The 144,179-nt window shown below is 32.6% G+C and overlaps 9 protein-coding genes and 1 long non-coding RNA gene across 11 annotated transcripts; 5 read left to right on the top strand and 5 right to left on the bottom strand.

Moving 5' to 3' along the window:
- The first annotated feature begins 2,404 nt into the window (after window positions 1-2,404).
- LOC107946325 (tricalbin-3) lies at window positions 2,405-9,171 on the top strand. The gene is made up of 9 exons (XM_016880593.2): window positions 2,405-3,560; window positions 3,858-4,099; window positions 4,668-4,686; window positions 5,407-5,615; window positions 6,938-7,047; window positions 7,167-7,265; window positions 7,891-8,341; window positions 8,423-8,557; window positions 8,672-9,171. The coding sequence occupies exons 1-8, from the start codon at window positions 2,752-2,754 to the stop codon at window positions 8,509-8,511; spliced, it is 2,028 nt and encodes a 675-aa protein (XP_016736082.2). The 5' UTR covers window positions 2,405-2,751; the 3' UTR covers window positions 8,512-8,557; window positions 8,672-9,171.
- Window positions 9,172-9,276: 105 nt separating this feature from the next.
- Window positions 9,277-10,366, bottom strand: LOC107946326 (uncharacterized). The gene is made up of 2 exons (XM_016880594.2): window positions 9,787-10,366; window positions 9,277-9,669 (listed from the first exon to the last, which is right to left on the bottom strand). The coding sequence occupies exons 1-2, from the start codon at window positions 9,863-9,865 to the stop codon at window positions 9,404-9,406; spliced, it is 345 nt and encodes a 114-aa protein (XP_016736083.1). The 5' UTR covers window positions 9,866-10,366; the 3' UTR covers window positions 9,277-9,403.
- A 12,754-nt stretch (window positions 10,367-23,120) lies between these two features.
- LOC107946327 (peroxidase 27) lies at window positions 23,121-25,131 on the bottom strand. The gene is made up of 4 exons (XM_016880596.2): window positions 24,795-25,131; window positions 24,515-24,700; window positions 24,143-24,308; window positions 23,121-23,784 (listed from the first exon to the last, which is right to left on the bottom strand). The coding sequence occupies exons 1-4, from the start codon at window positions 25,059-25,061 to the stop codon at window positions 23,381-23,383; spliced, it is 1,023 nt and encodes a 340-aa protein (XP_016736085.2). The 5' UTR covers window positions 25,062-25,131; the 3' UTR covers window positions 23,121-23,380.
- Window positions 25,132-37,377: 12,246 nt separating this feature from the next.
- LOC107943696 (uncharacterized) lies at window positions 37,378-38,431 on the top strand. Its single transcript, XM_016877481.2, has one exon. It carries the CDS (start codon window positions 37,618-37,620, stop codon window positions 38,374-38,376), a length of 759 nt encoding a protein of 252 aa, XP_016732970.1. The 5' UTR covers window positions 37,378-37,617; the 3' UTR covers window positions 38,377-38,431.
- Window positions 38,432-42,024: 3,593 nt separating this feature from the next.
- On the bottom strand, window positions 42,025-42,849 carry LOC107946328 (MYB-like transcription factor ETC1). Its single transcript, XM_016880597.2, has 3 exons — window positions 42,594-42,849; window positions 42,408-42,492; window positions 42,025-42,341 (listed from the first exon to the last, which is right to left on the bottom strand). Exons 1-3 carry the CDS (start codon window positions 42,628-42,630, stop codon window positions 42,236-42,238), a joined length of 228 nt encoding a protein of 75 aa, XP_016736086.1. The 5' UTR covers window positions 42,631-42,849; the 3' UTR covers window positions 42,025-42,235.
- A 10,229-nt stretch (window positions 42,850-53,078) lies between these two features.
- LOC107947591 (uncharacterized) lies at window positions 53,079-54,053 on the top strand. Its single transcript, XM_016882192.2, has one exon. The coding sequence runs from the start codon at window positions 53,265-53,267 to the stop codon at window positions 53,841-53,843; it is 579 nt and encodes a 192-aa protein (XP_016737681.1). The 5' UTR covers window positions 53,079-53,264; the 3' UTR covers window positions 53,844-54,053.
- A 24,651-nt stretch (window positions 54,054-78,704) lies between these two features.
- On the bottom strand, window positions 78,705-83,553 carry LOC107947592 (vascular-related unknown protein 1). The gene is made up of 4 exons (XM_016882193.2): window positions 83,195-83,553; window positions 79,418-79,553; window positions 79,239-79,307; window positions 78,705-79,136 (listed from the first exon to the last, which is right to left on the bottom strand). The coding sequence occupies exons 1-4, from the start codon at window positions 83,386-83,388 to the stop codon at window positions 78,996-78,998; spliced, it is 540 nt and encodes a 179-aa protein (XP_016737682.1). The 5' UTR covers window positions 83,389-83,553; the 3' UTR covers window positions 78,705-78,995.
- A 19,543-nt stretch (window positions 83,554-103,096) lies between these two features.
- LOC107946329 (uncharacterized) lies at window positions 103,097-105,656 on the top strand. The gene is made up of 6 exons (XR_001696900.2): window positions 103,097-103,337; window positions 103,409-103,448; window positions 104,114-104,266; window positions 104,646-104,738; window positions 105,175-105,237; window positions 105,461-105,656. It is a non-coding gene; the product is annotated as an uncharacterized lncRNA (long non-coding RNA).
- Window positions 105,657-127,999: 22,343 nt separating this feature from the next.
- On the top strand, window positions 128,000-133,253 carry LOC107946330 (homeobox-leucine zipper protein HDG2). Of its 2 annotated transcripts, none has more exons than XM_041106955.1 (13): window positions 128,000-128,250; window positions 128,339-128,880; window positions 129,451-129,677; window positions 129,769-129,886; window positions 130,066-130,254; window positions 130,335-130,757; window positions 130,858-130,959; window positions 131,042-131,242; window positions 131,336-131,510; window positions 131,619-131,890; window positions 132,126-132,221; window positions 132,307-132,713; window positions 132,823-133,253. In XM_041106955.1, exons 2-12 carry the CDS (start codon window positions 128,776-128,778, stop codon window positions 132,679-132,681), a joined length of 2,283 nt encoding a protein of 760 aa, XP_040962889.1. In that variant the 5' UTR covers window positions 128,000-128,250; window positions 128,339-128,775; the 3' UTR covers window positions 132,682-132,713; window positions 132,823-133,253. The 2 variants fall into 2 exon arrangements, with proteins under 2 accessions (XP_040962889.1, XP_040962890.1); XM_041106956.1 differs by having other exon boundaries at window positions 128,019-128,250; window positions 129,435-129,677.
- Window positions 133,254-140,159: 6,906 nt separating this feature from the next.
- LOC107946331 (sigma intracellular receptor 2) lies at window positions 140,160-141,310 on the bottom strand. The gene is made up of 2 exons (XM_016880598.2): window positions 140,707-141,310; window positions 140,160-140,606 (listed from the first exon to the last, which is right to left on the bottom strand). The coding sequence occupies exons 1-2, from the start codon at window positions 141,022-141,024 to the stop codon at window positions 140,424-140,426; spliced, it is 501 nt and encodes a 166-aa protein (XP_016736087.1). The 5' UTR covers window positions 141,025-141,310; the 3' UTR covers window positions 140,160-140,423.
- Between the last annotated feature and the right edge of the window lie 2,869 nt (window positions 141,311-144,179).

Genomic DNA, 144,179 nt, shown 5'->3' on the forward strand with positions numbered 1-144,179 from the left:
TTAATAGCCTATATTTTTATAACTTTTAAATGATTAAATCAATTTTTTTTCTCATTCTTAGAGGGGGCAAAGTGTAATTTTATCATATACTAATTTAAAAATTTTAAAATTATAAAAAGACTAAAGATGAAAATTTCTATTTTAGAGGGAATTGAGGCCTCTGCCAACCCCCCTTGGCTCTGCCCATGACTTCATCACCACCACACTACCAACCAATAGCCACCCTCACAATAATCCATATTTCACATATTTAATTACTACAATATCTTAACACATAAATCTCATTCCAATCATGAGTCAACAATAACAACACATAAAAAAAAAAAGAAAAAAAGAAACCTTTCTTGACTTGGAAAAGAAAAGAGAAACTTACAAAAAAGAAATCTCATGGTTCAATTCCATACAATCTCATCCTAACCACGAGATTCATGAAACTTAAACCATATCATCCCCATTTTCTTTGTTTGATAAAGGTATAAGATTGTCTCTTGTGTTTGAGATTGATTGAAATTGTGTAGGCGTCGAGTTTGGTGATAATTAAGGTGATGAAGATGATATTGATTGAAATAGAATGTTATCGATTTTAATATAAAAATGAGCAACCGAGTGGTGAGATTGATTTTCCAAAGAGATGGTGAAGGGACGAAAATTGATGATTCTAGAGTCCCCCGACGTTGATAATGTTTTTCTTTTCTATTTTCGATTTGAATTTTCATTGTTTTCTGGGTTAAAAATGATTTTGGTATAATCGTGTTTTGGTCCCTTAAATTATCTGAATATAAGAATGATGTGGCAGATTCATCCTTATGCCATTTAGTTACCGCATTGATAAACGGAATGAAACCTCTAATATTAAATTGAACATTTTAAAAATAAAAATACCAGATTAGAATGAACCTTACAGTATAGGGGCCAATCATACTATTATGCCTTTTAGACATTATGACATTGGCACGTCTAATGGCAAGTGCTACCGCCGGCCTCCGACCTTGACCCACTTTTCTTTTTCCATTACAAACAAATTAACACAAGTAAAACGTGATCCGAACCGGAAGTGCGGGTGAATGTGATTCCTCATGAAATAAAAAGTCAAACTCATCGATTATATTGGAAATTGATAAATTTGTCAATAATTTTATAAAATTAAAATTTTTGAATAATCTAAAAATCGAATCTTAATTAGTCAAATATCAGTTCAATTGATTAAAAAAACTATTTCAATTAATATATATTTTAAGTAAAAATATATTTTCAATTACATTAAATATTATTTTACATCAAATTAATATTTAAACATTACTGTTTTCTTGGGTTCAATAATTAAACATTACTGTTATAAATATAAAAAAATTCTTAATTATATAAATTAAGTCTATTGTTGCCAATGTAAGAGAGTGTAAGGCTATGGGTAATTTTAAGTATTGTGTAAAAAATAGATATGATCAGAATCTATAATGAGATTGTTAAAAAAAATTAAGGGTAAACTAAACCTACTGACCCCACTTGAAGGCCAGCCCAAAAAGTGAAAGAGTTTGGGTAAAAATATAGGCCCTAAAAAATGAGTATAGGCAAAAAAAAGGCTTGTTTAGAAAATATGCTGGGCCTTGGGTAAGACTTTTTTGACACAAGCCCGACTTGGCCCGACTGGAATATGCAAAGAAAAAACTGTTGTTATTTTTGCTATTTTCTTGTTGTTCTTTTTTTTTTTCACTATTTTGCTACAATTTCACTATTATGTTGATACTATTTTATTGTTATTATATAATTCTTATTTTATCGTTAATTTTGTTACTATTTTAGAGGTATTTACTTGTTAAGTTGCACCTATCTTAGTGTTATTTAAGTGTAGTTTTTTTAAAAATTTATTTTCAATTTGTTAGGAAATAATTTTTTTGATGTATTATGTTTTTTTTAAAATTAGTTCAATTTTTTTAAAAAATTTAATATGGTCGAGCCCGAATTTTAGCATTTTTATTCGGGTCGAATTTGAATAAAATTTTAGGCTCATTTTTCGGGCCAAGCCTAACAAATGAGCCAAAATATTAGTTAGACCCGGCCCGACCCATGAGCACATCTAGGGTAAACCATGCTAAGTTTCTAGTTTAATCACTCAACTTCAAAAAGTTACAAAATAATCAATAAATTATTCAAAATTTTTTATTTAATTCATTGAACAATTCAAAACATTTTATTTAAATCAATACAGTGTTAAGTTTTTTATTATTTAAAAATTAACTTGTAAACTCTAGGTCGATAATTTGACGATTGATATGATATATCAATATTAATAAATATATTGTAATTTTTTAAAATTAAGTGAATAAAATAATTTGATGCTTTAAATTAAAAATTGGAAAATTGATATATATTTAGTCTCCGACCTTTGGCCAAGTAAAGAAAGGAAAAATATTGAGACACAAACAAAACGTGTAGGCATGGTATTGCCACAAAAATAAATTTCTGCCCAACTTCCGCTACTTTTCATATTCACTCTTTGCTGTCCATCACACAACTTCAAAATCCCAACCATTTCCCTTTTCAAATATAATAGATATAATTGAAGGTCGGTTAATCCCCCCAATCGAAAAGCATTAAAACTCCATATCTTGTTCATTCCCCTGCTTTCATTTCAATTCGCTTCTCCCACTTCCTTCATGTTTTTTATCACCATTAACAACTATGTTTTCTGTTGTTATCCCCACTTTTCTACTGGGGCTTTGTTGAATACGTTCCTCCCATTACCTTTAATAAATGATCTTTCTAAAACCTTCTTCTTATTCTTCCAGTTTCAGCTTCCCTCTTCTTCTGCCTCTTTGCCCTTGTAAAACCAACCTCTGTTTCGCAACTAGGAATAAGAATAACAAGACCCCGCTCATCAATCGCTTAATCCCACACCGGAAATATTGTCTTCTTGCTTGTGCAATTCCCAGTCCAAATCGCAACAGGCTTAATGTAAGGGTAGCTAGAAATCTTGTAGCCAATGGCTTTGCAAGTGAGTTTGTGGATGGGGAAAGGGAAAGGGAAAATGAAAATCAAGAATCTTCAATCCAAATGGGTTCAAATTTCGGTAGTTTCGAACAAGACCCCATTGTTGGCAAATTACGGACTCAGCTAGGTGTTATCCACCCAATCCCGTCCCCTCCAATTAACCGTAACATTGTTGGGTTATTTGTTTTTTTCTTTTTTGTTGGGGTTGCTTTTGATAAAATCTGGACTTCAAGGAGGAGGAGGGGCAAATTGGGGGCTTTAGATGGTGACCTTGTTAGAATCGGAGGAGGGGTTTGGCCCCAAGTCCCGACTAGTTTTTCGTTGTTCTTGGAAAAGGATTTGCAAAGGAAAGAATCAGTTGAATGGGTTAATATGGTGTTGGGGAAGTTGTGGAAAGTTTATAGAGGTGGGATTGAGAATTGGATCATTGGGTTACTGCAACCTGTTATTGATAATCTTAACAAACCTGATTATGTCCAGAGAGTGGAAATTAAGCAGTTTTCTTTAGGGGATGAGCCTTTGTCTGTTAGGAATGTTGAGCGTAGAACTTCGCGGCGAGTCAATGATTTGCAGTGAGTTTTTTGCCACTTAAAAACTACGAGCACTTTGTATTTTGTTGTTGGCATATTAGTGCACTTGTACTGTCTATTATTGCTGATTCCTATGTTTATTCATATACAAAGTTCTAATTATCAAGTTTGAAGTGTTCTTGATACATAAAGTAGCTTTCATATTGCTTGGAGCTTCAATAAAACTATGATGCTAAATTTGTTGCTTAATGTGCTATTTTTTTATTATTTGAGGATATTTAGAGGTTCTACTTATAAAGTTGAGAGTGCATTTGACTAACTTTCATTTACTTTATGTAGGTATCAAATAGGGCTTCGTTATACTGGTGGTGCTCGCATGTTGTTGATGTTAACATTAAAATTTGGCATTATCCCAATTGTTGTGCCAGTTGGTATTCGAGATTTTGACATTGATGGAGAACTTTGGGTTAAATTGCGATTGATACCGACAGAACCTTTTGTTGGAGCTGTGTCGTGGGCTTTCGTCTCACTTCCGAAGATCAAGTTTGAGTTATCTCCATTTCGCTTGTTTAACTTAATGGGTATGTAAATACAAGCTAACATCTTTCGGTACTATATTAGTCCTTTAATTCCTTCTAAGCACATTCATTGAAAGTATGATGTCTCTTTCTGTCTCCACTGATCATGCAGTTTAAAAATGAAAAAGTTGTATAAAGTTTCCCTCTCCCTTGCACTGTTGTTAAGATAATTCTTGTATTTAAGTAATTAGTTATCTGAGCATTGCTTAAATTACTTGGTTTTCTCCAATAACTTGAGTTTGCTCATTACCTATGAAACTGTGAATTTAGTAGTTGGTTTAAAGGGTTAGAAGAAATTCTTACTGGATGGCAACAGAAGAAAACAATGCATACTACTCTCCTGTAGCGAAATTTAGTTAATGGGAGTTTGATTATATAACTATGAAATCAAGAGAAACATTCCTTTTATTTTATTTTCCTCATTGAAGTTGTCTTTCTTTGGAGATGATTGCGTTCGATTCCCTCATCTTCAAATAGAAAAAATTAATAGGAATTGTCCTTCAATTGACATCAAAGATACTGATGGATATTTCTTTTTCTCTTCTTTTCTGCATGTGCCGGACTATACCAGCAATTCCAGTTCTTTCAATGTAAGTGCAAACTTTTTTACAGTTTCTGTAATTTATGCAAGCTTACTGATCTATGATTCTTTTTATTTATTTATTTAAAATTTTCCATACTAGTCCAAAAGACTACAGACTTTCTTACCTTACTAATGGTATTATTTTAGATTAACATAGATGTCGGGAACATATTCTATAAGAACCTTTAACATAGATGTCGGGAACATATTCTATAAGAACCTTTCTGGTTTGAACTATTGTCATAATCCCCCTCCCTTCACAGCATTGAAGACATTATTTTACAAAACATCTTACTAGTTCGCTACAATTTCCCAAGTTTTTGTTGTAGGTTTCAAGAATACCTCTGAACTATATATAGTCAAATGGAAGAATTTATCTGAAACTAAAACCTACTAATTTGATTTTAGTTAAAATTAATATTTAAAGTAAGCTTGATCCGGTTGTACAGCTCACTCTGTATCAATTTAAGTACATATTTAGGACTAATCGTTAGTAGATAAGTTGTATTTGGTAGTGTTTGCCATCTCCTCTTTGTTTTTCCCCTCCCACTTTTGACACAAGCATTCAACTTAGCCCATGTATCCTCATACCAAACACCCATATTAGCTGAAAGCTTTATCATAGTTCACCTTTTACTTTTTACCCAAAGATGGCTTTGACAGCATTCTGTGTATCTCATTCTTCTAATATTTTATTCATTTGGTGTTTGACTACATTTATATTCAGGTTTTTGAGAAAACTGCTCACTGTGGATTTGCCTCGATTATTTGTCCGCCCAAAGAAGATTGTTCTGGATTTCCAAAATGGGAAAGCAGTTGGCCCTGTTGCAAATGATTTGAAATCAGGAGAAATTCAAGAAGAGAAGAACAAGGATTTTGTTGGAGAACTATCCGTGACTCTTGTGGATGCCAGGAAACTGTTTTATGTTTTTTATGGTAAGAACCATTTTTCATTTAAGTGCTGAGAAGATTTATTTTTCCGATTTTGAAGGGGAAATGATTACTTTTTATACTTTTTACTTTTGACTTCCTATGATGTATCTTAAATGTTTTATTTTCATGCTTAGTAGGCCTGGGTCAACATTTGGTTTAAGCTGCTGTAAGCAGTGGAAAAATGTCCGCTCTGTCACTGACTGCTTATTATGTGTTGAGAGCTTTTCTTTAATTGCTGAATTAGACACTTCTAATACAACACGTCTGCAACCCTCTCTGTTTTGAAAATTGTTCAAAAGTGACTAGGCTGTTTAAGGTTATGAATTTTCCATTTAACCCTTGACTTAATGGAAAGTACAGATATCTGTGCATATAAATCTTATGTTGCTCGAGCTCAGGCATGGTTGTTGTCTACGATAAGGATCTTAGTATCCTACTCTTCAAAATATTGGTAATTTGAGATGCTGAGATATGAGCCTGAAATAGGTTATGGGTACTAACTCACAGTTGACTAAAAATTAGGGATGTAGGCTGAGGGTTCTATACTTTCCAGTGTCCTTGAAGAGCTAAGTTTGTAATAGTCGTGCAACACTTTACAGGTTGCTCAAAATGTGGATGGAAGCTTGTATAAATATGTGTGTGTGTATGGCCATACCATTTTTAGTTTGCTTCTGCTTAGCCATGACTTGTGCTATAGAAATAATAAAGAAAAGCAAAGGGGTAAAAGACATTGTGACCATCTGTTTTTTGTGTATATGTGTGTGTATCCATTGCCATGCTGATCTTAGCTAGCCTGACCCTGTATTTTGTAGCAAGAATGGGAAGTTGGAGGATAGCACCGAAGACTGCCTTAATGAACTTCAGCATGTCATTATTGTACTTAAGCTGGTCACTGCCTTCTAAGACTGTCAATGTGCCCCACTGAAATCTTTTAGGACTTGTTTATTTACCTCTTTCTCTCTTCTCTTGCTTTGCAACATCTTTCTCTTGAGACACAAGGTCCCTCTTTTTGAATCTTTCTTTTTACCTACCTTTGGAACACAACCAGGATAATGTCCCAAACTTTCTCTCAAGGTTCAGTTCATAATCCACCCTTGTGTTGCTTAGTGACATTGGTAAGACAGAGTAAACTGATAAGTATGAACTACAGAGAGGTAAATTACTTGTCATTGTTGCCTAACATGCAATTTGAGATAGGGCATAACTCATGAGGATGAAATACATAGGTTTTCTGATACTTATATGACTATCTTAGTAGAATCCTTTATGTGCATGTATATCTTCACTTTCATTCACTGTGTTCATTACCGCTCTTCTTTTGTCAGGCAAAACTGATCCATATGTTACTCTAAGCCTGGGGGATCAAGTTATACGCAGTAAAAGGAACAGTCAAACCACTATTATTGGGCCTCCTGGTGAGCCAATTTGGAATCAGGTATAGCCTCTTTTTTATTGGGAATACTATCATCTATAATAAAACTTCCAAACTGGATGAACAAAATATTTTAAGCCGTAAGATTTCTTTAATTGATAATTGTTTTGGCATTTTGGCAGGATTTTCATTTACTTGTGGCAAACCATAGAAAAGAAAAACTATGCATCCAAGTGAAAGACTCCCTTGGGTTCTTGGATTTGACAATTGGTACAGGAGAGGTGAGGTTTTTATTCGTAAAAGAAACTTATATAATTGTACAATATATGCTGAAAATCATCTTTTCATATGGGAATTGTTACCTAGCTCTGAGATTTGATGCTTACATACAATAGTTGCCTTTATAATTTTTAAAGATTAGATAGTACTCACACATGTGTGTGTTCCTTTAGAAAAGGGCAAAGATTAGTCGAGACGAGAGACTTGCCGGCAGCTATGTGCAGTAATGCAACGCTAGCTAGTTGTTCAAGGCACTTATTGACCCATAGGCAAGATGATCTGTCTTTTACATGCTAGTTGCCACCTATTTGTTCAGATGAGCAGCAGTATTTTTTCTGTTTGAGACTGCTGTATTGCATAACATACAGACTATTCTAGGTAGAACTTTAGATTGTATGAATATGGTGATGAAGACCGGTGCCTTGCCTAGGAAGGTTGATGGTCAATAGGGTATATATCCATGTCTTGCTGCTTCTGCTACCTGTTTGATTGAGTTCAAATATGGATGAATCCATGATAAAATTTTGCTTTATTGGAAGACTAATCGATGATAGATTGCAATGATTTTCAGTCAATGGTTTTCCCTTTTCTATGAATATGTTCATCTGATGCATCAATACTTTTCAGGTTGATCTTGGGACTCTCAAGGACACTGTTCCATCGGATCAGATTGTTGTCTTGCAAGGAGCTTGGGGAGTGTTTGGAAAGAGATCTGCTGGAGAAATATTACTTCGGTTAACGTATAAAGCTTATGTTGAGGATGAAGAAGATGACAGAACTGTGGCTGGATCTGTTGATACGGATGCTTCAGATGATGAATTATCTGATTCTGATGAACCAAATGTGACAAATGTGCAGGGTGTAAAGCAATTTACAGATGAAACAGAGAAGGAGTCCTTTATGGATGTTCTAGCAGCTTTGATTGTTAGTGAGGAATTTCAAGGCATAGTATCATCCGAACCTGGGAGCAAATCTTTTGATGATATATCAAGAACAGGATCTCTGAAAACAAGATTTAGTGGTGTTAATGGGGAATCTTTGCCATCAGATTCTGATAAGGGTTCTGAATCATCTGGAGGTGTGACACTTAAATCTCTGTATCTAAGATTAAGTTTCAATCGTTTATATTTGAATGCACTCAATAATTTATCTTCTGCAGGATCAATCTTATTATGGTTTGCTGTGATTACAAGTATATCAGTGTTAATTGCACTCGGTATCGGTGGCTCGAGTTTCTTCAACCCTTGATATCACGTGATGGGCTAGCTAAGAGTTAGTCCTTCTGCTTGATCAAGTAATTATTCTCTTTCGAATATGATTACAGTTGCCCGCAGTTGCATTTTCATATATTTTTACATCTCATTTGAGTTGCCACTGGCTGCTAATTCATTTAACTGTATATTGGCAGGTTTAAAGCCAGCCATCATTTTGCAAATCCGATAATGGCTTGGAAGGAGACCTGGAGTTCACATTCCGGTACTATACACTTACCAGCATGCATAATCGTGTTTGTTAGCAGAGTGTTCGATTGGCGGCAGGCAAAATTTTGGGTTTTAAGATATAGAAAGTACAAGCCATAACAGATAAGCTATGTATACATGTCATGATTTGGGTCATGGGATTAGAGAAGAGAGTGAAAAATTATGACCCTATTCTTTTCGTAACCAAGGAAGGATAGAGGGCAGTGAAACCTTGATCTGAGTGGAACTACTTGGGCTTAAGTTTTTTTTTTGCCTCTAAAATGCAGAACCAGGCAGTGTCATGAAGGTTGATATTGTACCTGGCTCTTTTCAAGCATGCATCCGTATGTATTGTGCGTTAGTTTCTGACGATTTTTTTCAGTTGCATTTACATGGCTGTAATTAAATTTCTTTTGATGAAAATCATAACCAAATTATTTGTTGTGGAGTTTCGAGGGATGGCAGAGTTCGCAACATCAAAGCATTTGTTAACTACTACAATTGAACTTCCACTCTTTTTATATGTTAAAAGAAATAGAAAACACATGGCTCATTTCATTCTTAAACTATAATTTCCGCCAGTTTTAATAAGAAAAAGGTACAAGGAAGATAGGTATTGGCATATGGCATTCCTGTGGTTGTATGAACAAAATATCATATACAAAATTTGTATATAATTTCTAACTATTATCTATACCGGATTTAACCCAACAAAATGAAGATGATGAGGCAGTATTTCCTTGGTTATGCCAAGAGATAGCCGTCCAAGAAGATGGCCATTGTTTGCTGCTAGACACCACCGTGGTTGTTGCGGCACCTATTTGTTTGATTTCGGGTGAATTCAATAAGTCCCACATCACCTGTACGTCTTCATATCCACACATCTTTACATCATCTTGAAGCTTTAACAAACCATTTCCACTACAGGTTTCACCATCTTGCCCACCTACTCATTTTTATTTCATCAGTTTATTCAAGAACCAAGAATCAATTTCCAAGTAAAAACGAAAAAAACAAAAAAGGGATTGAGATTGATGATCATGGAGTATGGAACTAAACTGACCTTTGACAGTGGGTTTATGGGGTTTAAGCCTGTCGGAGACGGACACCCAGACCCTCCTCATCTTCCGCCATAAGTGCATGGTATTTTGAGCTCCAAATGAACTTTGGGTCAAGCTCCACTGGATTGATTTCAAGTCTGAAATGCTGAAAATTTTGAATAAGTAGGCAAAATAGCGGCCGCCCAGCACCGAAATCCATTAACACGTTTCTTGATGGCCGAGCCAAACGTCTCATATTGCTTCAATCCACCAGTCTGATTTTCGTTTGTGCCGCTTCCCCTCAGTTACTCTGTTTTTGTCTGTTTCTTTATTTCACATTAAAAGAAGATTACACAATGTTTTTTTCTTTTTCTTTTTGGATATAAAATTTTGTTTTCGTAGTGACGACATGATTCATGAAACTGCTGACATTCATGCATTCATATTTTCTTTTTTCACGATGACGCCAACTGCTTTGTTTATCTGCCTACCGTTTCATATTGTAAGATTAAAGGGCCAAAGCATTTATTTGTGTATTTATTAGAATTAAAGTTCTTCCTAAACTTAAAATTTATTCAACAATTTTAAAAATTTCTTCTCTTTTTCTTCATGTCTTTCCTTCTCTTTTGCTAACTGACGGTATCAATCTTTGGTTGGTTACCATTCTCCCTCCTTCCTACCAACTTCTCTTTCTTTCTTCTTATTGACTCTATAAGCTTTCTTTCCTTCCGGTCTATAAATCTACTGTGTCTGTTGTGTTTGAAACTCTACCAGCCACAGACAATTTAGAAAATGGATGGTTATTCATTCTTAATTTGTTTTTATTTTAAGAATATTTTAGACTAATAAATGATAAACTAAAATCGCCTATCCAATTAATTACAAACACTTTTCGACAAATGTTTGTTGTTGCAGCAGGTCATGTGAACCAAAAACCTATTAATAGATAAGAACACATTCCAACTAATCACTAAAAAAATATAAATTTGTATCAAATTTGAACTAATAACTAATCCCAACATTGAAGTATTGAACAAGCTCATATAAGCAAAAAATCTCAAATATCCTTCATCATGGGACATATAATTGTCACTATAAAGAAGAATAAAAATTTCAACAGTAGTGATTAATATTGACATAATAGAGATAAGTGAGTCAATAAAGTAGCCAAACTCGAAAGAAAATCATTATTGATGGTCTAAGACCATACATATTGATAGATAGAACTTCCATTTATTTGCTAAATAGACAAATCGACCGAAAAAATCATAACTATACTTAACAATAAAATATTGAGAAAAGCCCACATAAGACAAATTTTTTGTTGCCATCGGAAAAAGTAGGAGTCTCATTCTTATTTGAGTGGTCTCTTATTCTGACTTCCCCAGAGCCTTCGATAGCACAGCCGAGATGACAAGGGGTTCTCTGTCATTGCGGGGTCGAGTGACAGAAGTTTTGAGAATTCAAGAGAAGGTCAGGGCGAGACAAGCCATTTAACATTACGATAGGTGTCAAGTGGAAGTGCAATGATGTATATAGCTGAGACATCCTAACAGACCAGTAGACTTGAACCTTGTTCCTACATGACCTGATCAATTCGGTCAGGCACGCGCCATCTATTTTCATTGTTCAACTCTTTGACAACACGAAAAATCAAGTTATATATATTTTATTTGTTTTCTATTGTTTGATAAGTCTTTACTTGAAGTTTTTATTTGTTCTTGTAGCATTTTTTTAATCTTGTTTATGCATGTACCCTTGTTTTTGCAAGTTTTAAGGATGGTTTTGTTGTCGTCCTCTCCAGTTTGATGAATGCTAAATTCTTTTAGTGATTTTAGCTTGCCACTTTGGACCATTCAAAGTTGATTTCCTTATCGTATTAGGTGATTGCAATTACTTCAGATATGGCATGCTTAAGTTGTGACAACCAATTGTCAATATGTCATAATGTTCTATTGATGTTGAAGATGAAGTTTTTGTTGTGTTGGTGGAGCTTATTTTTCTCACCCTATTACAGATGTTTTTTTTTTCTCGATTCGTATGATCCCATTCATAGAATGAATTAATGAATTTCACTTCTTTTAAAAAATTATTCAATAATTTATTTTTTGTAATCAGGGCATCCACCTAAGCAACAGTGACTAATCTCTTGCCATGAATACTCTTCGAAAAGGTAACCAACTAGCTATGAAGTCTTTTACATTTATAAAGTCTTTAATCTTATACCTTTCAATACTTTTTTCAAAGAGTAAATAAATATAAATATTAACAAAATGTCAAAAGATAATTCTATATGAGACTATTTGATTGCTAAAATAAATCTTCCTCATTTCTTTTTATTTCAAAAAACAATGAAAAAGTTGAAACCGATACTTTTTTGCTATCAAATACTAATCCATATTCACTATTCTTTGATAGAGAAAGGAGACATTGCAAATAAGTGAATAAATTGCATTAGAAGAAGGCAAAAAGGAAGACTAAAACAGATTCGGTAACACTAAACTCAACGATAGACTGGTTGTTAAGGTGAAGAAAGGTAAATGTGGCTAACAATAAGGTTCAAGAAAGAAAAAACAAGTTGAGAATTTTAGTAAGAGGTTTAAGAGTCAGAATGTCAAAATGACAAAACCTTTCACTAGTTGTGAGAAGCTTCTTTTTATAGTATTTCAAAAATAGGAGTTCCAAAGCTAGCGATTAATGAGAACAATAACTAATATTATTCAGTTACAAAGGCATTAATGATTCTTTTTATTATGAAAGAATTTTGTAGGTGATAGTGAATAGTGAATAAGAATACACTATGTTTCTAAAAGAAGGGAGAAACACTATGTTACAAGAAAAGATTAAGAGGAAAACCTCTTAACTACTTCCATATTTAATTCATTAAGCCAAACTATTTGGAAAAACTCAAGAGTGAAAATAATCTAAAAACTCTATTATATTTTGATATTATTTCCACTTCTTTTAGTTCAGTGAAGTAATATCATGGGAAACATATTTTGTGAAACATCTCTTGAAGTGCAAGATGAGGGTTGTTTCTAAATAAGAGTTCTTCCGACTTATTCCAACGTGAGTTATTCCCAATTTTATTAAAAAATTGGGGTTAAAGTATAAATTTACCATCATACTATAGGTGAATATTAAAATTTGCCACTATATTTTTATTGATATTTGCCATTATATTTTTATACTATGAATAAATTTTCCATTCAACTCTTATGTGATTGAATTTTACTCCTAAACTTTGAATTTAATTTATTAAAAATTTCCACCAACTTTGATTTTTCTAATTAAAATTTATTTAAATTTGATGATTTTAAAAACATAAATTTATAAGAAAATTATTTCAAATATTTTATTTTAATTTTAACAATAATATAACTTATAATTATTAAAAATTTGTAAACTAAATTAGAATTTCTATTTAATAAAATAAAACCTTGAAAAATAAAAATACATATATTGTAGAAGAAAAAAGTTTATTTTTATAAAACGACCATTTTATTTAATTTAAATATTATATTAAATAAATTATTATTAAATATTAAAATAAAATATTCGAAATATTTTTATTAAATTTTGTCTATGAATTATTTTAAATTAAAATTGTGATAAGTGCGTAATTTCTCTATTTATTTGTGATAGTTCTCTCGTTCAATTATTATTTATGTTTCTAATTATATTATTTTTACTTATATTTTATTATTATTGATTTAGGGAATAATTGGAGAAAAATGAGTTCAAATTTTATTTTTCACAAGTTTTTGCGATTTAAACTTTCAACAAGTGCAATTTCAGTATTTTAGCTATAACTTGATCTACAGGTGTCCTTTTTGGGCTCATAATATACTGATTTGAAGAGAACTAAAAGATATAGTTAAAGTTATTCATGGATGAAACCCAAAAACGTCAAGAACATTTCCAAAAATGGAGTAGCAGTTTGACGCGAAAATTACTAAAATATCTTGCAAAATTCTGCTTTATTTAATTAAAGGCACTTTTGTATTTTCTTCATTATATTATTTTTTTTCCTATAAATCAACATAATTAGGTTAAGACTGAGGAGACTTAGACCTAGCTATTCTTAGTTTTATTTTGTTTTCTTTATTTTATGTGTTTCTAAACCTTCTTTTCTAGACTAAGGTTTTATTGAAGTTTGATTAAATAAATTCACGAGACTTATTTGCATTTTAATTTTTCTTTGTTATTTAGTATTCATGCATCTTTTGTTTTAATTACAATTGCTTAGTTTTATTAAATATTTGACCAACATTTGATAGCTTAGAATGGTTGCCTTGTTAATTAGAATAATTAAATCTGCAATTGTTCAATTTATTCTCATATTAGTGACAAACTGCATAACTCGTTTATGTCGTAGTTTACGATTATGTGGTGTGGATGTGTGATCTAACTTAAATAAACTTTGTTGAGGTGAGTTTGTTAGTTAGAATTAGGTCTCTTTAGTTCTTAATATTGATGATAAGTTAAATCTTGGGCATTGAGTTACAAAATTATTTACCGGTTAGGGAAGTAATTTCAAATGAGTTGCCTCTTGGTTACCGAATAGGTAAGGAGAGATTGGTTACCCAATGTTGAGTCAACAACTAAAACTAATTTATTAAAGGCTGTTAGAGTTGTGTGACCCAAATTCTAAGAGATTGCTTGCAAGTCAAGTTAAACAAAATATATATTCTTTCTAGAAGATTTAGTATTTATGAGTATAATATATTTAGTATATATTAACATAATATATTTGACTTTGATTAAAATTAGATTTTTTCAACCTATAAATAAATGTAGTCGAAACTCCTCTTGTAAACATTTGAATTCGACATAGTGAATTTTCTTCTCCTCTGCCCGTGGTTTTTTCCCGAAAGGGTTTTCACATAAAAATCTGTGTGTTCTTTATTTTTATTTCTTTTTCTTTGTGATATATTGTCATTACCGACGTTTTATTTTTAACAAATTGGTATCCGAGCTTCTGGGTTGTTCATTTCGATCACGGTAATGGCGTCTTTGAAGTATGAAATTTCGTTGGTGGATCACAACACCAGATTTGCATTGTGGCATATTAAGATGCAAGCAGTTCTTGTGCAGATGGATCTGGAGGATGCCCTGCTAGGGATAGATAAGATGCCTTTGACATTAACGGATAAAGAGAAGAAGTGTAAGGACCGAAAGGCATTAACACAATTACATCTATATTTGCCTAACGAAATTTTACAAGATGTGATGAAGGAGAAGACCGCAGCTGAATTATAGAAGAGGCTGGAACAAATATGCATGTTGAAAACTCTAACTAGTAAGTTGCATATGAAGCAGCGTCTTTATGCTCATCGTTTGGAGGAAGGTGCGTCTGTGCACGAACACTTAACAGTGTTTAAAGAAATTCTCTTAAACTTAGAGGCCATGGAGGTTCGGTATGATAAAGAAGATCTAGAGTTGATTATACTTTGTTCATTGCCCCCGTCTTATTCAACCTTTAGAGACAGATTTTATATAGCCGTGAGTCTCTCACAATTGATGAGGTTTATGATTATTTGACCTCGTATGATAAGATAAAGCATCTTACAGTTAAACTCGACTCTAAAGGAGAGGGTCTTATTATTCCTGAGAGACAAAATCAGAATGTTGATGATAATAGTGGAAGGACACAAGAACGAAATCCTTGCGGTAAATCTAAGGGTAGATCAAAGTTTTCAAATATAGTAAAACTTGTAACTTTTGCAAGAAGAAAGGGCACATTAAATCTGAGTGCTATAAGCTACAGAACAAGATCAAAAGGGAGACTATGAATCAAAAGGGAAAACAACCAGAAAATTCCGGTGAAACTGATGTTGTAGAAGACTACAGTGATGGTGAACTTCTAGTCGCTTTTGTTAATAATTCTAAAGTGAGGGAGGAGTGGATCCTTAATTCGGGCTGCACCTTCCACATGAGTCCCAATCAGGATTGGTTTACAACTTACGAAATAATGTCTGAAGGTGTTGTTTTGATGGGAAATAATGCTTCGTGTAAAATTACAGGTGTTGGAATGATTAAAGTTAAGATGTTTGACGGAGTTGTCAAAATACTTAGTGACGTGCGGCATGTTCTAGAATTGAAGAGAAATTTAATTTCGTTGAGTACTTTTGATTCAAAAGGGTACAAATACACAACTGAAAATGGGGTTTTGAAGATTTCCAACGGTTCCCTCGTTGTGATGAAAGGGCAGAGAAAAACTATCAAGCTATATGTTTTGCAGGGTTCTACTGTTACTGGTGATGCATCTATCGCTTCCTCTTCCTTGTCAAATGATGATATTACTAAACTTTCGCATATGCACCTAAGGCATATGAGTGAGAATGGCATGGCAGAATTGAGCAAAAGAGGACTTCTTGACGGGTAAGAATTTTTAAACTAAATTTTTGTGAACACTACGTTTTTGGGAAGCAAAAGAGAGTTTGATTCACTAGAAGAATCCATAACACGAAGAGAACGTTAGAGTATATTCATTCTGATCTGTGGGGGCTATCCATAGTGCCTTCGAGAGGTGGACCTAGTTATATGTTAACTTTTATTGATAATTTTTCCAGAAAAGTTTGGACGTTCTTCTTGAAGCAGAAAAGTGATGTGTTTTCCGCATTTAAGTCTTGGAAAACTATGATTGAAAAACAGACAGGAAAACAAATAAAATATATCCGTGCAAATAATGGCTTAGAGTTCTGTTCTGATGAGTTTAATAAATTGTGCAAGTCAGAAGGAATCATGAGACACTTGACAGTTCACCATACTCCATAGCAAAACAGTGTTGCAAATGAATGAATAGAACGATCATGGAGAATGTTCGATGTATGTTGTAAAATGCAAACTTACTAAAGTCGTTTTGGGCTGAAGCAACCTTTACTGAATGTTTTTTGATCAATCGATCTCCATCCGTTGCCATTAAGAAAAAGACTCCACAAGAGGTATGGCTTGGTAATCCTACTGACTATTCTGATTTAAAGATCTTTGGGTGTCCTATGTATGCTCATGTTGATAATGGAAAACTGGAACCAGATCTATTAAATTTGTTTTTCTTGGTTATAAAGCTAGTGTAAAAGGGTATAAGTTATGGTGTCCTGAAAATAGAAAAGTTGTGATTAGCAGAGATGTTGTTTTTGATGAAACTGCTATACTACCTAACTTATCTCTTAAAGACTCTTCCAATAAAGAAAATTAAAAGCAGGTGGAGCATCAGATTAATCCAGAACCTACAACAGAGTCGACTCTTCAAGCTAGTACAAAAAATCAGAATAGAGTTATTTCTTTACCACAATACTTTATCACCAAAAACAGAACTAGAAGAGAAATTAAACCTCCAAAGAAGTATGCCGAGGCTAATCTAGTTGCTTATGCTTTAAATGTGGCTGAAGATATAGATGCAAACCAAGAGCCATCTAATTATTCTGAGGTGGTTAGCTGTGAAGACTCAGAAAAGTGGATGTTTGCTATGCAAGAAGAGATGAAATCACTCCACAAAAACAGAACATGGGATCTTGTGAAACTTTCTAAAGGTAAAAAGGTTGTTCGTTGTAAATGGGTGTTTAAAAAGAAAGAAGGGACTCTAAAAGTTGAAGAACTCAGATATAAAGTAAGGCTTGTTGGAAATGGTTACAGTCAAATTCTAAGAGTGGACTTCACAGATATGTTCTTCCTAGTTGTGAAGTATAGTTCGATTCGAGCTTTGCTTGGTATTATGACTATGCATGATTTGGAGCTTGAGCAGTTAGATGTAAAAATTGCATTTTTGCATGAAGAACTTGAATAAGATATTTACATGCAACAACCAGAGGGTTTTACAGTCTCAGAAAAGAGGACTATGTTTGCTTGCTGAAAAAGTTCATTTACGGTTTGAAATAGTCACCAAGACAGTGGTACAAGAGGTTTGATTCCTTTATGACTTCTCATGATTTCAAAAGAAGTAGTTTTGATAGTTGTGTTTACTTTAAGAAAAACAGTGATGGTTCTTTTGTGTATCTACTCATTTATGTTGATTACATGTTGATAGCAGCAAAAGATAAAGAAGAGATAAGAAAGGTCAAAGCCTAATTAAGTGAAGAATTTGAGATGAAAGATTTGGGACCTGTAAGGAAGATACTTGGTATGGAGATTCTCAAAGATAGAAAAGTAAGTAAATTGTACCTAAGTCAGAAGGGGTACATTGATATAGTTCTTTGTAGGTTTAATATGCAGAGTGCTAAGCCTGTTAATACTCCTTTAACAGCCCATTTCAGACTTTCATTGACTTTGTCTCCACAATCAGATGATGAGATTGAGTACATGTTACATGTTCCATACTCTAGGGCAGTGGGATCTCTCATGTATGCTATGGTTTGTTCACGTCCAGATTTATTATATGCAGTCAGTGCAGTTAGCAGATGCATGGCGAATCCCGATAAAAAATATTGGAAAGCAGTTCAGTGGATTTTAAGATACTTACGAAGTACTACTGATGTTTGTTTACAGTTTGGAAGAACTAGAGATGGAGTTATTGGGTATGTTGATGCTAGTTTTCCTGAAGACCTTGATAGAAGAATATCTTTCACAGGTTATGTCTTTACAATAGGAGGTTGTGCAATTAGTTGGAAAGCCACTTTGCAAACTATAGTCGCTTTGTCTACCACTAAAATTGAGTACATGTCGATTACTGAGGCTTGTAAAGAAGCTATTTGGTTGAAAGAACTATTTAGTGAACTCAATGAAGACCTTCAAATTAGTACAGTATTTTGTGACAGTTAGAGTGCCATTTTCCTTACAAAAGATCAAATGTTTCGTGAGAGAACAAAACACATTGATGTTCGGTATCATTTTGTTCGTAATATTATTGCTCGTGGTGATATTGTTGTGAGCAAAATTAGTACTCATGAAAATCCTGCAGATATGATGACTAAGTCACTTACTATAACCAAGTTTGAGCATTGCTTAGGCTTGATTGGTGTTCATTATTGAAGTTAAACCCTTAAGGGATTTTATGGAAGAGGTGAAAAACTTGTTCGTTGATTGTAATAGGCCCAATTTGCCCGGGCTCAAAAGTATAAATAAAAAAACCAATAGAAAACAAAAAAAAAACCAAAGTCCAAATGTCCATTACATTGACCCAATTTAAAAACCCAAAATTACATACCCAAAACCCACTAAAGAGAGGCCCAATTACAACAAAAAACTAAACCAAATTACAATGGCCCAGATCACCTAAGCCCCAAAGACCACAACCCGAAACCCTAGCAGCAATGGTGAGCCTCCAGTACCGCAGTCGAACCCAAGGCTCCCCCGCGCGTGCTACGCCCCTGCATGCGTGCATCTCCTCGGTACGCCTGTGCCTCTGCCTTCGCCCCTCTCGTACGACCGTACCTGCAGCAAACAACAAATCGACAGCAAAAATGGAACAAACAAACAACAAAAAGAAAGGCAGAGAAAAAAACAAAAAAAGAATTGGTATTCGTTTGATTTTTTTTCTTTTCTTTTGGTTTTCGGGTTATAAAAAACCCAAAGATGTACTCAATGGGGGGACTCTCTCACACTCATACTGTATCAAACAAAAAAAACCCTTATACAGAAGAGAGGCATATTGTAAAGAAAAATGAAATCAATAAAAAAAAGGTTTCTTTTTCCTCTTTTCGATTCTGTTTCCGATTACTTTCTTTTTCTGTTTTCTTATTAATCATATACAAGTATATACATAAAATAAAAAGGGTAAAGGATAACTCGCCGTAGTGAACGCCGTCGGAATACCTCTTCCTTTCGTCGTAACCGGAATGGAAGAAGGTTTGAATGACGGAGGAGAGAAGGAGGGTTGCGGCGCGATATCGAATGGCAAATGGGACTTTGACCTAGGGTTTAAAGTAACCCTTATATAGCCTTGGCAACGACATTGTTTTAAGCCAGTTTTCAATGGCTCAAGAACAACACCGTATTGGCCACCACCCGGTAACCCGCGCGTGACCCGACCCATCCCGTGGGGGATCCGCGCGTTTCTGTTAAATGGGTTATTTGCAACCCTGGTTCTCTTATTTTTTCTAATTGTTTTAATTCGGTCCTTTTCATTTTTTTTAATTTCGTTACATAACTTTACATTACTTTCAATTTAATCCACCTATCAGTTGAGGAAACATAAGCCCGAAACGGCATCGTTTTCAATGACTTGACTTGATTGCCTGGATTTGTGGGCTTAATTCCCGCATTAGTCCTTTTAATTTCAAACATATTTCAAATCGGTCCTTCTATTATTTTTATTCTTAAAATTAGTTATTTCATTTTCCTTATTATCATTTTAATGTTTCTTTTTTAATTTTATTATTATTGCTATTGTCATTTTTATCACTATTTATTATTGTTATTATTATTATATTTGATTATATCCCTAATTGTGTTGTCTTTCCCTTAAATTTGGTTTTGATTTTCGATTTGTTCCCCTTTACATTTTAATTACTAAACTATTTTTATTATTATGGTTATTATTTTTAATGTTACTATAACTATTAATATTATTATTTATATTAGTTTATACGTTTGTTTGCCTATGTACAGATATTATTATTTTGTTATTTATATTATTACTTTAAGTTTTAAATTACCATCATGTATTAGTAATTAGTTTCATTACGTTTTTATGTAGTATTATTTTATGTTATAAATAAAATTATATTACCACCTTGGATTTACTATACACTTGTTTTAAAATTTATTGTGTATTATTATTTAATCCAATTATGTATTACTTATTTTAAATTAACACATGTATATTATTGCATATATTTTAAATGTTCTTCTTGCATAATATTTATTGCAAAATTCATCTAAATACTACCATTCTATCTAGTGTTTATTTTAAACTCTATTTTGAGTCTATTTCATATTTAAATATACATATATATTATTTTAAAACTTTTGTACGTATAATTTATTCAATTATGATTTCTTCTCTTGTTATTGCTTTTAGTGTATCAAAAATTTATTAATAACTCGTTTAATTTTTGAATGTTGTATGATCGAGATTATTGTTGCTATTCTTGTTTGAATTTATCCATTGCTTGTTTACATTATTTAATGATTTATCGTTCACTAGCATGTATCGTAATTTAAGAATTATTTTTTTGAATAATTTACTACCATTCAATCGGATTACATTTTATTTAAATATCAAAATCGTTTTATTCAAAAGCTTTCAAATAACGCAATACTCGAAATTTAGAATCCTCGAAAGAATGGAGCCCTAACGTATTGGGTTCCAATTTTCTTCGTTGAATCTAAATAATCGAAAATTTTATTCAATCAAAACACATAAACCAAAACTCATTTTCGGGAATTCGATACGTCGTGTCCTAATGTATTGGATGTGACATGTCGTTTTCTCGATGTGAAGATTTTAAAAAAAAATAACAAGGGCTATATTCAATGCTAGGAATTTTGAGAAATTGTGTCCTAACGTATTGGGTTTCAATTTTTCATCTGACTTAAAGCAATTGAATATCCCTTTTTAACTTCACCGCAAGAGTTTTGAAAATCAAAAGACAAGCTTATTCTCGGGGACTAAAAACGTCGCGCCCTAATGTACTGGGTGTGACATTTTATTCCTCTGAGACAAGGAGGTCTTTAGCATTCGCCTCAATTTATCCAAACATCTTTTATAAAATTAACATTAACGAAAAGGGAAGGATCATATTTTAAAATTTTTTTCAAAACCTCGACACTAAGACATTAAACAATCAATTCGGTACCAATTTTGGGCGTTACGAGGGTGCTATCTTCCTTGTGCGTAACCGACTCCTGAACCTATTTTCTCAAATTTCGCAGACCAAAATCATTTTCAAGGTGATCCGATCACACCTCAATAAAAGATCGGTGGCGACTCCAATTCCCATTTTATTTTCAAAGTCGATCCCCGTTTTTTTCAAACTTAAAAAAATGGTTTCGACTTTGATAATTCGTGTCAAGGTGGAGATTGTTAGAGTTGTGTGACATAAATTCTAAGAGATTGCTTGTAAGTCAAGTTAAATAAAATATATATTCTTTCTAGAAAATTTAGTATTTATGAGTATAATATATTTTTTAGCATTTATTAACATAATATATTTGACTTTGATTAGAATTAGGTTTTTTCAACCTATAAATAGATGTAGTTGAAACTCCTCTTGTAATCATTCGAATTTGACATAGTGAATTTTCTTCTCCTCTGCCCGTAGTTTTTTCTAGAAAGGGTTTCCAAATGAAAATCTGTGTCCTTTATTTTTATTTCTTTTTTCTTTGCGATATATTGTCATTACCGACATTCTATTTTTAACAAAGACATTGAAGTTATCCTTGCATTGATAATCAAATTCATAAATCAAACAGAGATTTACCTTTCGTTAGAACTTTTTCTCATCAATTTTTCTAAAAAATTTAATTATTGCTTTTTTCAATCTAATTTTTTAATTTAAATTTGGTTCTAGTTTAATTTCAGCTTTTGATTTCATAGAACCCTCATTCCAATTTACTTTTATTGTTTTTACTTGAAGAAATAAAGTTATTATCGATTTTTGTGAATACGACTCTACTTGTTGCTTCTACTAATTATTATTTTTCAAGTAAATTTTATTTTTGTAGGTATCAAGTTAATTTATCTCTAGTTCATAAGAACAATGATAAATATCAAAGTGAAGTAAAATGATAATTTTCAATTTCTACTTAAAAATTGTTTTGGAGAGAGTAACATCCACCAATTTTGATAAGTTAGCTTTGAGTTTCGGTTTATTTATTTTTAATTTCATTACTCTTGATTTGGATCCAACTTGGGTCAATTTACAACAATTTTGTTGGGTTAAATCTTTATTTGAAGTTTTAACTTGAACTCGATAATATTTTATATTAGGGTTTGAATTTTTTTTTGTTTAAGTTAGGTCCTAAATTGTTTTCACATTGGGACCTAGACTTGAGAATTTTTTTTCATATTGGGCCTAAATTATTTTTTTTTCCAAGTTAGGCCTTGAACTTGGCAATTGTCCCCACATTGGGGCTTGAATTTGATAATTATTCCCACATTAAGGTTTGAACTTTAGGTTTTCAAGGACTAACTTGGATAAAAAAAAGTTGAAGTCTCAATTTGGGAACATTTCCCAAGTTCAAGGCCTAACTTGGACAAAAAAAATTCAGGCCTCAATATGAGAACAATTGCCAAATTTAGGGTCTAACTTGGATAAAAAGAAAGTTCAAATTCTAATGTAAGAAAAGTTGTCAAGTTTAAATCCGAAAATATGATTTAATCCATTAATTTTCATGTATAACAAAATAGTAAAAAAAAGTATTTATATATATTTATAATTAAATTTAAATAAAATAATAAAAAATTGATAAAATATTGGTCACAAGCAGACCGTTATGAGTTGCATTTATTGAATATTTGAGTTGGAATGGTGTGAAATAAAAGACAAAAGCATTAATCTCCACTTCTGGGTAATGTATAGCACCAAACGGTCATACACAAATTATACAAAGCAATACAAATTTTGTTGGAAATTTATTCCAATGATCTCTTTTTCTTTTTATCCCCAAACAATTCACATTTTAAACTAAGTCCAAACAATCAAATTCAAAAGCCACCAAGCAAAAGCTCTCCAATTAGTTCACCATGGCACAATGTTTCCTAATCTCACCTTGATTCCCTGTGAGTACTTCAACTTTACCCATCTTCTCCATCGACACTGCAAAATCTTTAGCAAAAGTCGATCCATGGCGAGAAGCTTGCAAGACGTAAGCTTTGGTCTCCGCATTGTTGAGAAGTGCGGCATCAGATCCAAAGAGCCCTCTTCTTTTAGAGACGAGTGTGTAGTAAGCTTCGTCAAAGGTCTTGAAGCTTCCAGGGTCCATCTCCACCAGTGATGTGATGTCTCCTGGTTTGCATTTTTGCTTCAACTGAGTGACATAGGTCGGATCCATCGATGGGTCGGCGTCGCCTTTGCCACTGAAATTGTAGAGACGGAGGCCAAAGGCAACGCAATGAGATGTTCCAATGGTGTGTCCTCCTTTATAATTTGAAAACAGCTTTAAATTAACCATCAAGTTGTCAATTTTAATGCAAGTAGTAGAACATATGTTCATGGGTTTACAGCTCCGATTATGCTTCCTCCAAAGTTAACCCAAGATTTAAACAAAAAAATAAAAACGATTTGACAAATAAATACTTGTTTTTATAAAAATTGTACCAATATAATTTTCTTTTGATATAATATTTACTTGTACTCATAATTTTTTTAAAACCTTAAATCAGAGAAAAAAAACATAGTTAAGTGCATTTAACCCTACATTCTCTTTATTGTTGCAATAACAACAATTCTAACTAAGTTAGGTGACTTTTTAAACTTAAAATAAAATCAAAATCACCTGATAGAACTGCCAAATCTTTCATGTTTAGACCTTTAGAAGCAAAATTTTGTTTGAGTTGTGTTACATTGAAAAAGGGAGAAGGCAAGTTTGCGAGTGCCTCGCTCAATTTTGAAACCCTTCCATCTCTTCGGCCCAAAGGAACTTTCCAAGAAGGTCCATTTATCTGAAAATTTTAATTCAGAACACCCGAATATAAATATAAATATTAAAATATGAGTATGTGTCACTTTAGACATTAATACATTTAAAAATTTTTCCTAAAATTTTCCTAGTATTTAGAAAGTTATATCTCAATACTTAAAGTTCAAATTTATATAAAATATGAATACGGTACACAAATTTTAAAAGAAAAAAGAAAGAAAGAGTTACCATGGAAACTGAATCTCGAGCAGCTAAGGCAAGGATATCAGCACAAGAAACCACACCAGGACAGGCTTGTTCGACTGCGGATTTGACAGCATCAATTACATGGTAACCTCGTAAACTTAGGTTGGGGATGGCGTCTTTCTCAGCTTGGTTTTTAGTGGAATTTAGAAGAACCGATCCATCACATCCCTGCCCAGTCAACAACAGTTGTTACATGCTACATTACTTGATTTTGACGCCCATTCCACTAAAAATGGGTCCACATAAGGTTGAATAAACTTACTCTAACGAAGCAGTCATGGAAATGGAGCCTGAGCAAAGGAGCAGCAAGAGTTGGTGCTCTAGAAATGAACCCATACGTTGTTTTCCTTATAATAGACTCTGCATTTGGACAAGTCTCGCTGTAAAACCCCAGCTTCAAACCTTGTGCATTGCTATGGTTTAAAACCATAACAACAATAATGAGCTGAAAATGAAGACACAACAAAACCCTTTGCCCTATTTCCATTTTGCCTTGCACCTGATTCTTCAGCAACTGCTTATAAAACATATATATATAAATTTACGTGAAGGAAAGACAAGAGAAGAGATTGGTTGAGCTTTGATAAACTAAATCACTGAGCATATTTTTTAGCAGTTAGCTTAGGGAATCGTATATTAATTATTGATAAATGATGTTAATGTTTTAACTTGAATTTTTAACAAAATTAATTGGGTTTCGAATGTATTTGAATTGATTGACCCTTCTCAACCAACACAGATACATATATGACAATGAATATGGATAGGGATATGTATATTTATATATATACCCAATGGAAATGACAAGATTTACTGGCCAAAAATATGACCAACATCATGATGGTGAACTGGTAACTAATCAACCAAAAAACATTAATTAATATAAGATTCTTCTTATATCAATCAGCGTTAGTACGACCCCTATAGTTTACCATTCATGCTTCTGTCTACTATATGTTGTTTTTTTTCCATTAAATAACGGGCAATCGCAACACTTACCACTGTCAATACGGTTGGATTCGATAGCTTGAATTAATATTTATTTATATATTTAATTATAAAATAGTGTAATTCAAGACAGCTGGAATTACAGAATTCCTTATCCCAAAATTTGAGAATTGGAAACTTAGAGATGGGTTTATTAGAAAAGAAAAAGTGAGAGGAGAAAGAATTGATGTAAATCCTTGGTGAAGCCAAGCTCCAATCATGCATTTCACAATAGATGCATAGATTCCTTCCCAACAACCACACCATGAAAACATTGGTTGGGTCATAGTTTAAGATAAAGTCTACAAAACAGCTGTTAAGAAGCGTGGCTGTGTGATTATCGGAAGAATTTTGTGAGGCTCCTTTTGTACTATTATTTGATGGTTAGAGCAACTTCCATTCATTTCTCTGCCGACAGCCATCGCCAAATGTCACCCCCTTGACTCTTTCAATATGGAGTCTGCCGCCTAAACCTCGTCGGAAATGCTTCCAGTAATACTAAAACAAACATGCGGATTTTTCTTGCATATACGGCCGCTACGTCTCTTGACTTTGCGCGTGGACACAGTAGCAGCCGGTTAGGATAACAGCTGAATTCAAGCTAGTAAATGAGAATATATTGGTAAATGTATGATGCACAATTTGTATTAGGTGTTAGATTGCATTTTATCTTTTCTACTTGAAAAATGGATAGATTAATTCCTATATGTTAGATTAAAAAGTAAATTGATTCTTTTGTTAAAAATTTTTATCAATTTTTATTGTTAAAAACTGATATATGTACATCGGTATAAGGTACACATGACACGACATGTGTCACTGTCTAGTTTTTAACATTACAAATGAATGAAATTTTTAATAGAAAAGATCAATTTATTCTTTAATTTAACGCACAAAGACTACTTTATTAATTTTATAGTAGAGAAAAAAAATATAATTTAATTCCTAATATAAAGTGGAGTGATGGGTGTCGAGTCCACCAATATAAACCTACGCCTAGTTTGCAATTTGAGCAGTATAGGGAGTAGGGTCGATCCCTCAGAGACGGGGTTTACTTCAAATTGTTGCTCTCTTAACCAGATTTATGTCGGGGCAGTTGTCGTGCCCAAGATATTAGGGGGGAGAATAAAATCGAAAACCTAGAACCTGAAATAAATAAATAAAACACGTAAAAAGTAAAAGTTGAAAATGAAATAATAAAATGCAGTTAAATAAGTTTGAAGAAAAATTAATTAGAATAAGCTCAGCCTTAGGCACAGATTTTTCCTCGTCTTTGAACCGATCCTCGAAATTAGATGAACTCCTCCTATCCAATAAGCTAGTTATAGCTACCAAGGACGCCTCGGACACCAACTCTTCCTTGTGTAAATTAGTTATGGAACGTCCAATAACTAACCCTTATCGGTCGAACAACCACGAAACGTTCGTGATTTAGAACTCCAGCAGCTTTGCGTTTTAGAAGAGCCTAGCTCGAACCAATGTCCTCAACCGCGTGGGACATTTAAATCCGGTTACTACTTCCCTTGACGGAACCAAACAACTATCTCCACTTGGCATGCCAATGTGTTCACAGAAAACCGATTAGAAACGTTCCTTTCGGAATTCCAACTGTACGTCTAACCACACTAAATCAAATGACGTCTTTTTGACTTAATGTTGATCTAACTTTGTGAGTTGACAAAATCATACTCTTAATCCGGAGAAATAATAAGTACTGGAATTTAGGAGTTAAATCGCTCGGGTTCGTAACTCACGGGTTTTGATGAGGCTAATTCCGGCCTAAAGCTGAAAATGAGTTTAGTTGGCTAAGGTTTGAGGCATGTTGGTATTGGAATAATTAAATAAGGTAAAATGGATGAAAGGAATGAGAAGCGTGATTTAATTTGGGGGGGCTGAAATTTTGGTGGTGAAATAAAGTAATAAAGTGAATTGGCTACTGGAGATGGAAAGAAAGTTTGAAAAGGAAATTGAAAATGGTTTAAGTGGTAACAAGCTGGAAAATTAGGAATTGAAAGTAAAGGAAACTAAAGACAACAAATAAATTTGTGAGAAAAGAGAGAGAATGTATTGAAAGATGAATGCTTGATATTTCAATTGATGATTAAAATGAACAAATGTAGCCTCTATTTATACTAGTGGCCTTGCTAAATTAAGAGCCAACTAGTATAGAAAATCAAGGAAAATATTCCATAATATAAAAAATATCCCAAAATAATCTCCCACTAAGTCAACAATTTCAGCTAATTATTCTTGGAAAAATTCTTCTTTGGCTCTCCTTCTTTGCTTCTTTCTTCAATCTAGCCCAATTGTTTCATTTTTCTTCTATTTAGCCCCAAATTGCATTCTTGCACAAAATTCAATAAATATGGCAAAATTAGTGGTGCATTCTCATAAATTAACCAAATAAATTACATAAAATATGTAACTTTAGCATTTAATCAAATCCCCCTACTTAGCTTATGCTAGTCCTCGAGCATTTTGTATGTATCTGCAAAAGGAAAAATTTTCTCCAAAATAGGACTTGACCCCCATGATTTTCACAATTCAACAATTTAATCCTAGCACATTAACATCTCAAATAACCTAGCCTAAGAAGTAAGTAAATATATTTCAGAATTTATTAGAGTTTGATAGACTTACTTTCATTTTATTATTTTATTTGTTTATTTTTGTACTTAGGACATTTTTGAATTTTTTGACGCGAAATATGATGACAACCCAAGCACCATGTTCCGGTTACTTAATTCGGACGTCTCAAAGCGGGTTATTTTGCCCTACTCATGATAACTTGTTAGCAGAGTGAGTGCAAATAAATTGAGCAGCCACACGAACCTTTTTACACGAGATGTAATGACAACCCAAGCACCACGTTCCGATTACTCAGCTCAATGTACAGCCCCAATTTTTCACTCTTAACATTCGTATTAGAGGAGTATTTCTGTTTTTTTTTTGGCATTCAAAAATTTGACATATGATAAAAAGTAGACAGTCAAGCAAACTTATAATTCCCAAAAAATTCTTACCCACTAAGTCTAGGTTATTGAAAAGTTTCATGTGTAAAGAATTAAATAGCTAAATAGGTCAAACCATAAGTGTACTATCCCAATTTAAAAGAAAAATTTTACCTTTTACCAAAAAATGCAAAAATAGCGATGACAGATAAGCAAATTAGAACCAATTTATGTTTCCCTCCCCCTACTTATTTTACATTGTCCCAATGTAATTCAAAGAATAAAAGTAAAGATAAGTAGGAGAAAGAGAGAAAAAAGAAACTCCCCATATATTTCAATGTCGTGGAGGTTGGTCTCGTAGGTAGAGAGGGCCTTGGCTGAAATAAAAAGAATTTTGCGGGTTGACATGTAGAATTTAATTTTGTCTTGGAATATTTTTCTACAAAAATAAAATAAAATAGTAAAATTAAATAATAATAATAGGAAAATTAAAAAAAAATTTCTTTTCAAATTTATTAGCTAAGCTATAAACTCAAGAAATAAATTATTAAAAACTAAGATTACGAGATTTGGTAAAATAGTCGTGATAAATGCGCCAAGTAAGTTCCCAAGAAAGAGAGGTGAGTCATAATGGACATACTTAAGTACCAAGTCTTTCCTTAGACAGAACTAATCCTCGACATGCATTTTCATTTTCCATTTTACCAAAAATTTTATTTGCATAAAGGAAAAGAAAATTTGGGTTGCCTCCCAATAGTGCTTTGTTTAACGTCGTTTAGCTCGACGACCTGTTTTATTCAAATTCTTTATCCTTTTGTAATATACTGCAAAACAGTTGTATGATCTTCAAGAAGTCTTTTATGAATCGTCTATAAGATCCGTACACCGTGAAGTCATTCATGAAGACTTCAATGATTTTCTTGACATAATCGGAGAATTTGCTCGACATGCATCTCTGGAAAGTGGTCGGAGTATTATAGAGTCCAGACGGCATTCGTCTATACGCAAATGTTCCGAAAGGGCACGTGAAAGTTGTTTTGTCTTGATCCTCAGGCGCCACCGGAATTTGGAAAAATCCTGAATATCCATCGAGACAACAATAATGAGTCTTACCAGCTAATCGCTCGAGCATTTGATCGATGAAGGGAAGTGGAAAATGGTCTTTCCGAGTAGCTGCGTTCAACTTCCTGTATCGATGCAAACCCTCTATCTATTCTGGACTCGGGTAGGAACTAGCTTTCCTGACAAATTTTTCACCACTGTCACACCAGTTTTCTTGGGCACGACATGAACCGGGCTAACCCAATCACTGTCGGAGATCGGGTATATCATTTCAGCATCCAACGGTTTCTAGATTTCTGATTCCATTTTGACTTTTGGATTAGAGATCTGCTTTTCCCGTTCGTTGTCTTGCCCATGACTTTCGTCTGGAACTGTTTCCAAAACTTTTCCGCTACGAAGAGTTATTGCACTTACATTCTGCCTAGAATTCGGCTCTATCTGGGAAGGTAATTTACCTTGAGACTCTAAACGATTAACTGCCATCGAGAGTTTACTAACTTGATTAGTTAACTCTTGTATTGATGTATCTGTCTTCTGTTGATATTTTACAGCATCGATGGCAAGTCTTTCCACAATAGCTTCTAGAGATGTGCTCGACTTGGGTGGCAGTTGCGGTGGTTGCAAAGGTCTCGGTTGGTATGACGGATTATATCGGTGATTAGCTCCGTAATTCAAGTTGGGATGATCCTTCCACCCGGGATTGTAGGTGTTGAAGAAAAGATCATAGCATCTTTGCGGAGGTCTCGAAAAACCTCCGACATCGTCAACATGTGCCGTTGAATTTTCGTTAAGGATTGGGCACAAATCCGTCAGATGTTCAGATGTAGTACAAATTCCACACAGTTAGGTCAGATTTTTCTTTTCTGTAAGCATAGTTTGAACAATATTAGTAAGCTTATCCAATTTATCTTCTAAGAATGAAATGTTTACCCCATTAACCCGTCTTGTGGGTTCTGAATTTGGCTGATACTGTTGAGAATTTACTGCCATGGTGGATATCAGTTCTCTTGCCCTTTGAGGAGTCATATTGACAAGCGCCTCTCCACTAGTAACGTCAATCATTTTCATTTCCATAGGGAGCAAACTCTCGTAGAAATACTGAAGAAGTGATTGCTCGGTCAAACCGTGTTGAGGACAACTTGCACACAGTTTTTTGTATCGCTCCTAATAGTCGTAGAGTGATTCACTCTCCAATTGTCGAATTCCCACTATGTCTCTCTTAAGTTCAGCTGCTCACGATGCTGGGAAAAATCAGTCAAGAAAAATACGAGATAAGTCATCCCACGTTGTAATAGAACCAGGGGTAAGTAAAATAACCATTCTTTTGCTGTATCAACTAAAGAAAAAGGAAAAGCCCAAAGTTTGATTTCATCTTCGGTTACTCCCTGTGGTTTCATGCTTGAGCAGACCATGTTGAATTCTCTCAAGTGGGTATGTGGATTTTCGTTCTTCAAGCCTCGAAAAGTGGGCAAAAGGTGAATAAGGCCTGACTTCAACTCGAACGGGGTTTCTCCGGCCGGATAGCTGATGCATAACGGTGTTTGCTCATTGGGAGCAGCAACTAGTTGACGAATGGTTCGGTTCGCCATCCTTTCTAGTTCAACGACTTCTGCTTCTTTTGTTTCAAAAAGTGGTTCGGTCTCAGGTTCAACCACTTCGACTTCTTTCCCACGTCGAATTGCCTCTGCACAAATTGTTTGGCTCAACCTTCCGACGTCGGATTCTAGGATCCCTTGTCCTAGCTCAACTTCTATTTTACTTGCACGTTTAAGAGCTTCTATCTCTTTTCGTCGTGCTCGTGCTGATTTCTCGATCTCTGGGTCGTATTCGAGATCTCCGGATGAAGATCTGGTCATGAAGATGGTTTAAACAATTGTAAGTGTTGCCAGTCCCTGGCAACGGCGCCAAAACTGATGGGTGTCAAGTCCACCAATATAAACCTACGCCTAGTTTGCAATTTGAGCAGTATAGGGAGTAGGGTCGATCCCTCAGAGACTGGGTTTACTTCAAATTGTTGCTCTCTTGACCAGATTTATGTTGGGGCAGTTGTCGTGCCCAAGATATTGGGGGGAGAATAAAATCGAAAACCTGGAACCTGAAATAAATAAATAAAACGCGTAAAAAGTAAAAGTTGAAAATGAAATAATAAAATGCAGTTAAATAAGTTTGAAGAAAAATTAATTAGAATAAGCTCAGCCTTAGGCACGGATTTTTCCTCGTCTTTGAACCGATCCTCGAAATTAGATGAACTCCTCCTATCCAATAAGCTAGTTATAGCTACCAAGGACGCCTCTGACACCAACTCTTCCTTGTGTAAATTAGTTATGGAACGTCCAATAACTAACCCTTACCGATCGAACAACCACGAAACGTTCGTGATTTAGAACTCCGGCAGCTTTGCGTTCTAGAAGAGCCTAGCTCGAACCAATGTCCTCAACCGCGTGGGACATTTAAATCCGGTTACTACTTCCCTTGACGGAACCAAATAGCTATCTCCACTTGGCATGCCAATGTGTTCACAGAAAACCGATTAGAAACGTTCCTTTCGGAATTCCAACTGTACGTTTAACTACACTAAATCAAATGACGTCTTTTTGACTTAATGTTGATCTGACTTTGTGAGTTGACAAAATCATACTCTTAATCCGGAGAAATAATAAGTACTGAAATTTAAGAGTTAAATCGCTCGGGTTCGTAACTCACGGGTTTTGATGAGGCTAATTCCGGCCTAAAGCTGAAAATGAGTTTAGTTGGCTAAGGTTTGAGGCATGTTGGTATTGGAATAATTAAATAAGGTAAAATGGATGAAAGGAATGGGAAGCGTGATTTAATTTGGGGGGCTGAAATTTTGGTGGTGAAATAAAGTAATAAAGTGAATTAGCTACTGGAGATGGAAAGAAAGTTTGAAAAGGAAATTGAAAATGGTTTAAGTGTTAACAAGCTGGAAAATTAGGAATTGAAAGTAAAGGAAACTAAAGACAACAAATAAATTTGTGAGAAAAGAGAAAGAATGTATTGAAAGATGAATGCTTGATATTTCAATTGATGATTAAAATGAACAAATGTAGCATCTATTTATACTAGTGGCCTTGCTAAATTAAGAGCCAACTAGTATAGAAAATTAAGGAAAATATTCCATAATATAAAAAATATCCCAAAATAATCTCCCACTAAGTCAACAATTTCAGCTAATTATTCTTGGAAAAATTCTACTTTGGCCCTCCTTCTTTGCTTCTTTCTTCAATCTAGCCCAATTGTTTCATTTTTCTTCTATTTAGCCCCAAATTGCATTCCTGCACAAAATTCAATAAATATGGCAAAATTAGTGGTGCATTCTCATAAATTAACCAAATAAATTACATAAAATATGTAACTTTAGCATTTAATCACAGAGATACTTTCACCAACATATCTAGACGAATCACTAACAAACCAAAATAAATACAGAACTAACGTAGATTTGAACTAAAATCTCAGACAGCGCAAAAAAGAGAGAGAAGAAAAATGACTTTATAACTTGTCCTCCCTCCCCCACTATAAAAAATGAGACAAAAAGACAAAGAAATGGATTATTGATAGAAAATGAAACGATTCCTCTTGTATTTATAGCTTAGGCTGGCTCCACAGATTCAACACTAATTCCGGACATACAAACTTCTTTTATTTTATTACTTCAAATTTGTTGAAGTTTTGCCCAAAGTGTTAGGCTTGTTGGTATAAGTATAGATACATATGTTGGTGATATATGGTTGTTAAAAAGGAATCAATCCTAAGATTTAATTAATTTCAATATTCTCACCTATATATATATATTTTTTCCCTTAGCCTCCTCTCTCTAAGCAATATATATTTTTAAAGAATTATATATGGTACGGTGTGTGGAGCTAAAAATTCTGCTAATAAGTTTATTACCATAACATGTATTTTTATAATAAAAAAGTGGGTTAAATATAAAATTGGTATTCAAATTTACCCATTTTTCTTAGAGTGATACTTAAAAGTTTTTTTTGTTCCAGATCCATATTCAAATTCTTTTTTTCGCCAATTATATTGGTATCTGAGCTTAACACTGTTACTTTTTGCTGATATGATAGTGCTGACCAATCGTGTGGTGCCACGTGGACCGCTATTACCTCTTTCTCTTTTTGTTTCCATTTTCATTTTCCCTATTTTCCTTTTCTTCTTATTCTTTTTCCTACCCAGATTTTGTTGACTCTAGAGAACCCAAATTTTGTTCGATGGAGAGTTGTAACCCGTAGGGAGGTTATTGCCACTGACAATGGTGGTTTCATGGTAGCAGAATTTTGTACAAGCAACTAGGGAGAGAGTTAAAGCGAACATGGCGCAGAAAATGAATCTGTAAAATGGTGAGGCTTGGCCGGAAATTAGAGACGACGTCACCGGGACATGCATCGTTGTGGCTATTGGAGATAGATTCCGCATCACCGATGAAAAAAGAAATAATGAACTGATTAAGTTTAATCGATTCATTGCGAGAAAATTTGTATCTCAAGTTTTTCCCAGAAAATTTATTACTTCGCTACTACCGTTTTTTTAGCTGCAAATTTTTGTATTAATTTGAAAGGGGGCTTAAAAAGGCTAGTCATTTGAGGCAAAGGGAAGGCCATGCCTTTCTTTATAATATTACTTTTTTGTGTTTTATCTTCATCTCTGCACCTTTATTTTTAGAGTTCGGATCAAAATGAGCATAAAACACATTAAGAAAGTCCAAATTTGTAGCAGATTAATTGGTTATTCCAAGTTGTTTTATGTTTTCTTTTCCCCCAAAATTTGTTGAACAAAAATGGTTGGTTGTACTCTGCTATTTTAGCTGAATAATTAGTGCTTCATTGCTTGGATTTCTTTCAACTGACAAATGGGGTGGGTTTGAAATACTAGAAAATCACAATGCACTTCAATTTTTTAACCCTAATTCCCAATCTCCCCTCTCGCTTCTTAGCAAGAATGGCCTCCAAATTACCCAACGAATCACCATGCGATATGTAGGGAACGGACAAAGGAAACATCGTGTTCAGGAAGAAATGAAGAAGGAACTAACCCAAACCTATAAAATAAAAAAAAATATCTTGATTAAAAACGCATCCATTCCAACTGATGCTCAGCCCCATGGGTTCCTCTATCGATAGTCCAAAAAAGGAAGAAGGGAAAAGCTCCCCAAATTAATGCCAGAAAGAGTCCTTGTACGATCTTATCCTCTTGACATCGATGAAAGTTTGAGAGCAGCTGCTCATATCGAAGAGTGGCGATTCATATCAACAGCGATGACGGCGATGGCGATGAGGCAAGAAAAAGAGAAAAATGGAGGAAAGAGAAGAAAGAAAGAAAAAGGGGGGAAGGGACGATAAAGAACGTGAAAGGAAAAATGGAAGGGTAAAAAGTAGAAAAATGGAAGAAAAGAAAAATAATTACATTATCATGATATCACTATTGCTACCTATCTTAAATTTAATGGTGTTAAAAAAATTATTAAATTAGTTAAGGGAAAAAAAGTTTCGTGTGTCAATTTAGGATTAAAAAAAATTTATGTATCATTCTGGTAGAGGTGGACAAATTCAAGTACTAATGATATATTTAACTCTAAAAAGTAAGATAATTATTTTTCTAGTTGCAAATAAGATAATATTTTTCTATTTATTAATTTGGTTTATTAAATTTAAAAAATAAAAACAATTTATTATAATGTAATAACTTTACGAACTTTCAAATATTTTTTTGTACTACTAATATTTTAACAGTTTGAACATCCATGTTTTTGCCCATTCTTGTTGAGGACTATGACATCTTCGTAGCACATGCCCCTTTGCCAACATCCCAAACACCAGCTAAACCCACATTTGTGTCATATGATAAAAAATCAGGTGGTTACAATTAATATGAATTTTCCAGTGAAGATTTGTGTTATGTATCGCATCATTTATTCTTCCCACTCATTACGACACTCAATAGGCTACTTCGAAACGGAATTGAAAAGCCAAACTCAGATTGTCCATTTCGTGCCCTCGATTCTCCAACAATGTTCTCACCTCTTTCTCTAGGGTAATGCACTCAAAGGAGTTGGCTAGACACGAGAGTATCAAACTCTCTATATTTGTTTGGGTTCTCCTCTGGCACTTTTGCTATGTTGTTTCCTTTACCCTTCTTTCCTCTTTTATTTTTTTTCCTGACCAACCATCCTCTTATACTATATTCAGTAGCCCAACCACAAAAATTGTAAATGAAGGAAGTTCCTTGCTCAAATGGCATAAAAACCATTATGGCCATTAAACTAATTATAATTACGACAAATGCAAACACACTTATCGAACAATAGTATAGTTATGTGAATAGGGAATATCGTATCTACGAGGACTAAAAGTACTAGTAATTACCGTTTTCCTATTATTTAACCGATAAATTGAAGTGATTATTTTTAATCTAAATTTACTAATTTAATTTAATTACGAACGCAACAGAGAATGAAATGGGAAAATAATCAAAGATAACAAATGAGATAGACAATACCCAAGACAGAATCCACCTAGACTTCACCTATTATTATGAATCTAAATTAAACGATTTTTTCACTTGTGTATTGATCCATAGAAATTCCTAAATCATGTTAATATCTCTTTCGAGAGTAAGAACAACTGACTCTAGGTTGATTAATTGAAATCTCTTTCTAATTAAAACCCCTATCGTCGCATTAACTCGATCTATGGATTCCCTTATTAGATTTGACTCTAATTCGGTAGATTTATGTCGTCCTATTTCTAAGATTGCATGCAACTCCACTCAATTATGCTAGATCTACTCTTAAATAGAGATTTTTTGCTCCACTGAAATAAGTACATTAAACATGAATTAATATCCTAAAAATATTAAAACACAAAATAAACATACATAAATGAGAACAATAATCAAGTATTTATCACGTAAAAACATAAATTAAATAATAAGATTTATCATAGGTTTCATCCTCCCTAGGTATCTAGGGAATTTAATTCATAATCTTGAATAGAAACATCTCAAAATTAGGATAACCACAAAACATAAAGAAATTCAATAAAACTTCAAAAGAGATTAAATGGAGATCTTCGATCTTGAGGGAGATCAGCTTCCGAGTTGATTCCGATAGCATTCTTCGAGTCTTTTCTTCAATCTTCTCTGGGTGCCCCCTTAGATCTTCTTCTAATTGGTATTTATAGACTTCAATCTCCTCATTTCTTTATTGATGAAAGCAAAATCTCCAAACTAGAAAAAAAAACATTTTTCTATATCTTTAATATTTTAAAGAAAATTTAAATAAATTTTTTATTTTATAAACTTTTTATTAATTTTTAATAATTTTAGTAATTTTCTATAACTTATTTATAGTTTTTTTAATTTTTTAATATTTCTAAGATTTTTATTATAATTTATAATATTTAATGATGTTTAAATATTTTTAAAAAAAATCAATTAAGCCCTTACTGTCAACATTTTTTTATGTCGACTACCACGTCAGCACTTAATGACCCATCAGAAGCATAAATGAAAAAAATGAATTTAAGTAGCTCTATAGTGTACAAGTCATGATTTAAAAGGTTGAAATTAAGTGCACTTTTTTACGAGGGGTTTAATTGAATTTTTTAATAATTTTTGGAGGACTTACTTGACGTTTTAGCCAAAATTTTATATCAAGTAAAAAGATAATATAGTTATCAAACACAATTTTTTAAAAAATAAACCTTAGAATTTTTAGTTTTCATAAAAATTTTTAAAGATTTCTCAAACAGGGTGTTAAATAAATTGGTGCTACTTTATGAGTAATAGTAATGGTGTATAAATGCTTCAAATGGCAAACAATGCAAGTGGAATGAATATATATTAACTGGCAAAGTTGCAAAAACGGTTAATGTAATTGCCAATGGGCGTGATTTCTCATTCATCAAACGTGACCTATCACTCATCTTCATAGCCTGAATCTAATTTGCATGATTTTTCATTTCAAGTTTCAATCACAAACAAAGGAAGAAAAATAAAAAAAAATATTTCATGCATTGAATAAAAGCTGAAATCTAGCCTCGCATAGTCGGATTTGGCACAATGAGAGTAACCATTGTTGCCTGGGGACGAGAATTCGCCATGGAAATCGGTTTCCAGGAATCTGTGTTAGCGATCAAAGGGAAGTTAGAACAGTTTCTGGGAATTCCAGTAGGATCGCAAACACTTTCTGTATCCGGTTGGGAGCTTGTTGACGGATTAGACATGGAGGATTACCCGATCATCACTCACGGTACCAAAATCGACCTTATCACGAAACCGCTTTCGCATCCCTTTAATAACCATTGCAGTAAAATGCAAATCATTGTAAAATTTTCGGCTAAACAGATTGCCATTGAAGTTGATAGAAGCGAAACAGTTAGCAGCTTAAAAGAAAAAATCCACATTGTGGATGGCACACCGATTAAAAGAATGTCACTGTTTTTCTCCGGAATAGAATTGGCAGATGATTTCCGAAACCTGAGTGAATATGGGATTTCTGAATACTCAGAAATCATTGTTTTCTTGAAAACTATGAGCCGTTTAAGGGAAGACCCTCCAACAAGGAAGCTAAATATAGTGGTCCAAATGTCTTCGAGCCTGCTAAATGCGGCTGCCATTACATTCGAAATGAAGGATTGTAGCACTGTTAATGATTTGAGGGAGTTATTGCTGAGCAGAAAAATTCTTCCCCAAGATGATTATTTGTTCATACATAAGCAAAGGATCATGCGTGAAAATTGTAGCTTAAAGTGGCATGGTGTTGAAAATGGGGATTGCCTCTATGTATTTAGAGGCACTGTTAGTCGTAGTGGATGTTGAGATGTACAAATTCAACGTATTATCAGTTATTTGAATATAGATAATTTAATTTGGACTTTTATTTTATGCAATTCTCCTGAAAATTTGATTATTTCTTCCATGTTTGCATTGAACGCTAATCTTGAAGGGCTCTCTATCTAACAAAACTAGCTGCTAATCAATAATATGTGAAGAGGAATGATTCGTGTAAAATTCCTTCTAATAATTAAATTTTGTATGATTAACATACACTCAACAACCCAAAATCTTTCATTGGTTTTTAGAATTTAATGTTAAATTGGGTGTTTATTTTGGGGTTTCTGGTTTCATTTGAAGCAGGGTTAGTGTTTACTTGTTTTCATGGGACTATCCTCTATTATTTCTGCTTTGGAAAGTTTCAATTTGTTTCTAGATTATTTCCCTTTATTTTCAAATGATTTAGCATAGCATTGTTGAGAGGTCCGCTAGTGGATATGGTTAAATAGTAGTGTCGAAAACCGTAAGCGATTTTATTTGTCATAGAAAATTTTGTGAAGGAGTGAATTATGAAAATTAAAGAGTTTGCGTGAAGTTTGAACTAATGAATAAGGTTTATTTATGTTCAATTTATTTAATAAACGAACCGTTAATAAACGTTTTATTTATTCACAATCTTAATGATGGAAAGCACTCCTACCCTACAACTTGTTTAGGTGGAAACAACATTTCACAATCTTTTTCATTACAAAGTCAAGACCACCTATGTCTCTTAGAATTGTTGTTCAACTATATGAACCACCCTTGAGTGACAACATAAATGCATGGGTCAAATTCCACTGTATTCAAACTTTTCAATTTTTGTGGTGGTTGAGGCCCTCTTAATTTATGACTGGTTTAGGTTCAGATAACACTTCATAAATTTTTTTAGGCAAAGTTAAAATTGTTTGTGACTCCTAACGTTGTTATTCAGCCATGTAAACTACCTTCCACTTGCAATAAAATACAGTACATATTAAGGACCCAAACCTTCAACCAAAAAAAAAGTGCTATTTTTGCTAAGAATTTTCAACTCTATCGAGAGTAGTTTGTCAAGTATCATCTACCAAAAGCTAATGGACCCTTAACATGTCTAGAATTGTCCCTCAAAGGGCTTTGTCTCTTACCTTTTCTAAGAGCCATGTAGATTCATTGAGTAGGAGTGTTTCACCAATAAAGGAAATTAAAGAGTTCGTGCACGGTGTAATTTAGTCCAATTCCCTATATAAAAGGCATTTATGGGTAAGTATAGCGTCATAGTGGCTACTAAGACCGTTATACAAAATTTGAAAAATAAGTAAGTCGTCATCTTTTTTCTTTTTTTTTTTTGGTGAATAATAACATGAGATAACTATATTAAACTAAAATGAAGAAAAGCACCTGAACATTGTCTTGTCCAAGAGTGTCAATTAACTCCCTAGGCACATCTTCGACTACTTGCATACCCTCCTTATTAACAAAGGAGATTTTGGCTATAAGATCAACAACTTGATTACTCTTCCTAGCCACGAGCCTTATCACCCAATGATCTCTGCTCTGTAACACCTACTGAATTCATCGAAGCAAAGCCAAATTCGAAGACACAGAGTAACTTTCTTGAATAACTTTGACAACCTCCAAACAATTTTTTTTTGTTTAAGAGTGATTGGTCACTTATAAAATTTGTTTTTTTTAAAGTAAAGTTTATTAAAACAAGAATCTTTTTAGGTTTATAAAAACAAAAGTGGGGCTTAGGAGTTTGACTACCCGTGAGGAAAGTATTAACACCTTTACTACTCCCAATTATAATGATTTAATGATATGTGATCTTTAATTTTAAAAGTAATAAAATGAGTTTGGCTTCAAGACGAAAATACATAGTAATTCTCAAATGGAATTAATAAAAAAATACATTTCAAATACAAAAAAAAAAGTTCAGGTGGAAGCCGAACAATAGCTCACAAAATTAATATGGCTCTAAAATATTGTGTTTTTCTTATATACAATTATGATGTGGGAAATAACAATCATATGATTTAAATCTATATTAAACTATCGCTTCATTTGACTTTAGATACAACATTGTCTTATACATTAAATCATTAATTTTAATTTTGTGATTATAGTTTTTTTCTAAAAATAATTAACGTAGGTGTTAACAACGTATATAATCGTGATCCCACATGGACAAATATAGGGAGAAGCTTTCTAGGGGAGCTGGATGAAATATTAATTTTTTATAGTTTATAAATTAAATTTTTATAATTTTAGCGAATTAAAGTGTAATTTTATTTTTATTAATTTAAATTTTAAAAAAAAAATTAAGAGCCTAAATAATAATTTTATATTTTAAGGGGATCGAAACTTTGCCAACTCCTAAATTTGCCTCAGAACAAAGACATGAAATCACACGAATAATAACCCAATTAACAAATTATAACATATTTAGATACATATATATTACTTATTACACATTGAATAGTTTCTTTTAAATTTTTTAATTTTTTTATAATATTTTACCTAATAATAAATAATAATGAGAGTTCTAACATTTGTTACTAACATGCAGCAACCATCGTAATAATAATTATGGTAACCAATTTTCAATTTTAGTCGGATGATTTCTTGAAAAATTATGAAATTTTTAGTTAAAAGAATGGAGTTATATTTTGTTTTTTTTTTAAATGGGAATCCTCATAGCTAACTTTTTTCGTCCACAACATCCCCGCCATGTACGAGCTTCACTTCGGCGTTCCTATGTCAGGTTCTATTCTTAACAGCATCAACACCCATCTCGACGCTCGCACTGTCTCCGTTCTCCTCCGCCACTGTGAACCGAAGGTCCTCTTCGTCGATACCCTCCCTCAGTCTCTTGCCCTGGAAGCCGTCTCCCTCTTTCCCCCCTAACGAATCCCCCTGATTCTCGTTAATCCAAGACGATTGCGATGATGCCGGGGGTTCCAATTCGTCATCATCCACCGTTGATTCTTGCTTCTGTTGCACGTATGAGAGCCTGGTGGAGAAGGGCAACCCTAATTTCAAATGAATTAGGCCTAAAACTGAGTGGAGTCTGATTGTTTAGAACTATACATCAGGCACCATATCATCCCCCAAAAGAGTGGTGCATAGTCACAGAGGAGTTTCAACGATGACCATTGATTCTTTAATAGATTGATAAGTTCCAAAACAACCAGTTCATTTATGGACACTCCCAATGTTTCACGCTAATGGGTGGAGTTTCACTTGGGGCATGGTTACCGTCAGCGACTCCAATGTTTGTGTTCGCAAATTCGAGGCCTCCATCATATATAGTTTAATTAAGAAACATGGTATCACTCACATGTATGGAGCGCCTATGGTGCTTACCATGTTATCGAGTTCCCCTGAAATTAAGCCACTCGAAAATCCTGTTAAATCCTTAGCGCCGGAGCTCCACCGCCGGCTGCTGTGCTGTCTAGGACCAAGTTACTCGGTTTCGTCGTGAGTCACGACTACGGGGAGGGCTTGTGGTCTCTTCAATATCAAAACATGATTTCAAGTTTAAGCACTAATTAAATTTAAAATAAAATTTAAATATTAAATAAATACAAACATCAAATTTAGGGAAAAGTATATATTAATCCATTGAAGAATTCTCGAAATAAGTCCAATGGTAACTGTGGTGATCCAGTGAACTAGCCAAAGCAATCAAGAAATTCATAATATTAACACCAAAAGTGAAAATTTCAAAAAGAAAAAGAGAAATAAACCTCGGAATTCTCATACTAAAGCAAATAGCAACCATGAGGCATTGTACAAAACCCAGGCATTTGCTTTTATATACATATACTGCAAACCAAAACTGAAACAATCACCCAATGCAAAACCCAAACACTTGGATGTAATCCTAACTTGGATTGGGCATTGGATTATTGTAAGAGAATCTTGAAGCCCAATACTTCTGAATCTCCTCAGCTGTTCTTCCAGGGATTCTCCCTGCTATCAAAGACCACCTGCAAAATGATTTCAACATTGGTTCTTTTTTCGTCAAAAAATCCAGAACACAAACCAAAACCCACCTTTCTCCAACCAAATTGAACATTCTAATAATAAGGGTTTCCTCATCTTCTGAGAAGTCAAGCTTGGAATCTCCAGTGGATTCCTCTGCAACAAAACAGCTAAAAGAAACCCATTAATTTCTGTACTCCAACACAAAGATGGGAAAGTTATTAAAAGTGGTTGAGAGTAGTAGGAAAATGGGTTACCTTTAGAATCAACAGAAGAACCATCCATGTCAGCCATAAAGAGTTTGAGACAGAGTAGTTGTTGTTTTAAGCGTGGAAATTGAATGAGTAGTAATAGGCGACATGGTTGGTTGAGAGGGGGAAGAATGGTAGTTGTTGACAAAGGGGGGCGTTGATAGGTGGTTGAATTTCTGTACTTATCCGTTGGGACGGTTGGTGTCTGCACACTGACAAAGTCTCTCAAGTGTTTATCTGGTATTTCTACTTATTTCACTTCAATTATTATTTACTTCCACACTCTTATCCTTTAGTACTCAAGTTTGGGATTTTATTTCATTAAATTATCTAAAAGAATATTTCAAATATAACTACTGTTTACTTTAACCAAATTATTATTTTAGTAAGGCAACATATTGTTTTAGTAGCCCAGTCATTTGCTTATGCATTACTTAAACCAGGGTATATCCAAGTACATTCACATTCATTTTTGAGCCACCACGAATTTGATAACTATAAAGTATCACATTCAAGTTTAAGAAGTTGCTATGTATCTTATTTATTTAGTTTAAAAACCAGCAAATAATATTTTAAATTCCTCTGTCTATCAAACCATAACCTTAAACCATTTTGATCAAAAATAGTTTATTCACCTAATTCAAACATATTCATTGGTTTTTGCAAAAACAAAAATGTTTGGTAGATGTAGATTCACCATTGAGTGACTTACATGAGCAGTAATTAAGAAAATGCCAAATAACTCGCACCACTGTTTCATGACACCCACCAATTATTGTATTATTTATTTAGTTTGGTACTTTTCAATTATAATTTTAATAACAATACAAATATAATTAATACACTTGTCTAATTAAACTATTACAATACACAAATAGATAAGTTAGAAATCGAAATATATTTGAACTTACGTTTGAATAATTTTACATATCAATATCTCAAAACTTATGTAAGTGTTAATATGTAGTTTGTTTCTTAAATTTGCCTAAAAGTACCTAGTTGGTATCTAAACTTTTTTTTGGACCTAGTTGATACCTAAATTTGTATTCTATCAACGAGGTTGGTACCTCCCCACTAACCGTTAGTTTATGCTAATGTGATATTGATAGTTAATCTGGTGGTGACATGTGGTAAGCTCTTAGTATGCCATGTGGTGGACATAAATTTTAAAAAAAATTAAAAATATATAAATTACTTTTAAAAAAAAGTATATTCTTCACATAAAGAATGAATTTTGTCTAGATTAACCATTTGTCCAAACTCATTCCATATGTATTTTTTAGTCAGTTTATATATTTTTTATAAATATCAAGTTGTTTATATTATTATTTTTTGGAAATAAAAAATAAATAAAATTTTAATAAATTTTAAAATATATAAATTAATAAAAAATATATAAAAAGTTTTTACATCAAGAATGAACCTAAACAAATGGTTATCTAGTTTCAAATGCATCTGGAGAACCATTTATCTAGATTCATTGTAGACATATTTTTTAGTTCTTTTAGATATTTATATATATTTTTTATAAATTTATGAAATTTTAGTTCTTTTATATATTTATATATTATTTTTATTAAATTAAATATTTTTAAAGATATTTTATTTTTTTAATTTATGTCCGTCACATGACATATTAAGATGTTATCATGTGGCACCATAGAATTGCTATGAACGCCACACGTTAGCACAAACTAATAATATTAATATAGAAATATCAAACTAGGTGCTCGAATACCAATTAAATTCAGAAAAATTCAATACTAGCTAAATACTTTCAGTAAACTATATTAAGTTTTTTTTTTTTAACTAAAAGTGATAAAACCAAATCCAAACAGACGCATTGCAAAAGCCATCGAACGCCCTTTTGTAGGAATGGAAGTATAAATATTTTTGGACCCATTTTCCCATTATGATTACCATCCTCTACAATTTTAAGAAACTAGTTTGTAAGTGATACATACCTAATCACTTCTATCAATTAGAATCAGTTAGAAAATAGTAATTAGTGAAAAATGAAAAAAAAAATCAATTCATCCATTAAAAGAAAAGTTCACTCTATTAAATTTTTAATAATTAAAAAAATTTTCAATTAAGTTTTTCCGTTAATGAAAATCATTAGTTGATTAATTTGGCTATTTAAAGGTGCAGACTTGGTAGCACCAAGAGATGACACATGGCAGGATGCCGTGTTAACAAATAAATATTTTTTAAAAAAATATTAAAAAAACCAAGTAATATTAATTACATTTAAAATGAACCTGGACAAATGGTTGTCCCGGTTCATTTGAATTTGGATGACTGTTTGTTCAGATTTATTCTAGATGAATTCAAAAATAAAATAAAGTTTAAAAAAATATAAAAGTGTTAATATTTATTTAAATTCTAAAAATATGAAAAAAATCAATAATTTTTATATTTGAATAATTTTATGGTACATATAAAAATTTCTAATAATTTTTATTAACAATAATTTTTATATACAAAATTCAAATGTAAAAATTATTAAATCAATTTTTCAATTTGAATTTTTTATATTCGAAATATAAAAAATTAAAATTGAAAAATTGAAATTCAAATATAGTTTTTTAAATTTGAATTTAAAAAAATTAAATTGAAAAATTGATTTAATAATTTTTATATTCAAATTTTATATATATAAAAATTATTATTAAAAAATATTGGAATTTTTTTATATATAATATAAAATCACTTGAATATATAAAAATTATTTTTATAAAATTATTGATTTTTTTCAATGTTTTAGAATTTTTAAATAATTATTGACATTTTTTTATAGGTTTTAAACTTTTTTTTAGTTTTGAACTCATCTAAAATGAATCTAGACAAATGGTTTTCCAAATTTAAATGAACCTAGAAAACACTATGTCCTTGTTCATTCTAGATGTATTTTTATATAATTTTAAAAAATTATTTAAAACTTTTAATAAAATTGAATTTTTTTTGCTTACGTGACATGCTAAGTCAGCATCTACCACGTGTCATCTCTTGGTGCTGCCACATCAATGCATTTAATGATTAAACTAGTCAACTAATGGTTTTTGTTAACAGAAGAGTGTAGTGGATTATTTTTCTGGTCATTAAGGACTTGATAGGGTGCATTTTTTAAAAGGCTCAATTGATTTTTTTCATTTTTTACTAAGGTTTTTTAACTCTTAAGCCTATTAATTAAATTAAATTAAATTAAATTAAAAACAATTTTTTTAAATATCAATTTTTTATTAAATCAAATGAAAATTAATTTTATTAAGTATAAATTGTTTTAGGTTAAATTATGGATTTGGTTCTTCTATTATGTATAAACTTAGGAGTTAATATTTATGTTTTAATTTGACAAATTTTGGTTTCTCTACATAGTATCATTAGTTAGCCAAAATAGTTGATATTCTTAATTATTTTAATTAAAATGTTGATGCCAAATATTTCTTAAAAATATCCATTCCAACTTATCATGCTTTTTGTGTGTGTGTGTGTTATAAGAGGTTTTTTAAAGAGAAATTCACATCATCACTTTAACCGAAATAGTTAAGGATGTTACCTATTTAGACTAATGTTATTGTAAAAGTAGATGATCAAATTATGTCAAATTAAAATATAAATACTAAATCCTAAATGTGAACATATCAGAAGGATCAAAACTAGAATTTAACCATTATTATATAATGACTAAAACAAGAAAAAAGAAGGAGTCTTGTTATTAATTAGTCCAAATAATTAACACAATTATTTTAGTAACTGACTTGGATCTTTTTAAAACACTTATTCTAATTTAGCATGCCAAAGTAAGTTTTTATTATAATAGTATTTTAAAAATTTATTTAAATAATTTAATTGAAATAATTAACAATAATATTATTTTTATGAAGCAAATTATGATAGAAATTAAAATATAGAGATTATCTCAAATTTTGGCACATGAGAGATAACCAAAAATGGGATTTGACCATTTTCTTATAATTAGAAGAAAAAATTACTAAAATTCATTTTCTATAAATAAAAAAATCACATATAATAAATTTTAAACCTTCAAATTTATAATTCTAGTTAAAGCTATTGACTCTCTATTGCTTTATATACTTGGTAGATATCTCCCAACACTTAATCACATAAGCTAGGGAAAGTGAGGAAGGGCTGACACCAAAGGTAAGACTAAAGTAGTCGAAGATTAAAACCTAAGCAAGTGTTAAAAGCCTTGGAAATTCGGTTTGTGCCCTACAAGCTTTAAATTTATAATGTTTTTGAGTTTAGATGTTTAGGTAATTTTATTGTGTATGACTTAAAATTATAGTTAGTAATAATATTACTAAATAGTGTGTAAAGCATGCTAAATGATGGGTCCAAAGATCAAAAGATAAAATGTTGGTGCCTATGGGATAAGGTAAGTATACATGTAGCACTAATATAATACAAATTGTTATGTTGAGTGAATTATGAGTTTGATTGTAAAGATATCGTGTAGATATGGTTGATTATGTTGGAATTGAAAATAAATTATTAGAGTTAAAGGATTAATAAACAACATAAGTTTTGTAACTTAAATAATTGAAAGAATAATAGTAGTTATTATCAAAACTCTAGTAATGCACTTGTATGCTAGATAGGAAATTATGGTATACATATGATATGCCATAGGATCATGTAGTAGTATTGCATCTCTGTATAGGTTAGCACTTTGTGCTTTGGAGAGTTTGGAGGGGGTTTTTATTGCACTCAGTGGCAGATCCTGGGGAATGTAATAAAGATTTTAGGAGTTTAACGAGAATTTAAAAAAAAATTGATGATCTAATTAAAATTTTTGTGAGATTAAAGAGAATTTTCAAAAAAATTTAAGAGAACTTAATTAGAATTTTCAAAAACAATTAAAAGGTATATTTAGAATTTTTAAAATTTTGAGGGATCTAATTAATTTTTTAAAAAAACTTCAAGGGAGAAATGAATTTTTTTTCAAAAATTTTGAGCCTAATTAAATTCTTTTAAAAACTTGAAGAAAGGAATCAAAGATTGTCAAAATTTTGGGATTACTAATTCCCCATCCATAAGCCTTTATAAAGATCCACCTCTGATTGCACTATATGTTCCTGACCATTACAGTAGAGTTCTATATTGGCACTTTGTGCTCTTTGACGAGTTTGGTAGACTTTACGACATATATCACCTATTAGGAGAGTTCAATTGTACTTAAACCCACCTATTCGATTAGTTATCCCTCTAGTATTATTTGGGCGGAAAAATGATTAGGACGTAAATAAAAGACACTAATTAAAGGTTGAATAAAAGCAATAAAGATTTAATGTATGATAGGCATGGCCTTATGTAGTTCAAAGGATCATAGCTAACAGAGTTGCAAGTCTCTGTGAGATAATTAAAGTTGAACTAAAGTCTTAAAAGAATTCATAATGTCAATAAAAACATCATAGTGAGTTTAAAAAAGTAATATATGAATAGTTGATAAATAGTGGGAAAAAAATGTATTAAAAAATTCAATTGATATTAACTTAGTAAAAGTCTCAAGGGATTTAGAGTTAGTGTTAAAGTTGAAAGTACACTAATATAGTGTATGATGTTTTTTTGTTACTAATTGTTAATACTTAATATATGTGATAGAGTTGTGTTACCCAAATTCTAAGAGATTGGTTACCCAACGTTAGGTCAACAACTAAAACTAATTTATTAAAGACTGTTAGAGTTGTGTGACCTAAATTCTAAGAGATTGTTTGCAAGTCAAGTTAAACAAAATATATCCTCTTTCTAGAAGATTTAGTATTTATGAGTATAATATATTTAACATTTATTAACACAATATATTTGACTTTCATTAGAATTAGGTTTTTTCAACCTATAAATAGATGTAGTCGAAACTCCTCTTGTAATCATTTGAATTCGACATGGTGAATTTTCTTCTTCTCTGCTCATGGTTTTTTCCCGAAAGAGTTTCCACGTAAAAATCTGTGTATTCTTTATTTTTATTTCTTTTTTCTTTGCGATAAATTATCATTACCAATGTCCTATTTTTAACAAATTGGTATCTGAGCTTTCTGGTTGTTCATCTCAATCATGGTAATAGCGTCTTTGAAGTATGAAATTTCGTTGTTGGATCGCAACATTAGATTTGCGTTGTGGCAGATTAAGATACAAGCAGTTCTTGCGCAGATGGATCTGGAGGATGCCCTGCTAGGGATAGATAAGATGCATTCGACATTAACGGATAAAGAGAAGAAGCGTAATGATCGAAAGGCTTTAACACAATTACATCTGCATTTGTCTAACGAAATTTTACAGGATGTGATGAAGGAGAAGACCGCCGCTGCATTATGGAAAAGGCTAAAACAAATATGTATATCGAAAACTCTAACCAGTAAGTTGCATATGAAGCAGCGTCTTTATACTCATCGTTTGGGGGAATGTGCGTCTGTGCACGAACACTTAACACTATTTAAAGAAATTCTCTCAAACTTGAAGGCCATGGAGGTTCAGTATGATAAGGAAGATCTAGGGTTGATTCTACTTTGTTCGTTGCCCCCGTCTTATTCAACCTTTAGAGACATGATTTTATATAGCTTCGAGTCTCTCACAATTGATGAGGTTTATGATTCTTTGACCTTATATGATAAGATGAAACACCTTGTGGTTAAACTCAACTCTAAGGGAGAGGGTCTAATTGTTCGTGGGAGACAAGATTGAAATGCTGAAAATGATCGTGGAAGGACACAGGAACGAAACCCTCGCTGTAAATCTAAGGGTAGATCGAAGTTTTCAAATAGGGGTCAAACTTGTAACTTCTACAAGAAGAAATGACACATTAAATCTGAGTGCTATAAGCTACCGAACAAGATCAAAAGGGAGGTTATGAATCAAAAGGGAAAACAACCAGAAAATTTCGGTGAAGCTAATGTTGTAGAAGACTATAGTGATGGTGAACTTCTAGTCGCTTCTGTCAACAATTCTAAAGTGAGCGAGGAGTGGATCCTTAATCCGGGCTGCACCATCCACATGAGTCTCAATCGAGATTTGTTTACAACTTACGGAACAGTGTCTGAAGGTGTTATTTTGATGGAAAATAATGCTTCGTGTAAAATTGCTAGTGTTGGAACGATTAAAGTTAAGATGTTTAACAGAGTTGTCAGAACACTTAGTGATGTGCGACATGTTCTAGAATTGAAGAGAAATTTAATTTCGTTGAGTACTCTTGATTCAAAAAGGGTACAGATACACAATTGAAATTAGGGTTTTGAATATTTTCAAAGGTTCCCTCATTGTGATGAAAGGGCAGAGAAAGACTGATAAGTTATATGTTTTGCAGGGTTCTACTGTTACTGGTGATGCAGCTGTCACTTCCTCTTCCTTGTCAGATGATGATATTACTAAACTCTGGCATATGCGCCTAGGGCATATGAGTGAGAATGGCATGGCAAAATTGAGCAAAAGAGGACTTCTTGATGGGTAAGGAATTTGCAAACTAAAGTTCTGTGAGCACTGTGTTTTTTAGAAGAAAAAGAGAGTTCGATTCACTAGAGGAATCCATAACACGAAGGGAACGTTGGAGTAGATTCATTTTGATCTATGGGGGCCATCTAGAGTGCCTTCGAGAGGTGGAGCTAATTATATGCTAACTTTTATTGACGATTTTTTTAGAAAAGTTTGGGCGTTCTTCCTGAAGCAGAAAAGCGATGTGTTTTCCGCATTTTTGTCTTGGAAAACTATGATTGAAAAATAGATGGGAAAATAAATAAAATACCTCTGCGCAGATAATGGCTTAGAGTTCTGTTTTGATGAGTTTAATAAATTGTGCAAGTTAGAAGGGATCGTGAGACATTCGAGCTTTGCTTGGTATTGTGGCCATGCATGATTTGGAGCTTGAGTAGTTAGATGTAAAAACTGTATTTTTGTATGAAGAACTTGAGGATGATAATTACATGCAACAACTAGAGGGTTTTACATTCTCAGAAAAAGAGGACTATGTTTGCTAGCTGAAAAAGTCTCTTTACGGTTTGAAACAGTCACCAAGATAGTGGTACAAAAGGTTTGATTTCTTTATGACTTCTCATGATTTCAAAAGAAGTAGTTTTGACAGTTGTGTTTACTTTAAGAAAAATATTGATGGTTCTTTTGTGTATCTACTCCTTTATGTTGATAACATGTTGATAGTAGCAAAAAATAAAGGAGAGATAAGAAAGGTCAAATCCCAACTAAGTGAAGAATTTGAGATGAAAGATTTGGGACCAACAAAGAAGATACTTGGTATGAAGATTCTCAGAGATAGAAAATTAATTAAATTTTACCTAAGTCAGAAGGGGTACATTGAGAAAGTTCTTTGCAGGTTCAATATGCAGAGTGCTAAGCTTGTTAGGACTCCTTTAGCAGCCCATTTCAAACTTTCATCGGCTTTGTCTCCATAATCAAATGATGAGATTGAGTACATGTCACATGTTCCATACTCTAGTGCAGTGGGATTTCTCATGTATTCTATGATTTGTTCACGTCCAAATTTATCATATGCAGCTAGTGCAGTTAGCAGATACATAGCGAATCCTGGTAAAGAACATTGGAAAGCAGTTTAGTAGATTTTAAGATACTTATGAAGTACTATTGATGTTTGTGCTTACAGTTTGGAAGAACTAAAGATGGAGTCATTGGGTATGTTGATGTTGATTTTGCTAGAGACCTTAATAAAAGAAGATCTCTCACAGGTTATGTCTTTACAATCGGAGGTTGTGCAATCAGTTGGAAAGCCACTTTGCAAACTACAGTCGCTTTGTCTACCACTGAAGCTGAATACATGGCGATTACTGAGGCTTGTAAATAAACTATTTGGTTGAAGGGACTCTTTAGTGAACTCAATGAAGACTTTCAAAATAGTACAATATTTTGTGACAATCAGAGTGCCATCTTTCTTGCAAAAGATCAAATGTTTCATGAGAGAACAAAACACATTGATGTTTGGTATCATTTTGTTTGTGATATTATTGTTCGTGGTGATATTGTTGTGAGCAAAATTATAACTCATAAAAATCATGCATATATGATGACTAAGTCACTTCCTATAACCAAGTTTGAGCATTGCTTAGACTTAGTTGGTGTTTATTGTTGAAGTTAAACCCTTAAGGGGTTTATTGAAGGGGTGAAAAACTTGTTCGTTGAGAATTCGTGTCAAGATGGAGACTGTTAGAGTTGTGTGACCAAATTCTAAGAGATTGCTTGCAAGTCAAGTTAAACAAAATATATCTTCTTTCTAGAAGATTTAGTATTTATGAGTATAATATATTTAGCATTTATTAGCATAATATATTTGACTTTGATTAGAATTAGGATTTTTCAACCTACAAATAGATGTAGTCGAAACTCCTCTTGTAATCATTTGAATTTGACATAGTAAATTTTATTCTCCTCTGCCCATGGTTTTTTTCCCAAAAGGATTTCTACGTAAAAATATGTGTGTTCTTTACTTTTATTTATCTTTTCTTTGCGATATATTATAATTACCGACATTCTATTTTTACAATATGATATATTAGAGCTTATAAAAACATAAAATCCTGCTCACATTTCAGAGAAACCAGTGTGTACTTCCTCTCTCTTCCTAGACCATGCTTAAAATTATCAATAGGAAGTTCCACCCTCATTGTAGGGAGGGATTATCAGGTGTAAACAATTGAGTTTTTACATCAAATGATAAAATGGGTTTATACTCTAGCCTGGGCCTAGACTTGGATAAGGGAATTTTTTTTTCTTTGTTTTATGAGCATACTTAAGTACCCAACCCAAACCCATAAAAAATTCTAAGCATACCTTTTATCCAATACTTTTTACAAAAAACTAAATTAGATGTTGACTCAGTCCAAAATATCAAACCTTCCTCAAATTTGTAAATAGAACCCAAATTATTAAAAAAAAAAGAGTTTAAAATATTATATATATTAATTTATTTTTTTTGTTTATTATAGTTTTTTATATAGTCATCTTAAATTTTTTAAGTTTACATTATAGTAATATTATATATTATTATAGATTTAATTTTTATGTGTTATAAATTTTATAATATATAAAAATAACATAATATAAAACATCAAACTTGAAAAATGAGTTGGGTCAGGCTCGGGTCTTGAATGTTAAGCTTGAGCTCGACCCATATTTAAACAAGTCTAATTTTTTTGTCTAAACTTATTTTTCGAGCTTAATATTTTTCTTCAAACTCTTCCTATATTATACACAAGTTTTATGATACCTACATGATGTTGGTAAAAAGTTATATAACAAATATATATTTATATATGATGTATTGGTATTTAAAAATTTAAGATGCAAAACCTAGATAGTTTTTTTTTTTATTGAAAATATAAAAAGAGAAGAAATACTTTAGTATTTATATAAAAAGATATTTTAATAATATCGTAAGAGGAATTAAAAATCCAAAAGTATCAAACTCTACACTATTAAAATCAAACTAGGATTCAAATTTTAATAAACCAGTACTACTAGAATTCGCAAGAAGAGCTCCAAACAAAATAAATTTCAAGACGAAGTCCAAAGAGCATTCAACTTTCAAAATCTAACAAAATTAAGCACATCCTTTTGTTTGTTTTCTTTAGTTGTTGCTATTAAATACTCAATTTTACCAAATTAATTGGAATTATCATCATAATTTGCAATCATCTCAATATGGGCACTTCTCGAGGTCTCAAAGTATGCTGTGCGGTGACTGCAATTTTCATAGTTATGATTGCTATAATTTTCACTATTTTGGCCTTTACTGTTTTCAAACCCAAGGACCCAGAAATCACAATTTACCCTCAAGGCCTCGAAAACATTGGTTTTGGTCTAGGAGGGATTTCGAATTTAAGCACAGCAAACGTTAACGTCTCGGTAGCGATGATCGTCGCCATTAACAACCGTAATTATGGGAGCTTCAAGTTCAAGAACGCAACGGCTTTTGTAAACTATCGTGGGGATGTGGTTGGCACGGTTCCGATCGAGCAAGCGCGGGTTCCCGCACATGGGAAGCTCAATATCAGCACTGTCGCGGCTTTCATGATGGATCGGTTGACTGCAAACGCTTCGTTTTGGGAGGATGTTTTGGCGGGTTCCGTCAACTTGTCGACGGATGCGACGATGCATGGGAAGGTGACCATGTTTAAGGTTTTCAAGTTTCAGGCATCGGTTCCTAGCAGATGTGATATCTCCCTTTTTATCCAATCTCAAAGCGTTGAGTCGATTTGTAAGACCAAAATTAAGCTCTAAAATGGTGGGAGTAAGTTGGGATTCAATATCATATCCGTGTTGCTTGATTGTTTTATATGATTTAATTTGATTCTACTGTTGTTTGTGTGACCATTGTCAAAGCGAAAAGGCTAGATTTTAGATCAAAATATCAGATTACAAATGGTTCGCCAAATTCCTCTCTTTTTTTTTTCAGTTATATACTATATTATTTTTGTTTGTATATATATAGCTTCCTCGCAACCAATTTATTAGTTGAACAATTTAAGAAAATATAAAACGGAGATTTGTTATTGATTTTTTTGCTATGATCAAATCATCTACAGAATTATCTTTGAGAAAGAAATTGTGAAAAATCTTTTAAAAATATAATTTTTGGGTTTGCGTTGAATTCTAGAAAAAATTTCGAGTTTGAATGAAAGTTTTAGCACTGTTGTGATGCTCAAAATTGATATTTCAAAGTCAGTGATGCTCAAAATGGGCATCTTTGTGAAAAATCTTTTAAAAATATAATTTTTTGGGTTTATGATGAAGTCCTAAAAAAATTTTGAGTTCGAATGTGTAATCCGTGTATGCAACAAACAAGTAAATATAATAAAATTGAAAAGATCGAACACGTAAATTTTTCGTGAAAAACTCCTCAAAAGTGGATAAAAAATTATGGGCAAAAGAAGATTTCACTATAATAAAGAAGAGAACAAAAGATGGTTAGAAGAATTGGGTTTGTGGTTGATTGATTGGTTGGATTTAAGTTTGAATACGCATAATTGTTAAAGTGTGTTCATGTATGTTTTACTGTAACTAAGCATGATTTGTATAATCTATATATGATATGCAATATGTTAGAATAGGAAAAATTGACATAAAAACACGAAATAATATGTATAGGTATCAATGTGTCATATGTAGGTTGGGCTTGTTTTGTTATCTTTGCAATTGAGTCTTGATTTTTATGTTATTGAAATCCCTAAATGCTATGAAATGACTTGAAATTTTGCATGATTAAGTCTTATTTGGATAATTCCATAATTTTATTCTCGATTCTACAAAAGGGTTTTACTATAATATTTTACTAAAATTATGATTTAGTCCTTAAATTTTCTTTAAAAATTAAATGAGTTTTACTTATCAGTTCTAGAATTTTCTTTCAATTATTGCCCTTATTAAATTATTTTATATTGTACATATGATTTAATTGTTGAATTGCGAATGTTACTTATGCCATATGTTAAATAAGAAATGAATATTAGGCTTGATGGTTTCAGTGTATCTAAGTCATTTTATTAGAGTTTACTAAGGGTGAAATGAATTAAAATATTAATACTGAGACTTGACTATGGGTATTAATTCTTATATATAGACTAAGATGTTAAATAAGTTAATAAAAAATTGAGTAAATGTGTAAGCTAATAAAGAATATTTAAGTTGAGCCTGAAATAAATATATACAATTAAGAAATAAAACTAAGCATGAAGTAGGATTCGGGCTTAATAATTAAGTGTTAACTTTCTTCCCTAGGGAACCTAGGTTCAAATCTAATTCCTCCCATTTCTTTTTCTTTTAATTTTTAGCAACCTAAGATAAAAACCACACTAAAATAAAACAAGAAATAGTTTTAGGCCTAATGTTTAGCATGCTTGAATCCTTCCATGAGGTCCTAGGTTCAAGTCCCTCTTTCTTTTCTAATTTTGAGATTTCAACAAAACATAAAATATAAATTGTTAGGGATAAAATTTAATAAGAAATGAGCAGTAGCCCAACAGTTAAGGCGTTCGTACCCTTCCAGACTCAAGTTTGAGCTCATTTCTTCCTTTTTTATTTCATAATTTCACCAAAAACGCCCCAAAACATATCAATATGATTAAGCGTTAAAAATAAATAAGAAATGGGCGATAGCCCAATGGTTACTTGAGTTTGAGCCTCTACCTCCTTTCCCCGTTTCATTTTAATTTCAAACTTCAACAAAGTCTTGTGAAAATTGCAGGTGACGCCCCTACAAACCCAAAAAATTTAACCAATTCTTTCTTAATTAAAATTCATATCTTGCCCTTCCTCAAAATTCTAATAGAATCAGAATTCCACCATCTTTTTATCTTCTTTTCTTAATTAGAATTTCAATTTGTCGCTTTTCAAATCTTAATAGAATTTGCCTCCAGCTTTCTATTTATTTTCTATTTATTCTCCTTCTTTTTTCTTTACACCATATTTTCATCCTGATTGTTGATAATTATTTTGTTTTCCCGAATCAAATCATCCTCTATTCAATTGTTCTTTCTATCAATTTTGTAATTATCGTTAATAGAATCCCTAACTTTGCCAAGAATCAGTAAGTATACCTAGTTTCCAATGTTTAGATCTTGAATTTTTGTAATATTTCTATCTGACGCTAATCTTATGTTTGATTAAATAATCTTTTTCATTTCTTGCCGAATCTTTCAATAATCTTGGCATCAATCGTTAAATTGTGTATAAATGTCATTTGAAGGACCTGACTTAGGTGAATCAAATCAGATTTGATCATAAGGAATGTCGATCAGACTTCTGGTGAAAGGTGTGTGTTTTTTTACAAGCAAATCGAGACAAATCATGCCTATGATTAGGGTCACACGATCTGCCACATGGGCGTGTGGACAACACGGCCCACCACACGACCATGTGCCCTAGAAACCCTAGTGTAGTTAGTGAACCACACGGTCTAGACCCTCACACACGACCTTCCACACGGCTTTATCTCCATTGTAGGTTATTTTTGGCATTTGCCACACGGCCACAGCTTGGCCACACAGTTGTGTAACCCTTCCACACGACTTATAGCCTTCCACACAGTCATATGACCCCTATTTTAAAATTTTTACAATTTTACCCAAAAATTTATGATATGTTCAGTTTAGCCTTTATATATGTTCTGAATTATTTTTTGAGTTTTTATTTGCTCAATTAAGTCCCTGATATTATGATATTCTGGAATTTGTGATTTAATGGTTGAAGTGTTATAACTATATCGTATGTGAAAGGTATATTACATGCTAGTGTCAGTGTGAAATAGAAAATTTGTTAGAATTAATTTTGACACTACTCTATTGAATTCCTGTTAATGCATGATCACTGCAAGTGTTGATTTATCCTATTACAAAGCATGTCATACTGCATTGCATGGGGTGATATGATATGTACGGAGGAAGAGTAGCAGTTTAATTTGCATAAAATGTGGTTTAATCACGAACCAAGTGTAACACCCCTAACCAGTATTCGATGTCGGAGCAGAGTTACGGAGCATTACCAGAATTACAGATCAAACAAACAGACAATTCATTTCATATCACATTGATATAAGAAATTAATCAAACTCAGTCATATCGTCCCTGATACAAGCCCTCGAGGCCTAAAATAAACATTAAAAATAAGTCGGGACTAAACTGGGTACTTAAAGAAATTTTCAGAAAATATTGAAAATTTTCAAAGATGCAGAGAACACACGCCTGTGTGGCTAAGCCGTATGTCTCACACGGTTTAGAGACACGCCTGTGTCTTAGGCCGTGTGGGCATTCAAAATAGGGACACACGTCCGTGTCTCAGCCTGTGTCTGTACCCATGTAACTCACTGACTTGTGCCACACGGCCAAGCCACAAGCCCGTGTGCTAGGCAGTGTGAAAAATGGTGGGTATACTGACTTGTGTCATGTAACACCCCTAACCCATATCCGTCACTAGAACAGGGTTACAGAGTATTCCTAGAGTTTGCAGATTTAAAAATAGTTTATACATATTGTAATGGCCCAATATTGCCCGGCCCAATATAGATAATAAAAAACCAAAAATAAATTAATTAAATGCCCAAAATGTCCATATTACAGCAGCCCAAAACCGTTTACAAGGCCCAAACCCTAGCCCAATATGACCCAAAACCGTTTAAAAAAAACCCTAGCAGCAATGATTCCCAGCGTCGCAGCAGTGGCACCTCTCTGCTTTCCCTCGCACGCGTGCCGAGCCTCCATACCACGCACGCCCCAGCTGGCCTCTGTATGTGCCATGTCCTTGACGCCGTACCTGCAAATGCAAACAAAACACAGCAGAGAACAAACCAATGGGGATTTTTCTATTTTTTATTTATTTTAGGCGATTTTTCTCGGTTCTTTGAGGATATAAGAATCGAAAACCCCTTGTATTAAAACTTACGATTCAGAATACAAAGAAATTTTGAAATACCGAAAGGTGATTTTCTGGGTTTCATTCCTTTTTCCTTTTACTAGTTATTTCTTTTTTCTTTTTTTCTTTTATTTATTTTTGTGTTCATTAATCGAAGAGAAGAAAGGAGACAATAAAAAGAAAGAAAAAACGTACCTGATGAGGAGATCCTGGCCTTTTCTCCATCGTCATCGGAGTTTGGGGTTGGGTTCGAAAGCCGTTCATATGCCGCTAGTACAAAGCGGCACAAAGCTCATCTGATGCTAGTTAGGTTTTGAGAAAATGAAATAGATTTTTTAGGGTTTTGGCCTTTAAGTACGGAGATGAAACGCGACCGTTTGGAGTCAATGCGATGGCTCTAAAACGGCGTCGTTTTGAAGACCCGATCCGAACGGTGACCCGACCCGGGAAGGATCCGCGCATTATGGATCGTTTGGTTTATTTATCCAATAGGTCCCTTCGTGTTTAAGGAGATTGCGGTTTGATTTCCTTTAATGATTTGTAATTTGTACCTCATATTTACTTCCGTATTCATTTAAATCCCAGTTTAAACGGTGTCGTTTCTGCGATTTGATTTGGATTATCTCAATGTTCGCGTATAATTGCTGATTCGGTCCTTCATTTTCAAAATAAATTTTAATTTAATATTAATTTAGTTTTCTTTCTTAAAATTCAATAATATTTTTAATTATAATAAATCCTACTTTCATATATCATAGTATTTAATATTATTTGTAATATTTATTTTAATAGTGTTTAAATTTATCATTATAGTTTAAAATGTAATAAATTATTATTTTCGTTTGTATTTTATATTTTTAAATTCATTATACACCAATATTTTGAGTTAATTGTATTTTCATTTAGTTTTGTTTACTTTTATTATTATTCTAATTTTATTTAAGTTTCGATTTAAAATTTGTTGATTATTATTTTCAATTTCAAAAATACTTTTTCATATTTAATTTTGATTTTAAAAGTTTTTTTAATAAATCAATTTTTATATTCATTGTTTTTAATATTATTTTAATATTTAACTTAATATTTTTTTCAAACTTAATTTTAGTACAAATTTTTATGAATAATATACAAATTCTTTCAAATTATTATTTTTTGATATGTTTTAAATTTATTGAATATTATTTCAAAATTTCTATTATATATTTTATTTTCAAATTTGATATTATTATTGGTTCATTTGTTCTTGAAATATTTTTATTTGTTACTCTATATCTTTGAATAGTGTATTTTAAAACATAACTTAAATCTTGTTTTCATAATATGATTCTTTTGTATATATATGTATAATTTGTATGAAAATATTTTTAGTATTTATATATGTATATAAAATATAGCATTAACTTCGACTTTTTTTTCCCTTTTATATAATTTTAAACATAAACATTTTATTACTTAAACTCTATTTATTTTATTGGTTTTATTGGTTTTATTGTTTGTTTATTTAAGGCCAATGTTGGTATTTGCATAACACTTACTTAATTGTTTTTAGCTTAAGTCTAGATTGTATTTTATCTTTTACATTATATGTATCGTTACTCAATCATGTTCCATTTGTAAGAGTTGAATTTTAATAAAGCATCATAATCGTTTTATTTCATAATCCTTTAAAAAAATGGCTTGGTGTTCATAGGTTCTCGAGAGAATTGTGCCCTAACTTACTGGGCTTCAATTCTTCTCGATGAATTAAGATAATCAAGTGTTCATTTTATTAAAACCATACAATTATTAAAATAAAATTCTTTAGATTTTAAAATGTTGGATCCTAACTTACTGGATACGACATTTTGTTATCTCGATTTTAAAATAAAGGCAATATTTAATGTTCAAGAATTTCGAGAAATTGAACCCTAACTTACTGGATTCTGATTTTTCGATTGACTTAAATCATCAAATATCCTTCTTAAAACATGTTAAAAAATTTAGAAAGGGATGAATCTAACTCTGAAGATTGAATTGTTGCACTCTAACTCACTGAGTGTGGTGGTCTATTTCTTTGAAATGGATCCGTCCATTTAACCAATTCAATTATTTAAGCTTTCATTTCATGGGATCTTATTTAAAAATCTTTTCAAAATTTCGACACGATGACATGAAACAATTAATTTGGTACCAATTTTGGGCGTTACGAGGGAGCTAACCCTTCCTCGTACGTAACCAACTCCCGAACCTATTTTCTCGAAATTCGTAAACCTAAAATCGTTTTCAAGGTGATCCGATCAAACCTCAACAAAAATCGGTGGCGACTCCCATTTCCATTTTAAAAAAGTCGATCCTCATTCGTTTTCAAAAATTGGTTTCGACACATATCATTTACTATTCATAACCGAAATCAAACATATTCAATCATAATGTCCCTTGAATGGGCCCTCGAGACCCAATTTATGCTTTTCATATCTTATTTCCATATAACATGTGCATTTTCATAACAAATCATCTTAAGCTCAGTTTAACCATGTTAAAACTTTGCCAGTGAATTTATTTGAAATATCGAGGGATACATATGTAGTACACTCAAAGTGTACAAAACTGTAATCCATCAACTCATATTCAGGGGTACCTATTAGGGCACATAATCAGGAAGCACTCGCTCGAGCCATATAACAGGATGCTCATGTGAGCCATGTAACAGGAAGCCTATCCAAGCGATAACAGGAAACTCATAAGAGTTTAAAACAGGAAGCTTATTGAGCTTAACAGGTAACTTCGAGTAGTTATTATCAAGGAGCTCCAGATAACCATATAACAGGAAGTTCAAGCAAGCCATATCAGGAAGCTCGCAAAGATCCTATATCAGGACTCTCATAAAGAGCTGTGGTATGTCCGCAATACATGCAGGATCAATACTGATCATATGACAAGATGCTCACAAAGAGGTGCGGTATGTCCGCAACATATGTAGCATCAATACCGATCAGGACGCTCGCAGGAAACATGTAACTGAAAGCTCGAGAGGTTATATAACAAGATGCTCGTAAGAGCTATGGTGTGTCGCAACATATGCAGGATCACAACCAATACGGGAAATCCTATATCCATCGAATTTCATTTATTCAAACAAGACTTAGCACTTGTCAGACATTATCGGATATGTGATTAATGTTTATACATGTCAATCATACATTTCACAATACATTTCACAATCATAACATCCCATTTAAACTTATAAACATACATTTTACTTACACGAACTTACCTCGTCACTTGCTCGTATACGGAGATCTACTAATCCGATATTTTTTCTTTTCCTTGATCTAACTCTTTATTTGATCTTTCCAGATCTATATAAATGGATTTAACATCAATTTAACACATTTCATATTCAATTCAATCCAACTTACATCTTAGGCAAACGTACCATTTTGCCTCTATACTTTTAATTACTTCCAATTTTGTCCATAGGCTCAAAAAATGAAATTCATGCAATTTAATCATTATTACATGTCTAGCCGAATTTTTTATATAATATTTAAAGCCCATGTAATTCATAAAATTCAGAAATTTTCCATGAATTTTACACCTTTACAATTTAGTCCCTAAATCATAATTTCATGAAAATTTCATTTACAAAAGTTATTTATCTATCAACAACCTTTCATTTTCTACCATAAATTTCAAAATTTCAACATACTCATCCATGAAAAACTTTTAATACTTTGATAACTTTACAAATTAATCCTCAAAATAGGTAGATTAAGTTACTACAATATTGAAAATATAAAAATTATTAAAAACAGGACATGATTACTTACCCAATTAAGTTTGCTTGAATTTCTCTCTCTTATCTAGGGTTTCCATAGAAAAATTTGGGAAGATGATATAAAATGATGATATTTTCTATTTAATTAAAATATCATCTTTTATTATTTCATCTTTCCAATTTAGTCCATTTCTTTATTTAATTTTTCATTTATGACTAAGCATGCTTATCTACTAACTACATTTAATGGTCTAATTGTCATATAATGACCTCAAGTTTGAATTCTATAGCTATTTAATCCTTCTATCTACTAGAATTCAACTTTTACATTTTATGCAATTTGGTCCTTTCTATAATTAAACATGAAATCGGTAAAATTTTCTTATCAAAATTTTCATACGTCTTTCCTATTATAATGTAGACCATGCAATATTATTAAAATAAATTTTCTTTCTAACTCGAATTTGTGGTCCCGAAACCACTGTTTTAGTTTCACTGAAAACGAGCTGTTACATGTCACACGGCCAAAACACAAATCCGTGTGTTAGGCCGTGTGAGGCCACTGACTTGATTTATTTAGAAGTTACAGGGGACACACGACCATGTCACCTGGCCATATGTCACACACGACCATGTCACCTGGTCATATGTCACACACGACTGAGACACACGCCCATGCCTCTGCCAGTGTAGACTTAAATAGGTCATGTTTCAAGCCATATTTCTCACCCAACTTTAGTACCAACTTAAATAAACAATTTGCATATGACCAAGACACAAATAAGCATTCAAAACCAACCAAAAATTAAGCTTAAAACATGTGATATCAACACATACAACCATGATGCCTATAGGCACCTCAATTGACCATTTATAAACATGCAAATTGTGCATCCGAAACATACCTAAATGGTCAATTACATATATGCATCATTTTTACCAAAACTAAACATACATGCCACTTATCAAGCTTATCAACATGATACCCTAAATTTCAATTCACCAACTAGACATTCACATGACAACCATACACCACATATGATAAGGTCATTTACATATTTACATAACAAAATATATACCCACAATACAAGCCAATTCAAATGGCTAAAAACATAACAAAACATACAGGCCACCATTAGCCAAAAAGACCTATACATGCCATTAAAACAAAAATATATATAACCAAAAGTACTAACATAGTCGATAGATAATGTGATGAGATCTCCGAAAACTTTCAATCCGAACGAGCTTCCGAAAAACTATAAAATACGAAAAATAACACAGAGTAAGCATTTAAGCTTAGTAAGTTCGTATAACTAAAAATATAACTTACCATTCAACCACAATATAGGCAAGTAAATTAAGGCATATCTCAATTCAATTTGGCCCCAAAAACCTAACACATATCCATAAACTAAGTTAGCCATGAATTTATTTGTCATATAAATACCATTTCCAAGTAATTCAAGTAAATACCTGTACTAGTTCGTATTAGAGGTGTTCATGGGCCAGGCGGCCTGGCCCGGCCCGACGGCCCGCCCGAAATATGGGAGGGTTTGAGTAAAAATATAAGCCCGAAATATGGGCTTAGGCAAAAAAATGAAGCTTGTTTAGAAAACGGGCCAGGCCTCAGGCACCACTTTTTTGGCCCGAGCCCGGCCCAGCCCGGCCTAAATATAATAAATATATATTTTTATTTTTAAAAATATTTAAAAATATTTTTTTATTTTTAAAATATATTTAAAATACTTTTTTTAATTTTCTAAATTTTTTTTTTGTGTTTATTTAAAAAATGGGTCGGCCCGGGCCCGGGCTTAGGAATTTTTCCCCGGGTCGGGCCTGGACAAAATCCCAGGCCCATATTTTGGGCCGGGCCAGGCCCAAGCCTAGGACTCGGGCCAAATTTTTTATGGGCCGGGCCAGGCCCGAACCCGGCCCATGAACACCTCTAGTTCGTATCGAACTCATATAACCTCCTAATTGAACTGTGCCTATTTAACCACTTAAAATAATATCGAATACGAAGGTATCTCGCACACTTTGTGCCAACACGTGATCGAAACCACTACAATCTCATCTCATCTTGATGCTCTCTCTCGAGCCATAAATGGGTTTGCTCACACAAGCTGTCAGTCAAGACGTAGCTACACGATGCTGCTTACATAAGCTGTAAAGTAATTGCAACACGTGTTAGAAACTCAGCCACCGGTAGGACGTACGAGACCAGCATCCAAAACACGGTAACCCCTAATGACATGTCATTTGTATCCTATTTATTTCTAAGGTTCAACCGGGATCTGTAAGTTATCGAACTTCGTTGAATATTTCTGTAGAGTCACAACATCAATAATATAACACACTAACATTTAAATCACATATAATTTAATGCTAATTAAATTCACGAACTTACCTCAAACTCGTACGGAGAAAATCGAGTGATTATTCCAACACTTTATCTTTTCCTCAATCTAATTCCGTACGTTGCTTTTCTTGATCTATATAATCAAATTTAACTAATTTAAACATCATTCTATTCAATTCAATCCAAAAATCATGTTTTGGAAAAATTACCATTTTGCCCCTATACTTTTGACTTCTTTACAATTTAGTCCATAGACTCGTAAAATGAAAGTCATACAATTTCATCCATACCTAAGCCTAGGAAAATTCTATACATGCTTATAGCAGCCCATACATTTCACAATTTCACACATTTACCACACAACTATCACATTTCTTAATTTAACCCCTAATTGACAATTTCATCAAAAATCACTTAACAAAAGCTATTTATCTCACAAAAAAGATTCATTTTCTTCCATTAAACTTCACAAAAAACTAAAATGTACTCATGGTAAAACCCTAGACATTCAACCATTTTTCAAATTAGTCCCTGGGCTAGCTAGGTTAAGCTACAACGATATCGAAAACATAAAAATATTAAAAACAGAACGAACTTTCACTTACATGCAAAATAATAGCTTGAACAAAATTTTATTCTTCTCCAATAGTGAAAATCGACTAGCACAAGTGAAATGGGAGAAGATGATAGCTTTTAGGTTTTTCTTTTATTTAATTTACCTTTAATTACCTAATTACCAAATTACCCTTACCTAATTTTAAAATTTTCATAATTACCAAGCCATGCACATCCACTAACTCAATTAATGGTCTAATTACCATATAAGGACCTCCACTTTAAAGTTCTATAGTTATTTAATACTTTTAGCTATTAGAACACAACTTTTGCACTTTACACGATTTAGACATTTTTAACAAATTGAACATACAAATTGTAAAATTTTTTAACGCAATTTTTATACGAAAATACTATCATGTTTTAGATCACAAAATAATATAAAAAAAATTTTATCCTCGTATTTGTGGTCCCAAAACCACTATTTCGATTCCATTGAAAACGGGTTGTTACACCAAGTATTAGTTTGTTTAATCTGCAAATATGTTGTGCACCCATAACAAGTGGCAGTAATTGCAAATATGTGGTTTGATCACAAACCAAGTGGCAGTTTGTTTAATCTACAAATATGTGGTTTGATCACGAACCAAGTGGCGGTTTGCTTAATTTGCAAATATGTTGTGCACCCACAACAAGTGGTAGTAACTACAAATCTACGGCAATTTATCGAAAACCCAAAGTTATAAGGTCAGATGAATTCTGGGGGAATCACAGTGTGGTTTGTAGCAGTGGGGTAAGATCTTTTCTGTGAAACCTGAACTGTATGACATTCATAAAGCATGTGCATATTGTTGAAATCAGGTTTGGAAAACGCTTAACCAAAAGTAACAAACAAGAACTTGGTTATGTTATCTAAATTAATAAATACTTAATCAAAATTGTACCTTTTCCATTCGTTTAGGATTAATGCTTCGACTGAGTAGCCTTTTCCGCTATCATCAAGCTTACATTTCACAGGTGTGGGCTCACTTCTAATCAGAAAATTTTCCACAAAATTACTAGTGGGGTAATTTCGTAATTTCTTTAAAATTTTATTCTTTAAAATTTTAGGCCAAGTTATAAATAATAAAAATATTTTTAAAAATCTTCTAAAATAATTTCTTCTGTAACACCCCAAACCTAGCCTAGACGTTATGGTTGATTCTGGCAATGTTACGAAGGAGAATTTTAAATTCAACATTATTGTATTGAAAACATCGAGTAATTTGTTACTAAAAGAATCCACTTTTTGCAAAAACATGTTATTATGTTCTTTAATTAAACCATCCTTTGTTTTCCCTTTTAAGTAAAACGATAATTTGCAGTGGAAGTTTAAGAGTTGTTATATTTTAAAAATTGAGTTTGTGTTCTAAAAAATGTTTGTTTACGTAAAACTGTTGTTTTCGTAAATTATTTTGTTGAGCGTCGCAATAAACTTCAATCAAATCCAAAACCAACAACAAAACCAAAAAAAAAATCCATAGAGTCCCATGTTTACAAAACTCTCAAAATAAACCAGAAATTTAAATAAACTTTTTTAAATAAATGAAATTTACGGACGTGTGGACACCTCTGAGCCTCCTTCGTACCGACCCGTCTAAGCCCGAGGATTACTTGAACAGAACAGATAAACGAAAAATGAGTTTTAAAAACTTAGTGTGTAACTCAACGGAAATATATATATACTCAGATTTTTCGCATAACCAAATAGATACGGACATAAGTCTTTAATAGAATCAAATTATCAACAAAATCATACAAATATACAAAGTCCTACCCCCATCCTCTACACACCAACTCTGACCATCCCAACACACCACGTAGGGTATACAAAACACTCACCCAACCCTATACACCACATAGTGCCTATACGACACTAATCAGAATAATCACAGTCATGCTTCCAGAATAATGGTGAAATATTGCCTAATAGATTACGTCCTCCACATATACATAACCCACCCCATGCACAAATACAAATAACAGAATAACAGATAATATGCAAGCTTATACATAATAGACAATATGCACACATAAGTGTGACAGAACAGATCATACATTCCATGTCTCATACATATCATATAAACACTATTTAAGCTATTTTCAGTCTAACAAAGTAACATGTCTTATGCTTAAGGGTTTGTTTTACCCATACCGACCCTACAGATGGCCCACGGTCAATTGGAACGATGCGTGCGACCCTAGGGAAAAATTCTAAAATTTGGGCCCACATGCTAGTGTGGCTTGCCCGTGTGGGCCCACACGCCCGAATTGGCCTAGGTCGTGTAACTCACACGGCCTCACACACACTCGTCACACAGCCTTGTGTTGCACACGGCCTACCACAGAGTCGGGCACACGCTTGTGTGGTGTCGATAGGCCAGATTTTTAGCTTTCGTAGATCGATATTTTCTCGTGTTGTCGTTACAAACCTAGTTCGATTTTGATGCTATAGCAATCTTGAGACCTCCAAAACCTAAAAATAGTATCCCAAACATCATTTTAGCAATTAATTTACGAATTCAAACAAGGATTTAATCACAATTAAAGCCTCTCAAAATCGAACTACGCGCAATACACTTACCGTCAACGAGCAAAAACCACTCAACACTCAATTTGTTGAAGGAGCACCAAACGTATCTTGATTTTCCACTATTTGAACATTAAGACGAACACCAATGGTAAGTTTATGTTACAAAAGTAACTAGAAATTCCCAAAACACACAAATAACGAATTGTCCAACAGCATACCTATTTTGAACGAATCCAAGAAGGCAAATGGACAGCACCACCACCACAACACGATCGATCAAAGTCAACGAAGACAAGTAAAAAGAGCCAAAAAGGAAAGAAAATCAAAGGCAAAAGAAAAACGTCAAAAAGAGAGGAAAGAGAGAGGAAAAAAATGTGGAAAAAGAGAACGTCAAAAAGGAGAGGAATTTTTGGGAAAAAAATTAAAAATTAATAAAAATTAAAATTAAAGTAACCAAAATCCCAACTCCCCACTAACCAACTCATCCAACAACCTCAGAGTTTCAGTTCTACCAAACCTCTATCACACAACCGAAGCAAAAATTATCATCCACACTTACAAAGGAATTCAAAAACGAGACCTTAGAATAAGCTAACACCTTACCACTTGAACCAACAGGTTCATTCTAATATGAGTTGACTGAAAATAAAATATAAGTCCAACCATCGAAGATAAGGCTAGGGTAAAAAAATAGCATATTTCCAAAAGTGGAACTTAAAACCAAGTCCTCAAACACACAGTCAGAACACTTAGCCACTGAAGTAGATACATATTTGTGATAGAATTCACAAAAATAAGTTAAATAATTTAGGGCGTTACATCTTCAGAGAATTTTCTCTCTACAACTTTATTTTGAATTCAAGTGTGTGTAAAATAATGACCTAAAGCTTTCTTTATATAGAGAAAGTTTAGAGAGTACAACTATAATTAAACTTAATAATTACGACAAAGGCAAGCACACCTATCGAACAATAGTATAACTATCGTGAGTAGGGAATATCGTATCCACGAGGACTAAAAGTATTAGTAATTATCGTTTTTCCATTATTTAGCCGTGGGATGATTGTTTTTAATCTAAATTTACAAATCTAATTTAACTAAGAATGCAATAGAAAATGAAATAGGAAACAATCGAAGATAACCAAAGAGAAGACAATACACAAGAAAGAATCCACCTAGACTTCACCTATTATTCTGAATCTGAATTAAACAATTTATTCACTTGTGTCTTGATCCGTAGAAATCCTTAAATTATGTTAATATCTCTTTCGAGAGTAAGAACAACTGACTCTAGGTTGATTAATTGAAATCTCTTTCTAATTAAAACCACTATTGTCGCATTAACTCGATCTATGGATTCTCCTATTAGATTTGACTCTAATTCGGTAGATTTATGTCGTCCTATTTCTAGGATTGCATGCAACTCCACCCAATTATGCTAGATCTACTCTTAAAAAAGGGACTTTTACTCTACTGAAATAAGCACATTAAACATGAATTAATATCCTGATAATATTAAAACACGAATTTAGCATACATAATTGAGAATAAGAATCAAGTATTTATCATGTAATTTAGAAATCAAATAATAATATTCATCATAGGTTTCATCTTCCTTAGGTATCTAGGGAATTTAGTTCATAATCTGAAATGAAAACATCTCAATGTCAGAAAAACCACAAGGCATAAAGAAATTCAATAAAACTTCAAAAGAAGTTAAAAGGAGATATTCAATCTTGAAGAAGATTCACTTCTGAGTTGGCTCCGGTGGTGTTCTTCAAGTGATTTCTTCAATCTTCTCTGAGGCTCGCTTAGATTTTCTTCTAATTGATATTTATAGACTTTAGAATGCTCAGAAAGCATAAAAATTAGGTTTTTCCGCGTGTTTGGGAAACAGGATGCGATACCAACACGAGATGGCACATGGGTTTTGGCCAGCCCGTGTGGATCACACAAGCGTATGGAAATGCCCAGGCCATGTGAATCCTGAAAACAGCTCTATTCGTCCAATTTTTGCTCGTTTTTCGCTCTTTTGCTCCCAAATGCTCTTATAAGTATAGAAACATGAATTTAAAAGATTATAAGCATCAAATTCACTAATTTACATCATTAATCATCCAAAATTGCATTAAGAATAGGATTAAAATATGTTACTTTTACAACTTATCACTTAATCACTTTAAAATTAAATTAATATAATATTTATCAATATAAATATTAAATTTAATTTAATATTAAGATAATTAATTTAATATTAAATTAATAAAATACTATTAAAATAAGTATTAAATTTAATATTAAAACTATTAAAATAATATTATTTTTGGAATGATTTATCTAAAATCAAATTATTTGGTAGAGAGTCCTAGAAGGAGTGTGATTTCTCCACTGCTCAACCACCGAAGGACCACTCGCCGGCCACTGGAATGTCGTCGTCACCAACATCGTCGTGTCTAGTTGTGCCATTGCAGGTGGGACACTCGCACGGCACCCTGAGCCGGTTCAATTATTGTCGATTCAGTCTGGGCCAATGACGGTCCAATCAGTTTGGTCCTTTCACCAGTTGGACCGTCGGCCCAATTTCACATACCAGGCTCGGTTCGACCAGTTTTCGAGTATTGTTCTCGATTTTAGATTCTTGGGTCCAATTTTTTTATCTCAAGTCTGATTTTCAAGTTCAATTGCCCATTTGGCCAATTGGTTGACTTGAAAATTAATTTCCAAATGTATCATATTAATTTTGATTAATTTGATTAATTTAATTTTATTTGATCAAAATTAATTTTCTCAAAAATCACTTAGATTTTCCAAATTAATTTTTCAAAAAAATTCTTTAATCAAATTTTTGTTTTTGTAAAATATAGTAAAATGTGTGTATTTATATACTATTTACTAAGTGTTTTACTAATTTGGTGTCACCCTCAACTTGGTCACCATATCAAGAAGGAAATTACAAAAATATCCTTTGTAATTAAAATAAGTTATACTATTTGAGGGTATTTTAGTCTTTTCATTTTAACAAAAACTAATTAAAATATTCATATGGTAGGATTTGAATACACATCAATTAAGTTAATAAAATCTTATATTTGCCACTCAACAAAAGTTTCATTTTAATATATTATATACATTATTATTTTAATATGCACAAGTTATATTATCTTTATTAGTTATATATTTATACCATTTATGAAGTGTTAATTGAGTTGAAGTCATAAATCAACTCGACAGTAACTTGCAATTGTTGACAAAAACATGATAAATAATTGGAGTAAGCAATTATATAATTTTATCTCACAGTTATTAATTGAGTTGGTATCACACGTGTCCTTCATGCTGATGTACAAAAACATGATAAACAAGTTATATATTTTGATTTCACGTTACAATATTTAATTTTTCTGCCACTATTATTTTTACCCTAATCGTAAATATATCCCTTTCTATTCTGGACTTGAGGGAAGGCTCCAATGCTTGGGTTTGATATCCGAGATTTTCAATAAGAGATTTCATAAATGTATAGGATACTTACAACACAAATCCCGGCTTCCAATTTTAATTAGTTAAACATTTATAATAAATGATTAATATAGAAACATATAAAGAAAGTGGGCATAATATAAAGTGAGTGAAAAATGATTGAATGTGTACCATATCATCCGCTTCCATTCTGCTTTCTGCTTATATAAAATACATTTATGAAGATACGGGATTCTGTTCTAAGATTTTATTCTCTCTTCAATTACATTATTTTAAGTAAAGAGGTGGTTGGTGGCCGGCAAATAAACTGAAAAACTGATCCCTGTACAATGTTTTTAACCAAAAACAAAGATTAAGAAATTAGTAATGTCTTGAAACTTTATCCTACATTGTCCCCCCACTGTTGTAATGGTATTCTGGAGGGAGATCGCCCCCATCAAACCAATAATTTGACATGAGTAAATGCTAAAATAGATGGTCATTTTCTTCAAGTTAGGCAACTTGAGAATTTAGTGTTGTCATGGGTACAATTATTTACGGTTGAATTCAAATTCCTACATTTTAACATCTTAAATTCAACCAATTAATTAATTTTTCCCCACCGAATTAATTCTCAATCATTAGGAGTCTCCTTTGCTTAAAATCCAATTATGGTCACGAGACCAAGTTAAAATGCGTCACCCATTTTCTTCTCCTTTATCACCGGACCCACATTCACCCAAAGTCAATATAGTCAGGAATAACAATGAAATTGAGGTTCTCGGCCTACTAATCCAGTGGGCGGAGGGTTTTATTTTATTTTTCTTACTTATTTTTGAATTTAAAAATTTTAAATTTGTGTTCATGTTTCATTATGTAAAATTATATGTGTTCATCTTAAACAAATATGTTTGTGAATATCAAATGAACATATAATAATAAAAAGCAGTGAATGATCATATATGAATATTAATAACTAGATTACATATAAATAAAAATAAGCACACAAACAGTAAAAAATAATTTTATTAAACGAGTTTGTTCATGAACATAAAAGATCTGAACAAATCTTATTCATATTCAATTTGCTTAATAAACGAACTTCAAAATCTTGTTCATATTCATTTATTTAGCTTGAAAAGCAAACATAAAGAAATAGAAATCAAACTATCCATCAAACGCTCTATTCAATTAATAAGAATTGATTCTAAATTCTATTATCTATTCTTGAGTTCGGATTGAGACTTTTTTAATACTATTTAAAAATGTTCTGATTAGATTTATGGTTTGTCTATTGATTAATTATTTTGATAAAAAAAATTAAAAGTTGTAGCATGATATTAAAGATTTTGGTATAACCGTAAACCCTCAACAAAAGTGAGGTACTTGTGGTTGGTTGAGGTGTAGGCAATAATGATGAAGTTGGAACTGAAATCTTGATTAGCTTGTAAATTATAGCAGATGTTGCGAAATTTCAAATTTATAGAACTAAAAGTGATTACATAACTGGAAGACGAAAAGGGCTTCTCATTTTAATTCATCAATTCTGGCCCACTTATTTGTAGACCGGTAATCACGCAAACCAGGACTACTTTCTTTTTCTTTGCTAATTACTGTAGTTTAATAAAATATATTTTAAAATAAAATGTAAATATTATTAATTTTTGTTTCACTTAGGAATAAAATTAATTTAATAGGTAGTTTACTTTATAAAGGATAAAAAATTGATTTTGTCATAAATAGAGAGGACCAACTGTATAATGTATTGGAATAATTATAATACAAATTAATTTGAAATATATATCAACCTAGACTCAAATAAAGTTAGATAGAATCCGCACGTCACTCATTATTTGCGCAATTACTTGTGGACATTTTTCATATATATGTGTATAAATTCCCTCAATCTCCTAAATACAAAAATATTCACAAACAGCAATAAATCTAAACACTATTCTTAATTTCTACTTGTAATAAAAACATTTTATTAATGGAAAATATTTTGAGTTCAGAATAACAAATTATTTGATTTCATATTTGCGTGAATTTATGCTTGCCTGTTTGATGTTTCCACCATGAGAGTTGGCAGTGTTTGATTAAAATCATGTTTAACATTTGGTCAAATAACCTTAATTCTTAACTGGTATTACACGACATGAATGAGAATGTCAATTTGGAATTATTTACCCAATAATATGAGCTTCAAACTAGAATTTCATGCTACAAAATTCTCCTACTTAATTATTTATTTCACTCAATTACCGCACCGCACTACTTTATCTTGCATTTATACCATTTTTTTACTTCAACTGCTTCCTCATGCTTCGAAGAAAATACAAAATATTTCATCCATTAAAATTGTATAGTTACAAGTTTATTTTAGTGTTTTATATATAAGGCATAATAATAAATTTAGCTTTCAATCTTTATATTTTTATTCAATTTAGTTGTTACTTTTTTTTTAAGGCAAATTAACCCTCAATCTTTCATCACTAGCGTGGCACTACTTTTTCTTTATATATCATCTCAACAAATAAATTAAAAATTATAAAAATTCATTTAAAAAATCATAAATTAAAATTAAAAATCCAAAAATCATGGGAATATATATTTAAAATAAATAAGTTAAAATTGTTATTATGTCAATAAAAAAGAGACGACCGTTAGTGATTTAATGGAGGAATAACTAAAATATTAAAATTTTGAAAATATTAATGACTAAAATAAGAAATTTTAAACCTAAATGATCAAAATAAGAATACTCTAATAATTGAGTGACTATTTTTATAGTTTACACATAAAGTTGTATCCTAATAGTTGAAATTTGTAATCAACTAGTTGAGTTTGAAAAGACAACCCAATAATTTAAGCAGACACTTAAATGCCTCTTAAACTTTCTTTATTCATTCCCTAAACACCCAGTGCACAGCTTTACAATTATTCCTCAACCTTTCTCCCTCGCCTATTTCAATTTGCTAAACCCTTTAGTTTTTTTGCACTTAAAGAAATGGGAAAAATAACATTTTCACCCCCAACATTTATCATTTACTCTCTTTCCTACTGAATTGTTAACTTTTTAGATAATATGTGCTCATCAATTTGAAATTTATAATCTTTTACCTTTTCTTTTTTCTTTTTAAGAATTTACAAATATGTTATGGAGTCTACCTTTTCATAAAAAGTTTGCAAAGTGTTGTTTATCTAGAGGACTTGACTCAAGGACATATTGACCCGTTGAGTGGTCCGTTAGTTCCAAACAGACAACATTTTGAAAACTTCTCCTCAAAGCGTTGGCCACTTCTCAACACATGCTTTCCCTTAGGTGTCATATAAGGGGCCAGGGTTAAAATCCTATCGAAAGCTTGACGCTCACATTCTCTTGGTAGGTGGTCGTGCATCATGGATGATCCTGTCTGACTAGGCTCTCTCGTTCTAGAACCCCACCTCCGACACTCAAGCTCTTGACAGAGTTGGGAAACAAAATCCCGGTTCAATTTTGGGATAATACAACCAGTTGAGTGGTCCACCGACTCTAAGTGAACGACACTTCTCAAAATTCTTTCAAGGGAATCAATCTCCTCTAAAAATAGACACTAGATCAAGTGGTAACATGTGTGTCTTATATGCCATATAAGAGGCAATGGTTCAAACCCTACCAAACGCTCGATCTTTACATCCTCTTGGTAGGTGACCGTATGCCACGCATAACTTGATCCAACAAAGTGTCTCCACTCTATGAACTTCGCCTCCGCTTAGGCTCTCAATAGTGTTGAGATAACAAAACTCCAGCTCAATAAAGGGACAATATTGACCCATTTAGGGGTCTATCGGTTTTAAATGGATGACATTTCGAGAAACTTATTTAGAAGGAGTCGACCTTACCTTTACAAAATCTATTATTAAAGAGTGCTAGTCTTAATTTCAAGCTGTAACAACATAATATATGTATATATATATACACGCATAAGAAATCTACTATAAAATTATAATAGTTTTATAATTTTTTGTGTAATTATCATCGTATTTTATTTTCTATTCATATAAATAATGTAGGTCGAGTTTTAAATATATTAAAAATATCTAATCTTTTTTTTTTATTTTAAAAAACTTTTAATGGTTAAATATATATTAAAAATATATTATTCTCAATCAATAAAATAAAAAATGGAAAAAATATATATATTTCTTTTAAAGATATGTCTCACAAAGTTGATATGATGTTTGTTCCGAAGTCTGGAGATAAACAAAAGTATAGGGTTAGGCCCTACGAACGAAATAAATGACATTACTACTCAAAACTAAGGGGTGAGTTAGAACTTCAAAATCCAAATCACATCATTATTGTTTATTAATCAATTTGATTGATGACCTAATCCTTTTCTATACATTTTGTTGGCAAGATAAATTGGATTAAGTTCCATCCCACCAACATAACATTTTTATCAGACTGCATGTCCGTTCATCCTTAGCTATTCATGCATGGTATTGATTACTCACACAGGTTTTATTTATTTGTTTAGGTTAATTTTGGAGTGAATTCCTAAATATATCATCGATTCAAAAGAAATGAGAGATTTGTGTTCATGTTATATATCAACTACTCCAAATTTACCTTCTTTCCTTTAAACAATATCTGTACCTCATTTTACTATTTTCAACCTACTAAAAATGGTTTAAGTAATGCAAATAAAAGAATTTGTATAAGATTCATAAACAAATAATACTTCCAACACCTTAACATCTTAAACAGAATTATAATTATAATCTCTTTATAAATCCTCCAGATATGATTCCATACAAACAATAATTAACTAAATTGATCCAATCATGGAGTTGCCGGCCATGTGCAGAAAAGAAATCCATATTCTGGTTAAACGCTTCCGCAGGTTACAGCTCGAAAATCTTTATTTTTAAGTTGAAAACACAGGTTAAATTCCTTCCACTTTTATTATAAAATCTAATTCCTTAGTTTGCACTACATTGTGTCCATTAATGTCCTTTCCACCAACAATAATCAATTAATTAAGATGCGTCTCTCCATTTATGCATCTTCCTTAGTCATGGAACCAAAATCAGGTACACTAATTTTTATAAATTTTACTTCATTTAACTGTACATGAATTGAAAGCTATTATCCAAGTTCACATATTTATGTAAGTAAAGATTTAAGGGTAAAGTATGGCCCTCTTATGACTTATGTCACAACCTAGCTTTTCTTTTCTTTTTTTATAAATTAACAAAGCTTTTTAGAGAAAAGAAGAAAAAACATTAATTAGACAGTAGTTCAAACTTATTAATAACTTCAAAGAAAATACTGCATGTTTGGTGGAAACTATCTATATAATTTATTTATTCACTATATGATACTAAATTAAAAATACTGAGAAAAGGGGACACAAAATATTATTTTATATAATTTCAAGCGAATAACTGGATTTAGGTATAATTGACGTCACAATAATAATTAATAGATCTTATTAAATTTAGACTCCTTAATTCTTATAAGTTAGAAATTGGGTGCATTATATGGGTGATTAGATATTACACTGATAAATCACATCTGAAAAATTAGAATTCTTTATAATTATAAGATTATGAAGCAATTATATTTTTACAATTACTTTATAGTATCCAAACACACAAACGTATAATAATTTTCGTATTTATTATACGGTTCATATTTGAGATTAAAGAGTAGCAATACAGTGATATGCTTGTTTAATTAAGAAATGTAAGATGGCTTAAAGATGAAGGTGAGGCCTTGCTTATAAAACAGCAAAAACAGACATTTCATAATCCTTGGATCAAGGATATATAATAAAATGCAAGTAGAAGAAGAAGAGGAGGAAATGGAGGTGAATGTTGTGTGGATTGTGTAGTGTGCATAAACCTGCCATTAATGCTTGAGCACATGGAGGGGTCTTCCATTGCAGCCCCTTCTGAAATATTTAAATGAATGGTCTGCAAGCGGTGTTGGATATTTATTAATATTTAAACCTTTGTCTTTCTTTTTTATTTATTTATTTTGGGTTTTAGGGTACCAAATCAAAGTTAGATAAACTAATTTTTATACTTTTTGCAATTTCATTTGTGTCTCAAGAATCCCCAACTCTTTTTGTGGCCAATAAAGAATCCCTAATGTTTAGGCCAGTTTTTCTTTGTTCTTCTTTTTTTTAACTAATACGCATTATTTTGTTTCTTCCAATTAAAAAGAAATAACTTCAAAGTAGAAAATGCTAACCATACTGGTCTTGAATTGAAATTTATAAAAAAAAATTGTAATTATATAACCATTTGTTTGTTTAAATTTTATTTGTTATAGAGGCATAATCGTTGTAAACTTACAATAAAATTCATATCTTGAATCTCCATCAAATAAAGAAAATGAGAACTATGCTCAAAAAAGAAAGAAAGTGAGAATCAAATCAGCAAAATTAAAAGACGTATTATTACTTTTGTGCATGTTTTATTTTACATTTTTTCACATGATTAATTATAAAGTTCAATATGAGTTATCAAATTAAATTAATTAATTTATCATGAGTCGTTAAATTAAGTTTATGATGTTCCAAATTCATAATAGAATATTTAATTAGAGAACATAATAATTTCTTGAATTGGTGTCCTTAATTCCACTCATTAAAGATTATTTTCATTTAATAGAATATGATTAATAAATTTCTTTATGTGGAATTTAATCATTTTATTGAAATAATATTTTAATCGAGATAATTTTCATTTAATAAATGATAACTAATAAGCTTGCTTATATGAAATAATTATAATTTTACTTGAAAATTTAGATTATATGTTAATATGTAGAACTAATTTGATAAAGAACGTATTTTATAGTTTTATAACTATAGATCTTGTTGTTATAAGTGAAAAACGGATATAGAAAGTTAAAATAAAACATTAAAAAATTAATTATTTTAAATAATTGATTGTTATAGCAAAATACGGTTATAGCAGGTGGTTGTTATAGATAGGGCCGACTTTACATTGCTTTGTATTGAATTTAAGGAAAAAAAAACTAATGCATTACATGAGGAAAAAATAAATATAGCTTTAGGAAAAATATATAAAAATTTGAGCCCTCAATTTATGTGATGGCAATCTCTTTATAAACCGAATTTTTGTTTATTTTGGATTGATCTGCTTTTCAATCACTCACTAGATGCCACATCTTGTTATCCCATCACAAGCAGGACCACTAATTTCTTTTTGCTCATAATTCATAAATAACAAAGTTACTGTTAGATATGATATTTAATTAATATTAGATTCTGTGAGAAGAAGAAGAAAGTATATTTATTAAAAATTAATTAACTTTATATAAAAATATAAAAAAAAAGAAGTACAATTTTTATAATAATATAAATCATTTTGTATATGAAAAAAAAATTATTATTTTTTAATTGAGTTACTGCTGAATTGGTTTGTGATATCAAATAAATTAAAATCTTGAACATAATATAAATAAATAGAGAATAAATGAAATTCCTCTAAAATATATTGAATCATATAATTAATTAAAAAAAGATTGTTTAATAATGAAACCCTAATCAAATATAAATGGAAGAGTTGAATACACATCCTTTACGGCTACATATTGAATCCAAATTAATAAGTAGCTTCTGAAAATTGAACTCAAAAAGCTTTTCACAATGCTTCCATTTATTCCCAATTTAGCATCTAAATGGATGGATTTATGTTTATTTTCTTGAAAAATCAGTGGAAATTATGTATTATTTGGGAGAAAGTACAAATTGGGTCACACAATTAAACTCTTTTTTTAATCATAAATCACAGCATTTTCAAATTGAAGAGATACCCATTAATAGATAAATCTCATTTCATCACTACTTTTTTTGTTGCTTTCTTTTTTTTTTTAATATTTCACCATTCTTATTACACATAAATTTCTTTAACAAGTATTCGAAATACATATAAAAATATAATCTCTTTAAAAGTTATATAAAACATGGATTATATTTACGACGTCCGACACATACTTTACTCATTTTTGAATATAGATAATAGGGGGTGTATCTTTATACAAGAAAAAGAACTTCATCATGTGATAATATACAAATATGTTCATAATAGAGTGAGCAATATGAAACTCTCTTTCTGACAAGCACTACTAGGTACAAGGAACACATGAGAGGGAGAGAGTTGTTGAACCCCCCCTTCCCTTTTTTTTTTATTTCGGGTTTCATTGTCGTCGAAATTCATTGCAATTGGCCGCAACCCGTTATGTTGTCACCACCAGATATACGAGATGATTGGAAAGACGATGAGGCCGGCAGATTAATGGTATTAACCAAGATAGTTAGCTAACATTGAGAAAGGAACTAAACACAACCCTCTTTTGTTTAACTCTGTACAATCATTCTTCCCATAACGAAATTTCAATTTGTTTTCTTCTTCAATCTGTATGTCTGTGGCAGTTTCCTTCCCCTAATAAGAAAAAACCAACAAGTTCAACTCTTTCGGTCAACTATCTAACCAAAACAACCAATCTCATGAATATATGATTCTCAGAATAATTCATGAGTTTACCAGAGAACTATGGGCTTGGTCTTCTCTCTTTCTGGGATTCATATCATTTGGTTTCAACTCATCACTAACCTATTAGAAGAAAAAAGAAAAAGAATTGTTGAAGCATCATGTTATTAAGAAACACCTCATCTATAAAGAAATGCAGAAATATGTGAGTTTGTTTGTTCAATGATTTTTACCTTGGGACTGTTGACAGGTGAGCTTGCAGTATCCTCCAAAGAATCATCCTCCTCATAAATCTCTTTAGTTCTTGTTTTCTTGAACCTTAATTTCTTGGGGAAAACATGGTGATGATGGTCAATATTGTGGGGTGATTTCTGTTGAATATTGGCAATATCCCACATTAGGAAAAGATAGAAAGGGAGGGGGTTTGGTTTGTTATATATAGAACCCCTCCCCCTTTGGTTGTATCATCCCAAAATCTTCTCCTTTGTAATATTTCTAGAAGAAATATTAATTTGGTAGTGTCCGAGGACGTAAGCTAAATTGGCCGAACCTCGTTAAATCTCTGGTATTTTATTTCTTATTTGTTTGCTTATATTTAATAGCTTTATGTTGGTTATATTTATTTAGTTATTATTGCTATAAATATCTAAGTGAGTTCTATCTAGTTGTTGGGTTTTAAGCAGGACCATTGTGACCCCTCCAATTTAACTGGGAATTTTCTTAGTATAATTGTTGGCATAATAATTATCTAAATATTTCTGATAATATTGTTATTAATATTATCGTCGCTTCCGCAACAATTGGTATCCGAGCCAAGGTTTTGTAGTATGCTCTGTGTTTGCAGCTTAGTCTGATCTTACACATCAGAAACATTTCCTAAAGCTTGTGGGTATTCTGCATTTGGTGGCTATTAAGTAGAAGCTATGGCAAAAATGACAGAAGAAAAACCATCCATATCAACAACTTCCACTTCGTACATTTTGCCGAGGATTGGAACTGCAAATACGAGATTTGTAGTGGAAATTTTTGATGGAACAGGTCATTTCGGCATGTGGCAAAGTGAGCTTCTAGATGCCCTCTTTCAACAGGGTCTAGATATTGCCATTGAGGAAGAAAAACCAGAAGGGGTTGATGATAAAGAATGGAAGACCATCAACCGATTGGCATGTGGTACAATTCGATCATGTCTTTCCAGAGAGCAGAAGTATACATTCAGTAAAGAGACTTCTGCAAGTAAATTGTGGAAAGCATTGGAGGAGAAATTTCTGAAGAAGAACAGTCAAAATAAGTTACATATGAAGAAAAGACTGTTTCGTTTCAGTTATGTTCCTGGTACCACGATGAACGAGCACATTACCAATTTTAATCAGCTGGTGGCTGATTTGTTGAATTTGGATGTGACTTTTGAAGACGAAGACTTGGCGTTAATGTTGTTGGGATCGCTTCCTGAGGAGTTTGAGTACCTTGAAACTACTCTACTTCATGGAAAATCGGAAGTAACTTTCAATGAAGTAACTGCTGCATTGTATAGCTATGAACTACGCCGAAAGGATAAGTTGAAAGGTTCAAGTGAAGCAGCAGTGGAAGCATTGGTAACAAGAGGTCGTCAGCAAAGTCAGTCTAAGGGGAAGAGAAGAAAGTCCAAAGGTCGAGCTGTTGCCAAAGATGAATGTTCTTTTTGCAAAGAAAAAGGACATTGGAAGAAAGATTGTCCAAAATTGAAGAAAAAAGGGAAGACTCCGCAAGATGCAAATGTTGCAGAATGCAATAGTGAAGCAGAGTCAGACTTTTCTCTTAGTATGACATCTTCAACATTATATGCAGATGAGTGGATCATGGATTCTGGTTGTTCCTATCATATGTGTCCCATTCGGGAATGGTTCTTTGAATTTCAAAAACTAGATGAAGGGGTTGTTTACATGGGTAATGATAACACATGTAAAATAGCCGGGATAGGTTCAATTAAACTGAGGAGTCATGATGGATCTACTAGAATTTTGCGGGATGTACGATATGTCCCAAAGTTGAAGAAGAATCTCATCTCTTTGGGGTCGTTAGAATCTAAAGGCCTAGTTGTGACAATACGAGATGGAGTTCTTAAAGCAACTTCAGGAGCATTGGTGATGTTGAAAGGCATAAGAAAGAACAATCTGTATTACTACCAAGGTAGTACAGTGGTCGGGACAACAGCAGCAGCAATTACGAGTACCAAGAAGGACGCTGAGGCAACACAGCTGTGGCATATGCGTTTGGGCCATGCTGGTGAAAAATCCTTGCAAACTCTAGCCAAGCAAGGATTATTGAAAGGTACAAAGACTTGCAAACTTGAATTTTGCGAGCATTGTGTTCTGGGAAAACAACGAAGGGTGAAATTTGGCACTGGGATTCACAATACTAAAGGTATTCTGGATTATGTGCATTCTGATGTATGGGGACCGTCCAAGACTCCATCACTTGGAGGAAGACGTTATTTTGTCACCTTTATTGATGATTTTTCCAGACGAGTTTGGGTGTTTCCTATGAAGAACAAAGATGAGGTGCTTGAAGTTTTCCTTAAGTGGAAAACTAAAGTTGAAAATCAGACAGGAAGGAAGATTAAGGTTCTCCGATCAGACAACGGTGGAGAATATAAAAGCGATCCTTTCCTGAAGATATGCCAAGATTGTGGCATAGTAAGGCACTTCACCGTAGGTGGAACACCGCAACAGAATGGGGTGGCAGAGCGTATGAATCGAACGCTTGTGGAGAAAGTTCGATGTATGTTATCTAATGCTGGATTAGATAGAAAGTTTTGGACTGAGGCTGTGACGTACGCTCAACATCTCATCAATCATTTGCCATCATCTGCTATAAATGGCAAGACTCCTTTGGAGAAATGGTATGGAAAACCTGCTACTGATTATGACACCTTGCGCATTTTTGGTTCTATTGCATATTATCATGTGAAAGAATCAAAGTTAGATCCAAGAGCAAAGAAGGCTCTATTCATGGGCTTCAATGCTGGTGTTAAGGGATATCGTTTGTGGTGTCTAGAGGCAAAGAAGACGATAATCAGTAGGGATGTTACCTTTCATGAATCTGCCATGTTGAATAAGGTAAATCCAGAAGGAGTGAGTAGTACTTCGCAGCAGGTGGAGTGTACTCCGCAGCAGGTGGAGTTTGAGCAGAGTGTGGTAATTCCAGCAGAAGGTACCACTAGTGATTCTTCATTGGCAGATGCAGAGTCAGATGAGGAAGAGGTTTCTACCCAAGAACCTCAACAGCAATCAGAGCCAATTGCAGTCAGAAGGCAGAGACGAGAAATTCAGAAACCAGCTCGTTTCACTGACATGGTAGCTTATGCACTTCCAGTTGTTGATAATATTCCATCCACTTACACCAAAGCCATTCAGAGTTTAGAGAATAATAGATGGTTAGGTGCAATGGAAGAGGAAATGCAATCTCTAGAGAAAAACAAGACGTGGAAGCTGGCACAACTACCAAAAGGGAAGAAGGCGATTGGTTGCAAATTTGAAGACACTATTGAAGTTAGTGTTATGAGAAGATGTTCGAAGATGTGGAATATCGCCAAGGTGGAGATTTGTTGAATATTGGCAATATCCCACATTAGGAAAAGATAGAAAGGGAGGGGGTTTGGTTTGTTATATATAGAACCCCTCCCCCTTTGGTTGTATCATCCCAAAATCTTCTCCTTTGTAATATTTCTAGAAGAAATATTAATTTGGTAGTGTCCGAGGACGTAAGCTAAATTGGCCGAACCTCGTTAAATCTCTGGTATTTTATTTCTTATTTGTTTGCTTATATTTAATAGCTTTATGTTGGTTATATTTATTTAGTTATTATTGCTATAAATATCTAAGTGAGTTCTGTCTAGTTGTTGGGTTTTAAGCGGGACCATTGTGACCCCTCCAATTTAACTGGGAATTTTCTTAGTATAATTGTTGGCATAATAATTATCTAAATATTTCTGATAATATTGTTATTAATATTATCGTCGCTTCCGCAACAATTTCCATGCAGTAGCAGCGTCTGAGATCAAGGAAGAACCACAATCAAAACTATAAGAATAACTATCTTGTTGCTGCTGCTGATGATTATTGTTTGAGAAATCTTCAAAATAAGCAGTCCAGCCACTTTCTTCAACTGAGTCGTCCTTAGAAATAGCAGATTTGTGGATAGATGAATTGATAGAGTAATCTTCCATATCAGTATAATTAAGCAGAAGAGAAGAGGGACTCTATAGATTGGAAAGAAGAAACTCGTGAAGCTCTTAGCAATGGAGGATTTATAATGGAAAGGATGATGATGATTAGCTTAAAATAATAGAGACAAGGGAACCCATAATTTAGAATCTTGGTGTGACCCAAGCGTGGGCCAAGGGTAGTTTGAGGAAATTAAAGCAGCAGTTGCAACAACAAAAAAAAAAAGAAAGGCTGAAAAAGAGAAATAGAGGACGTGCAAAAGGAAAGTTAATTTTATATTCATATGATATAATTAATTAAAGGGGAAGAGGTTGACCTTTCAGGTTTAAATTGGCACTCAACAATGGCAGCCATTTTCTTTGTTAGGACTTACCTTTCAACCAAAAACAATGAATAAGTCAATTGAATTTATCCCAATAACAACATGCAAGCAACAAATTCAATGTTTGGTTATTAAGCCTAGTAATGTTTCAAGTTGGGCTTTAAGATTAAAAGATATTTCAACCAAAAATTGGTTTAAATAAAAATTAACTCTATCCAAACTTGTTTTCCACCTTCACCTCAAACTTAAAAGCATATTTGTTAACAATTCTTTGAATTTATGTGATTGTTTTAATTAAAATAAAATATTATTAATATTGAAATTCAAAATTTAAACATAAATTAAAATTTAATTATTTTTATATAATTAAAAGTAGAGGGACCAGAATTGAAATTTATCTATTTTTGTTAAAAACGTAAAGGGAAAAGAGCAAAAGAAGAAGCAATGAGATCAGGTCTCAAAGAAGGCCTTTCTTTTATATATGGTAGTATAGATATATTATTTTTATACAATTTTATGTAATTTACATCCTATAAACAATAAAGGAGAGGGATCAACTTAGGTAGCGTTTGATATGATGGAAAGTAATCACTTTTCTAATAATTTATTCACTTGAAAAGTAATTCTAATGTTTGGTATATCAAATTTTATTTACTTTCCATTGAGAGTTACTTTCTAATAAACACGACAATGTGATTCCCATTATAGAGGGTGAAAAAAATTGAAAAGTTAAAAAAATATTAAAATAAAATTAACCTTATTCTATATTGGTTTAGGGTATTAGTCTATTTATAAACGTAAAAAGGGAAGAAGCTATTACCTTCTTCTTTTGTCCTACTACTTAATTTTCTCTATTCTTTCAACGAATTCTTTGCAAGCATTATATATACATAAATTTTTTTAATTTATTCAAAAATAAATTTTATATATGCATACTTTTGTATGTGCATTATTATAATTTGAAATAATTTTTACTTTCAATTAACATTATAAATAAAAAATTTGAAAAATATCAATTAAAATTTATTATTAAATATTTAATCCAAATATTTGTTAAGAATAAAATTTATTATAAAATTAAGCCTATTGGCTTGGGTTAGTTGTGCCTCTGTTTGCTGTCACTTTGTTTTGTCTTTCCGGTCTTTTTAATTTGTAATGAATATGTTTTTTCTTTCAAAAAAATTTAAATACATAAATATTATGTTTTATTTAGTAAAAGTAAATTTATAAAATGGAATTTCTTTTTAGTTTTAACAACTTTAAAATTAATTTATGGTTGAGATTAAAAGTTAGATTAGAGTTTTCAATCTTTCCTTTTTCTTTTATTTTTGTTGAAGTATGTTTCAAGGTAAAACATTAGCAGTACGTTTGGTTCGCTGTATTGGAATAGAGGCGTAATAGAATAGAGGTGTTATGGAATAGAGGTGTAATAGCAAATCAATTGTTTGGTTGAATGTAATGGAATAGAGGTGTAATAGCATAATGGAAAAAACTAAAATGACTAGAATACCCTTAGCATAAATTTGTTTTGGTAAATGATTATTATTATTGTTATTTAAATTTTAATAAGATTATTAATATCAATAATAAATAATTTAATCATATTTAAACATAATTATTATTAAATATATTATAATTAAAATATATAATTTAATAAAATTCTTAATAATCAATATTCTTATATGAATTTACTCAAATCATAATATATGATACTATAAAATATAAATTAACATAATTATTATTAAATATATTATAATTAAAATATATAATTTAATAAAATTCTTAATAATTAATATTCTTATATGAATTTACTCAAATCATAATATATGATACTATAAAATATAAATCAACATAATTATTATTAAATATATTATAATTAAAATATATAATTTAATAAAATTCTTAATAATCAATATTCTTATATGAATTTACTCAAATCATAATATATGATACTATAAAATATAAATTAACATAATTATTATTAAATATATTATAATTAAAATATATAATTTAATAAAATTCTTAATAATCAATATTCTTATATGAATTTACTCAAATCATAATATATGATACTATAAAAGATAATTTGGAATAATTAATATTAAATATATTTTAATTAAAATATATGATTTAATAAAATTTAAAATAATTATAACTAATAAATTATCTTATATGAATTTGTATAATTTAAAATAATTATTATTACATATAATTTAATAATAATATATAATTTCATAAAATTCTTGATAATAAATTTTCTTATATGAATTTATACAATTTAAAATAATTAATATTAAATATAATTTAATAATGATATATAATTTCATAAAATTCTTAATCATAAAATGTTCTTATATGAATTTACTAAAATCAAAATATAACTTGAAAATTATATTCTGCATAAACATAATTAACTTATATTAAGAAAAGGTTAGATGAAAATGAAATTCTACATCATAATCCATATGTTATATAGTTTTACAACATCAAAAAGTTTGAACATTGATTTTTAATGATGAGAGAGAAATCTTCTGACCCATTCCAATCGCGCAACAGAAGGAAAACTAAAGAAAATGATCATTTGAGTTGGATGATCTGGATTTTACTCAAAGCTTCATACCGCTGATCGTCAGTTAAACCTTCAATTTCCCATAAGGTTGAATATAAATTTGAAGCTTTCTCTTCCATCTTTTGATATTCTTCTGACTTCTGCTGAACTACCACCTCGGAAGCAATACTCCTACTGATTTGATCGCCAACGGCCTTGGTGTTTTCGGCCAATAAAGTGGCAGCCTCATCAAATGAAGAATACATATTATCACGAGCATCAGATTTCTTCTTTCTCTTGTTTAAAGATGAGGAACCCCCTTGGTCTCTATCTCCTCGCGGCTCCGTACCAGAAACATCCATGTCGTCCAAAGAGACGTCAGCTTCGCAGTCATAGAATGTGTTTCTCTCTTCATTCATATCTGTAGTAGGTACATCCTCAGCATTTATTTCTTCAAGAACATCAACAGCTGTTTGAGCATTTTTCCCAGTCGCTCGATCTCTTGCGTATATGGCAGTAAGCTGGTCGTAGTAAGGGAAAGTACGATGTCTGAATTGAGCGGCTTCTTTGTGACTCTAAAAAAATGAGGAAATCATATTAGTTATAAGTTTGGTAAAAAAAACAAATAAAGACTTGAAATACATTTTACCTTTAAATAGGAGTCCCAAACTGCATCTTCAGTAACAATGAGCTGCCTATGCTCGTCCCAACCAAAACCGCTATTGTTTTGGCCATTAAGCATGTCGTAGACGATTGACCATTCCCTTTTTAGTAGCCTAATCCTCGATTCAATATTTGGTTTCGCCTTCAACATTGCATTCGGTAAAGCCTTTTCTAGCATTTTTTCCAACTCGTTCAAATAACCGGCTTTGAACCCGGTATCAGCATTAAATGTTCCAACATTGTGCAAGTCTACCATGCAAGAAACCAAGGCTGCATCTTCTTTTGGAACCCATTTTCTTTTGGTTCCTTGAGAAGCTTGAGAAGAAGCATGTGATTGTGGAACACCTGACATAATCATCTTAAGAAAAAAAAACAAATTAACATTATTTACTATTTTTAATATCATGAATCAAAAGGTGAATAGTTTATAAAATTATATCGTTAGTTCAATATTGTCGAAATCGTCTTTTTGAAAAACAAAAAATTTAGTTGTCGACTTTAAAAAAACAAAACTGGAGTCGCCACCGATCCTTTATTAAGGTGTGATCTGCCCACCTTAAAAATAATTTTGGTCTACGAAATTTGGGAAAATGAGTCCGGGAGTCAGTTACGCACGAGGAAGGATTAGCACCCTCGTAACGCCCAAAATTGGTACCAAATTGATTCTTTAATGCCTTGGTGTCGAAAATTTGAAAAGATTTTAAAATGAAACTTTTTATCTCATGAATGAATCAAAATAATAAGACATTCTTATTTCAAAGAAATAAAACACCACACCCAGTGAGTTAGGGCACAATATTTTTAAATCTTCAAAATACCCGAATATTACCTTTTGCTTTTGAAAATTCTTATCTCAAGATAATAAAATGTCATGACTAGTAAGTTAGGACCCAATATTTTTGAATTCCCGAGAATAAGCTTTTATTTGAAATTTGTGGATTTATTGCAAAACAAATACTTAGCTTTCTAAATTCATCGAAAAATAACCGCAATCCAGTAAGTTAGGACAGGATCTTTCTCGAGAATCATAAATGCCAAGTATTTTGAAAATTCACAAAATATGATGATTTTAATGCTTTAATGAAAACATATATTTTCTTTAAAAGCAAGATAAAATGTTAATATACAACATGATACACATATTTTAATTTAAATTATAAATGTGCATGTATTTACAAAATAAAATGTATAAGTTTATATATACATAGGTAAATCATGAAAATTTGCATACGTATATATTCAAATACATATATATGTATAATATGTATAAAATAAGGGAATATAGAACAATCAAAAAAATGTTTGCGACAAGTTAAGAATATAAAATATATATATAGGTGCAATATATATAAAATAATAGGATATGTAAAATGATAAAATATTTACAATGATTTTTTAAAAAAAAAAACGGGTACATAAATATATTAAAAGCATGCACATGTTTATAAAACATATATGTATATATAAAGTATAAAGTATATAAAAAAAATTAGGAAAGTAAAAAATAAAAATAGAAAGAGTATGTATATATACAATATATGCGTAAAAAGCTTAGAAGATATATATATATAGAAAGCATGCGTATGTATAGGAATAGAAAATATAACCGTAATAATGATAGTAAAAAAATATGGTAATGATAATCCAATGTCAAATAATATATCGGAAAAAAAATCGGTGAAGGATCAAATTGAAAAATAAACAGAATTTAAGGGCCAAATTTAAAGGAAAAAAATTTGATTAAAACATGTCGCAAAAGGGGGAGGGCTATCTGCGTAATTTCCCCATTTAGGGTGGAGATGCGCGAATCCTCCCCCCCGGGTCGGGTCACCGCGCGGGTCGCACCTGGCTAAAACGGCGTCGTTTTGTCTTTACTACTAAAACTAAAATTTTCTTTCTAAACAACAAATCTATTTCATTTTTTTCTTTTTCTTTAAAACAGCAGAGGGGAAAAAGGGAGGGGGCTGAATCTCTGCTAGTGTTCAACCCCAGCCCCTTCATGCCGCCGTCGCCGTGGAGCCACCGCGTACGGCCCTCGAAACCAACGCCCGAACCCAGGTAAGCGCCCTTTTCCTTCTTTATTCTTTTTTTTAAATATCAGGAAAAAATAAAAAATATGAAACGAAAATAGAAATAATGAGAAGAAAATCTCCAAGAAAAGAAAAACAAATCACCTTCCAAAAACTGCTTTTGATTCTTTATTTTTGTATTTCAGTGTTTTTTACAGCCCTTTCCCCCCTTTACAGATTTCTAAATGGCCTTTTAAATAGCCGAAAATGGGAAAAAAATGAAACCAAAATCTAAAGAAATCCCTTCTGTTTCTCTTTGTTGGCCGGATCTTTTGCTATTCTCTTTCGCTTGTTGCAGGTACGTGCTTGTGGGGAAGGTGCGAGATTCGCGACGGCGCGATGTGCGGGATTGACGCGCAAAGTGCGGGAGCGATGGGCGCGGCATTGGCGAGGCCGTTGCGGCGCTGAACTTGCTGCTAACAACCTAGGGTTTCTGCAGTGGTTTCTGCTTTGGGCTAGCGGGCTAGGGTTAGGTGTTGGGCCATTCTAGGTTTAGTTGGGCCCGGGCATTGTTGGGTTTGTACAGCTGCCCCTCTTTGCTCATTGTCGTGTAACGGGAATAGAGTAAAGACTAAAAACCCAATTGTGCCCGGTCTTACTGAGCCTCGACTTCTTCAGTGCTTCTTTTCTTTAGGTAGCATCATTCTTTCCTACTTCATCTTCAGAGGTACAAGAACTAGCGTTTCAATCCACTCCAGAGGAATGTCAGGAAGATAGGATTCGCATCTTGTGGTTTCTCAAAAGAACAAAATTTACTATCTTTAGTCTGCTCCACTGCAACTTCAGGGAGATAAGACTTATAGCTTCAACTTGTTCTGCTATAATTTTAGGATAAATCTTGACACAATCTACTCTACTGCAACTTCAGAGAGATGAGATCTGCGGTTTTAATCCACTCCACTGCAACTTCAGGGAGATAGGATTGATTTCTTCTGTCTATTCCACTGTTGCCCCAGGAGATAGAATTACTGGCTTTAATGTACTCCACTGTAACCTCAGGGAGGTAAAATCCACCATCTTTGATCTGCTCCACTACTGCTTAGAGAGATAAGATCTATAATCTTCAATCTATTCCACTGTTGCCCAGGGAGATAGAATTATTGGCTTCAATGTACTCCACTGCAACCTCAGGGAGGTAAAATCCACCATCTTTGATATGCTCCACTACTGCTTAGGGAGACAAGATCTAAAATCTTCAATCTATTCCACTGCTGCCCAGGGAAGTAGAATTACTGGCTTCAATGTACTCCACTGTAGCCACATGGAGGTAAAATTCACCATCTTTGATCTGCTTCACTACTGTTTTGGGAGACAAGATCTGAAATCTTCAATCTATTCCACTGCTGCCTAGGAAAGTAGAATTACTGGCTTCAATGTACTCCACTGTAACCACAGGGAGGTAAAATTCACCATCTTTGATCTGCTCCACTACTGCTTGGGGAGACAAGATCTGAAATCTTTAATCTATTCCACTGCTGCCTAGGGAAGTAGAATTATTGGCTTCAATGTACTCCACTGTAACCACAGGGAGGTAAAATTCACCATCTTCGATCTGCTCAACTACTGCTTGGGGAGACAATATCTGAAATCTTTAATCTGCTCCACTGTCTCCGAGGGAGGTGAGGTTGGTATCTTCGATCTGCTTCACTGTTGATGGAGGAAGACAAGATCTGCTAGCATCACTGATCTGTTCTCTGGGGAACATGACCTGTATAGTGAACCTAATTATGCCTAGTGATTAGGATGTTATGATCAGAGTGAATCAAATGCTCCTAACTAGACATGTATGAATGACATTTGAATGAATGCAGAATGTCATGAAAATGATATTTTAACGCTTGGGTTATTATTACTCCAAGTTTATTAAGGTTTCATCACTAATGTGTTATAACACCTTCTTGCTCAGCTGGCGTCTCTAAAGAAACACTTGGTCAGATTGCCCCATTGTAACCTTCAAAGTTTAATCCACTGGGATGCAAAAATTTGTACCATCTTTTTCTGGTTGTAACCAAAGAGTAAAAGATTTGGCATTTTCTCAATCCTCTACTATCACAATTCAAGGATATAGGATGTGAAACTCTTTGGTCTCTTACACCATTCCCAGGGTGTCATACCAAATGCTCAAGCACAAATGAAGAAATCTTCTCCAAGAACAACTTCTTCTTGTTATTCGGTGGTCATTGCTTGCTTGTTCATTGAAGATTTGTCACAAACATGACATCTTACCGTATTATTCAATCGATGTTTTAGACAGTAAAAAATCAAAGGTAAAAAATCAAAGGGATAGTCTGAATTTAGACTTTCCCTTATCAGATTTCCAACCTGGTGCATTCTAAACAATAGCTTTGTTTCAGGTTCCTGTATTATTTAGAAACTTCTACAGTAATATGCAAAACTTCCCTTGTGAAAGTTTTATTAGTCCATTAATTATTATTCTAATGCAACATGCTTGCAAGAAATCATAACAATGGGTAGGAATAGAATTGATTTAGAGCATCGCTCTGAGATGAATAGATTATCCAAGATAATAAAGATGGATAACAAAGAAAATGATTTAGGAATGCATATCTTGGCAATGAATGAAGTGTTCGAAGAATAACAAAAATGGTATAAGGATTAGGTGCCCCAGATATCGCAGCTTGGACTTCTCTGTACAGACTTTCTGAAGACCATTCTGAGTTTAACATGTGTTTAGGAGATCTACAGTACTTTGTCGATGCCCCAAAATGTCGCCTACCATTTTCTATTGATTCAGGTATAGCAAGACCATTGCATGCCCCCATTCTGATCAGTATTTGAACTACTCCGATAATCTTATACCCCATTCTGTTCAATATTTGAGCCGCCCTTTTTGGGTTTTCAACTCAAATCCCCTTTAGTCTAAGGCGCCCTTTGCGGGTTTTCACCTTAGCCTCTCCATTTTTACTTTTTCATTTTTCATTTTTCGTTTTCACTTTTCATTTTTCATTTCATCATTTTTTAATGACTCAAAGTGCCCTTTTCGAGTTTTTACCTTGGTCATCTCCTTCTTTAAGCGTAGTATTTCCTGACTGAACCTGAGTTTACAGGACTTTGTAGGTTTATCATTCATCTCGCTCAAAATCAAAGCTCTTTTGGAAAAGACCTTCTCTATAACATAAAGTTCTTCCCAATTTGGGCATCCGTTATACTTTGTAGGGTGAGGATTTTCTTCAACATTAGGTCGTCATCATGGAATTCTTTAGGACAAACCTTTTGCTATAGGCTCGCATCATTCATTTCTTGGTACATCTGACCTTGATGAATAATTTCTAACATTTTTCTTCAACAAGGTTCAACTAGTCATATCGGGATTGAATCTTCATCCTACTTCAGCTCAGCCAAAACTCGAGGAGAAAGAATTTCAACTTCAATGAAAAAAACGTGATAAACTGGAAAAAGTGGCATTGCCCCGGTAGAGTTTTCATTGTACCATTCATGATATTCACCTTGAACATACTGTAAATTTTTGATATCGGGCTGTTGGTCAGATTGCGATAATAACGCTTAAACCGGGCACATCCTGGTATAACCATGCGAAGACATATTTTGAATGCTTGAAGTAACTCCACAACATATTGCTTTGTTTTTTCCAGTCATGCATGTTCCCTCAAGGTCACGTCTCTATTGTCTCATTTGTTTCTCTTATTGCTTTACCATCCTCAACAAGTCAGGAGATAAGCTACAATTTATGACATCTTCAAAGTCATGAGATCCCTCTAAATACATGTCTCACTCAAAAGGCAATTTTGAGTCTGTAGCAGCGTCACTCATGTCATTGATATTTGGGGATCCATAGTGGGTACCTAAGAATATACAAAAAAATGTATGAATAATATGAATAAATGAATGAATAGTTTGGCAAAAGAGAAAAAAAAATCTAAAAGGATGAAAGAATCGTAAAGAATGAAAGAACATTTGCTCAAAGATGATTGCAATAATGTATTTCATTAAAATAATAATGTTCAGACGTGAGCCTATCTCACAAAGAAGTTCTCATTGCTTCTAGGCTAAAAGCAACAAGTGTGTTCTGAACATTACTCTAACAAACTCTAAATACTACAGGGTTTCTTCTGCGGTCCAATTATTTAGAACACTCCCAGGTTTACAAGGGCGAATATCTGACAAGGTCCTTTCTTCAGTTATTTCTTCGTATATGTCACTGATGTGAACACCCTCAGCACCTCTTCATATATTGCATCCACCCTATTGTCAATCATGATTGGGAAGCGGATTTTTTTGCACTTGATGAGTCATCAAGCTTGACAACACCCATGTTGATGAGTTTTTCAACTAGCTTTTTGAAGGTAATGCAATTCTCGATTGAGTGCCCTGTAATTCCCGCATGGTAGTCACATTGTGCGTTCGCATCATACCACTTGGGATACGGAGGTTGTGGGGGTTTTATGTAGGAAGGAGAAATAACGTGTGCATCAAATAAACTTTGGTACAGCTCCTTATACGACATCAAAATTGGCGTGAACTGGAGCTTCTCAGTACCTGGTTTCATTCCAGATTTCTGTCTCAATTAACTTTGTTGACTAGCAACCCCCTTTCCTGGATGACTTACAGTAACTGATTTAGAGTAACCTGGGTTGTTCACCTCATTTTCTCTTCTCCTTGGGACTAACCTCTTGTTACTCTCCTCTGCATCAATTTTCTCGCTTCTTATAGCACTCTCAATCATTTCACCATTCATGACAATGTCAGGAAAGCTTTTTGTGGCACTTCCTAACATATGTGTGATGAAATGTGCTTTCAGAGTGTTAATGAATAGCATGGTCATTTCCTTTTCCAGGAGTGGTGGCTAAACCTGGACCGCAACCTCCCTCCATCTCTGTGCGTACTGTCTGAAGCTTTTACTCGGCTTCTTCTCCATGTTTTGAAGGGTGATTCTACCAGGAGCCATGTCTGTCACATGACTATATTGTTTCATGAACGATTGTGCCAGGTCCCTCCATGAACCAATCGTGGCACGACTCAACTAATTGTACCATTTGGATGCTGCCCCTACAAGGCTGTCCTGGAAGCAGTGTATAAGTAGTTGATCGTTGTTAACATATCCTGCCATTCGTCTACAGAACATGGTGATATGAGCCTCTGGGCAAGTTGTCCCATTGTATTTCTCGAATTCTGGCATCTTAAATTTATGAGGGAGTACCAAATCCGGCACTAAACTCAGCTCTTTAGCGTCAATGCCTCGATAACTCTCAGTGACCTCCATCGCCTTGAACTTTTCCTCGAGCCACCTACACCTTTCCTCTAACTGTTTCGATAACTCCTCCTTCATTCTTTCCTTCTTAACCACTTTATCAAAGTCAGGAATGGCAGAGTTAATAGGATTATTTTCGGGATTAAATCTCGGTCCAGCTTGGAAGCTTGAAAGACCAGTTCGAAATTGTTGCGGCATGATGGGGACAGTAGATTTACGCGGGTATTCAGCTTGGGCTCGCATATGTGGAGGGGTGAAACCTGAAGGGTAAAGAATTTCATCATCATTTCCCTCATCGACATTTGCCATGGGCCCTTTCCTTTATCACTTCCCTTAGTTATCAGTTAGGTTAACTTTGCCACTATATTTTCTTGGGATTCTCGCATCTTCTCAGACATCTCTTGTTTCATCTTGTCTAACCGCTCCTGCATTTGTAGCTGAAGCCGGTCTTGCATCTCCTTCTGGTACTGTTCGAGCTTTTCTAATCTCTGATCCATATCTTTCGTCTTTGCCCGAGTGCCGTATCGGTGTCGGGTTGGTTAGTTGGTTTCCAGGTTAACTGAGCAATAATTTTAATTAATTAGAATCAATTAAAGGTTTTTAACGTATATGATGCGATGCATGAGATGAATGCATAAAGAGACGTTAATTCTGATTCAATTCCATTTAGAAAACTTTACTAGAGGATAAATTTCTTTACATAAAGCGGATATATATACGGCTTTGCCCTCATACTCCAAGCAAAAACATCTTCTCTTTCTTCATCTGGTTGTTAAGATAAACCTCGCGAACTTCCAAAGGATGTCACTGCTAGCTCCTTCTGCTTGATTCTGGTTGCAATCCGTTGTCTGCCTATCCTCGCAATGCTCATTAGCTTCTTTAAGAAATTTGGAATGTTGAAAGCTCTTAGACAATCATCTTGAATCCTCGGGCCCCGAAGTAAAGTCACGAATTCTTCCATCGCCCTTCTTGTGTTTCTCGGAATATATTTAGGCTACCGTACTATTTTCCATTTTATCAAGAAACCCGTTTTCTTATGATAGGCTTTCTAAATTAGTAATCAAACTTGAATCAACATCTCTTTTCTAAAATGCAAATGCGATGCAATCATAACCAAAACAAAACAAAACGGGTTAGTATCGGGTATAAACATTAAATCCAATACAATCAAGAAATGATAAAAACTCCTAGTCAGGTATCTACTAAGGTTTAGAGTAATTCTACCTAGGGTAAGTTCCTAAGGTTCACTATATGCGGTTTGGCTTCTAAGGTAAAGGTACCCGAACCAGCAGATTCCTCGATCTCCACCCATTATAGGCTCATGTGGATCGAGTTCAGTTCAGGGGGATACATTTCCCTATGGCTGCACGGAGATAAAAATCTCACGAAGACATAGGTACGGATGTATCCCGGAAGCGGTCCACTACCTTGCACGGAGGTGAAAACCTCACGAAGGACTAGTTTCTCGCTCCCACTTAAAGGGTAAAACTGACCATGTAATGCAAAATGTAAGTGCAAATACAAAGTTGGTAACACCATGATGAAAAAAATAATGAGTATGAAGGGAACTCATGAATTTTTTTAAAAAACTTTTGATTTCCGACACAAAGACAAAACATAATCAATTCATGGCTCGACTCTCAAAGGTCCCAAGTGGAGTCGCCAAACTGTCGAAACCGTCTTTTTGAAAAACAAAAGTTTAGTTGTCGACTTTAAAAAAACAAAACTGGAGTCGCCACCGATCCTTTATTAAGGTGTGATCGGCCCACCTTTAAAATAATTTTGGTCTATGAAATTTGAGAAAATGAGTCCGGGAGTCAGTTACGCACGAGGAAGGATTAGCACCCTCGTAACACCCAAAATCGGTACCAAATTGATTCTTTAATGCCTTGGTGTCGAAAATTTGAAAAGATTTTAAAAGGAAACTTTTTATCTCATGAATGAATCAAAATAATAAGACATTCTTATTTCAAAGAAATAAAACACCACACCCAGTGAGTTAGGGCACAATATTTTTAAATCTTCAAAATACTCGAATATTACCTTTTGCTTTTGAAAATTCTTATCTCAAGATAATAAAATGTCATGACCAGTAAGTTAGGACCCAACATTTTTGAATTCCCGAGAATAAGCTTTTATTTGAAATTTGTGGATTTATTGCAAAACAAATACTTAGCTTTCTAAATTCGTCGAAAAATAACCGCAATCCAGTAAGTTAGGACACGATCTTTCTCGAGAATCATAAATGCCAAGTATTTTGAAAATTCACAAAATATGATGATTTTAATGCTTTAATGAAAACATATATTTTCTTTAAAAGCAAGATAAAATGTTAATATACAACATGATACATATATTTTAATTTAAATTATAAATGTGCATGTATTTACAAAATAAAATGTATAAGTTTATATATACATAGGTAAATCATGAAAATTTGCATACGTATATATTCAAATACATATATATATGTATAATATGTATAAAATAAGGGAATATAGAACAATCAAAAAAATGTTTGCGACAAGTTAAGAATATAAAATATATATATAGGTGCAATATATATAAAATAATAGGATATGTAAAATGATAAAATATTTACAATGATTTTTTTTTAAAAAAAACGGGTACATAAATATATTAAAAGCATGCACATGTTTATAAAACATATATGTATATATAAAGTATAAAGTATAAAGTATATAAAAAAATTAGGAAAGTAAAAAATAAAAATAGAAAGAGTATGTATATATACAATATATGCGTAAAACGCTTAGAAGATATATATATAGAAAGCATGCGTATGTATAGGAATAGAAAATATAACCGTAATAATGATAGTAAAAAAATATGGTAATGATAATCCAATGTCAAATAATATATCGGAAAAAAATCGGTGAAGGATCAAAATGAAAAATAAACAGAATTTAAGGGCCAAATTTAAAGGAAAAAAACTTGATTAAAACATGTCGCAAAAGGGGGAGGGCTATCTGCGCAATTTCCCCATTTAGGGTAGAGACGCGCAGATCCTCCCCCCCGGGTCGGGTCACCGCGCGGGTCGCACCTGGCTAAAACGACGCCGTTTTGTCTTTACTACTAAAACCAAAATTTTCTTTCTAAACAACAAATCTATTTCATTTTTTTCTTTTTCTTTAAAACAACAGAGGGGAAAAAGGGAGAGGGGCTGAATCTCTGCTAGTGTTCAACCCCAGCCCCTTCATGCCGCCGCCGTCGCGGAGCCACTGCGTACGGCCCTCGAAACCAACGCCCGAACCCAGGTAAGCGCCCTTTTCGTTCTTTATTCTTTTTTTTAAATATCAGAAAAAAATAAAAAATATGAAACGAAAATAGAAATAATGAGAAGAAAATCTCCAAGAAAAGAAAAACGAATCACCTTCCAAAAACTGTTTTTGATTCTTTATTTTTGTATTTTAGTGTTTTTTACAACCCTTTCCCCCCTTTACAGATTTCTAAATGGCCTTTTAAATAGCCGAAAATGGGAAAAAATGAAACCAAAATCTAAAGAAATCCCTTCTGTTTCTCTTTGTTGGCCGGATCTTTTGCTATTCTCTTTCGCTTGTTGCAGGTACGTGCTTGTGGGGAAGGTGCAAGATTCGCGACGGCGCGATGTGCGGGATTGACGCGCAAAGTGCGGGAGCGAGGGGCGCGGCATTGGCGAGGCCGTTGCGGCGCTGAACTTGCTGCTAACAGCCTAGGGTTTTTGCAGTGGTTTCTGCTTTGGGCTAGCGGGCTAGGGTTAGGTGTTGGGCCATTCTAGGTTTAGTTGGGCCCGGGCATTGTTGGGTTTGTACAAATATCATGAATCAAAAGCTCAATACTAAATTTAAAATTATAACACATGCTGAATGAAAAGAAATTAAATTATAATTCAACAAGTTTAGTACAATACAGAATTTTATTCAAACACTACCAAAGTTTCATAAACTAGATACATAAAATAACATCAACAAATTAAGTCAAACTCAATTTGTCCCTAAACCTAACTAATTTCTAGATGATTGCCATTCATCGAACATTTTGTTGGCTAGTTCCATCCTCCAAGTAGCCCAAGCATCCGATGGATGAATATTTGTGATATTCGGTTCATCGTCATCCACCACATTACTAGGTAATCCTTCTCCCACCTCCACTTCAATGGGATCAATACTCATATGGGTTCGAATAAAATTATGGAGCAAACAACATGCAATAATAATTCTATTGTGCACCCTTATAGGATAGAACGATGGACTCCTAAGTATTCCTCATCTAAGTTTTAATAACCCAAAGCATCTTTCAATAACATTACGTGCTGAGGCATGTTTCATATTAAAAAACTCTTGCGAAGAACTTGGCTGATAACCCTGACGCCACTCGTTCAAGTGATATCGTTGTCCTCTAAAAGGTGTAAGAAATCCCTCACAATTTGTGTATCCAGCATCAACTAGATAATAACAACCTATAAAATTAATTTTTTTTAAAATGATTAATTCAGCACAAAAAGTTTGATCTTAATGAACAATATCAAAGTCCTCTAACTATCCACTTTACCATGAGGAACTTTTAGTCCATGTCTTCTACTAATGGCATCTCGAAGAACCCGTCCATCGGCAACTGGACCTTTCCAACCAGGAAGAACATAAACAAATTGCATCTCAGGTGTACAAACACCTAGCATATTTGTTGCTATGTCACCTTTTCGCGTTCGATATCTAGGTTTATCAACTGTTGGAACCCTAATCTTGATGTGGGTTCCATCAAGAGCACTTAAGTAATTCTATATCACATGATATAAAACCTTGAGTTAGAATACTATTTTAAATCTAAATCAACTAAATGATGTACAAGCTATATATAAAACTCAGTCCAATACCTTAAACCATTTCCACCTTGTGTCAGAAGAATCGGCTGTAATTGGCTCCGGCTTTTTAAATAACACATCTTGTAAGCGTATGACAGCATTTAAAACACTATGAAATGCTCTGCTAACAGTTTCCCTGGACCTTCTAAAGTGATGCTTGATAACTCGATTTTTCAGGTGATGGGAGATGATATGTAAAAACATTGCTACTTGCTCATCAACAAGCATGAACCTTGACAACTTCAATCCCCCTATCGATTCTAACATCTCACATAGTTTAAAAAAGGCAGTTCTATTCATCCTAACTTGTTCAATACAGGTCTCGTCACTAGCATATACAAGCCTTTTCACATAATCCCATTTTGCATAAAAATCTAAGGTATAGGACCTAATCCTCGGTCTATGTAGGCTAAGGCTGGCACCTATTCTAAATAAGAACCAAATCGCAATTCTACAGATTTCCAACCATATTGTCACAGCAATACCAATTCTTTTACGCCTCACACTTTGTGCAATTAAAGGCAGACGAGCCATTACTGCAACATATTAAAATTAGAACACACTATCAAAGAATTGAAGTTGCAATTACACATTATCAAATAAAAATAAACAGCACAAAATTAGAACACACAAAGCAAAAAAGTATCTATTAAATGATATCGTTGCAACTTTAATTTCATTAGTTTATTTATTGATGATTAGTTTAATTAAGGTGACCTAATTTTAAAACAAATAAAATAAAGAATGTGGATTTGGTTTACTAATGAAATTGACATCAACTTTTAACATCTACTTTCTGAAAGAATTATTATTTTCTGAAAGAATCGCCTTTTCTTTCAATTTTCATATTTGAATTGAGGACATATAAATGTTTAATTATTTAATATAAACTACTTAAATGTTGAATTAAGAGTTTTTAATGTCAAAAATAGGATTAATATGACATATAAATTAAACTGAAAACTATATGAGGACAAAAGATAATTTTGATCTGAATGATTTTTTATCAAAATTTAAAGTATAAAATATTGTTGTAATTTTTTAATATTTAAATAAATAATAAATTCGAAGGCCCTGCTTTCTAATGCTGTGAGCTTAGAGGACAGGACAGGTGAAGTTACCAAAGTAGTGGAAATAATTAAAAAGGGAAAACAGTACAGCTTTACTGCAACAAATCTATCATTTGTGTGAAATGGATCACTTGAAGCTGTTTACAAAAGAAATATAAAATTAAATGAAAGAAATGTCCCCACTTCTCTTTTCTGTGAATTCATACTCAACTCTTTCAATTCATAACCATAACCATGCAAACAAAAGTTGTAATGAGCAATACAAACATACAAACAAAACCATACAAAGGAAACAACAAAAGCTGCTACAGCAATACAAACATGCAATCGGGGAAAACATACAAACAAAACCATGAATACCAATGGAAAATTAACCTGTAATGAGCAAATCGGGGAAATGGGAGGAGAAATGATGAGGACAGAAAAAGGAGAGGGTGGAGGTCGATTTCGGGTAGGGAGGGAGGGTAAAACAGAGACTTGGGAAGGGAAGCCAGATGTAATAGGGTAATCCTCGATTTAGGAAGGGAATAGAAAAGCAGTGAATTTGGGGATTAGGTCGGTATTGTAATAGGCGCGTAATACCGATTATAGCGAACCAAACGCCGGAATAGGTAGGTAATGTAATAGGCGCATAATCGGGGCGTAATGGATTACCTATTACACTGAACCAAACACGCTGTAAAACTTTTCTTTTTGTTTCTGGCAAAGACAAGTTTTCCTTATTTAAATTTCCCTTTTTCATTCCATTAGAATAAATGAAAGACTGGTAGACATAATTAAGAAGGAATTTACAAGTTGAAATTTATTTACAAATAAACTCATTCATTGGTTTCATCTAGCTTATTATCCAATTTCTAATAACTTGGTTTGAGAGGTAAAACTTTTAAACAAGTTACAAACTACAAAATAATCTTCTCATAAGCTGTTTCTGAATTTATTGCAGATATCAAGGGTAATATAGACCGATGCAAGTAATGCCATTTTGACATTAACTTCAAATGCCTCACTTTTGCTTTGGGAATGATCTCAGGGCAATTAATCCTTGGAAATGATTTTGTTGAAACGTTAAATGTTTTGCAAATGGCAACACACTTGAAGAGGGTGTGCCTTGTTTTGCGTTTTCAACATAAATATCAAATAGAAAGGCAATAGCAATTTAAGTAAAGCTCTTGCTCATCGTCTGTCAAACAAGAGCTTGTCTTGTTGAGAAACGAATTCAATAGAGAGGGACATTTTAAGAGGCTTGTTGATGGTAAGTTGTTGAAATTGGTTTCTATCCTTGAAGGCTTATCTAATCTTTTGTTCACTACACCAAAACAGGTTTTTAACGGCGTTTTTAGGGGCGTTTGGATAAAAACGCCGCTAAAGATCGAACATTAGCGGCGTTTTATGGAAAATGTCGCTAAAGATCGAGCATTAGTGGCGTTTTTTTGGAAAACTCTGCTAAAAATAAGCATTAGCGACGTTTTCCAGAAAGCACCGTAAAAAACCTAAGCCTATTTTCTGAACTTTCGGGGCTTTAGCGGCATTTTTAGGAAAGCGTCGCTAATGCTCAGGGCTTTAGCGGCATTTTTGAGTAAGCGCTACTAATGCTCAGGGCTTTAGCGGCGTTTTTGAGAAAGCGCCGCAAAAAGTTGTGCAGTACGACTTCGTTTAGTGTTCACCTTTGGCGGAAAGTTTCATAAAACGACATCGCTTATCTTGAGGATTACTTGTATTAGCGGCATTTTTTATGAAAACGCTGCAAAAATGATAATTTTAGGGTTTAGGAGTTATTATAATTTAAAGTTTATCATATATGCTTTAGGGTTTTAGAGTTTATTATATAATGTTTATTATTTTGGGGTTAGAGTTTTGAGTTTAGGGTTTATGATGTAGGTTTAGTGTTTTGGGTTTAGGGCTTGGGAGTTTGGTAATTAAAGTTTAGTGATTATTATAATTTAAAGTTTATCGTATATGGGTTAATCATTATATAATGTTTATTATTTTGGGATTAGAGTTTTGAGTTTAGGGTTTATGATGTAGGTTTAGTGTTTTTGGTTTAGGGTTTAAGATTTAGGGTTTAGGGTTTGGGCCAGTTTAGTGTTAAGAGGTTAGTGTCTAAGGCTTATAAGATATAAAAGTTTAATGTTTTAGGGCTTGATGTTTATGGTTTACGGTTTACTGTTTATAATTTAAGGTTTACAATGCATGGTTTTGGGTTTTGGGATTTAGGGTTTAGGTTTATGAGTTTTAGGATTTAATTACTTTTTTGATACCGAATTCAAAAAAATTACAAATACTTAATTTTTTTAATTCTTATTACGTTACTAGGGTTCTAAGTGACACAAATGCTTAGTTTATTAATTGACGAATGGCATATATGTTATGATGAAACAAATTAATTAATTGTGTTATTTACATTAATCATTTATATATTCACTTAAAAATAGAGTATAATTTTAAAATTATAATACATTATTTGACTAATATAAATAATTAATAATTTTGAATATTGATAATATTTAAATTATACACTCTCTAAGATTTATAAAATTTATAAAATTTTAACAATTAAAAATAATAAATCTGTATAAGATTTTTTAATAATATTATTAATAATATTAATAATGTCATTTTAATGTATCAATTAAAAATAATGTCTAGAAGAATGTATGAAATTTATAAATCTATTAATAATTTGAAAATTTATAAATAATATTAATAAAAATTTAATCAGTAGCGGCGTTTCCATGTAAAAACGCCACAAAATCTAAATATTAGCGGCATTTGTTCAAAAAACGCCGCAAAAAATATATAAAAAATTAAACAAAACGGCACCGCTCACTGATGAGTTAAATGTTAGTGGCGTTTTTTGTCAAAACGCCGTAAAAGTTGTGAAACTAGTGGCTTTTTTTTGTAAGCGCAGCAAATGTTAAAATAGAAAACGATGTCGTTTTGAACATAAATCAGGTTCTTTCTCCTAATTCCTCGCCCCCAACCCCAAATCCCCCATCTATCGAAATCCCTAATCAGTCAGAGCCAAAGGGAGCACTTCGTCGATTTCTTACCCCCGATTCCTCGATTGGTTTTTTTAGTTACAAGGAAAAGCTTTAGTTTTTTGATTTCTTGCAAACTTACATAACCCACACAGAGAATACGAAGAAGGTGGCAGTCAAATTCTGTTTTTTGGTGAATCAGTATTTAAGGTTCGATTTCTTTATTTTGCGTATTTAAAGTTTGAATTTTATTGTTTTTGTTAAATTTGTTGTTTGTATAGGGTTTGTTCGGGGCTTTCATTTTTCTTCATCATTGTCAAGGTACTGTAATGCTTTCATTTCTTTTATATTGGGAATGCGCACATTGCTTTCTTGACGGTGTTGGATGAATTTTAGGGTTTTCTGAAGTGAAATAGTCTTCTCTGTGTATAGGGTTTTCTGATTGTTGATTTTTAAAAAGACATTATTCATAATCTGGTTTGGCACATCAGTTAAGCATATGAGTTTCTTCAGTTGAGAGATTTACGAATTTCACATTTAAGCATAATCTGTTTTTGGTGGCCCGTCAACTGCTTTCCCTGACATACAACATTAGGATTCTATGTTATATACACTTTGAACCTTTCTGCATTCAGCATTGACTTGAAAACTGGGAATCTAAGCTCAGAAATTGTGAATGGATCAAGTGGCACCTCATACCCTTACATGCAACATTAGGATTCAATGTTATATACACTTTGAACCTTTCTGCAGTTAGCATTGACTAGAAAACTGGGAATCTAAGCTCAAAAATTGTGACAGTATCAAGTGGCACCTCATACAGCATGCATCAAATGTTATTTTGATTTGTATCTTGTCTCCCTCATCCATAGGCATATGGTGTATTCTAAAGAATCATTCTGTTTTTGGGTGTTTTTCACCATTCATATTTGTGGTTGGTTATAATAGACATTGAATGGTTCCTCATTAATTTAAAAATTTTCCAGGGAGTGCCTTAAGCTTATTCCACATGAGAAGTTTTCTTTTGCAAATGTTATAATAGACATTGAATGTTTTTCACCAATCTCTCTCGGGTTCGGATCCCTAAACCCACCAATCGTATCTACAAGCAAGAATGCTGCCTCTCATTCGATTCTCCGGTACTCTTTTTTTGTTGTTGTTATCTGTTTGTTTCTTGAGAAACTACTTGATTGCTTGTGACTGAAAAATACCATGTTGATAGGCTATTTGTTTTGACCTTTTAGTGTTTCGAATTTGTTTTGTTTATGACAAAGTTAGTAAAAGTTAGATTTTTTTGCTTGAGTTTTTAAACTTTTTTTTTAGGTTTTTTTGGTTCAAGATATTTAAAGAACTATTAAATGTGGTTGATTTTTTTTTACAGAGGTCAGAAGGAGGATTATTTGTTGTTAATTGGTTGAATTTTTTTTACTAATCCGCGGTATAATATGTTTTTTGGTCTTTGATGTTTGGCTGGGATATTGCATCTTTTAGAAATTAATCTTTGAGTAATTTGTATAGCTTTACGGTAGTCAAGCTGTTCTGCGGCAAGAGGTTTCCATTCCTGTCCGGTTTTACTCTAAAGAGGCTTCTCCCCTAGTTTAAAAGAAGATGGTAAGTGTATATCAAGATGCTTACTTTGCTTTTGACCTTAATTTGGATCCCCACTACATGCTTCTCCAGCTTGTATTATATATATGCTTGTGTAATGCAGGAGCTGCTACTATGATATTATATTGTTTCAGTCTTATTTATTGATTGTTGGAGATATGGATGGATGGTTAGGATTATAAGTTATTGTTAAAGTTTTAATCTAGGAATAGGAATATAGGATTAAAGCTTTATTTGTAACTTAGCAGCTATCATCATTTTCACATCTCCTCTATGAAATTTTCATTCGGCTAAATACTTACAAGTTGAACACTAGTCGCTAAAACTTAAATTGCAGCACTCGAACTCTGTTGATATATTAGAAATTGTTTCCATTTTTATTGCCATTCTTTGTTGCTTGTTGTCTTATTATGTCTTTTTTTTCTTCACTTTTTCACAGCATAAGCCCAAATCATGCGAGTTTCAAGCTCACAAAGGTGTTAGAATCAAAGTGCACTATCAGGTATGTTGGCTTCAGCTTGATATTTTATTTTTGTACTATAAGTGCTCGCTTGACCCTTAAATGTAAGTAACAAATATTTGATTATGGATTGTGGTTCAATTTATTATTTTTACATTTTCTGGGGGGCTGGAAAATTTCTTGTTGATTCTTGCTTAAAATAAGAAACTGTTTGCAATATTAACTTGTACATTTGTGACTGAAAATGGGTTTTCTTTTTGAGTAGTTGCTATTGTTCCTGATGGCTTGAAGGCATGGGAGATGCTGAAAGGAAGACCACATAATGTAGATCTCATTTTGACAGAAGTGGATTTGCCATCTATATCAGGATTTGCTCTTCTTACACTAATTATGGAGCATGATATTTGTAAAAGCATCCCTGTTATAAGTATGATATGAAAGATTCTTTAATATTTTCTAAACATTTGTACAGTTATTAATTTATTATTTTAGTTTTAAAGTTAAAATTTTCGTAGAAAATTTAAATCCTTAAAACATAATATAATATTTATCATAGAAATAAATATTATTTAAAAAAAAATTATTTTTTTAAAGATATGTTTTTAGCGGCGTTTATGTGAAAAGTGCCGCTAAAGGTCTGTTCTATAGCTGCGTTTGTGGGAAAAGCGCCGCTAAAAGTCATGATCTATAGCGGAGTTTGTGGGATAAGCGCCGCTAAAGATCTTGATCTGTAGCGGCGTTTGCGTAAAAGTGCCGCTAAAGGTCCTGATTTATAGCGGTGTTTGTCAGAAAAGTGCCGCTAAAGGTCATGATCTATAGCGGCGTTTATTTCTAAAAACGCCGCAAACGTTTGCGGCGTTGACAACAGCGGCATTTTTTGCGGTGCTTTCAAAAACGCCGCAAATACTTTTAGCAGCGCTTTAAATGCATAAAGAAAACACCGCTAAAAACCTGTTTTGGTGTAGTGGTTGTAATCAAACCAGAAAAATAAATTAAGGAAAGTTTGTATGTTCCAACAAAATTTTTATTGTTTTAGCTTAATTGAAAATAAGAAAGTGTTTTTAACTTTTAATCTTAGCCATACAATTTTATGTCCTATAAAGAATAAATATATAACATTATAAGGGAATAAATATATTTTTATTAAATATATTATTTAAATTTAAAATAGTAGCTAGAAAAGACTCCAAATTAATCCAAATATAATTCAAATTTTATATAATACCTGCACTTCTATTTTATAATTTAAAAAGAGTGATTCTTCTTTAATAACTTGAAGTGCATTCTGTAGGATTGTCCAAATTCACAGAACTGATGAGAAAATCCATATTTCATTAACACCATTATTATGGAGAAGTGATAATGCATGCCTGCACAAATAGCCTTTGAAATTGAACATATTACATATGCAATGCACTTTTGTTTCTGCCCAGTTATAAAAAAAACCTTCAATTTTGGCTACTTTGTTCATGTCACCCCATGAGTGTGCTTTCACCAAAAAGGTTTTGATTGATCCATTGTTGCACACTTCTCTTGTATTAAAGCATGAAAACATTTCCTCCACTTCTACTTGAAATTTCTTAAATATAGCAGCAATGTACAATTTGGACATCTCATTCTCGTAACAACATATTGTTTTTATCATTGGTTCTACATGCCTGGAACCAGAATCCGCTCTTGCCTCTTTTTGATGCTTATCCTGGAGTGCTAACTCGTATTGACTAACAAAATCACTCAAAGTTGTCTATCTATGCACATAACCATCAGAAAACCATTCATGCTCTCACTTCTTTGTGTGGTGGACATACCAGCAAAAAACCTTTCAAATATACAGACACCCACTTTTGTCGCAATTCATACAAGGTTTGGAGCCCCTGGTTTCCACCAAGGTCAAAAACCTGAAGCATTTTCAAATTCATTTATTCTAAAAGAATCATATATTGCTGCCTCCGATGCCAATTTCATTGACTCATATTGATGATGTCCGCTCGAAACCACTTTTTGAAAACAAAAATTAGTTGTTGACTTAAAAATGAAAATTGGAGTCGCCACCAATCTTTTATTGAAATGTGATTGGATCACCTAAAAGATGATTTTGGTCTACGATTTTTAGAAAGAAATGGGTTTGGGAGTCAGTTACGTACGAGGAAAGATTAGCACCCTCGTAACACCTAGAATTGATACCAAATTAATTATTTATTGTCTTAAGGTCAAATGAAAAATATTTGAAAATATGATCCTTTTTAAAAGAAAATTTGAATAAATTAACTCAGATGATAAGGCCCTCTTATTTCGAAAAAATAAAATGTTACACCCAGTGAGTTAGGGTGCAGCATTTCTAATTCTCGAAACTAAATTTGTTTTTTGACTTTTAAAACTCATGCATTTAAGTTTGAGAAGGATGTTCGGTTATTTAGGTCAAATGAAAAATCAGAACCCAGTAAGTCATGGTTCAATTTTTCAAAATTCCCAAATACCGAATATTGCCTTTATTTTTAGCAATCCTTAACTGAAGGTAACAAAATGTCATATTCAGCGAGTTAGGACACAACATTTTAAAATCCTGAGAATCAACTTTGGTTTGAAATTTTTATGCTCTTGTTGAAGAAGAAATACTCGGTTATTTAAATTCAACGGGGAAAATTGAAGCCCAGTGAGTTAGGGCACAATCTTCTCGAGAATCTGGGATACCGAATATATTGAAAACTTATGGATAAAAACAATTTCAATATTTAAACCAAATGCAACCTTTTAAAAGAACTAAAATGCGATGGAGTGATAACATACAATGCAAAAGGATAATTCGAAATTAAAATGTACACTAGTGAGCACAAATAATCAATAGATAAACACAAACAAACATAGCAACAATAGCCTCAACCATACATTATGCAAATACTAACATTAAAGACTAATAAATTCAAAGTCAATTTTGAAAGAAATACTGAACCAATTAACACAAATAAAGTACAACAAGTTATAAAAATAAAATATACAAAAAGGAAATTTAAATCATTAATACAAACAATAAATTATATTTATAATATTTTAAAACAAAAAATATATATATGAGTTTGAAATAAATTAAAATAAAGATAAAGAATAAATATTATGTGAAATGATAATATCTAAATGAATTTTAAGATAAATATCGGATAAAAAGAAAATCACAATAGGTAGTACACAAGATAATATACATATATTTATTTGAGTAAACAATATATAAAAACTTTTAGAGTACCAATAATATATATATATATAGAATAAGAAATAACTTAATATGAATTATATATGTATCTATAAAAATAGTATATTGTAAAAATATCTTCATATAAATCTTTAAAACATAGAAACATATAAAAAAATAACTTTAAAATTAAAAACAAAAAAATGTGTACAAATTATATTGAATTTATAAAAAATATATAAAATAATACACGATAAGTTTAAAATAAGCACGTTAATGATGAATTTAAAATAATATAAAGCTTAAACATTAAAACCCTAAAGAGTAATAAAATAATAATTAAAAAAAATTAAATTAAATATTGAAAACAGAACAAATTTTGGAGGAAAAAACATAATGGATTCTAAAAAACGAATAGGGACTAGATTGAGTACGCGCTAAAGAGGGGAGGACCAAATGAAAAAATAAACCATCCTCTGGAATGTGTCTTCTTCGCAGCATACCAGGAATTAAATTGTAATGCGCAAAAAATTAAGCAGGCTAATTTAAAAAAATAAAATAATGAAAATAGGACTGAATTGAAACAATCAAAAAATGTGGAAGGACCACCCGCGAAAATAACCCACTAACAAAAAAAGCGGATCCTCCCCTCGGGTCGGGTCACCCCTTATACGGCGTCGTTTTGGCTACTGAGATTAAGGCCCAAAACAGCGCCGTTTTGATCTTTTATATAAATCAAAAAGTTTTTTAAAAAAAATTCATTTTCTCCCTCTCACAAAAAAAAAACTCAAAAAAAACCTCTCCCCTCTTCTTGCAGTGTCCAGAAGCCGACCGACCTAGCTTGCTGGACCTCCGCGGTGGCCGAAAAATAAAAAAATATTTTTAGTTTTTTGCGGACGGAAATAAAAAAAAAATTAGTTTTTTTAACTCCCAGACTACCTATTTTCATCGAAATCGGCTCCTCCATCATAATATTTCTTATTTTCATTTTCGTTTTTTTTTAAAATGTAAATAAAAATAAAAACGGCACTACTACCTTTGAAAATGGTCTGTACTTGAATTGATTTCTCTCTATTTTCTTTTCATTCATTCATGTGTTTTTAAATACATGAATTCGGGGTCTTTTTATAGCCTGAAATTTCCTATTTTCCCTACTTTTACACTGTGTGTGTTGCTATTGGACTCTCCTAGTCCTTTTACAGGTACAAACGTGGAGGAGGGCTGGATGCCGTGCTGGAGGCTGCTGAAGGTGGCTGCTGTTTTTCCTGCTTAGGATTTCTTCCTGTTTTCTTTTTCTGAAAATGTTTTGGGCTGTCTTTGTTGGGCTAGGGTTTAGGTTTAGTTAGGGCTATTTTTGTTTGTATTGTAATTTGGACATTTTTTGGACTTTAGTTTATTTATTTTATTTGTTAATTGGGCGGGCAAAATGGGTATAACAATATGATTTAGGAAAAACCTCAATAATTGCATTTTCAATGGCTTTGATAACAGAAGGATAAGAACTTGAACAACCAAATAAATGATTTTTGTTGTCTTATTTGCAAGTAGCCCATAACCTAATAAGAAAGGTTGCTTTGCTCTAACAACACATTTCCAAAGTAATTGTTGAAATACTAATCAGCTATCTTCAATAATTTGTTAGCAACTTCCCTAATTTCTGTTACTAACTAATCTTTTACACTACCCTCGAGTTGGTGAGTTACAAATACTTCAAACTCTCAACTTATGGATACTACTATTATAAATAATGTAGCAATTCTGAACTAAATTTAAAAAAAACACACACACAGAGCATAATATTTTATTACCTCATCATTAATTAATATAATCTTTCATCTCTCTGGTGTCATCATTGTTGTTCAACTATAATTCGATATTACCTCTTCAAAGAACCATTACTCTAATACTCTATTATTTTTTTAAATAACTCTAACCATCTCTATTATTTTTACAGTCAATTTTTATTAGTTGTAACTTAATTGGAATGTTTTTGTTAGAGTTAAACTTAAATTAATTGGTATATAACTTTAATATTAATTAAGTGATAAAATCATTTCCTCTATTTTATGCTTGGAATTATGTAAAAGTCAAATCTCAATATTTCATCAATCCTTTTAATTGAGTTTAAAACCATAAATTTTGTCACAATTTTACATCTAGTTAATAATTATAAATTAAATTATCACAATCACTTATTTACTAATTAATAAATTTAAATTAGATTTTGTATATAAACTTGATCATAGTTTGACCTGAGTCATGCAAAAGTTTAGCCCCATTTTTTAAGCCTGAGCTCAGTTCGGCTCGAAAAATGGGCTTAAAATTCTGCTTCAAGTCTGATCCAAATTAAAAATGCTAAACCTGAGCCCGGCTTGGCCTGCTAGTATTAATTTTTTTAGATTATTTTTTATATAAAAAAATTAAAAACTTTAAAATAAATATTTCCCAACAAATTGAAAATATATTAAAATCCTACTCGTGAAATAGCAACAAAACAACAACGAAATGGCAGCAAAACAACATAGAAATAGCTAATTCAGTCCAAACAAAAAAAATCCTACACTCAGCCTGACCTGTTTAGAAAACGAACCTTATTTTTTTGTCTAAATCCATTTTTCGGGCTTATATTTTTGTCCAAACCCTTCCACTTTTCAGGCGAGTCTTCGAGCCTAAGTAAATAGCCTAACCCATTATCAATTCTATATATATAGAATTCAATTCAACTTAAAAAACTCAATTTTACATGAATTTAAATTAAAAATATTTTTAATAAATATTTACACCATTTTTAATTTACTAATAAATCCAAATTGTTTATGTCAACCTTTTTTTAATTAAAATTTTGTCTTTATTTTACGTTAAATTAAATTATAATGATTTTAGATGCCAAATTAGTAATATGATAAAAAGAAAAGGTATTCGAAAAGTTTCTCAAAACTTATGTTTTTATACATCACTAGTTTCTACTACCACATAGGTTACACGTGATATTATGTGTTCCTTTATATAGTTAATGCACTATAACATTATTCAAAATAATAATTAATAACCATAAGTAAAATAATCAATTGTTTTGATAATTTAAATATTATAAAAAATAATTCTTAATATTTATTGAGTTATGAAAATACATTCTAATTAAAATTTTATTTTTAAAATTAAAATAATATATTTTTCTTTTTTTCCTTTCTATTTAATGAAAATAAATTTATTTTAGTTATTAAATAAATCAATAGAAATTTTAATTTTTTATGTGTTATTATATAAAATATTTAATAAAGGTACTTCAAAATAGACCTGTCCATGGGCCAGGCCGGGCCCAAAAAAATTTTTTGGCCCGCCTCCTAGGCCCGAGCCCGGCCCGGCCCAAATATGGGCCTGAAATTTTGCTTGAGCCCGGCCCGAGAAAAATATCATAAGCCCGAGTCTGGCCCGGCCCGGCCCATTTTTAAAATAAATATTAAAAAAATTTTAAAAATAAAAAAATAAAAAAATATTTTAAAAGTATTTTAAAATTTAAAATTTAAAAATAAAAATAAAAAAATATATATTTATTATATTCGGGCCGGGCTCGGGCCAAAAAAGTGGTGCCCAAGGCCCGGCCCATTTTTTAAACGGGCCTCGTTTTTTTACCCAAGCTCATATTTTGGGCCTATATTTTTACACGAACCCTCTTATATTTCGGGCGGGCCGTCGAACCGGGCCAGGCCGCCCGACCCATGGACAGGTCTACTTCAAAACTTAAAAAAAAAAAGAGGTGTTTTGGCATAATCAGAATTCTTATTTATAAAAATCATAAATATTTTTTATTAATTAAATTTAGTTAACCAAATATTCTAATAAAATTATAAAGTTTATATATAAATGAAACAAATGCTTATGAATAATACAAATATATTTAAAGAAGAAATTAGAGATGTTTTTTTATCGGACCCATGCAAAGTATCTAGATCAAATTAAAAATTTATATTAAAAAACACTATCATAAATATAATAAATGTTTTATTATATAAAAAAATATAAATAAATATTTTTTTTAAAAATTTTATATTTTGGGTTGGATTATTTAATTGGGTAAGTTTATTTTAAGTTTTGGGTAATAGATTTAATTGTTATTGGATTAGTGATTTAATATCAATATAAATATAAATATATAATTATTATTTAACATATATAATTAATATAATATTTTTTATAATATAATATATTCGAGCCAGGTTAGATAAAAAAAATATTATCCAAAGCTTGACCCATGTAGAAAACAAGCCTTAAAATTGACCTAAGTCCATTTTTCAAGCTCTCTATTTTTCGAGCGACCCTTTAAGCATAGGCAAATGACCCAGTCTATGAGCAAGTTTAGAAGAAACCAAATATTATCAAATAAAAGATTTGAAATTTGGTGACACATGTCTTTAAATAAATCGGAAATCACATTTCCCTTATTTTCCTAAGAAATCGTGTTATATGGGTTTATATAGATTCTTAATCTTTTTCTCTTTTGTTCCTAGATAACGTGAGATTTTTTAGTCTTTTAACTAATGGTATACTGTTCCTTAAAACTAAAACCAAATTTTTGTACAATAATAAACATTAACAAAATATATATTTTAATAAATTGGTGTTCTATTTCTTTCTTTCTTTTATATAAACATAAAACATCAATAAAAAAACAAGTCATTTTCTTCATTAAAAGCTCAAGTTGTTAATAGAGCATAAATCAAAATGCTCAATAATTGTCTGCCTCCCACAAATAAACAAAGTGATTTTTTTATTAAAAAAAAAAGTGATGAATCATCCACCAAATACACCAATTTGTTCATAATTAATTTGGGAAATACAATCAATTTCAGGGACTTTCTCTTTTATCTATTAAATTTAGGTATAGTGACCAAATTTACAATTATTATTTTGTTTTTCATTTTAGCCTCTATTGTTTTATCAATTCAACCATCTATTTTGGAATAATTTGATAAAAAAACACAAACTTAAAAGTTAAAAAAGATGAAAATTAAATGAATGACTAACATTTTTTTTATAAAGTTAAAAGAATAAAATAAATTATTATGCCAAATATTAAATAAATTGATGATGCTATCATTAATAATTATATTTTATCCTTCTCTTTTAGCTTTTGTTATTCTAAATACTTTTTTTTATGTAAATACATATTAAATATTTAACCATAGTTTTAATTTAATTATATATTACTTTTGAGATTAGTTTTTTTCTTTTTTTCTTTATTTTTCTTATATATTTTAATATTTTTTATGAAAAAAATATAAAATATATTTAATTTTATTAGTAATTCAATATATAATTAATGTTTTCATTATTTTGTAATTAAAATGGATAAAAATAAAATAAAATTAGCCAGGTGAAAGTGCATATGATAATGAGTTATGGTTAGAGTGGTTGGGAAGGTCAATGTCGCATGAGGCCCGATGCCCCAATACAATCCTCCTGCCACTGCTGCAGCTGCATGATCTTAAAACCAACAAACTTGACCCCATCACCGATGCTGCACCGATACTCAATGGCCCTACTTGTTTTATGTTTACTTTTTCAGCTCAGCACCGGTTGAGTGTTCATACTTCCCAGACATACAGTTATATGCAGACTGCAGAGTAAACAATATAATAAATGATGACTTTTACCCCTTTTTCTCATCTCAATTGGTTCATATAGTAATGCAAGTGTACTTTTTACATGAAATGATTGTATTTTAATATTTTTTTTCAAAGTTTTATTAGTAAATTCATCCTTTAACTGTATCTCAATTTCCATATTAGCTTTTTTAATAAGGGCAACACTCCTAGTTTGAGAAATTCCAAGCCGATCCCTTGTAAGGATTTCCCCCATTCCATTTAACAATTGATTGAACTGCATCAGCCCATAGTTGTTCCTGAATTTGTATTTGGCCATGAAGTCTGCCACAAGGTTTGCTTCCCTATAAACAAGCCTAAAGTGAACACTCAATTTGTCGCAAACAAAGTTGCTTAATATGTCTCAACATTGCAAGGCCATTATCATTAGCTTTATCACTCTCTACAATGATCTTCCGAGCTCCCTTGTTCCATGCTATCAATATCCCAACCAGGAGTGCCCATAACTCAACTTGAATGATTCAACACAAACCAACGTTCCTGCAAAAACCAATCCGATGGCTATGGAGTTGTTGTTTGCTGAATGCAGTCTCCATAGCTCTTGCTAAGGCTACACCCTTGATCACGATTGCTTCCGATGAGAAGTGACTCCCTTTAAAGACTATCCAATTGCTATGTTCCCATACATACCAACATATAATTCTAAACGTATTCCAGTTAATCCTACACCTTTTGGTTGCCCCTAGCTTGCAAGTTTTCCATTAACCACAGATTTAATGGCAAAGAGTTGAAACTTTGTAGTGGCCCATCCGAGATGAATTTTTTCTAAACCTACTACACATCTCCAATCGCCGTCAAAATACATTTCTTGTACATGACCCTTGGAAGACCTCAATAATCGTGTCCAACAACTACATTGTGAGGGTAATAATCTTGTAACGTGGAAAACAATGGTGCCCATGCTTGTATTATTAATACTGTCCATAAATAACCTATAGACCTTTAGAAATTTTGCCTAATCATCCGCCAACTGTAGTTTTCACTGGTACTCATTGTTGTCAAGATCCATAAGATTTATGGATCGCTGTGCATCAATCTTATTTAACAGAGCATTAAGGCCTATTTTCCTACCAAGTAACTTGATGATTATCAGTTGAGACAAACTTTTAGCTATGAAAGTAGGGATTCTTTCCGAGAAATAGATTATCTATGATTTTTGTATGAACATATCCATTGTTCTTTTCAACGTTAGTAGTATCACTTCTTTAGCCAAGGAGTTTGTCTTCAAATGACATCGATTCTTCCATAGGTGAATCGGTGGCTTCATCTCTGATATTTGGAGAGGATCATCCTCACATTGTCGGACTTTTTTTTTTTTTATAATTAATCTCTTGCTTTCCTCGTCTCTCCATTTTCCCACCTGTAGAGTTGATGATGTCTTTTGTATTTGAACTATAAATTTTCTCATTTTACCAAAAAAAACAAAATGTATGATATCCAATAAGAATACACCATCTGTCACATTTGTATTGGTTGCCTTCTAGTTTTAATTTAGTTTCCTTACCTTAAATATGAAATAATTATATTTGTCTTGCCGAAATAGTTGCACTTGAAGTTATAAAGTTGTTGTGTGTTAACATGATCCAAAGTCTAATTTTTGGTAATTGGTCTCCTTTCTTGAATTTGTAATGGTAGACAAAATAACAATTATTTAAAAAAAAACCATATTTGTCTTATGTCTTAAAATTTGAACCAGTTTAGTTAGTAATGAATTATCTATAATCTGTATAAAAGCATAAATTTTAAAAAAATCGAGTTTATAAAAAAATACGTTTTATTATTTATTATGTTATTACATTAACATTTACATAATATATTTTTTATTATTAAATTTTTAAGCATTTAAATTAATTAATTTTGGTTGATTGAGTCCTAGTTCAATAGGCATAGATATTATTGTCAATGTAGGAGAACGTAAATTCAAGTACGTTGAAGCACATGTTTATAATATTACATTATATAATATTGGAAAAAAAAGTTTAGGAGTGGTAATATAAATAGTTTGACACTGGCAGCAAGTTTTAAAACACTGAAAGCTGCCTCCAAGTTTTACTATTTTCTCTGTGGCAAACATCATGAAAACATAGAAATCATTCCTCCATCCTTTTAGCCTTTTTTTCGACTACTGAAGCGCAGCGTTTTGACTTTTAGCAACCCATTTACGTCAATAGAATAGACCCATACTAATCCCACACGCGCACAACTCGCACTCGCCATCAACGCGAACAAATGCTACTTCCGATAAGAGACGGCGCGTGGTTTCACAATCGAATTAGTATATTGCACTGTATTATTTTTAAAAAGTTTTTTAATTTAGATTATTGGAATATAAAATTATTTAAGAATTTATTATATTATTTTATTTGACTCACTCGGTTCGAATATAAATTTTTTAATATGATAGAACGTGGTTTAGATTAGTAATATGCTTTTCAAAAAAAAAAATTTGGGGATAAGTTAAATTTTTTAATTTTTCAAAAAAATGTTTTTGGCCACTTTTTGGCTTAGGAGAAACATATTTTTTTTCTCAAAAAATAGCAAATGATTTTGTCTCAAAATTACTTTTTTTCCAAAAATGCTTCTTAGAAGTAATACTAAACACACCCTAAATTGTTCTTATCAATGGTGAAGCCAGTGGGCTGGTAGGGGTCTCATCCCTCTAAAATAAACAAATTTTCATTTAGGTCTTTCTATGATTTATAAAATTTTAAATTTGTAATGGTAAATTTACACTTTGGCCCTTAAAATGATAAAAAATTTGATTTAATCCTTTAAAAATTATAAAATATAGGTTATTAAAATGGTGAAATTGTATTTTTACTATCATAAAAATATACAATTTAATTTTGTCCCAAAAAAATTTCTAGCTTCGCCCTTGGTTCTCATAGAATTTGCATCATGTATTTATTAATTACAACATAAAAGTTAAGGCTAGACCTGATCATGAATCGGGCTACCTACCCAAACTTGAAGGTTTGCACGAAAAGTGGGAGGGTTTCGGCAAAATTATAGGCCCGAAAAATAAATTTAGACAAAAAAATAAGACTCGTTTTTCTAAATAGGTTGAACCTTGGGTAGGTTTTTTTGCCCAGGCCCAACCCGATCCAAATAAGTTGTTTTGCTACCATTTTGTTATTATATTGCTACTATTGTGTTGTTATTGTTTGGATATTGTACAACTCTTATTTTATATTGCTAAGTTGCAACTATTTTAGTTTTGTTTAAGTATAAAGATTTTTTTAATATAATTTCAATTTTTTAGTGTATTTGATAGATTATAATTTTTATATTTGTTTTTGCATAAAAATAATCTAAAAAAATTAATACGAACGGATTGAGTTTAGCATTTTAAATTTGGGTCGAGCTTGGGTAAAATTTTGAGTAAAATATAAATATATTAATACGTATACAATCGATTGAAGTAATAAAATATGCATATTGTAATACCCAATTTTAGCCCAGGCTCGCATATGGAAACATAATTTTTGAGGATATGCAATCTTAGATATGATATGCAATCCTAGATATGATATGCAATCTTAGATATGATATATAATCTTAGATATGATATGCAATCTTAGAATATATGATTTTGTAATCTTAGAGATTTAATTTGTAGATACCCTTTAATCTCAGCCGTTGATGTAATTGATCTGTACCGTTGGATTTGGGGAGGCTCAACTATAAATAGAGGCCTCTCCCTTCATTGTTGAAAGAAAAAAAGGAGGAAGAGGAATAAAAAAGAGAACGATTGGCAGTTTTTTAAAGGTGGCTTACTATTTTTTTCTTCCGATTATTTTTTTACTTATTTACGATTTTAAAAAGGGGGAGAAGGTGATACCACTGCGAATTTTATTTATTTATTTTATTTAGCCCCTCCGCCTTTTAATGTTTTTGTAATTTTTTTTATTTTTATTTTTCTTAATTTACCCTTTTATTTATTTTTATTTCAATTGGGTCTAAGTTGAACGGCGTCGTTTCAGAGGAGAAGGGAAAATTTCCCTTCCAGCCCCTCTATGTAATTCGCGCGTTCAAATTAATCCTTTTACTTTTATTTATTTGCGGATTTACCCCTATTTTTTTACTTCCGACCTAATTTAGTCCTTTCTCATATTTTTCTTAAAATCAGTATTTCTAATTTTTTTATGAAATTATTATTATATGTATATATATAAATATGTTTCTTTTGCATGTATTTACACCTTAAAAAAAACTAATATTTTTCGTATATTTTAGACACATGTTTTATTAATTTTGATATTATCTTAATTATTTTAAACTTATATATTTTCATGGATGTATGTATATTTTTTTATTTATTTCAGTTATTTGTCTATTAATTTATGTTTACATATATTTTTTATTATCTTGTCCATTTATTTGATATTTTGCAGGCCATTATTTTACTTATTTGTTCATATATTTGCATTATTTCTATGCTATCGTAGTATTTATTATTGCATTATATATTTAATGTAGCATAACATTACATTTTTTACTCGATTTTTAAAATCAAACTTTTTCAAAATGGATATTCTTTTAATTAAAATAAAAACTCATTATTGGGAATTCAACACGTTGTGTCCTAATGTATTGGATGTGACGCATTGATTTCTCGAAATGAAGATTTTTTTTAAAAATCATGAAGGAAATATTCCGAGTTTGAGATTCTAAAGGAATTGTGCCCTAACGTATTGGGTGTGATTTCTTAAATCTTGGATAAATGGATGTTCTTTTAAAGTAAAGGAAATATTCCGAGTTTGGGATTCTAAAGGGATCGTGCCCTAACGTATTGGGTGTGATTTCTTAAATCTTGGATGAGTGGATGTTCTTTTAAAGTTTTATTGTATAAGTATTTTGATCTAATTCATTTTGGGGGAAATTAGAATGTTGTGCCCTAACGTATTGGGTGTGGCATTTTTGCTTCTCTAAATTGAAAAGGGTCTTAATATGCAACGTTTTAAGTTTTTAAAGATTATATTTTTAAAATTTTCGACCTTAAGACATTAATTAATTAACTAGGTACCAATTTTTGGGCGTAATGAGGGTGCTAATCCTTCCTCATGCGTAACCGACTCCCGAACCCGTTCTTCTAAAATTCGTTGACCAAAGTCGTTTTTAGGTGACCCAATCACACCTTAATAAAAGATTGGTGGCGACTCCCAACCTTCATTTTCCTTTTTTTTTTAAGTCGACAACCTAAAATTTTTTGTTTTAAAAAAAATGGTTTCGACAGCTTGGCGACTCTACTAGGGAATTTTTTTAAGAGAGTCGAGCCACAAAGTTGATTAATTTTTATCTTATGGTCGAGAAAATATTTTTTAAAAAAAAAACTCATGACATCCTTTTGCATTCATTATCTTCTTGTTTAAATATTGTTTGCATTATACATTTCATGAGTTGAACAATGTTACCCTTTTAAGTGGGAGTGAGAAACTATACCTTTGAGAGGTTTTACCTCCGTGTAGGGTAGTGGATTGCTTTCGGGATACATCCGTACCTATGTTTTCGTGAGATTTTTCATCTCCGTGCAACCATAGGGAAATGTATTCCCCTGAATTGAACTCGATCCATATGAGCCTATAATGGGTGAGGATTGAGGAATCTGCTGGTTCGGGTACCTTTACTCTAGAAGCCAAACTTCATATAATGAACCTTAGGAATCCACCCTAGGTAGAATTATACTATACCCTAGTAGATATCCAATTAGGGATCTTTACTATTTCTTGATTATATCTTGTGTTTCTATGTTATACTGACTTTTGGTGTTTTATTTGCATGACATGGCATTTCATTTCACGCATTGCATTGTTTCATATGCATTAATAAATATATTAAGGGATTCTAATTAATCTAAATTACTCATCAGTTAATCTGGAAACCAATCAAGCTATCAAACACTGCTACGGAACTCGATCCAAAACTAGAGACATGGGCCAAAGGCTAAAACAGTTCCAGAAAGAAATGCAAGAGCAAATGAATGAGCAATTAGAAAAGATTCAACAAAAGATGATGGAAAAGATAATAGAATCTCAAAGGAGTATGATGGCTAAGTTGACTCAGTTATTGGCTGGAGGAGTTGACAAAGGAAAGGGATTGGTGCTCAATAATGAAGAAGGTGACAATGAGGGACTTGTCTATCCTCCGGACTTTACACCCCAACAAGTTGAGATATACCCGCGTAGGTCCTCTGTTACCATTAATCCTCCGGGTGATGCTGCAACACAAATGAATTTCCAGATGGGATTAGGCTCTAACCCCGGTGCCAATTTTGTTAATCCTGCTATTCCTGATTTTGATGAGATGGCTGGAAAGGAAAAAATGAATGAGGAACTATCAAAACAGCTCGAGGAAAGGTATAAATGGTTGGAGGAAAAACTTAAAGTGATAAAAGGTACTGAGAGCTACCACGGAATTGATGCTAGAGAATTGAACTTGGTTCCAGGTCTGGTACTTCCTCACAAGTTCAAAACACCAGAGTTCGAGAAGTATAATGGAACCAGTAGCCCCGAAGCACATATTACTATGTTTTGCAGGAGGATGACTGGATATGTTAATAATGACCAGTTACTGATACATTGCTTCCAAGATAGCCTCACGGGGCAGTATCCAGGTGGTACAATCGATTGAACCGTACCCAAATTAATTCATGGAGAGATCTAGCACAGGCATTCTTGAAACAGTACAGCCATGTGACTGACATGGTACCTGATAGAATTATTCTGCAGAACATGGAGAAGAAGCCTGGTGAAAGTTTCAGGCAGTACGCACAGAGATGGAGGGAGGTTGCTGTCCAAGTTCAGCCATCTCTTCTAGAAAGAGAGATGACGATGCTTTTCGTTAATACATTGAAAGCCCCATTCATCACACATATGTTAGGGAGTGCAACAAAAAGCTTTTCTGACATAATCATGAATGGTGAAATGATTGAAAGCGCCATAAGGAGCGGAAAGATTGATACTAGAGGAAATAACAGAAGGCAAGCCTCAAAAGAAAAGGGAAATGAGGTAAACAGCGTGAATACGTACGACAAATCGATTGCTAATCAACAGGGTTCATCAAGACAAGAATTAGGTGTGAAGCTAGGTACTGAAAAGCTCCAGTTCACGCCAATTCCAATGTCGTACAAGGAGCTGTATCAAAGCTTATTCAATGCGCATGTTGTTGCTCCTTTACATGTGAAGCCTCCACAGCCCCCGTATCCCAAATGGTATGATGCAAGTGCACAATGTGATTATCATACAGGAATTACGGGGCATTCCATAGAAAATTGCATTACCTTCAAAAAGCTAGTTGAAAAATTCATCAACATGGGTATTGTCAAGATAGATGGTTCATCTAGTACCCAGTCATGATTGAATATGAAGGGGTGTCGAGAAGTGTTCACGATGAAACAACTGAAGAAGAGACCTTGTCAGATTTTTGCCCTTATAGACTTAGGAGTGTTTTAAATAATTTGACTGCAGAAGAAGCCCCTGTAGTATTTAGAGATTACTCAGAGTAATGTTCAAAACACACTTGTTGCCTTCAGCCTAGAGGCAATAAGAATTCCTTTATGAAATAGGCTCATGTCTGAACGTCGTTATTCTAATAAAATACATCTTTGCATTTATTTTTTTAAGCCAATATTCTTTTCGAATAATTATACTTTCATTCTTTCGGATCTTCTTCCATATTATTCTTTTATTCATCCATAATTGTACAAATGATTATTCATACATTCTTTTATATATTCTTTGGTATTTACTATGGGTCCCCAGATATCAATGACATGAGTGATGTTGTTACGGACTCAGAAGTTCCTTTTGAGTGGGATTTGTGTTTAGAGGGATCTCATTACTTTAAAGATGACACAGATTGTATCCTATTTTCAGACTTGCTGAGGATGGTAGAATAGGAATAAAATCTTACTTCATGAGGGGAGAATGGAGATTGTGACTTTAAGATTGCGTGCATAACCGAAGAAATGAAGCATGACCTTGTTGAGTTACTTCAAAGAGTTCAAAGATGTCTTCATATGGTCATATTAGGATATGCTTGAGTAAACACCGACATTGTAATTGGAACAACAATACGATATCAAGAATTTACAGTATGTTCAAGATTAACATCATGAACGATGCATTTAGAATTCTTTGTCGAGGCAATGCCTTATCCTTTGGCTCATCATGGTTTAGCCTGTCGAAGTCAAGTTGCCATTTCTCCGTTGTTGGATTTCATCCTAATTGAAGAGGAAGATCCAAAGTTTTCGTCATAATTAAATTTTGCCCCAAAAGGCTCTATGAAAGAAATTTGATCACAAAGAAGATCTTACATTGGTGCTGATCGAAAGGGATAACGAGAACTTATCTAATCCTATGAGTTCAGATTCAAAAAAAAAACAAAAAACAAAAACAAAAATAAAAAATGAAAGTGAAAGAAAAAAAAAAGAAAATGGAGAGGCCAAAGTGAAAACCCGCAAAAGGCACTTTGAGACCAAAGGGGATTTGAGTTGAAAACCCGAAAAGGGCGGCTCAAATATTGATCAGAATGGGGCACAAGGTGATTAGAGTAACTCAAAGTTTAACCAGATTGGGGCATGTGGTGATCTTGTTATACCTGAATTATCAGGAAAAGGTAGGCAACATCTTGGGGCATTGACAGAGTACTGTGGATCACCTAAACACATGTCAAACTCAGAAGGATCTTTAAAAAGTTTGTACAGAGAAGTTCAAGCTGCGATATCTGGGGCACCCAATATTCATACTGAATTTTTTATTCTTGAAATACTTCATTCTTTTCCAAGATACATATTCCCAATCAATTTCTTTGCTATCATTGTTTACTATTTTTGATAATCTATTCCTTTCAAGCTATGCTCAGAACCAATTGTATTCTCATCCATTGTTATACCCTTTTTGCAAGCATGTTGCATTAGAATAATGAATAATGGACTAATGAAACTTTCACGAAGGAGGTTTTGCATATTACTCTAGGAGTTTCTAAATAATACAAGAGCCTGAAACAGGACTATTATTTAGAACGCACCGGGTTTAAAGGTTAGAAATCTGAAAAGGAACAGTCTAAACTAGGACTTTCTCTTTGGATTTTGCTGTCAAAAACATTGGATGTCGTGTTGATGACAAAGCCTAAATCAAACAAGCAAGTAATGATCACCAGGAGGTTACCTCGGGGAAGAGAGCCTTTATTTGCACATGAGCCTTTGGTACGATACCCTGGGAATGGTGTAAAGGACCATAAAGATTTAGATCATGTATCCTTGAATTGTGATAGGAAAGGATTGAGGAAAGCCACGTATTTTAGTAGGAGAATGATGGTATGAATTTTTGCACCCCAATAGATTAAAATTGGAGGGCAACCTGACTAAAGGTTTCTTCAGAAAAGCTAGTCAAGTAAGAAGGCGTTGTAGCACATTAGTCACAAAGCCTTAATAAACTTCGAGTAATGACAACCTAAGCGGGATCATTCTCAAAAAAATAAAATTTTGCATTCATGCATTTGATGCATTTTGATCATGTCATTCTAATCATTAGGCATAATTAAGTTCATTATACAGGTCATGCTCCCCAGAGAACAGATCAGTGAAAGAGCAGATCTTGTCTTCCTGTATCGACAGCGAAGCAGATCGAAAACAAAACCTTGCCTTCCTCGTTTGTAGTCGAGCAGATCGAAGATGGCGGATTTTACCTCCCTATGGTTATAGTGGAGTACATTGAAGCTAGTAATTCTACTTCCCTGGGTAGCAGTAGAATAGATTGAAGATTTCAGATCTTATCTCCCTAAGCAGTAGTGGAGTAAATCGAAGATGGCGGATTTTACCTCACTGTGGTTATAGTGGAGTATATAGAAGCCAGTAATTCTACTTCCCTGGGCAGCAGTAGAATAGATTAAAGATAGCAGATCTTGCCTTCCTGTATTGACAGCGAAGCAGATCGAAGATGGCGGATTTTACCTCCCTGTGGTTGTAGTGGAGTACATTAAAGTCAATAATTCTACTTCCCTGGGCAGTAGTGGAATAGATTGAAGATTTCAGATCTTATCTCCCTAAGAAGTAGTGGAGTAGATCGAAGATAGCGGATTTTACCTCCCTGTGGTTATAGTGGAGTACATTGAAGCCAGTAATTCTACTTCCTTAGGCAATAGTGAATAGATTGAAGATTTCAGATCTTATCTCCCTAAGCAGTAGTGGAGCAGATTGAAGATGGCAGATTTTACCTCCATGTGGTTATAGTGGAGTACATTGAAGCTAGTAATTCTACTTCCCTGGGCAGCAGTGGAATAGATTGAAGATTTCAGATCTTATCTCCCTAAGCAGTAGTGGAGCAGATTGAAGATTGCGGATTTTACCTCCCTGTAGTTACAGTGAGTACATTGAAGCTAGTAATTCTACTTCCCTAGGCAATAGTGGAATAGATTGAAGATTTCAGATCTTATCTCCCTAAGTAGTAGTGGAGTAGATCGAAGATGGTGGATTTTACCTCCCTGTGGTTACAGTGGAGTACATTGAAGTCAGTAATTCTATCTCCCTGGTCAGCAGTGGAATAGGTTGAAGATTGTAAGTCTTATCTCCCTGCAGTTGCAGTGGAATAGATTGAAGCACTAGCTCCTATACTTTTGAAGATGCAGTAGGAAGGAATGAGGCTACTTGAAGAAGAAGAGTTTCATGTTCCAGCAAGACCGGGCAAAATTGGGCATTTTTAAAGTCTTTGCTCCGTTCCTGTTACACGACAACGAGCAAAGAGGGGCAGCTGTAATACCCAATTTTAGCCCGGGCTCGCATATGGAAACATAATTTTTGAGGATATGCAATCTTAGATATGATATGCAATCCTAGATATGATATGCAATCTTAGATATGATATATAATCTTAGATATGATATGCAATCTTAGAATATATGATTTTGTAATCTTAGAGATTTAATTTGTAGATACCCTTTAATCTCAGCCGTTGATGTAATTGATCTGTACCGTTGGATTTGGGGAGGCTCAACTATAAATAGAGGCTTCTCCCTTCATTGTTGAAAGAAAAAAAGGAGGAAGAGGAATAAAAAAGAGAACGATTGGCAGTTTTTTAAAGGTGGCTTACTATTTTTTTCTTCCGATTATTTTTTTACTTATTTACGATTTTAAAAAGGGGGAGAAGGTGATACCACTGCGAATTTTATTTATTTATTTTATTTAGCCCCTCCGCCTTTTAATGTTTTTGTAATTTTTTTTATTTTTATTTTTCTTAATTTACCCTTTTATTTATTTTTATTTCAATTGGGTCTAAGTTGAACGGCGTCGTTTTAGAGGAGAAGGGAAAATTTCCCTTCCAGCCCCTTTATGTAATTCGCGCGTTCAAATTAATCCTTTTACTTTTATTTATTTGCGGATTTACCCCTGTTTTTTTACTTCCGACCCAATTTAGTCCTTTCTCATATTTTTCTTAAAATCAGTATTTCTAATTTTTTATGAAATTATTATTATTATATGTATATATATAAATATGTTTCTTTTGCATATATTTACACCTTTAAAAAAACTAATATTTTTCGTATATTTTAGACACATGTTTTATTAATTTTGATATTATCTTAATTATTTTAAACTTATATATTTTCATGGATGTATGTATATTTTTTTTATTTCAGTTATTTGTCTATTAATTTATGTTTACATATATTTTTTATTATCTTGTCCATTTATTTGATATTTTGCAGGCCATTATTTTACTTATTTGTTCATATATTTGCATTATTTCTATGCTATCGTAGTATTTATTATTGCATTATATATTTAATGTAGCATAACATTACATTTTTACTCGATTTTTAAAATCAAACTTTTTCAAAATGGATATTCTTTTAATTAAAATAAAAACTCATTATTGGGAATTCAACACGTTGTGTCCTAACGTATTGGATGTGACGCATGATTTCTCGAAATGAAGATTTTTTTAAAAATCATGAAGGAAATATTCCGAGTTTGAGATTCTAAAGGAATTGTGCCCTAACGTATTGGGTGTGATTTCTTAAATCTTGGATAAGTGGATGTTCTTTTAAAGTAAAGGAAATATTCCGAGTTTGGGATTCTAAAGGGATCGTGCCCTAACGTATTGGGTGTGATTTCTTAAATCTTGGATGAGTGGATGTTCTTTTAAAGTTTTATTGTATAAGTATTCTGATCTAATTCATTTTGGGGGAAATTAGAATGTTGTGCCCTAACGTATTGGGTGTGTCATTTTTGCTTCTCTAAATTGAAAAGGGTCTTAATATGCAACGTTTTAAGTTTTTAAAGATTATATTTTTAAAATTTTCGACCTTAAGACATTAATTAATTAACTAGGTACTAATTTTTGGGCGTAATGAGGGTGCTAATCCTTCCTCATGCGTAACCGACTCCCAGACCCGTTCTTCTAAAATTCGTAGACCAAAGTCGTTTTTAGGTGACCCAATCACACCTTAATAAAAGATTGGTGGCGACTCCCAACCTTCATTTTCTTTTTTTTTTAAGTCGACAACCTAAAATTTTTTGTTTTCAAAAAAATTGGTTTCGACACATATTAAAATGAAATGTATATATAAGAAGTATTAAAATAAACTTTTGGTTGGATAATAAATTATACCTTTGAATAATATAACTTATTTTAATTATAAAAAGATATTTTCGTAATTTTTTTAATCGAATTAATGTTTGGTTGGATCCAAACACCAATTCAATAAATAACTTAAATATTAATATAGGTAGAAATGAAAAGAAAAAAGTTAAAAAAAAAAGTGGTAGATATGGAATATAAGGAGGTGTGCAAGGGAGGCATGAAAGCAGTAAATGAACCTTCGGCATTGCAGAGGCAGTGTGGCTCAGAGGCATTTAATGTGAAGATGCAAAGCGCACACACATATATATAATTTATAAAGTTCAACATACAACACAGTATTTATGAAGTATGACAGTGGAATTATTAGAATATAAAAATGCAATTTTAATTTATTTTTGTTGGGTTGAATGGTGGAAGTTGAAACTTGCAAAGGCCCACCTACAAAGCTTAAAAGACTGATCATGTAATTTTAATAAACTGAGGAAATTGTTGTGTGTTTCAGCAATAATTTTTAGAAAATGGAAAGTTTTTTGCGGCATATGACTCACCCACCTAACCTTATTCCTTGCCTTATTTGCTTTCTGCTCATTTCATCTCTAGACCCAATTCTTGGTTTGGAAAATATCAAAGTCTAATTACAAGTTTGTTGGCATAGTCAATGGTTTTTAGACAAATACAGCAAGTAAACAACTTAAATGGAATTCTACAAGCCAAGCCAAGCCAAACCCAACACTTTATTTTATATATGATAAATTAAGACAGCATGTCGAACTTTTAGGGTTTGCTTATGTCTATAATCATTATTTACTTGTGCTTTAATACGTTATTCTATGAATTTCAAGAAAAGGTTATCTATTCAATTGCATTTCTTTTAAATATTACCTTAACTAGTGTGATTAGGACTGCTTAACATTTCCCTTTTTCCTTTTCATGTTTTTCCATGTTCATATTATTGAAAACATTTATCTTTAATCCTCAAATCAAAGTTATTCTTCACCATGATGCATGTAACATTGAAACTATACCAAAGGATATTATAACCAAACAAAGATAATAAATTAAGGTTTGGGTAGATGACAATATTTCTAAATTAATATTTCATGTTATTCACCAAGCCATATACATATGTAGCCATGAGATAATGTAATTGAAGATGAATATAATTATTGACATTCATGCAAATGTGCTTTGACTCTTAATTCAATAGATTTCACTTAAAATTGAAGGTAGGGATGAAAAAATAAACCAAGTTTGGTAGCCGTTATTCGTTGCACCAAACAAGAAAATCTCGTCTAAGCGGGGGAAAAGAAAGAGTAAGCTTTAAAGGCCAAATTCTCTTTCTTTCTCTCTCACTAGCATTTACACCTTACCCTCCATTAAATGCAATTGCACCCTCGCAATACGCTCTGCAATAACTCTTTGCTACCACAAATTTCTTCATCTCTTCCCCCTTTTATCCCCCTCTTCCATCCTTCTCCAACTCCATCTCCTACTCCTGCTTTTTGTGTATATCTATATCACTTTCCTGCTTCACCTCACCACCTACTTCTTACACCATTAAACCTCAACTCCAGTCACAACTGCCAACCACTTCCTCTTCTTCCTGGGGAGTTTCCTTTGTTAGGTCAAAGTTTCTCTGAAACCAAGTTTTTTGGTTACCTCTTTCAATTTTTTTTTTCTATCTTACGTTTTTTTATTCCCAAACGATGCAGGCAAAATCCCAAGACATAAAGGGAAGAAGAGGCTGGTTTTGAGAGATATGTAGACAGACAAGGCATAGTTGGATTCCCTTAGATCGTCGTCGGGACGTAATCTATAAATATTATATATTTTTTCATTTTGAGGGGCTTTTAACCCGATTTTTGTCTTGCAAGGGCTGTCTCGAATTTGTCATCATTTAACTTTTATTATTATTATTATTATTATAGATTCTGTCTCGCTTTGTACATCAGCACATAAGAATCTTCGAGGATAAATATATACTATATATAAATCCCAAGGAGCCAAAAGAAAAAACACACCAGAGTCAACTTTGTCTCTCACTGCTTGAGAATCTAAAGAGAACGTAGTCTCTCTCACTTAAATCAAAACACAGTTTTAAGAAGTGTGAAGAAGCTATCTGTAAGTGAATAAATATAGTTTCTGGACTATGCCGGCCGGTGTAATGGTTCCGACGAGAAACATGCCGTCAATGATCAGTGGAAACGGGAATGTTGGTGGCTTCGGAACTATCTCAGGACTTACCCTTGGTCAGGTTAGAACTATATATCTTCCCTTTTAAATCTAATCTATGCTTTCTAAAGGGATGATCTTGTTTGTTTTACTTCAGTCTTTTTCAGTTTTCATTTTGTGATTAATATTTTCCAGCTTTTTCCTCTTTTTCACACTCATTGACCTTAATAGTTTAATGGGTATTTTCTCAAATTTCCATTTCTTTTTCACACTCTAAACTAAACCGCGTATCTTTATCTCCTAATCCACTGTTTGGAACTTGTTTCCAAGTAATTTGGTCTTTTTGAGGATCTTTTTAGACTATTCGAAGCAAAATCCTCCTCGGTATTTGAGAAAAGCTTAATATACTCTGAACTTAGCTCCAGTGCTTCTTATTTACTCATTTTACCAACATAAACAAGCACTATCTCATAAAAATTTTGTATACTTTTTACCACAAATCCAGCACTCAAATGGTTTTCCTTTCACTTTTCCATATTTGGGGTTCGTTTTCGCTTAATCTTTGAGTGGGAAAGTTTTCCATTATGTTTGTTTAGATTGAAAAACCATAAGCTTCGGAATCTTAAAGATCTGTAGATATAATATGTTCCAGGAGCCTAATAACAACATGATGGAAGGTCAGCTCAACCCTTTTGAGATGACCCAAAACACTTCTGAAAGTGAAATTGCTCGAATGAGAGATGAAGAATTCGACAGTGCACTCAAATCTGGTAGCGAAAATCATGAAGGTGTGTCTGGGGATGATGATCAAGATGCTCGTCCTAACAAAAAGAAGCGTTACCATCGACATACCCAGCATCAGATTCAAGAAATGGAGGCGTAAGCTAAAAAAAACCCATGTAATTTAAACACTTTTTTATTCAACAACAACAAAAGCTTATTTTTGGCCAAATTTGTACCTTGCTAATAGGTTTTTCAAAGAGTGCCCGCACCCAGATGACAAGCAAAGGAAGGAACTTGGGCGTGTATTAGGGTTAGAGCCATTGCAAGTTAAATTTTGGTTCCAAAACAAGCGCACCCAAATGAAGGTATATAAACACATGTTTCGTTTGCCCTTTTAGATTAAGCCTTTTTGGTTTGAGATTTACCATTCTTTAAGGCCCTGAAATAGCTTGATGAATAGTTATAATTTCTGGGTTTTCCCCAATGGAAACACAAGCTAGCTTAGCCCATGTTGTCTTCACACGTCAATACTTTTGTTCTGCAGACCCAGCATGAACGGCAAGAGAACTCGCAACTTCGAGCCGAGAACGAAAAGCTAAGGGCTGATAACATGAGCTATAGGGAAGCTCTTAGCACCGCTTCATGCCCGAATTGTGGTGGTCCAACTGCTGTAGGACAAATGTCCTTTGATGAACATCATCTCAGGCTTGAAAATGCTCGGTTAAGAGAAGAGGTATGAAATTATTACTCTCACTCTGTGTGTGTATATATTGAAATATACTTACTAGTATTTGTTTTTGAGCACCATTCCAGATTGATCGTATATCAGCAATAGCTGCAAAGTATGTTGGGAAGCCAGTGGTGAGTTATCCTCTTCTCTCTTCTCCTATGACTCCTCGACCACTTGATTTCGGTTCACAAACTGGCTCCGGAGAGATGTATGGTGCTGGGGAACTTCTTAGGTCGATAAATGCGCCTGCGGAGGCTGATAAGCCAATGATTATTGAGCTTGCCGTTGCAGCTATGGAGGAACTAGTTAGAATGGCTCAAGTGGGTGAACCATTGTGGATGACCAGTCTTGATGGCTCAACCTCCGTGCTTAATGAAGAGGAGTATATTAGGACTTTTCCTAGAGGAATTGGACCAAAGCCTACCGGCTTCAAAGGCGAAGCTTCAAAAGAAACTTGTGTTGTTATCATGAACCACATTAGCCTCGTTGAGATTCTCATGGATGTGGTAAGCTTTTTATAATATGAACCCATCAATACCCTAGAATTCTAACATGCCGGAAAGCATTTCTAAGCCCTAATGTCTGGGTTTCTGAATTGAAATTCAGCACCAGTGGTCTACTGTGTTCTCGGCAATAGTTTCAAAGGCTTCCACTTTGGATGTCCTATCAACAGGGATTGCAGGGAACTATAACGGAGCCCTACAAGTGGTAAATATTCAATATTTTACTTTGCCAAATGCCAATTTATTCCATTTTCGTGACAGTTTTTTAATGATATTTAATTTCACAGATGACAGCTGAATTCCAAGTTCCTTCACCTCTTGTTCCAACCCGAGAGAGTTATTATGTAAGATACTGCAAACATCATGCAGAGGGAACATGGGCTGTGGTTGATGTTTCATTGGATAATATACGCCCTAATCCAGCAATGAGATGCCGACGAAGACCATCTGGATGTTTAATTCAAGAAATGCCCAATGGGTACTCAAAGGTTATAAACAATCATTTTTAATTGATTCTTAATAATAATAAAGTGCTGTATTCATCATCATAGCTCTCAATCAATGGCTTTTATGCGAAACAGGTTACATGGATTGAACATGTTGAAATTGACGATCGAGGTGTTCACAATCTTTACAAGCAGCTAGTAAGTTCGGGCCATGCTTTCGGAGCCAAACGTTGGATTGCTACTTTGGATCGACAGTGTGAGAGGCTTGCAAGTCTCATGGCTACTAACATTCCTACTGGTGATGCTGGGGGTAAATACTAATCCTACATCTCTTGTCTTTTAATTATACACTGAAATTTCACTTCTCTTAAGTACAAATATTAAATGCTAGTTGTTAATATTATGATATTTTGGTCAGTCATAACAAACCAAGATGGGAGGAAGAGCATGCTGAAGCTAGCCGAGCGAATGGTGATCAGTTTCTGTGCCGGAGTGGGTGCCTCGACAGCTCACACATGGACGACATTATCGGGAACTGGGGCGGATGATGTAAGGGTAATGACCAGAAAGAGTGTGGATGATCCAGGCAGACCTCCTGGGATTGTGCTAAGTGCTGCTACTTCCTTCTGGCTTCCAGTTTCACCCAAGAGGGTATTCGATTTCCTCAGAGATGAGAATTCTCGAAATGAGGTATTCCAATGCAGCTTGATATTCCATGATTGATATTGAAAGACACAAATTTAACTCAATTTGTTTGTGTTTCTTGTTTGGCTTGCATAGTTTTTATCTGACTTGTCTTATTTTAGGCATTCGAATATGGAAACCTTGTATTATAGTTAACATCATATTTGTTCTTTGTCTTTTAATTTGTATTCGAATTTAGAACCATTAAATAAAATTACATGTTGGTTTCGTCTGGATACAGTGGGATATTCTTTCTAATGGTGGAGTTGTCCAAGAAATGGCTCACATTGCTAATGGCAGGGATACAGGCAATTGTGTTTCACTACTTCGAGTCAATGTAGGTCCATTTCTTTGATTAATTTGTCCAAATTCACTTTGAATAATATATGAATCTTGAAAACATATCAAATGATTACATGCAGAGTGCAAATTCAAGCCAAACCAACATGCTGATATTACAAGAGAGTTGCACTGATCCAACAGCTTCATTTGTAATCTATGCTCCTGTCGACGTTGTTGCAATGAATGTGGTTCTAAACGGTGGCGACCCTGACTATGTCGCCCTTCTTCCATCGGGTTTCGCTATTCTTCCGGATGGGAGTAGTGGGAGCACTGGAAGCGGCATGGCTGATGCGGGTGGCAGCTCTGGTGGATCACTTCTAACTGTTGCGTTTCAGATTTTGGTGGACTCAGTTCCTACTGCAAAACTATCTCTTGGATCGGTTGCGACAGTTAACAATTTGATTGCATGTACGGTTGAAAGGATAAAAGCTTCTCTATCATGCGAGAATGCATGAACTGGCACAGCCTTCATGGTTTAGGTACCAAGGTATGTTAGCATAGTTCTTTACCTTGCAGTTTTCTATACATGCATATGTAAATAGATTTGGAGATATGAAGTACATAATTTTGAATAGTGCCTGTTTTGTTGGATGCAGAAAAGGGAAGGTAATTAAATTAAGAAGAATGGTGATTGAGGAATTTTGGAATTTTAGAATATGGGGGAGAAGTCAAGAGCGCACCTTGCATGGTCATGTGTTTAAGAGTTAGAGGTTCGGGATTTGACTTTCCCAAGATAAAAGAAATATTTACTACCAGCAAACAATGACCTTTATTTTATTTGAAGTAGCCCTTTTTTTCCTTTGGAATTATTAACTGGCACCTTTTAATTTCTTTTTCCTTTTTAGATTATGATTTAGTTAAACTGCCTTGAATATTAAAACCAAAAGGTTTAATGCATTTCACAATGCTTTTGTCAATGTTATATTTGTATTTTTATGCTATAAATAAACAATGTGATCCCCGCATACAACACAGCAGAAAGGCTGATTAAGTGAAAGAAATTACATTAGGGCTTTACGTATTGCAACAACCGCTTATACTTACAAATTTACAAATTAATTTCTTTTATTCACTATCACTCAATTAGACTTTGGTGGACAATATCTTTGATAATAATTGCAAGATTAATGTTTCCAACACATAAATGCAAAGATTGCTTAAGATTTACAATCCTCTGCCTCCAAAACATAAAATAAAATGATGAAACTTGATTTTATGTTGTTTTCGCCATTAACACAACTCTCTAAAGACATACATTTATATAACTCTCCTTCTTTTGTCCTCTGTAATGCCAGAAACATCATTATTTTCGAATGTACTTTTTTTTTATCTTTAATGATTGGTCCTTTTAAACTTAAATATACATCCTTCAATTGTCAATTAAATTCTAATTTTATTAGCGTTTTATGACAATGTCTATTTTATGATTAGCTAATGCTACTATAAATAAAGCAGTTGATAATAATTTATAGTTTTAAATGTGTTGAATGAAGGTACTATATTTTAGGAACGGATCATATTTTCGTATTGCCTTAATTACCATATCTTCGTACCGCCATAGTGATGCCATCATTTTAAATATTTAAAAATTGAATTTCAATTTTTCTCCAGAAAAAGAAGAAGAGAAATTCAGTTAAATTAGCTAATAATGATATTTGTTGATTCAAAGTACAAGGGGCAAGATAAAGAGAAGGTTGTGGTGGTCTGAAGAAGACTAATTCACCTAAATAAGCGAAGAGTTGAAGAAAGACAAGAGGATAGGGAGAAGACTATGAGAGCTAAGGAAGCTAGGTTGCAAAGGGTAATTGCTTAAGGGGCCAAAGTATCCCTTTCTCATTATTTGGGAGAGTATTTGTAAGAGAGGTCCTTTGCCTGCTAGTGTGACGTAGTAAGTTGTTACAAAGGAGGTTGCCATCATAGAATACACAAGGGATGTGTATAGTGGGGCAATCCTATTATTCCTTCAGGTAGTACGAGGTTGTTACATTTATGTGGGTTCTAGTCGTTCCTGAAAGGAGTGTTCACACTGAAAAACATCTGGCAATATGGAGGGGGATGCCTCTTTTATCAACTGGTGGCTTACTATGGGTAGTCGATCCAAAAAGTCAGTCAATTGAGGACAACTTGTCGGATGATAAATAAAGATTTGCTCTCAGGTGTCTAGCTAGCCCTTTCTAAAAGTGCTATGTGTCTAGCTCGTGTTATGGTATAACAATATACATATAGGACAATATATAGCCCAGAAGTTCAATAGATCTATTCCAAAGAAAGATAAATGATGGCAACCATAGTTTTATTCAACTTCAGTGAAAGCAATATATGGGTAGTTATGTTCATGGGTCATGCCAAATCCATTTTGTACTTGATCATTATATGTTTGGTCCGACTTAAAATATAAACTTCAAATTTTATCTAAATTTATTCATATATAAATAGGTAGCCCAATTTCCATTTATACACATTCATATTTCATAATTTTTTTAATAAAAATTTAACTTATACTATACTATAATTTAATATTTAATAATTCTATATGTTTTTTTATGAAATTTTAAACATAGAGAACCTATTTTTAATGCTTATGTTATATTATTATATATTATCATATATTTATTTTTTATATGATATAAATTACATAAAATATAAAAAAATATGATTATATTTAAAAGTAGATCGAGTCGAATTGTGTCGAGCTTGGACCTTTAATGTTACAAGCTAAGTTAAGCTTATATTTTAAACATGCTTAATTTTCTTATACAAATCTATTTTTCAATCCTAATATTTCTATCCCACTCAACAACATTACAAGCAATGGGTCAATTATTACAATCAAATGGAAGTCGGTTAGGCCATTGGAACAAAAAATTCGACTATTGCTAGTACGTCCACTAACCTGTCTTAGGTTCCTAGTGTAGTGGTGGATATCCCACTTCAATTAACCAAGCCATTTGTAGATACTCAATTTTAGTTACTAACATTTTATTTCTTCCTTGAAATACATAATATTATATTTCAGAAAATTGTGCTTCCAAGCGTATTTCTTCCGAAGCAACAATTCTTATTTAGAACAGTTGTTGTTTAGAGTAACTATTGTTCGAGAATAACAATGTCTAGAAAAACTATGTTCAAAACAGGGCTTTAGTTAGAATACTTGTCATGCAATGTAGTTGTTATTTGAAAACAACTAAAGTTTGGAACAACTCTTGTTTAGAATTATGACATTTCAAGAACAACTATTGTTTGCAACAACTTGTATTTAGGACAATTGTGTGTGTGTGTGTGTGTTTTCGGAAGAGTCATTATTTAGAACAAGGTTTACCAAGAAAAACATCACCACAAGACAACTTTCATCCAAGAACAACCATCATCTTGCATTTCAATAGATGTTTCACGAAGGTTCTTTTGATGGAAAGAGGAAGTGTTGCAAACAAGTGAACAACATGTACTGGAAGAAGGCAAAGAGGAAGGCTGAAGCAAATCTAGTAATATGAAGTTTAGCTAGCTACTCACTAAGTATTATAATACAAAAATTCATCATCAAAGAGTAATTACACTATCTAACACCAGGAATGACTAAATTGCAAAACAATCAAAAGTGCACAAATAAAAATTTAATGGATTAATGTGGTTGATTGACTTCCATGTTGCTGATCAATTCTTGGATTAAGGATCTAAAGGGTTCAAACTCCTAATTGGTTCAATTTATCTTTCGTCACCATTTTACCTAATTAGACGATTTAATCTGATTTATCTCTTGATTTCACTAAACTAAATCAGGACAATCAAATTGGTTCTCGATTGGCTCTCCTCTCGGTCTCACTTATCTAAATGTTCACTTAGAGGCACTAATTCTAGGTTTTGAAGTTTATTCTATTTAGTCTAACTTTTACGATTTAGCCCCTAACCAAAAACTAACCATGTAACATTTCCGTCAACAAATTACCATGAGATTTAGTTACTATCTATCATCAACACACAAACATCAGTCAAATACATGCTCAAATGATTCATTAAAGAAAGCATGAAAAGCAAGGTTAAGAAAATCTTAGGGACTCTTGATGGGGTTTTTGGAAAGATAATAAGAACAACAACAACAACAATGATGATGAAGAAAACACAACCAAAGTTGAAATTTTTACACTCTTGAAAGTTAACAAAGCTAAAATCTATTGAAGGATTTAAAAGGAAATCAACATACAAAGTAAGTTTTTTTTTATCTAAGTGCAAGGAAGTAAAAGCTATAGTAAAAACTAAGAAAACCACCAACTACAACCACTATGCTGAGAAAGATAAGAGCTAAAAATCTAAAAATGGAGAAGAGAATAAAAGCTAAGCTAAAAAAATGATAAAAAGGTGTTTCCTTTAAGTTTGACAACAAAAACATCTTTAATATAGCCAAAATTCAACCCTAAAACTTGACAAAAATGCCCTTGGAATGTATAAGTTGACTTGTGTTTGTGCTGGAAATAAAATTACCCATGTAGTATTTTTTACCTCGACAGACATCGATGTCGTGACATCCTTGACAGACTGCTCCAACTTAGTTTTTCGTTTAAGTCTTGCACCCCTGAGGTGATGGAGGCTCATTGTCATGATATTTTGGCATTAGTGTCGCGACACCTATGTCAGATGTAGTTCTCTCAATATTTGGTCGTTGTCGTTTCCCTATAGAAACTCAAACAGACCATTAGACTTTCAATGACACTATTTTACCAATTTAGGTCTCAAAAGGATTAAAATTAAATAAAAATGATCATTAATACTAAAAATGTAACACCTGTAACCCGTATCCGTCTCTAGAACAGGGTTATAGAGTATTACCAAAATAAACAGATTAAATACAGACATTTCATATTATTATTTAACATTCATGTCGGATATTATTCATAAAGTCCATTATGAGAGCCCTCAATGCTCAAATTTCACTTTAGAATCAAATGGGCCGCTGGATAGTGTGAGTGATCTCCGCCAAGCTTCCAAACCAACGAGCTTCTGAGTACTATAAAACAGAGGAAATACAACTGAGTAAGCACTTAATGCTTAGTAAGTTCGTATAATGGGAAATTATCTTACCATTCATTTACTCATACAATAAACATGCATAATACATCCAAAGCAATTTGACAATTAGCCTAACACATGTAACCTCAACAAACATGTTAGTCATGTATTTCATGTGAATAACAAGAACAAGGATGAGCTCATCAGGTATCGAGTTTCCAAGTATTTCATGCATATACAGATAATAGTTTTATTTTGATTTCACATGTTCTCATGTCAGAATTTCACCCGTTGAATCATTTGAAATCTCAATGGATACTTGGGTAGTACGCCTGAAGTGTACAATGCTATAAATCCATCAATTCATATCTGGGAGTGCTTTTATGAGCATTTAAATAGAAAGCTCTCTCTCAAGCACTATAATGGGAAGCTCATCGAGCCTTGTAATGGGAAGCTTATCCAAGCAATATAAAGGGAAGCTCACAAAAAGCCTATAACGAATAGCTCCAAAGAGCAATTAATGAGTAGCATCGAAGAGCAATTAACGGGAAGCATCGGATAGCCATATAACGGAAAATTCAAGCAAGCACTAACGGGAAGCTCACAAAGAGCCTTTAATCGGGAAGCTCACGAAGAGCCATATAACGGGACACTCATAAGAGCTGCGGTGTGCCCACAACACATGTAGGGTCATAACCGATCGAGATGCTCCGAAGAGCATTTAACGGGAAGCTCGTAAGAACACTATAACAGGAAGCTTGAGAGGGCTTCTAACGGGACGCTCTTTTGAGCTTCGGTATGTTCGCAACATATGCAGGAACACTACCATTTCGGGAAACAGAACCCTATATCTATCGAATCTCATTATCCAAACGAGACTTATTTATTTATTAGAGATTTTCAATTATGAGATCAATTACATAAACATATATGACATTTACACAATTTACATATTCAACACTCAATATAAGCATATAAATACACACAATTAAGTTACACGAACTTACCTCGACAATTGTTCGTGACTTGTAAACTACTAATCCGATACTTTTTCTTTTCCACGATCTAACTCCATTTTTTATCTATTTGGATCTATACAAATAAATTTGACATCAATTTAATACAATTTACATTAAATTCAATTCAACTCACATCTTAGAAAAAATTACCATTTTACCCCTATACTTTTAATTAATGATGATTTCGTCCCTAGGCTTGAAAAATAAAATTCATGCAATTTAATCCTTATTCCAAGCCAAGCCGAATTTTACATGTATCAATAACAGCCCATGTATTTCACAAAAATAAAAAATTTCCATGAATTTTTACAATTTAGTCCCTAAATTACATTTTCATCAAAATTCCTTTAACAAAAGTTGTTTATCTATCAACAACCTTTCATATTCTACCATAAAACTTCATAATTCAACTATATTCACCCATGGAAAAATCCTAGAACTTTGATAGCTTTGCAAATTAATCCCCAAAATAGCTTAATTATGCTATTACAATCTCGAAAACATAAAAATTACTAAAAATGGGACAAGAATTCATACCTAATTAAGCCAAGAAAGCTTGCTTGAGCTCTTTTCTCATAGCTAGGGTTTTCATAAAAAAAATTGGGAAAGATGATGATAAATTATGATATTTTCTTTATTTAATCATTTATCATCTTTTAATATCTTTTATTTCCAATTTCATCCTTTTCTTTAATTAAATTTTCATGAATGAATCAGCATCTTTATCTACTAACTTCTCTTAATGGTCTATTTTCCATATAAGGACCTGAAACTTTGAATTCCATAGCTATTTGATACTTATAGCTACTAGAATGCAACTTTTGCATTTCATGCAATTTGGTCGTTTTATCAATTAGACATGTAATTGGTAAAATTTTCTTAACAAAATTTTCATATGATTTTCCTATTATAATTCAGACCATGAAATAATATTAAACTAATTTTCTTTTTGAATTCGGATTTGTAATCCTAAAACTACTGTTCCGATTTAACTGAAAACGGGTTGTTACAAAAAAACTTAAAATCAACGAAAAATATAGAGAAAACACGTAAATTGCTTATAGGGAACCTAATTTAAAATATCAAATTATGTGAGAACAAACTCATTAAGTTTTTTTTTCCTTTAAAATTTGTTTTTTCAACAGGGTGTGATAAATGCTAGTTTATTATTTATTTAGCTTAATTGTGGCTTAAATTAAGCTCTAACATTTTCTGAATTTACAAATAAATAATTATAATAATAGTTTAATCAAAATCGATTATTATAAATATTAAATTAAAGAAAGTAACTCGCCTCAAATTAATTATTTAACCAACTCACATAATTTTCACATGGTAAACCTTAAATAATTATAATAATAGCTGAAGTGACGTTTGATTATGGCTTTGTTTCAAAAGTGTTGTTGGAGAGATAAGAGTAATGCAAATAAAATAGCTTTATAACTTAAAAAGCCAAAACAATTTATTTATAATTTTATAAAATATTTATATTAAGCAAATAATTATTTTCCTCTCAAAATTTATTTCAAATATGTAAAATTATATATTTAAATTTATAAGGGTTATATTTTGATAATATTTAAATATTAATTAAATATTCAAATAATTAATGTTATATTTCATATGTTAAACTATTAATAATGTTTTTGTATATTTTTATTAAAATATTAAAGAATTTAAACATGAATATAAAAGTAGACTTAAATTTTGAAGCAAAGACACATCAGTTTTTAAAAACCAATAAAAAATTGTGGCATTTGAAATCGTGGTTGAGCTATGGTAGCGGGAGTGTGAAGGCGTTGAAGCATTTGGGTTTTCTTTTGACGGTGGATTAAATATAAATTTAATTATTTTGGCATTGCCTGCCATTCTTGACCACAGTTGGCTTATAATCATAATTTTGAACCAAATCATACAAATTTAAATAAAATTTGCATTAATCAAAGACAAGTAGGCCACTAAAAACTGCGATACACACTGTAAACAAAACAAGCTGAAAATGCAGCCTAAGCAAGTATTACAAATACTATTAGATTGCTAATATATTTGTAATTTGCCTACTTCATTTTTTTTTTATCCTTATTTAGCTGCGGATCAAACAGATTAGAATCCCTCCCTTATTATTGTATTAGCATGGTCTCTTAAAGAAGACGTTTGAAACTGATCGGGGATCAACTTTAAGCCCTCTTTTTCACAGCCGACGAAGGTCCATTGCCAATGGATGGAGCAGCCTTGCTCGATTGTCCAACCACCCCTCGCACTATAGCCAGAACCCCTAATGGAAGAAACGGTGGATAATACATGGCCATCAAATTGGCTGATGCCTTCTGGGAATTGAGAATGTCTCCCACCATAGCTGTCTGAATTCAGAACGGAATTCAAATATAAGTATAACGGAAGGAATCATGTTTATAAAATTAATTTGCATACTAAAGAAAGAAAGAAAATTATTTTAGTTACCGTAGAGGCAACGATAGAGGCACCAAAGAGGAGGCAGGTGGTGTTGAACCAGGGCTTAGAGTATAACAACCCATAGATGTTAAGCAAAGCGAGAGGGAGTTGGTAAACAAGTTCCAACGTCATAAGTGCCTTGAAAAAAGCAGGCTGCTCAAGCACCAAATAATCTTGGGTTAACGTGGTATAAACTTGATAGAAGGGATTGTAGGCGTGGGGGAGGATGGACTCGGGGATGTCCAACTGAGCTGTTAATGTGATGCTGAAGAATGATAACAATAGAAGGTAATCCACCACCTTGCCTAGAACTCCCATGTTTTCCATCTATGCTTGATCCTCACTTTTTTCCCCCTTTTTCCTGTAAAGCTTACAAGTGATTTTGATCCTACAAATATTTGATCATTTAAAGGAGTGATGAATGAAGACTGAATTATATGCAGTCATCGATTACGACTCAAATATTAAGAAACGCAGCCAAACATTTTTTTTAATTGCGCCAAAAAGCAGCCAACTTTGACGGAAGGAATAAAAAAACCAAACACCCAACACCCAACAATGGTGGGTTTGAAACTATCTTTTTTAGTTTTTTTATTTCTTGGTCTCGGTAGCGTAATCAGTCAAGAGTTGAGGGCTAATATTTTTAAATATAACAAAATAATTAATTTTTGTGTTTATAAATCTACATACTAATAATAGTATCCTTAAAGAAAAAAAGGTAAACGGATATGATAACTTTTTAAAAATCCTCAACTTCTCCTTATTGTAATAATAAATATACAAAATTAAATTTTAAGGGTAAATCATAAAAATAGTTTCATATCTTTGTTTAAGTTGACGTTTCGATTATCAATGTTTCAGTATTTACAATTAAGTCATGGGCATTATTGATTGATAACAATGTGACCATTGTAGTCTTTAAGGGTTGGATGGAAATCATAGATGACAGTACAATAATGGTTAAATGGGCATGTTGATGTCATATCATTATCACATATTTAAGCATATTTTTTTTACAAATTATAAATGATTTTAATATTTAAGAAATTGATAGTTAATTGCATATAACATATGACAAACCTTCGTATTTGTTTGGTGTTGGCGTATTTGACTTTTAGTGGCTTGTGGTTTAATTTTGTTATGCAACAAAATAAATAATTTTTTACTACAATCTAGATTAATCATCCTCGTCCATTTGAATAATTTGAAAGAGAAGGGAAAAGTTTAAAGTATTGAATATGCTTTTACTTATACTTATCATTATCCTTTGAGAGATTCTTGAAGTTGCTCGAAAACTTGTTTATGAAGACTTTTATGTGATAAATACTCAATATAATTAATGAGATAATTTCAATTTTTAAATGAGAGTGTAAAACTTATCAAAACTCTGTTGGGTTGGACAGCTTGTATTAGCCTATAAATAGGTTGCTTGTGGCATCACTTGGATAGTGCTTTTGGAGTGTCTTTGATAAGCTTCTTGTGATTTATTTTGCTATTTTGTGTGGCACTCAGGTTTTTCTTGAAGAGTTCTATTATTTGTATTGTGAGGTATTTTGGGTGAGTGATTTGTAACAATTGGGATCGATGTTAGAGTGACAATTATTTTTTTGTGTAAAGGTAGATTGGGCTTAAGCCAATAAGTAATTTAGACGATTGTTGAATAAAATCATTCACCGAGCGAGGCCCTGTAGAGTTAACAGATATTGCATGTTATTTATCCTTACTTTACTCATTGCTTTACTTTGCATTTAATCTATTCTACTCGATTTTGTCCCATTCCCCATTAAAGCGAAACTGTATTGCAATCAACCAAGTTATCTGTTTGAACAATAGTTGGAATGAAGTGCAAATTGAAGCTTTCTCAAGTATAATTAGCCAATCTTTTCTAAACCGTCCAAATAGTACCTATGAAGAGATTACAACAACCAATATTTTTTATGCCATAAAAGACCTTTCATTGAAATGCAAGACACAAAGTATTGAATTTACAAATTCAATTCAGAACAAAATAGTAGGAAGTAGACAAAAAAAAAACATCATCACCAAAAAAAAAAGAATCAACAAAAAGTTTTGAAATTCACATTCAGCCATCCTTGGTCTTTTTGAAGCTTGTGACTGTTGTGTTGGAGGAGTGGGGGTAATGAAGTCTTAGACTTAAGCACCATTTGACTGTGAATAGTTGACCAAAAGGTGTCATCCTCTTATATGGTATTTTAGGCCTTGGATGTTAAGTAGAATTTAATATTTCCAGGTTAAAAGGTTAAGGTTGTTGGGTGGAAGCTTGCTAGTTAAAAGTTGGGCTTGATGGTTGGAGGCTTATTGGCTTGAAGGCTGAGGTTGGCCTTACTAGGTTGAAGCTTAAGGTTCTTGGGTTGGAGTTTCAGGTTGATGGGATGATGGTGTGGACCTTGTAACCTATACAGAAGGAAAAAAATATGATTTTAATAATTGAGAAGACATACACGTGATCATTATAAGAAGTTATGCACATTACCTTATTGTTACCTCCAACTAACTTGTTGCAAGTCTTTGAATTATGGCCGGGTTTCCAACTTTTTTGCAGTTTATTATATACCTTCTTCTGCTCACCTTTGACCACTCTTGTTGGTTTCATCAGCTTCTTTCTTCCTTGCCTTTCAAGGTTTTTCTAGTGGCCTTCTCAATTCATGAGGCATCAACATAAAATAATATATATACATGTCATGTCACACGAAGGTTCGAAATAGGAAAACTATTCCTGTTCTCCTTCAACTTCCTATAATATATTATCTACTTTCTAAAATAGATTATCACATAATCTTACATGCAAATCTTTCTGTAATACCCCCTCAAGTTGGAGTATATAAATTGTAAATGCCCAATTTGCTAAAAAAAAAGACAATCAAATTGTTTCTTTTCCAAAATCTTTATAAATATATCTACTAGCTGATCTTTAGTAGAGACATAGGAAGGAGAAATAAGACCATCTTGAATTGCATCCCGAATAAAATGACAATTTGCCTCAATATGCTTCATAAGTTTGTGATTAACAAGATTACGAGCAATATGCAGAATAGTTTGACTATCACAAAACAATGGAATAGCTTTAGGGTAATGCACCCTGAGACTGAGCAGCAGAGCCTTTAACCATTTCAATTCACAAGTAACAAAGGTCATAGAACAATACTGTGCTTTAGTTGATGATCAAGAGACAGTGTGCTGCTTCTTAGTTTTCCAGGAGATAGGCGACTACCTAAGAAACATGAGTCAGCTAGTTAAAGACCGTCAAGTGATGGGACACGCAACCCAATCTGAGTCACACCAGCCTTATAAAGACAACTTGCTATCTGAATGAAGGAAGGTACCCTGACCCAATGCTCCTACTTAGGATGCTGCATAAATTGAGATAAAACATGCACAGAGTATGCTAAATCTGGATGCATAACAACCACATATATAAGGCGACCCATCAATTGCCAGTAGGATTTAGGATCTACAATCAA

Source organism: Gossypium hirsutum, chromosome D12, assembly GCF_007990345.1.
Source record: "Gossypium hirsutum isolate 1008001.06 chromosome D12, Gossypium_hirsutum_v2.1, whole genome shotgun sequence".
NCBI classification, from domain to species: Eukaryota; Viridiplantae; Streptophyta; class Magnoliopsida; order Malvales; family Malvaceae; genus Gossypium; species Gossypium hirsutum.

What these genes read in the sequence shown, in the direction of transcription:
- LOC107946325 (XM_016880593.2), top strand. Translation starts at nt 2,752, where the DNA reads ATGATCTTTCTAAAACCTTCTTCTTATTCTTCCAGTTTCAGCTTCCCT. An exon ending in GTGAGCCAATTTGGAATCAG is followed by an intron (nt 7,048 to 7,166) that starts GTATAGCCTCTT and finishes GCATTTTGGCAG; the next exon opens with GATTTTCATTTACTTGTGGC. An exon ending in GGGTTCTGAATCATCTGGAG is followed by an intron (nt 8,342 to 8,422) that starts GTGTGACACTTA and finishes TATCTTCTGCAG; the next exon opens with GATCAATCTTATTATGGTTT.
- LOC107946326 (XM_016880594.2), bottom strand. Translation starts at nt 9,865, where the DNA reads ATGCACTTATGGCGGAAGATGAGGAGGGTCTGGGTGTCCGTCTCCGAC. An exon ending in CCATAAACCCACTGTCAAAG is followed by an intron (nt 9,670 to 9,786) that starts GTCAGTTTAGTT and finishes AAAAATGAGTAG; the next exon opens with GTGGGCAAGATGGTGAAACC.
- LOC107946327 (XM_016880596.2), bottom strand. Translation starts at nt 25,061, where the DNA reads ATGTTTTATAAGCAGTTGCTGAAGAATCAGGTGCAAGGCAAAATGGAA. An exon ending in CTCGAGATTCAGTTTCCATG is followed by an intron (nt 24,309 to 24,514) that starts GTAACTCTTTCT and finishes TAAAATTTTCAG; the next exon opens with ATAAATGGACCTTCTTGGAA. An exon ending in AGATTTGGCAGTTCTATCAG is followed by an intron (nt 23,785 to 24,142) that starts GTGATTTTGATT and finishes CAAATTATAAAG; the next exon opens with GAGGACACACCATTGGAACA.
- LOC107943696 (XM_016877481.2), top strand. Translation starts at nt 37,618, where the DNA reads ATGAGAGTAACCATTGTTGCCTGGGGACGAGAATTCGCCATGGAAATC.
- LOC107946328 (XM_016880597.2), bottom strand. Translation starts at nt 42,630, where the DNA reads ATGGCTGACATGGATGGTTCTTCTGTTGATTCTAAAG. An exon ending in TTCTTCTGTTGATTCTAAAG is followed by an intron (nt 42,493 to 42,593) that starts GTAACCCATTTT and finishes GTTTTGTTGCAG; the next exon opens with AGGAATCCACTGGAGATTCC. An exon ending in TTCAATTTGGTTGGAGAAAG is followed by an intron (nt 42,342 to 42,407) that starts GTGGGTTTTGGT and finishes ATCATTTTGCAG; the next exon opens with GTGGTCTTTGATAGCAGGGA.
- LOC107947591 (XM_016882192.2), top strand. Translation starts at nt 53,265, where the DNA reads ATGGGCACTTCTCGAGGTCTCAAAGTATGCTGTGCGGTGACTGCAATT.
- LOC107947592 (XM_016882193.2), bottom strand. Translation starts at nt 83,388, where the DNA reads ATGGAAGATTACTCTATCAATTCATCTATCCACAAATCTGCTATTTCT. An exon ending in GACGCTGCTACTGCATGGAA is followed by an intron (nt 79,554 to 83,194) that starts ATTGTTGCGGAA and finishes TATTCAACAGAA; the next exon opens with ATCACCCCACAATATTGACC. An exon ending in CACCTGTCAACAGTCCCAAG is followed by an intron (nt 79,308 to 79,417) that starts GTAAAAATCATT and finishes TTCTTCTAATAG; the next exon opens with GTTAGTGATGAGTTGAAACC.
- LOC107946330 (XM_041106955.1), top strand. Translation starts at nt 128,776, where the DNA reads ATGCCGGCCGGTGTAATGGTTCCGACGAGAAACATGCCGTCAATGATC. An exon ending in CAGGACTTACCCTTGGTCAG is followed by an intron (nt 128,881 to 129,450) that starts GTTAGAACTATA and finishes AATATGTTCCAG; the next exon opens with GAGCCTAATAACAACATGAT. An exon ending in ATGCTCGGTTAAGAGAAGAG is followed by an intron (nt 130,255 to 130,334) that starts GTATGAAATTAT and finishes GCACCATTCCAG; the next exon opens with ATTGATCGTATATCAGCAAT.
- LOC107946331 (XM_016880598.2), bottom strand. Translation starts at nt 141,024, where the DNA reads ATGGAAAACATGGGAGTTCTAGGCAAGGTGGTGGATTACCTTCTATTG. An exon ending in CCTCTATCGTTGCCTCTACG is followed by an intron (nt 140,607 to 140,706) that starts GTAACTAAAATA and finishes TTCTGAATTCAG; the next exon opens with ACAGCTATGGTGGGAGACAT.